At 40.4% G+C, this 128,192-nt stretch overlaps 1 protein-coding gene across 3 annotated transcripts; it reads right to left on the reverse strand.

Annotated features, from left to right (window-relative positions):
- Positions 1-23,319: 23,319 nt before the first annotated feature.
- On the reverse strand, positions 23,320-75,657 carry LOC148013874 (uncharacterized). 3 transcript variants are annotated; one of them, XM_087667211.1, is made up of 5 exons: positions 75,421-75,657; positions 74,915-75,060; positions 24,120-24,884; positions 23,876-24,026; positions 23,320-23,759 (listed from the first exon to the last, which is right to left on the reverse strand). In XM_087667211.1, the coding sequence occupies exons 2-5, from the start codon at positions 74,949-74,951 to the stop codon at positions 23,690-23,692; spliced, it is 1,023 nt and encodes a 340-aa protein (XP_087523337.1). In that variant the 5' UTR covers positions 74,952-75,060; positions 75,421-75,657; the 3' UTR covers positions 23,320-23,689. The 3 variants fall into 3 exon arrangements, with proteins under 3 accessions (XP_087523337.1, XP_087523338.1, XP_087523336.1); XM_087667212.1 differs by lacking the exon at positions 74,915-75,060 and having other exon boundaries at positions 24,120-24,906; XM_087667210.1 differs by lacking the exon at positions 74,915-75,060 and having other exon boundaries at positions 75,421-75,655.
- Positions 75,658-128,192: the final 52,535 nt, after the last annotated feature.

Consider the following 128,192-nt stretch of genomic DNA (forward strand, 5'->3'; position numbering starts at 1 on the left):
TTTCAATCTCTTTATGTTGCTGCTCTAACTCTTGCTTTCTTTCCTCATTCCTGGCAGTAAACTCAGCCATAAGCTTTTCGATTTGATCGGTTTTTGCAGTCAACTCTTCATGTTGCACTATCAGGAGCTTGTATTCTCTTTGAATCTTCATTGTGTTTCATCCTTCAACTACTGCCTCCAGCCCTCTTCCCTGTCATCCTTAGCCTTCAGCTCCTATTTGAGATCAGATATCTCCCTTTGCTGCAAGGCTATTACTCGGGTCTTTTCGAGCCAAAATGCAACCACCGACTCTTTTTTTGCCACCAACTCAGCCACAGCTATCTTTCTTTCCTCCTTAGCCTTCTCCAATTGAGAGAGCACTCGGCAACGTACTTGTCGTAATTAGCTAGTGGCGTCATTGTTGTGTGGATGGGAGTGGTCGAGACCTCCACTTTTTGGTGCTTCGGATCCTGCCTTGACTCGGCATCTGTGGCTGGCCTTTTCTGTCGTATGGATGTGGTCTCGGTGCTCTTCCCTTGGGCCAGTTCTTTGTTAATAAAGTACTCCATCCACACCACAAAGTTTGAGACATCTGCACTAGTTGTTGCTTCGGTGGGAGGCACCAAGAGGGTCAGAATAGGGTGGATGGGAGCCTTTCCTTTGCCCTCAGTAATGGCCGACGGTACGATTTCTAGCACCTACATGCTGGAACCAGGCCCCTCCTCTCTGGGCGGGCTCATAGCCCCTAGGTCATCTACCCTACTTTGCTGTCCGGTGTGTAGCTTCTGCCAAGTCTTCCTCCTCCTTCCTTCTTAGCTCCTCCTCTTCTTCAGCAGCTCTTCTCTCCCTCTCTTTCTCTATTTTCCTAGACTCTTCTTCCAATCTTTCTGCTTCATGTTTTTTCTTCTTCTCCCTCTCTTCGGCCTTCTTGAGGGATTCCCTCTTTGCCCTCTCTAAATCCTATTTCTCTTGTTTTCTGCCTTCGTCCTTCTTCTTCTTTTGTGTCGTCTTTTTAACAGGTTTCTTTGCTATCTTCTTGCTTATCTATTCCTTTTGTTCTTCCCCTTCTTCTTTACTCTCAGTTCTGTCTCACTGGATACCTCTTTGTCCTAGTGAGGAGGCGATCTCTCCGGTGTTTCTCCTTCTCCTTTCTCTCCATCCTGAGCCTGTTTTACCGCCTCTTGAATGAGGTCAGTCAAAATGCTTCCGTAGCCAATGGATGACGCTTTGGATAAGACCTTATTTCTTTCTATGGTCATGGACACTGGGAAATCCCCACCTGCTGGTTTACTACCCAAAGCTAGCACTTTTTCTACCTGGTCAATGGTCTTATGTACATAGCCATTCCAGTCGACTTCGTCCAAGGTGCTAGCTACCACATTCTCTAGCACATGCACACTGATTCGATGCATCAAGGAGTTGTAGCGTTGGTTGGAGAAGAGCACATGCACTAGCTTTGCTTGTAGATGGGCTTCTGCATCAAGAATGTCTTGGATGTTGATGCCGTCATTGGTCAGCACTTCTTCCCTCTTCATCTGAAGCATGGCATAAACATCTCTCTTATGCTTTTTCTCTACCTTCGGCTCCAACCCCGACGCCTTCTCCACCAAGGCTGGGTTTAAGTGTACCTGCACCTGCTTGGCCTTTTCTCCCCTTCCCATCATCACGGTGCCGCACTCCTGGTCTGGGTTGTATGTCCTAAGGAACTCCACACACTTCATGTGGTCAAGCTCTTGTGCAAACTTCTCAAGGTACTTTGTGAGGTTGCACTGCTCGACAACTCTCTTGGACGTTTCCTCCTTGGCCACCACACCCTCTATGTTATGGATCGTTCGAAATTTGAGCTAGTTGTAGGCACGGTTTTCTAGGGTGATGCGATATTATGTCATTTCCTCCTCCGTGAATGGGAGTCGGTGGGCACCGTCTTGCTGTGACATCTTTCGTTCCTGTCATGAACCCAAGTTTTCATTAATGCTTTCAAAATAATAATTTGCTAGAAACGAAAGACTCTATGTGTTTATTGAATAAAAGCATTAAAATCCAATGTAGATTCTTCCCTTCAGATCTGACTTTTTTTTTCCTTTATTTCAAAGTTCTCGTGCCATTTTTCCTACCTCACTTGTTTTTTACGTTTTTATGTGTTTGCTTGATTTTCTTTGGTTTTGGTTTGATTCACCTTACCCCCCTCCCCTTCCAGCTTGAGAAGAATCCTTCCTAGGATTGAAAGTTAGGAGGTCAAGGGCATTTTGCAATGTGATTTAGGATTTACCTACGTAGGAGCCAAGTATAGAAATTGGGATTGTACTCTAACTGAGCTTCATAGTCTAGAGCAAAGGGTCGAATGCCTACGTGTGTGATGTATGTGAGAACATCTGTTGGAAGTCACCGAAATCGACACAGCTAGCAATATGTAACTCTTCCTCAGTCAATAGGTGATTGAGGTAGGGGTGTTCTTTGATGTGCTCTTCCATGGGTCGTCCACGAAGAGTGGTTAACACTCTATACAAGGTTGGCGCGACATAAGTGGAGTCGTACTCCACTGTTTTAATTGTGTGGCGCTGCTCAGCATTGGTCATTATTTGGCATCCTTCAACTTTCCATTGCAATTGAAGAGTGTACCAGTGCCTTAAGAATGGGGATTCAGTATCATCAAGTTTTGATAATTCTGTGATTTCTTGGTCAGTAATGGCAGAAATGGTTCATTTATCATAGGACGTGATGAGGTGCTATTTGATGGTCCTGGTGAGCAATTCATCAGCAAAGTTAGAGACTTTTGCGAATGCAAATTCAAACGTCTCCCAAGAACAAGGCATCATTCGAACTTCATTTGCAAAGGGTTCTTGCAGTAGGCCTAAATCCAAGCAATCATAGCTCAGAGCTAACGACATGAAAGTGGCATCAAGTCGTCTAATGCAATCAACCACATCCTCCTCTGTGTCCTCAGCCAGATCGACAGCCAGTGTTAAGAATGATTTTTGCTCATAAGGGGGTCGAAGGCCTATTGGCAGTTGGGGTTTGATAGAATTAGAGCCTTTAACAACAAATAGTTGCCATTGTGGGTGTTCTTGAGATTGTAGTTGGACCTCTTGAATTAGGGCTGGGGTAGTAGCAGTGACGTCTGATGGACTGCTGCCTTCGGTATGGATCAGGAAAGTCTAAGCGGCTCTATCGGTCATGTGATAGTGTTTGTCGTTTGGGCCGATAGGCATGTTTGACTTTCTTGGGCGTATGTGCGGATGAGCTTGATGGATATGGGCCTTGAAAGCGTTGCGGCTTCTAGATTTGAGGTTTTATGGGGCTTGGTGTGATCAAACTTGAGGGCGGCATGCGAGTAGTCCCTCCGGCTGTGCGGGCCTTAGGGATCCATATCCAAGCATTTTCCTTATAGTAGCCTTGCGCAAGCAAGAGGGCTTTAGGGACCCATCTTTGCTTGATCATGCATCGATTTCTGTAACTGTGCCTTGGCCTCCTAGGTTTAGAGTTTCTGGTGTTATGAGGATGTGATCGTTGACTCCTATAGGCGGTGATTGCGGTTGCATGGGCCTCCATTGAAGCCTAGGCTATTGGACCTTAACCTTTGCTGCTATGAGCGGCGATTCTAGAGATTCAGTGGTTGGGTGGTGGCCGAGCACTACCCCCTTCCTTAGACTTGGCTACTAACATTTCTACCGGTTTTCTTGCAGACTTTGACGAGGTCGTGCAGCCCTTGCTGAAGGCTGTAACAATGCGAACGTTGCCTATAGCGAGGTGGATACGCTGCGATTCATAATCAACATTGCAGTGAGTTTTCTTCTTGAAGCTTCTCCCTAGTAACGATTCCGTGCCTGCATCTTCAGCGTTTGGTAACACGTAGAAGATCATTGGTACAGTCTTAGAGTCGATAGAAACGATGGCCCTACACTTGTCGAGAAGTGCGCATGAGCGGCCCCCATATGGGCTTAATTTGGCATTGGTGGGCTATAGTGGTGGTTTGCCCAATTGGGTCCTATGATCATGAGTTAAGACATTGAAGTCTGCTCCCTCGTCGATCAAGGCATTGAAAGTGCATGTTCGCTTGGCAGTGACCGTGATGTATAGGTATGTAGGTTCTATGGCTTCCTCATCCTCATCATCCATTTCAGTGATCGTGGCTACTCGTACTTTGACAGGGGGTTCTAAAATTGGTGGCTCATGTAGAGGATGCGTGGGAGAGTAGTACTTCTTGACACGACTACCATTGAAGAAGCCTATGCCCTTGCCATCTAGAGTCTCAAGCTCAACATTGCCAGTTCGGCTGATTGCATGAACTTTGAAAGGTCCAAGACCTCAACTTGATTTTCTGCTTATGCCCCTTAACTGAGTACAGGAGTGCTAAGTCTCCATGTTCAAAATCGCGCTGCTTGACATGCTTGTCAAACCAACTCTCTTGCATCATGTCTTCTCACATATGAGTGCGTGAGTGGCTAGAAGACGAGTTTCTGAGAGGCATTCGAGCTCAACCAAGCATTGCCTCATTTCCTTCCCATCGTTCTCTACATGGAGAATTGCTTCAGTTCCGTAGGTCAACCTAAAGGGAGTCTGGCCGACAACCATTTTATAAGTTGTATGGTAAGCCCACAAGGCTGCCATCAACTTGTTATCCCAGTCGCTACGCGAAGCAAAGACTACTTTGGTTAGGACGTTTACAAGAATCTTATTCGTGGATTTCTGCCTAGCCGTTTACTTGAGGGTAGTATGGAGAGGATTTTCGATGGATATTTAGAAAGGTGGATAGAAGATGCGCTATCACTTCATTGATGAAGTGTGTGCCCTAGTCACTGACTAGTTCGATGGGGCAGCCGAATCGTGAAATCACTTGCTCCCACAAGAACTTGGTAGTCGTTCTAGCATCATTCTTTCGTATCGCTGTCGCTTCTACCCATTTCGTTAGGTAGTCTGTGGCCACAATGATGTGTGAATACTGTGCAGCTAGGTTGATGAGTCCTATGAAGTCAATTTTCCATGATTGTCGTGGAATGATTGGGATCAACTCCATTTGATCCAAGTGTGATGGTCCAACCCTCAGAGACCCTTTCGGGACCCCGTCTAGGCCCCAGGGCGGCACTAGACCCTTTCTGGAACTTTTGCATTTTGACCCCGGAACGCGTCACGGGGCACCTCAACATGTCACGGAACACGTCACGAAACGCGACACGGAATAGAACACGACGCGAGGTTTACCAAAGGGCCCATCTTGGGGGCTTCAAGTCATATTCATAGATAGAAAACATTTATAAGCTTGCACGGGCTCAGTAAGGGACCATGTCACGGAGGGTGGGTGGAGCTATCAACGCGCAGAATTTCTTCACGACAAACACCATGGCCAAGCCCTCTCTATCTGTCGTCGAGTAATTCATTTCCATCTTAGTGAGTTGTCTGCTAGCAAAGCTCACTGGGTAGTCCAGATTGTGTTCGCCAGGTTGGCACAACACTGCCCCACAGCAAATTTCGAGGCATCGATATGCACGTGGAAGGTAATGGTCCCCAATCTAGGGCTCATAGAATTGGTGCCCTGGTTAGAGCCTTCTTCAAATCTTCATACGCCCTTTGGCATGCTTCAGTCCATTCAAAGACAATCAACAGCTTGCATAAAGGTCTGGCAATCAACGTGTAATTCAACACAACCTGTCGATACCTAGGACGGTCAAGACCAGACGCACCAAGGGGGACCTACTCATCCACTTGAGGCATAGACGATTGAAAGAGGAAAGGATAAAACAACCCAGGGACACATGAACGGAAGAACAGAGAAAACTACAGGACCTCCCTAAAAGAGTAATCTGAACTTACCTCCGACTCAGAGTCGAACTCCCTATCTTCGCTAGAAGAGGTGGTCTCCCCTGGTGATCGCAACTCAAATGGTGACTCTATCTTAAGCACTAGTGCCGTATCAGATTGGGCTAGGTCTGCTTGATCAAAATCTATGGCTCCTACGTGTTTCAACCAACCGCGATCACAATCGATGCGCATGACCCCTCGCTCTATCCTGAAGGCACTCTTTTTGTGCAGCTAGGAGTCTGCCCGTATTTGTTCTATCTCCCATCTCTCAGTGTCATATTCTACGGTATCCATCTCACCCTCGCTTTCATCACTGAAAGATTGGCAATCTTCATATTCGTCGTTGGAGTCCTCTTTGTCAGACTGCTCGTCATCTCCTAGGTCTTGGTATATCTCTTGTCTTTGATTGGGGATTAGAGCCCAGTTGTACATGAGGTTCAAGTCATGCACCCTAGTCCATTGCCACGTGGATTCATCTAACAGATCCTAGAGTGGTTTGAAGTTTGCTGCTAGATTGCCAGCTAGCTTGCCCGTTAAATATTCCAGAATCTCCTAGAATTCCCTCTTGTTATTTGGCACTTGGAAGGAGACAGGCTTAGGTCTCCCCTAAAGGGTTCATGCCATCATGCAAACTGGTACAGAGGGTGCATCTTTAGACTTACTGATTGTCTTGATGGCTTGCTCATATGCCTCATGATCCGAGAGATGGCAGGTTGATTGTAGCAAGGACATGCATCCAATCTCGCTCGTCCTCTGGGCATGGAATATACTTGGTCAAGGGTCCATAGGACTTCTTGACTTGAGCGTTCCCTTTAAGCATTGCAGAGATGGCATCCAAGTCGACAGGTGAGGTCTTCCAGGTGTCCATCTCTACCCTCACGGTGTCCGTTCTATTGCCAAGGAAGATTAAGAGGTTACCCCAACCTTCAATGGCTCTAGCATTGCGCATCCAGGGTCGGCCTAATAGGATATTGTAGTCCACACCCTTCATGACTCTAAAGTCAACCGAGAACTGGACACATGCGATTTTTACTAGCCAGTTTTTTAGCACCCCGAATGCTTTCACTCTCATACCATTTGCTAGTGTGACATTGAACTTAGCAGACTAAACAGGTGGGTTTCCCCAAGTCTGAAGCACTGCGTGGCTAAGAACACTAACCCCAAATCCAGTGTCTACGATCCCCTTTCTCATTGTGTCGCCTAGGGCTAGGATTGGTAAGACTGCATGCATCTCGGTGCCCTCCCAAAAGGCATTTCGTGCAAGGACTTTGGCATAGAGTGCAGCGTCAGAGTCAGTATTTCTGTCTCTGCATCATGGTCGTACAAATCAGCATCTTGCTCTCGTGATCCTTCAACCCACTGTTTCAGGTCTTGCCATAGGGTGGGATGCTGCTTAAGCAGGTCTCCCAGACGTAGCGTCACAGGGGTGGTCACCGCGTGGTAAGGAGGTCGTTGGCTGCTCATCTCTCTCCTAATCTAGATTGTACTGGCCAATGGCCGGGACTGATTTGCGAGTCTGCAGCATCAAGACTTGGCCTAAGCGGTATTGCTTGTGGCACAGTCGCATCCCCCAACTTTGGTCAAGGGGGTGAGACTGGCATGCTTATGCTAGCAAGATCATCAATCTCGTCCTCTAGGATAGGCTCAACGTCCTCTTTAGGTGCTCTTGGGCCTCTTTCACCCATTCCTTCACTTTCTCTATGGCCTCTAGTTGGCGCTTCGGATGCAAGTATTCCTCTACCTTAGCACTTACCTTTTCGGCCGTCTTAGGGGCTGAAGTTTCTGCCTTTGCATCAGTGACCTTCTTTCCCTTTCCAGCAAGTAGAGTAGTAGCACTCTCAGTTTTCAGTGCAACCTTAGCTTCAAGCCTCTTCTTTCTCCGCCTACGGCTCTTCTTCCCTATCGATGCTGCCTCGAGGTTGCTAGGCCCTGGCAGTGATATGCCAGCCTACTTCGTCCAGGCACGAGTCATGACCTGCAATGGGATAGGTGTGGTCTCCCCATCGAAGTTCTCGACACCAAACAGCCCCAATGGGATACATGGCACATTGGCTGAACTTGAAGATGGTTTTCACTTTGAGAAGTCGACGAAGAGATGAGTGATCCCACACTCAACACACCTTAGGTCAACTTTGTCTCTCTTCTACTGCTTCCTCTCAGGGCAGCATGATGAGACATGCCCTGGGTGACCACAAACAATGATTGGATCCTACATCTGCCCTCCTAGGCCTCTACCTCGTCCTCTTCCTAATGCCAATGAGATGGTGAAGAGCTTCATTCTCTTGATCCGTCACTCCCACACACTCACTCCCTCACACTCTCACACTCCCCCTCTACCTTGTCCTCTTCCTAATGCCAATGAGATGGTGAAGAGCTTCATCCTCTTGATCCATCACTCCCACACACTCTTTCCCTCACACTCTCACACTCCCTCTCAAGAGCACACACAAGCAAGGAGAAGAGAAGAAGAGAAGAAGAAGAAAACTCTTGTTAGCCACACACCAAAAGAATGAGCTCTCATTTACTTTTTGAACTTTATATACAAAACCCTAAATTCCCATGGGCGCCCATCCCTTTTATGACCGGCCATTGTGGCAAGGTCCCTTTTTCTAAATCCCTTTTCTTGCTTCATGGCCTCAACCTATACCCTTCTATTCTTTTACAAATGGCATAGGAGGGAGCCTTGTGCTCTTTTACAAGAGTTTTTCGAGCTTTTTGAGGTGCCTTTCATTTCAAATTGTGCTCTTTGTCCTAGCTTAGCTTTAGAGGCCGCATGCATATCTTTGCTCTTTTTTCATCTTTTTTTCACTTTTTCCTTCATTTCTCTGACATCTCGACTTGGGGTTAACAGTTGGCTAGGAATGAGGTTTTGCAAGAACTCGTGATCCAAGTTCATGGTGACAATGTTTAACTTTACATTATTCCGGAGTCAACCTATAAGGTTGAATCATTTGTATTGAAAGCATTTAGAGTGAAAGGAGTATTGTATGTAGATGAGATAATAGTTTTTAATCAACAAAAAACTCTAGGGAATCCACCTTATAGAATATGTAAGATACCACATGAGTTCAAAAGAAAGGGTGTTATATTTAGTAAAATTTATAAGTCTGTATTTACAAAAGGGATTTTTTAATTACAATTTGAAAAAACTTCATAACCTTAGTAAAGTAAAAGGTGTCATTTTAAGCCCTCACAGCATGTAAAGAAAGGGTATCTCTTAATATCCCTTGAATGCACGTTATATAGATGATTTCTTATAGGTGGACTCCTCGAGAAAAAAGTAAGAGAAGGGTTGTCATAGAAAATGTATTTTGTATCTTGAAAACTAGGTAAAGTTGTGGGAGTTTTCACTCAACTGCTAAGACCCACGGACCGCTTATTGCTTCAAGCATTCCAAGTCGAGCACTAATGGCTACCTCTCACATAGCCAACATGTCATCTATCCATGAGTGTAGTGATTTTACCTCCATGCTGATCGGGTTACCTCCTCTCCCGCGCACTCCGGTAGCTCCATGATCCAAGTGCAAGCTTCAAGCAAGCTCCATCCTCAAGCTCTGCGCTCCAAGCTCCATTGTCGCGAGTAAGACAAGAGAAGAGAAGAGAAAAGAAGAGAAGAAGAGAGGAGAAGATGGAGAGTTTCTCCTCCCCGGTCCCTCACCCTCACACTTTCACACTCCCTCTCTCAAGCACAAGCTCAAGCAAGCAAGAAGAAGAAGAAGAAGAAGAAGAGGAGAGCCACTTTTGGCCACACACAAGAATGAGCTTCTCATTCACTTTTCAACTTTATATACAAAACCCTAAATCCCTTTTGGGTGGTCATCCCCTTATCCCCTTTTTTACATGGCCGACCGTGGCCTAAGCCCTTTTTCCCCTTGTCCTCCTATCTTCCTAGCTTCCTTCCTACCGCCCATCTACCTTTACAAATTGCACAAGTGAGAGCCCGGCACTCTTAAATTAAACCATGGTGTGCCTTGTGCTTTTTTAAAATAGTATAGACTTGCGCTTTTCCTCATGCACCTTTTTCCTTGATTTAGGAATTTTTTGCACTTCTTGTGTTTACAGATTCTTCTTGGTGCACCTTTGTCTTCTCTTTCACTTTTGCCTTGGCCTTGTCTTCTACTTTAGATTTTCCATCTTTTCCACCTTGTTTGTTTGAGGATTAACATTACCCCCCTCCTAGATAAGTGCCAGTCCCATGGCACTCACAGTCGTAGGTAGCAAACTTTAGCATGCATTGAAGATGTGGGTGGAAGGGACATCTGTGGTTGTCGTGGAGGAGTGTTGGTGGTGGTGTGAAGGAAGGTCGTTAGGGGTACGTTGGTGGCCTAGGTGGCTGGTGGTAGGGTTGTTGGAGTTGGTGTAAGGCTATTCTTTGTTGGGGATTGCACTGATGGCCAGCACAAGGGTTGGTTTGTTGGGGATTCTGCACATAATGATTCGTGGCAGGCTTGCAGGATGATAAAGGATAAGAATTCAGAGTTGGGTGTCGATGAAGAGCGAACAACACTTTCATTGGAGTCTTCAATACCTGCAATTGAAAACCTCTCATATGTGGTCTCTCCCTAGAGGTAGTGCTAGTCTTCTTTATCATGCACAAGATATAGTTCAATTAGTTTGGGAGACAGGGCGAACTCTAAGCAAGCTGAGAGTATTGTCCTGCACTTGAGGACTCAAACTGTGTATATATTTTGGTGCAGATATTATGTGAGTGCTCGTGCATACTTACATATTACGTAATTAGAAGACCGCGGGCTGGTTTCTCATAACAATGTGTGGATGAAGCAAAGTTGTCCATGTTGAGAAGAAGTACACGTGAAGATATATGAGACATCCTTTGTGTTGTGACTACACGAGTAGCATAATTGAACACAGGGACACCGTACTTGCGGTAGCTGGTAGCTACTTGTATTGCTTGACGAGTACGGTGTACTTTCCATGGTTGTTTGTGCGTAACTTACCACGATGGATGGCAACGGTATTAAGGCAGAGTGCAAAAAAGGAATCGTGCAAATGAGCAGGGTGACAAGTCTAACCATAGGTGAGACAAGCTCCCTAGGTATGTCCTGTCCTTGATGTGCCCTGAACAAATGTGGGTGATGCTAAAGGGCTAGGGGACTAGGTACGAAGCCAACCGACCAAGTTCACTGGACGTACCTAATTTGAGGACCCCTAGGTGTTGTGCCGCTATCATGGGTGCTTCTTATCTTTTCGTCTCTTTTTTTTTTTTGGGACTTGCCTGAGTACAACCATTGCAATATGTTGAGGCTGTCAGCCTTTCAATGGGTTGGAAAATGTCGAGCTTCGAAGGCTGAGGAAATGGATATTACATTGATGATTGTGCCCTAGCCTCACTATTAGAGAAACAATTGTTGAGATAGGGAGATACACTTGAGATTTTGCAAACCTCTTTGCGACACGCGATGTCGGTACAATTGAGGTAACAACTGCCGCGAGCCAAATGTAGAGCATGACCCAGAAAGAGAGCGTAGCCAATGACTATGCTTTGGGCCATGCGATGTGGGTAATCGGCAAGGGTGATTTTCGCTTTCGGCAGCATGGCTTTGTCACAGCTCTTCGTGGGGTTGGTGGACTTGTGGTGTCTTGGGTATTGAACACTTTCGCACAAAGACCTGCGTCATCCTGCATCCACTTGTCACTTCATGAGGGTACATGCATGGCATATGTCGCAACTATAATAAACTAGTGCAACACAAGGAGATATCACTTATCTAAATTCCATGGTGTTGACTTAGATACTTATCACTTGCACTTGATTATCATTTTCTTTTGCTAAAGACGTGAAATATATTAAACGCAGATATGAAAAGTTTGTACAATTGGGAAACATGTCAGTACTAACTATTTAAAGACAAAAATTCATGGCCAGGTAGCATTTGATAAACCTTTTATACAACATGGGGCTACTCTATTTGTACGAGGCGTGGTGAGTCTGGGTGGTCGAGTGACTGAGGCTGTGCTGGTGAGGCGCTCCTGTGAGGCTGGGCAGGGAAAATGTCGACCGAGACCTGAATGGTGTAGTTCTTGGCCACAACTGTTTCCAGAATGATTTTGAACAATGCATCAAATTCCTACTTGTCTCGAGCTGCCCTCTCCTCTTTGGAGCACCTAGGGCCCGAGCTTCTAGGAAGGGACCGCACGGCTGGGGTTGCCACTCCCCGAGCATTCCCTTGAGCTTTTGTTTCCCTGGTCTAGGGAGTTTTTGGCCTATGTCCGGGGCGGTGTCCCTTGGGGCCTCGTTTCTTTGCATACCTTTCAAGGGTAGGTACGTAGCGTTCCAGCGAAGGATATTGTGATGTATGCTCCCTCCGACGGTGGATAGCATCCTTGCAAGCTAGCTACACTGAGTACCCCATGTTGGCTACCGTAGGGGACCTGCAAAATGTGAACCAAGGATTAGGCCTTGAGGTAGGATAAAACTATTTGCATGGAAGGAATTGTACAGTGGTTTATCAAGCGCATATGATGGGGAAGGGAGAGTTTAGGCATGCAGTGTTTGTTGTAGAGGGACGGCCCCCATGATGATGTTTATTTTGCCTCCATCCATTAGTAGATCTTCGCTTATGCTAAGTTGCGTGGACTGGTCGCCATGGAGTGGGACAGGGCTCATCCCTCAAAAGGATAAACTAGAAAGGGAAAATGTGTATAGAAAGGGACAGTGCCCCATCTACATTATCACAAATATTGATCAGGGCTTCTTATGGTGATAATGAGGGTTGCATGCCCACCACCTGGAGGCAGGAATGGTCACACAACTTCTAAATGTGTGGTGAGAGAAGGACTTGAGGAGCTTAGCCTGTCAAATCCAACTTTTCTCGCTGCGCTTGACTATCATTGCTTGTGTGTGTTGATATTGTCTATACATGGTCACAAAATTCATTGTTTATTTATGTACATATTTACGAATCCATGTCACTTCATGAGGATAAAAATCAATTGTAGAACTTCGGATTGTACTGGAGTGTGGCACATGCATCTAGTACTCGTGGCAGCATACTCAATAACAATAGATATTTTGCAACATCGAGTAGCATGGCACCTTGTCCGAGTCTACTGGCAACATGTAACTCCTCCTCGGTGAGAACCTTATCAGCTAGAGAGTTCTCTTGGCTAGTTCCAGCTAAGTCCGTACCCCGAATGGCAATTAGCACTCGAAAGGAAGTTGGTGCCACATAGGTTGGGTCTCTTTGAGACCGCCATTTGGCCAATCACTCCTCTGAGACTGTCATAATTTGGGCTCCTAGTTCGGCCATTGCAACAGGTTTTCAAACCAACTTTTTTCAAATTAACTTTGACCCTCCAATTTTCGCTTTAGTTGCTCTATCCCTAAGAGATTTGGCTGGCAGAGCACATCATTGAATGTCACAGTTAAGCGTAGTTCCTCGGCTTCCTCGTCAGAGGTGAGTCACATGCGTTCATACAGGAGCATGTCATAGTGCTTGTCAAGATGTTTTTGCTCCTCCCAAGATAGGGAAAATGGCAAGTATTCTTCAAGCTGCTCCTTAGGGAATTTGCCCATATCTGCAGGACATAAACACGTGCGAACACTTTGAGCTTAGCATCCAACTCAATTAAGCATTCTGCCACACTTCTATATTCAACGAGGGCTTGCTTGGTTGCTATCTCATGCAAGGTTCTAGGAGTTTCCCTAGACTTTAGCATAGCTGGGGGCTCAGGCCTAGATGAGCAAGATTGGTCAATGCTAGGGGTGCTTATGCTCTCGGGGTTTCCATGTTTTCCCTGAGGCTTTGTTGTTGCTTCATGGTTCTCCTTAGATGTGACTGGTATAAATTTGTCATCCTATTGTGATAGTGTTGTATCCACTCTTAATTGGTCAATGCGAGTTCTGTTGTCAACGGATTGAGTGTTGCAAGCAACCGTTGATGGTAACGGCTGCTTTAATTTTTCAGAACACACGGATGTGTCTGAGGTTTCACCGCCATTAGGAGAGACATCAATGGGTTCGTTGGTGGATGGTCTCAATGCTTTGTTCCTCAGCTCTTCGGCACTCTTGGTTTCAATCTTCTTGGGGTCTACAGCCACTTGCAACTGTCGTTGTTGTTTTTGTTCTTTTCTCTTCTTTTTCTTAGGAAATCGAGGTGTATCCCTTGAAGACTCGGAACCTTGAACTAGGTCAATCATTGATGTGCTTGGCTGGGCGTCAGCATTCTCTTTCTCTAGTGTGTCCTCATGGGACATGGCTGTGGCCTGCTGAAAAGCCTCGCTAGGTTGTGAGGGTACAACTGCCTCTCCTTTGGAGAGTCTAGCTCTTCAGCCAATTCCCTTCTATTTAACTCCTCCAACGTAGGCTTTAGGTGCTTTGGAAGTGCTGGAGTTGTCAAGGATGCTGGTTGCAGCATCTTCTCCATAGGTGAATTGCTAAGGACACATTCCGCAAGGGGCGTTGTCACGGCCAGGGGTTGTGACTGCTGTGATCCCTGATTGGAAGTAGTAGCAGCTATTTCAATGAACTGGCTACTATTACTAGATTGCAGTATCAAGTCCCTAGGGCGATCAGAAGTTGTCGTGTCTTTTTTTTCCCTTTGAGCATTCACTTGTGTAGATCGAGCATGAGTTGATCTAGTCACATTAGGTTGCACATGCATATCCTTGGGCCGAGAGCTACATATGGTTTCATGTCCCACCTCTTGGACATTTGGAAGCTTAGATGGAGATAGAGATTGGGGTTGAGCACCTACACTTGATGACTGTTGTTGTGCTTCTTGTGTCCGTTTAGGAAAAGAGGGTGTAGGAGACTTGGGACTCCTAAGTGGCTCCGACATTGGCTGGGAGATTTGCTCGTGGCTATTAGATGATTTTACCATTTGCTTTATTAAGCATTTAACCTTGCTATGAGCAATGTTGTGCCTATGATGCCCGTTATCCTCTTGGGGAGTCAAAGGCTCCTCAGGCACTAGTAGCTTTTGCATATCCTCAACGATTACATCTAATATCTGCTTGTTAAGCACGCTAGGCTGAGGATCTACCCTCCGATTAGTCCCGTTTGGTTTCTTGATTTCGACCATGAGGGGCTCGGTCACATCAATGTTTTTGACTCGAGACTTGGTTTTTCGTTTAGATCTCCTCCTACGCTTCTTTGCTCTTGATACGATTTAGCCTTCAGTCGACAGAGGAGGTTTAGCAAGGGGTTTTGGCACCCAAATCCATCGATTACCTATATAATACCCTTGAGCACATAGCAACGCCTTGGATATCCATCGCGGTGTTGTGCTGACCCTCCATTGATGCCTTTGTCTATAAGGCTTGGGCTTCTTTTGGGGTCTTCTATGATATTTGTAAGTCCAAAGCCCGTCCTTGGCATTGTTTCCTAACCTTCTTGTTTCCGGCATGGCCTCACTCACTGGTTCTCGTTGTTCAACCTATGCTTGTATCAATTCTTCCAACAAGTCCTTGCCCTCATTAGCAGGCTTGACTGTTATGTCAGCACCTTCCTTGCCTTTCCCTCGAGGTTCAATGAGGTCACTCTTGCTAAAGATTGTGACAATCCTCACACCTAGTAGTATCAAGTGTATCCTCTATGCTACATAATTGGCCTCACACTTGGTCGCCCTTTAAAAGGGTCTTCCTAGGAGGGTTTCCTTTCCGCAATTAGCATTATTTGAAGGAACATGAAATAGGATAAGCAAGCTCTCAGTTTCAATTGCCGCAAGGATTTTGCACTTCCCTATAAGTGCTTGTGGGTGTCCCTCGTAAGGACTAAGAGTTGCATTAGTCTGTGTGAGCTCTAGTTGGCCTAGTAGGATCCATGCCTCATAGGTCAAGATATTAAAATCCGCCCCTTCATCAATCAGGCATCGATAGTATGCTCTCTTTTTGCGGTGAGTTTGACCCTAAGATAAGCAAGTGGTACTATGTCTTCGTCTTCCGAGTCTTGGCTTGTAAATTTAAGCCTTCTGATAAATGCCCTTGAGTCCCCAACTGCACGACCAGATGTGGATTCTCCACTGATGTCTTGGATCATCTGTGCAGTGCTATTCAAGGAGCATCTATCGTCAGGATTGTCATATCTAGTCATCCTCGTAGTTGTAGCTTGATGTTGTTGCTTTCCGCTTTGACTAGATGCAGTCCCAATGCAACACTTATGTGTTTTCACAGTGTGTCCTTTCTGCCCTTGTTGGCTAGATTGGCCCATTGAGGTTCTAGGGTCTCTATTTGTCTCTGTTCGAGTATGAGCTTTTGGTTACTCTTTTGCAAGTGAGAATCCATGCTCGTGTAGAGCCATTACTACACTAGGGTCTAATTTGGAGGACCTGTCACGGTGCGTGTTTTCTCTCCAACCTACTCGGGGGAGGTGCGGAGGGGGCAGAGCCCCTCTGCGGGGGTCCGGGGAGTTTATGGTTCAACAGGTTGTCTCTAGGACTCTAGGTCTTGCAACGACCTACACAAGCTGTTAAGCGGTTGCGCCTTACTATTTTACCTATTCCTTGCGCCAGAATCGAGTTCTGAGCGTTAGGAGGACTCGTGACAAGTTGTGCGGCTGAGCTCTAACTAGGTTTGGACAAATTTCTAGAAAATTTGGAGAAATCCACACTCGGCCTCCAACTTGTCTGAATTGCAGGGGCCGAATGGATGACTCGGACGGGCCGAGGACCGAATTAGGCTTGTCTAAGGGCCGAGTTTTGCATGGGCCGAGAGTTGAATTGGGTCGCTCGAGCCAAGCAGGATGGTTGGCCGAGGCCTGAGTGGTGAATTCGACCGGGCCGAATGTCAACTTGTCCAAGTGGGGTAGGGCCAAGTCGGCAAGGCCGAAGGCCGAATTTCAAAGGTTGTTCGAATGCTTCACTCAGACGGGTTGAGTGAAAGGCGTCCGAGTGTAGTGGACCAAATGGTCAAGCGGTCCGAGGGCCGATTTTGGGACTCGGCCCAGAATCGCCGTCACTCAGATGGGCCGAGCACGACGCGATTTTTACCAGACTTCAAAGAATTCATCGCGCCGAGTGATCGAGGGCTTCCTTCCTGCTAAGCACCTCCAGATCCAACCTACTCATGTAGAGGAAGGTGTGGAATTACCTGGGCTGGGCAAATAACTCCTAGATGGCCAGATCGAAGTAGATCCACACGACGAAGCTTTCTTCCTCCCTCCTGCTCTCCTAAAACCCTGCTTTTGCCACTCCTGGCCCCTTATCACCCTGTCCAGGTCTGTACTCACCTTAGTCTTGCCTCCCTTACTAACATTTACCCCAAATTTTCATTTTTAGCCCTTCTTTTTTCTTTTTCAGCCTGTCATACAGCAACAAAAAACCCTACTATTTGCTCCAATGTTTTGCTCATATCCTTCCTAAATGCAAGAAAAAATCATAAGAAAAATACCTACACTACTCCATCATACTTTCCCAAGTCCAAAACAACAAAAACCTACTTGCTAAGGAGATCGAATACCTCTTCAAACTCCCTTGCTTTCTACCTATCTAGCTCAAGCACTCGTTCGGGGAAAACCCTACTTCAACACTCAATTCGAAGCGCTCAAGGCTTGAATCCATTGGTCCCGGCAACGGAATCAAAATGTGGGAGCTTTCGCTCAACCGCCAAGACCCATGGACCGCTTATTGCTTCAAGCATTCCAAGCCGAGCACTAATGGCTACCTCTCACATAACCGATGTGCCATCTATCCATGAGTGTAGTAAGCTTACCTCCATGCCGATCGGGTTACCTCCTCTCACGCACACTCCGATAGCTCCACGATCCAAGTGCAAGCTTCAAGCAAGCTCCATCCTCAAGCTCCAAGCTCCATTGCCGCGAGTAAAACAAGAGAAGAGAAGAGAAGAGAAGAATAGAGGAGAAGATGGAGAGCTTCCCCTCCCTAGTCCCTCACCCTTACACACTCACTCCCTCACACTCTTACACTCCCTCTCTCAAGCACAAGCTCAAGCAAGCAAGAACAAGAAGAAGAAGAAGAAGAAGAAGAAGAAGAAGAAGAAGAGGAGGAGCCCACTTTTGGCCACACACAAGAATGAGCTTCTCATTCACTTTTCAACTTTATATACAAAACATTAAATCCATTTTGGGCTGTCATCCCCTTATCCCCTTTTCTACATGGCCGGCCGTTTTTCCCCTTGTCCTCCTATCTTCCTAGCTTTCTTCCTACCACCCATCTACCTTTACAAATTACACGAGTGAGAGCCCGGCACTCTTAAATTAAACCATGGTGTGCCTTGCGCTTTTTAAAAATAGTATAGACTTGCGCTTTTTCTCATGCGTCTTTTCCCTTGATTTAGGACTTTTCTGCACTTCTTGTGTTTCCAGATTCTTCTTGGTGCGCCTTCGTCTTCTGTTTCACTTTTTCCTTGGCCTTGTCTTTTGCTTTAGATTTTCCATATTTTCCACCTTGTTCATTTGAGGGTTAACCGAAGTATTCTTAGGAAACTCACTACTCACTCCTCCTTGGCACCTTCCATTACTATTACATGTTGCATAATTATGTAACAAAAGCATGGAGACGTGGAACCAACTAATTGTATGCATAGAAGTACAGATCGAAGGGACCCTAGAACTTGGTTGCAAGGAGCACTATTTAGGGACTTTTGAATTAGATCCTTTGATCCCATAATGAGCAATGAGCTTATGGAGGAAATTGAAGAAGAGAAAGAGAATAATGGTAATAGCAAAGAAGGAGGTGAATATATTATGATATTCTGACCTATTCTTGTGTAATGTAAATGCATGACACCTTGGCATGTACAACTTCCTTTAATGTACGTGTTTTTTAAAAACAGGTTTGTTGCTTATGTTGTTTACATGCATTTTTCAATGTGTGTTGTGTGTTTTTCATTTTCTTTTCCTACTACCTGGTCATGTGTGTGGTCCTTTGACATGCATGTAGCCTACCTAGGTTGTGTGCTTGCATGTCTACTTATGTATATATGAGAAGTTGCTTGTTCTATGTGTAGTTAGCATATTTGTAGCCGAGGTACGTAAGGCCTTACTGGTAGACTTTATGTTGTGGTCATGGTTTGAATCCCCAAAGGTCATAAAATATGTATTTTGGCTTACCCAACATATTTGGAGATGAACATGCGCTCATCATTGCGACATGATCTAATTGCATTTCAATATACATGTGCCCCTATTTTGGTTTTGGATTTGATAAGTGGATATCTCATGACTAATAACTGAGCTAATATTAAAAGTAAGATTTTATGTTTCAAAACATCTCACTCAAGAAACTCAAAGTTTTAACAATATGTGATGCGCCACAAAGGAACTGAATTTCTTATAGGTAAAGTAAGGTTGATTTCACACATGAAAGGCAAAGTCAAAGACCACCGTGGAATGAAAATGCCTCTATTCTAAGGTAAAGATGCATGTAGTAACGAGAATCATTTGTGATCCTCCATGGTTTGGTTTGGTTTGCTTTGTTGGTGCTCCTATAAGAGGTTCTAGAGGGAACTTTAATCATTTGTAAGGATGTACTAAATTCCTCATTGCTAGTAAGTAGTGGTATTGATCACTTTATCAGCATCAACATCCTCTTTACCAAATTCTAGCTATGATAGAATAAAACAATGCAATGATTTATGATCTCCAAATCATTAGTCAAGGATTGGAATGTGGTGACATCATCTTTTGATCACAAACATGTGAGTGATGGATCACTCTAAAGTGTGGTAGTTCTCTCTTTTCATGATTTGATGGATAGGGTTGTGGCTTCTCTAAAGCTAAGCACATCAGTTATCTCTTTTCCACAATATATTGACTTCATTGTGACAAATCTAAAACGTTGAGTATGTTTACTTGGTGGAAGAGATGTACAAATTCAACATGAAGAGGTACCTCTATACATGGATTTATACTACCCATGCAACTCACTTGGTTGAGCCATTTTGTTCTCTCTATCTAATTATTTAACATCATGGACTTATTTTTTGTTGTCAGGATCACAAGGACCTTGCCCCATTCAAACTATTTGCATGCTTTCTTAAACGTTCTACTTACAAAGAAAAGTTTCAAAAAGTCTTGAAACAACAAAAACTCTAGAATTGATCCCATCTCAAATTGGGATAGTAAACCGTGTACTTGTTTATTGTCTTTTAGAGATATGGGAGAACCCAAGCTAAGTTCACAAGAGTTTGTGTTTTATTATTGCTCAAGGATGCTTTATTTGTTACATATTGCTATCTCCTCGTTATCAACTTATTCGTATCCTTCGTATGATTAAGTTTATTGTATACTTCATGTGATTAAGTTGCAAGGAGTGTGTGCCCTCTCTAGAGCATGCTAGTTGAAGCTAGAGATTTCCCATGAAGCTTCCCTTTCTAGACAAGTAAAAAGAAAAATCTTCAAGTTACTCTTGATATAATTAAGATGGAGGATTTTTTTGCATGTTGCTAAGCTTCATCTTTAGCAACTACCTTTTTGAATCCTACTAAGCTTCATCTTTTTGCATACTACTAAGCTTTGAGTTTTTGCAACTTTTTGATATATTAGTTCTCACCATATTGGTGTGAATGCAAGTAGAGTTGGTTAATTCTCAAAATATTGTCTCAAACTAATTGATTAAGATAAGGATATGTTATTTGATGGGACATGCATCAAGAAGCAATTGAAAGTAGTGTGCTCTCCATGAAAAGAAATGAGACATCTCCAACAATTTTTGGTCTCTATACAATGCTAATCTTTGTAAAATGCTGAATGAAAACAAAAAGGTTTGCTATTTATAGTCTGCCAAAAATGTTTCGTCATATTTCATATTTCAAGGTTTTGAGGTTTATTTTCATGTTTCCTTTCGCTAGCTACCTAAAGGTTTTGAGGTTTGAAAAAACACTATCTATGATAATTAAAAGTACTATATACTCATACTATTAGAGGAGAAAAAATAGATCCATACATACTATTAGAGGAAGAAAAAAATACATAAAATTATTTATTCTACCTAGACCATAGAATTAAAAATCTTACCCGTTAAAACAAAAACATCTATTTCATGTGCTCATCTAGAAATTAATATTCACGACTCGTCACAACGTATAGGTTGCAACATACATTAATAAATTATATAGGGTAAAAATGGATGTTCATGAGTACAATCCTTGTGGGAAGGCATTTTTGTTTGAGGAGGTGGAGACCCAAGGTAGAGTAGAGGTGGAGGAATGTGTGCCAAAGGAATAGGAGTACGAAGAGATGAGATGAAGGTGAGGAGGAAGAGGTACAAGAAGAGAGATGAAGAGATGCACATGAAGGAGGTGATGGGGCATGCAATGAGGATGTGCAAAAAAACATGGGTTATAAATAGAAACCACCCACTAGTTTTTAATAGAAGAAGCCATTTCTTTAAAAATATGTTTCATGACCCCACTTTGTTTCAAAGAGAGAGAGGTGATGGGATGTGCAAAGGGCATGGAAAATAAAGTTGTAAGAGAAAATTATTTGCACGTTTTTTCAAAATAAAATAAACCCTTGTAAAAATTTGTGCCACATTTTCCTTTTCATTTTGTGACCCAATTTTGCATGTCTCGAGGTATCATGTTTCACATTCTTCAATCTGTTGTAGATATAATTCTCTAGAATTAACTCTCAATTAATGAAGCTCATTTGAACTACAAAGGACATTGCATAAGGTTTGAAGAGGCCTTACGATGCTAAACACTTATTTGACCAAAGTCTTGGATTCGAGAATAAAAAAAATTCTATATTTGTAAGTGTTTGTATTGTAAGACCTTATTTTGAGAATAAAGTCTAGGATTTGAAGACTTCATTTTTTTGTTGTTGTATAGAATGAGATTTGGGAGCACTTTGTACAAGATTGTCAATGCTTTATTCAACAATGCCTTCAGCCACCTTTTGCAAAATGGATATATACATAGAAGATCCATAACGCAAGTTTGCCTTCCAGCTACTCTTTTATTTGCATGGCTTCTCATCCTTTGCTCAAGAACATGAACTTCCTTGCAATTTTTCACAAGATCAAAGGACTTCCTTGTTCCAATGGAGGTATCTTTACCCCAATGTTCGCTAACTATGCTGCAAATATGATTGTGGATGCTCAAAGTCCATCAAAATTTGCATCAATGTATGATAAACTCCTTCAATCTAGACAAGGTTGAAACTCTCAGACAAGGTCCTGAGGATGTACTACTATCCTTAATAGCTTAGTTAAATAGACTTTCCCTTACCTGGTAAAGTATAGTACACTATAGAGTCTTGGTGGCTTCTACTTTAACATTTACCATGCTTGGGATAATTCAAGGATTGTCTTTGGAGAAATGGTGATAATAAAAAAATACAAACTACTAGATACAAATTACAACTAGTATAGCGAGTGAAGTCCTTCGTATTTAACCTCTTAATAGGAATCACCAAATTCAACAAATGGTGATAATAAAACATAGCATACTATTAGATTGATGCAAGTTACAACTAGAATAGCAATTGAAGTCCTTGGTATTTAACCTCTTAATAGGAGCTGTCAAATTCAACAACAGATGGATCAAGATTTTAGTATCAAACCAAACCTTGCTATTCTTTTAACAACATTGGATTTAGCCTGTCGTCAAATATTTCCCATAGCTATTAACCTAAGAAAGGCTCAAAGAGCTGGATTGACTAATATGCAAAATGGACAAGACTAAGCAGCAACTCTCCTTGGCCTTAAAAGGGTGTTGATGGCTTTATAAACAAAAATTTAACCAAGAATAGCCATTTTTCCTAGAACAGCTCCTCGAAATCTAACCTAGCTTTCCTCACAATTGGAAGGGTTCCCATGATAGAAGCAAGGAGCTTCTTTACTAGCAATCAGTCCTGTAGGTTTAATGAAGTCAAATCTCTCTAAAGAACCAATAACGAGTTTCTATCACTAAGAAATGCAAGAAGACACATCGAAAGCCACTCCATTTGCTAAGATTGATCTCCTGATATGAACTGTGTTCATCTTAGCAAATGTTTCAAACCTAGAGCACTGACTTGAACTCCAAAGCATATGTAGTGGATGCAATGACTGAGAAATGGAAAACTGTGGATTAATTTGCAGCATTTAGTTCCTTGCTAATGTAGTTGACCACACACCCTAAAACAAAATTGATTGAGAACAAGTAGACTACAACGGTTCCCACTAACAAACTCAATCAATAAACTGCACTGAACAGCCTACAACAGTCTACATATATGCAACATACGCACAAAACATCCAAGGCGTGCGCTTCAAGGAATTCATTTTATTTTTAAGCAACAGTCATGCTGGTTCAGTGAAACATATAAAAAGTATGGTTGATAACATTTTCTAGAACTCCATATGAAAAGTGGAGAATCAGAAAAGTATTGAAAATCCATTCACCCATCCCACAGTATCATATGGTGTTAATCAGAGTTCCCATCGCTATTTCAAGAAAATGATAGAAATATTTGCACCTTTTGAATTGAACACAAAAGCCTTGAAATTCACTCATAAGATTGTAGCTGGAACTTTTGGAGACAGGATCATAGAAAATCAAGTCTACTTTGTTCTGAGGATAGAACTGCTGAAATACTGCTAAACACAATACCTGAATGGAACGAACCGACGCAAAAGGATGTATTTTACACTGATAATATTCCACTTTTGTCTTACAAAATTTACATAAATATTTCCTTTTTTCTCGTTTTTTCTTTGTAAACAGCAAGTCTGATTACTTCCTCTGTTGCTTCAATACTATTTGTATGTGTCAGCACAACATATACCAACAGGCTATGGTTCAATACTCTATGAGGACTGCATACTATTTGTATGTGTCAGCACAACATATACCAACAGGCTATGGTTCAATACTTTATGAGGACTGCATATATACAAATAAGAGATACTCATTCAGGGCTCCATGTTCACAGACACGTTTTCACAACTGCTGGAGATAGCATACACTGTACAGCTAGCAAACAGGCTTTCCTCTTGAAATTCTTTGCACATCACTGCCTCTTTCTTTCTGAGCTCCCATCCAGCAACTGGACAAACTTTCTAGATGCTAGTATGAATCCACTAGCATGCATAATCATACTTCTTTTAGAGAGACCAAAATTCTCAAATTTCAATAGACATTGTACAATGCAAGAAATCATCAGTTATGCTGCAATTGATATTTAGAGGGCCCCCACCTCGTAGGCTTGTTAAAAAATCCAGGATAATCAGAGTGCAAATTTCCTGGTTGTCTACTCCACTGCCGGTCTTCAAGGCTTGATTGGACTGGATGGGGTCTTCCACTAAATTGGTGCTGAGCCATGCTCCATCCAGATGAATGCATGTTGCCTGATGCCAAATAACATTATACTGCTTTAGAAACGAAATCAAATCACACAATTACAGTTTTCTCTGTTCACTTCAAACTTATCTGAGCAGTACCAGATATGTGTGGATAGCCTTGATGATGGACGGATGTGTCACCACCCCACAAACCATATGAATTTTGATATAGATCATTCCTATAAGTCCATCTTCTTCCTGCTTGATCTGAAGAAATATTAGACTCCCGCCACATGTGATGACTAGGCTGTGATTGGAAATTCCAATGCCAAGCATTTTGGTCCTGGGGCTTCATGCACAACTCAGAAAGCTGTCCTTCTCTTGGTCCTGGAGGGGTGTGCCAGGGCTGTGCATTTGACAAGCTACTTGACTCAGGTACTCTGAAATCCCATTCCAAATCCTGCTGCTTATGTGCATTATTCTGAGTATTAATATCTACTTTGCAATTTGTTTGCCTCAGGCCATGATGTTCAATATTGTCACAGTGATTATAGAGCCTGTTTCCCCTCCTATCTCCATGAAATCTTCCGAATTTTCGACCCCTTTTTCTCTGCCCCTTGCTCTCTTCCCTTCCAGTATCAATGGATTCCGGCAAATCAAAGGCCTCATATGTATCCCAGTCAATAACTTGATTGTAGATGTCAGGACTGGGAAGTGGAATGGGAAACACCTGACCTCTCAAACCTGCTTCATACCTTTCCTTTGCAATGAAAAAAGCTTCTCGAGCACCAGAATCATCCCAGTTCAAAACATTATCAAACTCCTCATGGAACATCCCATCGTCATTGCTCAGCTGGTCCCAATTGCCCCCTGTCCCTTCCCACTGACCAGGTGTCTCCCAAACAGCAGGACTCTCCCAATTCCCTGCAAGAACACATACAAAAAACTATTAATTGATTTCATTAGTCTGTCTGCTACATGTACATTATTCAGTTAGCAAATAAGGGACAAATCCAGTAATAAAAAGGGAGATTGGATTTGTTATAATAAAATTGCAATGGAAAACCTGTATTGTCATGCACCTACAAACCAGTTAGCCAACAGAACCCAGATACAAACTACAGAGTCAAATAACCAGAAACTAGGATATGATAAAAGATGGTCTAGTCTGCCAAGAGTCTGCCCCAATAGACTCATACCATAAGAAACAAGAGGTGCAAGCACTCTCACAACCAAACTTTAATATTGTCCACGAGGGCAGCTTGATAGTAAATCAATAGATTACTCGTCATGTCAATTCCACCATCATATGAAAATATACGTTCTTATTGCTTGGATATTGATGCCAATTTATAGTCTTCACGGAAACACATTGCTCATATCTGCATCACCCTGATGCTTTGTTGCCAGGAATGCCACCTGCGCACTATGAGCCTTCTCCATATCATATATGGTGTGAGGTTGCATACTTTAGTAGCTCCAAGCAAGAGCACTCTTTGCTTTGGTCCTATTGTGTGGGGAATCCCCCTCTTGCACACTATACCACCCTCCTCGGTTGCTCAAACGCATAAACTCTCTTTTTGTGCTGGTGAGTCACCTCCTTTGAAGGACTTAGGAAATGGACAAGAATCACCTGGCCCCTTAGTCCCACCTATGAAGATATGCTAGGGTTTGCACTAAGAAAACATAGAATGTACAAATCCAACTAAAACACTAACTCTAATAATAATACAAAAACGCAAAAACAAAAACAGAGAAGAGAGAGAACTCGAAATGAATGAATGCTATAAATGATGGAAAGAGTGTACAAGATGCTCAAAGACAAACCAATGGGAGTAGTCAAAGAGTGACATCCATCGGAGATGGATCCTGTTATATCCCTAGACATCCGGATGGGTGCTAGTAGCATTGGTCACAGTGGCTATGAAGTAACTTAGTGCAAATGCACTAAGGACACTTTGGGGTTAGGGCAACCGAGTCCTATTTATAGGACTCCAAGCCCTATTATGCACATTAATTGTGCGATCGCCACTCTTGGACTCTTGGCTCGATGGCTGATGCATCCATACACCAAGATGATGTGGGTTGGTGGTATGGGATGCCAACCCTTGGGATGTGATCATGACCTAGAGTGTTGCTAGCTCCCATACTCGAGGGTGAGCCTGTTTGGCTCTATGGCTAGGAGGTGACTCTAATGTCTAGTCCCTTTTATGATGAGTTTGGCTTGCATCATGTCTCATGTGTAGGTTGGATCCTAGGGGGACATTAGGCTCTCGTCACCCGAAGTTACCCTTCTCAAGAGAGGATGATGATGATGCATCGTGCCAACAACCACCAATCCGGCAGCCCAAACAGACCTTCGAAGGGTCTTGTGTGTGACATTCCTGGAGGCATCCTCAAAAGATATTCAAGTTTAGGCACAAGAGGTATTCACCCATTGATAAAGACTTTGCTTCTTTTAGGAGTTGGCTTATAGTTCCCCCCATTGTCATGGAGTGTGCCTCTATTTTCTTGGGAAAGATCTCTCTAACAGCTTCTTTGTCTCCTGATATACTATCTGTTACTTTTTTCCTCACTTCGTAACCACTATGACCAATGCTACTAGCGCCTTGTTATGTCCTTGGACATAACACTTCCCCCTTATGAATAGGGGTTGTCCTCAACATTATCCTCATGAACGAAGTGAGGAAAATGACTATTCAATGAAATGTTCCCCTAGGATCCAACTTGCACACAAGACACAGCACAAGCCAAACACATCATAAAAGGGACTAGACGTCAAACCCACCTCCCAACCATAGAGCCAGATGGGCTCACCCCCGAGCTTGGGAGCTAGCAAGTGAGGAAAGCTGGTAATGGCTGCTGGCGTAATAGTCTTGCAGCAAAACGTAGCTTGTCCTTCACCAGGTGGCTAGCAGCACAGCAGAAAACAAGTCACCAAGTAGGGTTGCAATCAATGGAGGTTGGACAATTAATGTAGGCAAGCTGAAGGCTGAAAACTGCATGCCAATAGCAAGAGAGAGAGTATAAATTGATGTGACCTGCAAAACAAGGATAGACTAAATGGTGGGCAACTTGTCTATTTATAGATCAGTGGATCCTCGCAAATTAGGGTTTGGCTTATGGGGCACAAACACTCTCTAGGACCGTGCACAATTTACTAAAACTTTGGGTAATTTACATGTTTAGGGGCTGTTTTAAAGAGCTAATTAGTTTAGGGATTGTTTTAAAACCTAGCCATGTAGACGATAATTGTCGCTCAAACACCAAGGGTATTAGACCCACACCCAAAATCACCCCATCCAAAACTAAGAGTATCTACCTACACCAAAGCTAACTCCAATATCAATACCCAGAGTCAGTACACTTACTCCCACTATGCAAAATGCCGACCTTTGACATGCTCGATATGGTCATATGAGCTTTGGTAGTTTGATGACACTTAAGTGTTATCAAATGGTGGATGCCTTACCTCTAGTTGATACTCCACCTCTGCATGCATGTGAGGATGTATACTTGGGAAAATACAGCACATTGCTTTTAAGAAGGATAGTGCAATGCACGCTGTCTGGAAAATGCAGCTCATACACTTTGATGTGTGTGCTCCTATGCAGACTAGAGCCATTAATGGTCACTTGTATATTGTTGCTAGTATAGATGACTATTCTCATTACACATGGGTATATAGCCTCAAGGAAAAGTCAAATGTATTTATACACTTCAAATTTGGTTGTAAAATTGGAAGCAGAAATAGATTTGAAGGTACAAATACTACGCAAGGATAAAGGGGGGAAGTATGTCTCATGCATTTAAGACATTCTTGCTTGAGCATGGCATTACACATCGGGCCACTATGAGGATGACACCTCAACAGAATGTAGAGGCTAAAAGGAAAAATTGCACACTCTTGGAAATGACCAAATGTATGCTAAAAAGCAAAGGGCTACCACACAAGTTTTGGCCTTAAGGCCTTCAATGTGCAAATCATATTCTCAATCATGCTCCAACTAAGGCACTCAAGACAATCACTCCTTATGAGTCATGGCATGACAGAAAGCTAAAGGTGGATTACTTTTCTGTGCTTGGATGTATAGCATATGCTTATGCGCCTAAAGAGCTTCATGGGAAGCTAGATGATAAAACACTTAAAAGTATTTTTATTGGATACACTTCGAAGAGTAAAGATGTTCATTTGTATGATCCTTGCACTCAAAAGATTTTTATTAGCAAAGATGTCATTTTTTGTTGAAAATGCAGCCTATTCTCAGGATTAGATTGGAATGCCAGCTATGTATGAGACTAGTGATGTATTTGAGAGTCTTTTGCCACTTGCATTGGGATCCATGTCTGCTGTAAATGCGAAAACAGATATATTACAACAAGCTGTTGCTGCTCCACCTAGCCCAAATCAGCCCTTGGTTGATCTTATTTTGCCTCTAGCAATGGACCAAGCAATTGAGCAAGAAAGGGCTGTTGTAAATGCAAACTCTTTAAGAGAGTAAGATTGATGCTCCTCTACCTCAACGCACTCGAAAGGCTACTAGACAAGCTGCTCATGATGTACGGGGGACACATTTTGTGGAAATTTTGAAAGTAGATGCTCTTCTTGATGAGCATGCATTCATGAGCTCACTTTTGGATGGGGATGAGCCTACTTCATTTGATGACACACAACAGGATGTACATAGGTTGCACGCCATGGAAGAGTTGGACCCCGTTGCTACTAATGGTACTCGAGATCTTGTTGAGTCGCCATCTAGTAAGAAGACTATTAGCACTAAATGGGTTTTAAAACTCAAACGCAAGATTGATGGTTCCTTTGACAAGTACAAGACACGCTTTGGTTGCCAAAGGATATGAAAGGGAATAGATTTTGATGACTTTTTCTCCCACATCCCACAAGTACCGTTAGATGTGTTACTACTATTGCTGCCCAACATGGATGGAAAGTGCATAACTTGGACATTAAGACAGCATTTCTCAATGGTGAACTGCATAAGGATGTCTATGTATCACAAACTCCAAGGTTAACCTTGAATTGCAAGTTAAACAAGGCTTTGTACGGTTTGAAACAAGCTCCTCGTGCATAGTATTCAAAGATAGATGTTTATTTGAATAGCAAAGGGTTCAAGAGCAATGCAACTCCTTCTACTCTACATTAAGAATGAAGGGGGGGGCTTACTAGTCATCATTCTTTATGTAGATGATCTACTGCTCACCAAATCTAAAGAGAATAGAACTACGGATTTTAAGGCTAAATTGAAGAATACATTTAATATATCAAATATGGACCTCTCACATTACTATTTGGGTATTCACTTCATCTAAAATCACTATGGTATCATCATGTCGCAGTCAATATATGTGGAAAAGCTTCTAAATAGGTTTAGCATGCAAGATTGTAAACCTATGCTTGCTCCAGTGGAGCCAATACTGAAGCTTTCTGTGCATGATGGTAGTGAGATGTCCAATGACGTAATTTTCAGCCAAGCTATTGGACACTTTATTCATCTTTGCAACACACACCCTGACATACAGTTTGCAATATCTCACGTGAGCATATTTATGCACAGCTTACGTACAATTCATTGGTAAGCTGTTAAGTGAATCTTCCATTATTTGCAAGGCACTCAAACACATGCCTTGATATTTCCCAAGGGGGAGACTTGCAGCCACCACAGCCTTAGAATGATTTAGTTTGGGCTAAAGACTCAGATACTCGATAGTCTACTAGTGGATATTGTTTCTTTTTGGGCCGTTCATGCATTTCATAGCTTAGTAAAAAAACAACCTAAAGTGGCTACCTCATCTTGTAATGTTGAGTACAATGCAACCTTCATAACAACAATTGCATGTGTATGGTTGTGCAAATTGCTAATCTACACATTTTATTAAAGGGTCCTACACCCATTCTCTCAGATAGTCACAATACTATTGCAATGGCACAAAATCCTGTGCTTCATGCTCCCATGAAACGCATTGAGTTTCACTACCACTATGTTAGAGAAAGATCTTATGCAGGAGAGATCAACTTGAATTATGTTCCCCCACAGGAAAATATTGCAAACATTTTGACCAAGGCTTTACCACGTAAAAAGTTTAAGGCTTTCCGCGAGTCATTGAATGTATTACCATTTAGTGATTGATGATCCTTGTACTTCATCACATTCGCACTGCAAGGGGGTATTAGAATTTGCCCATTAAGGGTAGTGCCCAATGTAATTTCTGTCATATGTAGACTTTAGTTGTACTTTGTACTTTCATTTTGTCGTTCACTCTTGAGCTAATACACTCTCTTCAGCTCGCACACTCTCTACTCTCTCATTTCTCTCCTCCATAGCCAACCAATTTTTCTCACTAGAATCATAGAGTAGACTCAACCATCTTCTCTCAAAAAAAAAAGGTAGAATTCACCAACATAGACAAGAAGTACAAGATTCATCCATGAGTATTTGGAGATACCATATCTATAAGAAGCTATATGCAAGTCTCTAAAGCAATTAAGGATTGTGTTCAATGTTATTTACTTTATGTCAATGATATAAAAGATAATATGAATGATGAAAATGAAGAGCAACTTGAACTCTTGGAAAAATATAAAGATTGTTTTTCAAAAGATCTTCCTTATCAACTTCCCCTAGAAAGGCCAGAAGACCACCATATTAATATTATTCCATCCAGTTCTCCTCCAAATAAAGCACCATATTGTGTGAGCCGCCCTTAGCAAGAAAAAATCAAAAAGCAAGTCAAAGACCTCAACCATGGACTAATCAAGCCAAGTAGCTCACCATTTTGTTTACTAATTCTTCTTGTTTCGAAGAAGGATAGCACATTCAAAATGATTATAGAGCCCTCAACAAAATCACTATGAATAATTGATTTCCTATTCCCAAAATACACAACATTTTAGATCGTCTAGGAAGCTCAAAGGTTTTCAACTACATTGACCTGAAGAGTGGTTATCACTAGATCAAGGTTATACCACATGATGTACATAAAACCACTTTCTATACATCCTTTGGTCTTCATGAATTCTTGTTGGCTCCTTTTGGATTAACTAATGCATCAACCACTTTCAATCAAATAATGGAGCATATTTTTGGAGATCATCGACAATATGTCAGTAGTTTCTTTAATGATATTATTGTTTTTAGCAAGAATGAAGAGAAGCATCATCAACACCTACTGATTGTTCTACAACAGCTTCGACAAAATCGACTCTTGATAAATGGTAAAAGGAGTAAATTTTTCATGCATAAAATAAAATATCTTGGATATGTCATCTTTTCTTCAGGGATCCAAATAGATTCTAAAAAGATCAAGATAATTCAAAAATAGCCTAATCTTCATGATGTTTTATTGGCTTGTGCTCCTATTACCACCCCTTCATCAAGTATTTTGCACATATGACTTCTCCTCTCCATGACCTTACAAAGAATAAGAGCTCCTTCCAATGGAGAAAAAAAGAGAAAGCACCCTTCACAAAGCTAAAAACAGCCCTCACTTTTGGACCTGTTTTGAGACCTATTTTGATCATTTCACATTCAGTAAAACCATTTGTAATGGAAGCGAATGCTTGCGATGATTATATTGGTGCAGTGTTAAATCCAAAAGGCTATGCCATAGCCTTTGAAAGTCGTCGTCTAAATAATGTGAAAAAAAGTTGTGACATTTGTAAAAAGGTGTTCTTAACTGTGATTCATGCTTTGAAGATATGGATGTATTATCTTTTAGGCAATGAATTTCTTGTAAAAACTAATCGTCAGAGCTTGAAGTATTTCAAGACTCAAAAGCATTTGCACGAGAAACATACAAGATGAAAATTTTCCTTGTCTATGTTTTAGTTTCAAATTATGTATGCTCCAACAAAACATAATGTAGTTATTGATGCACTTTCTAAAGTACCTCGCATTGTAACTATAACAGTGGCTCATCGTGAAGACTTCCAAGTGATGAATAATACTTATCACCAAGATGTTGATTTTGTAGCAATTTGGACATATTTACAACAAGAATATTCTCGTCCAAATTATTCGATCAAAGATGAGTACCTTCTCATGAATAATCATCTTTTTGTCACTCTTTGTTTGACAAAAATTACTTAAAGCAAGTCATGAGCATCTTTATATAGGACATAGAGCAAAGAAAGCCCTTTAAGTGCAAGTAAACATTTCTTTTATTGGCCAACTTTACGAAAAGATACATATAACTTCATCGAGACTTGTTTTGCATGTCAAAAATCCAAGTATGACATAAAGGAAACTCCAGAATTACCGCAATCTCTTCTAGTGGTTGATGCTCTATGAAAATCTATCACAATGAATTTTATCTCAAGTATTCCAAAAACACCTCAAGGTCATGATATGATTTGGGTCATAGTTGATAGATTCAACAAGCAATCACATTTTATTCCATGTCATTGGACGTATGAATCTTCAGTGTTCTCTCTTATCCTCCAACCATCTCTCAAGTTATCTCAGCAAAATTGCGCCATTTGAATTAGACATGGAGATTTTAGTTAATCTATGCTATAAGCATAAATTAGGGTTTGACAACTGCATGTGTGCTAGGAATTAACCACCTAGGACTTAAATTCCAACAACTGAAATTGAATAATTTCAAGAAAATTCAAGAGACCTATTAGCCAATATAAAATTAGAGGCTAAATTTGTCTCCGAAGGAGCAAGATGAAGACTCGCCTTTTGTATATCAATTGTTACCAAGACGGATTGACTCAATAATTCCAAATTAATTTTATGCTCATGTACTTTAAAAGGCGATTAATATTGTTAAGTGTTTCAAAATATAATTAAATGTTCATCTTTCTATTAAAGGGTGGCCAATGGCTAGAGTGCCCTATAATTATATTTGGATCATCATTAAAAGAATGCCCAAAAAAATTAGAAGTTTAGTCATGCACTCAGATTGACTAGACAGCTCAGATGACTAGGACTTTCACAGTTGGATAGACACATTGACTAGAAGCCCATATAATGAGTGGTTTCAGAAAGTGAAACCAAATGCTCATGATCAAAGAAACAAATCATAAATTGGTGAACCTATATAATGAAGCTCTCCAGAATCTAAATTTAGCAACTCTTAAAATTTATGAGGCTACTATTTTTTAAAGTTACTCAAATGGAAAATCTATTTATGTCAAAAGCTCTAGAATTTCACAAGGAAGAATTTAGTCTGCAACAACTATCCCAAATTATTATCCATTTGAGATATTTTCACAGTAAAAGGTTTGGAAGCTTCTTTCTCTAGCAAAGTGACATGTTATATCTAAAATAGCATATGTGTCATTTTGAAGAGACAAGTGTCCCTATACTTGTCATTTTTAGCAAACACTTATCATTTGTAGTCTCTAATTTTCACTTTTAAGCACCCAAGCCTCACATCTATAAATTGAAGGTCTCTCTCTTCATTTGAAATAAGCTCTGATATTGAAATTTCAATCATATGCCTTGTACTCTCCTATCTATCTCCCATCGAAGAAGCACTTTCTACTTAGCTTGATCTAATATTCTTCCGTGCGCTTACAAATTCAAGAGACCCATGGTTGTCAAGTATAAAAGGTACGATACGGTACAGTACGATAAAATACGGTACTAAATGGTACCTTACGATTTTATAAGGCACAATACGATATTAGTACCAAAAAAAAAAAAAAAAAAATCAACTTAATTTTCTTTTAAACTATAAATGAAAAGGCATATGTTTAAAGTTGAAATAGACTATAGCAATGCTATTACAAAATAAGATCAATGATCATACATGATACAAGTGTCATAGGAGTTAGGAATCAAACGAGTCACAACTCACAATGGACTCAAGAGTTAGAGTTCAAAACGTGCCTAAAATCACATACAGATTCGTATGATTCTGTACGAGTATGTACGGTACGGATCTATCCATACAACATACGCAGGCCAACCAATCAATATCAAATTTGGGGTTGAATTTGTTTTTAAAGGAGCAAGGTGAAGGTTAATCCCCAAGCAAACCAAGGGGCAAATTGGTTTGGAGCCTTGCTCATCAGTTTTAACACCAAGATGCACTTGGATTAGCAGAGGAGATTAGAGAATCTCAATCGCACTCCTTCCATTTGCAATATAAGATAAAGGAATACCGCAAGGGACACTAGTTTTTGGGCCAACAAGATATCCATTATTCAAGACTGTATGGTAAAGTTTGTATTTTCATTTTTGCGAATTTATTTATTGCTGTAATTAAGTATTAAATCGTATTAGTATTACTCTCTCCGAAGTGGAAGGTTGGTTGCAAGGTTTCATGGCCAGATACCATCAATTCCCTCGAATTGGTGGCCCGAGACACTTGATTAAAGGTCAAAATCTTTGCTCTAGTGTTGAAATTATATTTAGCTAAGCATTACAATGAGAATGTCTTCAAATAGTGAGATGGAATCAAGCAAGGATGATGCTTCTCAATCTGACAATTCACGAAGTGTTGGAAAAAATGCAATGCCTAATCTTGGACAAGGTATGCAACATGGTAGCAAGCTGAGAATGAGGGAATTGGACAAGAAGTGGGTCCTTCTAGGTCTCTTGAAGATCATGACTAGCAAGAGAAAGAGGAATTTCATGACCAGTTCAAAGATAAGCTAAGGATATCTGCCAAAATGTTTGTGAAATTGGCAAACGATTCTTAGTTCGTGCGCTTTTTGAACCCCTTAAAGGAGATTAGCAAAGGCAAGAAGAGAAAATCATTTTCATGAGCTTCATAACAACCAAGATGCACTGAAGGAAGAGCCAATACAACAACATGATGTTCCAAACGTGGATAGTGAGTATAGCAAATACTACTAGTGGGGCAATTGATGCATATGCAAGGCTAGCTTTATAGTGCCAATCCAATGGGTTTTAGACAGCAAGACATGCATGCAATGATGGGGTAGTCAGGGTACTTTGGCAGTGGCACTAGTTTGCATGCTGTGGTGGGTCAAGGACCACATATGGGAATGTATCACACAACTCCTTATGGTATGCAGCAACCAATGCGTAGTGTGCAAGGCCCAATGTGTTAGTGATCAGATCCTGTCGGCAGCCAGTCGGACTGCCACGTGGCAGTCCGACCTGTACCTAGACAGTCGGTTGCATTTAATGCAGCCGACTTGCATTTACTGGGCGATTTTATGCTGGCTATTTATAGCCGTTGTTCTGCAGTCTCTCCTATCATCTTTGATCGCAGGTTTTAGGCTGGAGGCTCGTGCAGATTACATCTCTGTTTGCAAATTTCAAGTTGGGGATCGTGCAGACTGCAACGGACTTCGAGGTGAACAGCAGGTTGCATCGTCGAGGTGGAGACACGCAATTCCGTACACTGCACCTATGTACATATCTGTATATCTTTGTATACAGCACACTTTATACAGCAGATCTTCATCTTCCGCTGTCTCTTTCTCTCTCTTCTCTCTGCGTTCTCTCTCTCTCAGTCTTGGTCCCACGCTTCCGCATCGCTGCACTCTGACATGGTATCAGAGCAGTGTAGAAGGGCTAGCTGAGTGAAGAACCAACCTGAAGAGGAGTTTCCATCGCGACACAAGGCTGCGTTTCCAGTGTTTGAGGGCGAGCGGGTAGGCTGCGCCTCGGAACAAGGCTGGTGGATTTGCTGCTGTTTGAAGAGGAGGAAGGCTGAGTTTTCAGCTTTCAAGTGCAAGTTTTGCTTTTTCATCGCCTCCAGCGGGTGAAAAAGGTATGGGACGCAGAAGAAAAAGCCCTAGCAGGCTGCGTTTTCGCAGTCAAAGGGGGCTGCTTTTGCGTTTGTGAAGGCATTACAGGTGAAGATGTCTACAGAGATTGACTTGGAGTTCCAGCGATCATGGACCGGAAGGTGCCTGTCTTACCGGCTCTTCCCGCAGATCAAAAGTTCGATGGCGACAATTACCGCATCTGGCGCGTGATGATGTTGGCCATCCTTGAGTCTTACGATTTGGCGGAGCTTGTACAGGAGGAGATCGACCGGCCCTCGATGAGAGATGAGTTCAAACTCTCTTCCGATACTCGTGCGGAGTTGGCCAAGGCACAGTCTCACTGGGACAAACTGAATGCCCGGATTCGTTCTCTTCTTTTTCTGTCTTGTACTACAGCCATGATAGCCCACATCGAGCACTTGACGGTGGCTCGGGAGATATGGCTGGAGCTTGATCAAATGTATAACCGGATGACCCTTATAAAGCGGGTTTCTTTGGAGGTGCAGATACGGACCTTGTCCGTCAACAAGTCTTCTTCGTTGCGGGAGCACATCAACAAGCTTGGACAGCTTCAGATGCAGGTTCAGAATGCGGGGAAGCCGATTTCCTCCGAAGACATGGCGATCACACTCTTGTCCCAGTTGCCGCCACGATTCGATGCTTTCTACTCCGCCCTTATTGCTTCGGGGCGAGAGTCTACTCTTCGGTGGGAAGAGCTGGTTCCTATGGTCTTGGACCAAGAGGAAGAACTGAAGGGACAGCATGCTTCCAAGTCGGAAGCCTTGACAGGTCAAGCCTCTCAAAAGAAGAGGAAGGACCAAAAGAAGAACAACAACAACAACAAGTCAAAGAAGGACAAGGACAAAGAATCCACATGCCATATTTGTGGAAAGATCGGCCATTGGAAGAAGGATTGCCCTGACAAAGACAAGAAGGACACGAAGGATTCTGGAGCGGTGGCTACACCCTCATCAGCTGCGTTTCTTCATCTAGCTGTCATTGAGGACTCTACACCGAATGCTTCTGATGCTGCGATGACAGCTCCCCAGGCTCAAGAGTGGATCGTTGACAGTGGTGCCTCCCGGCACATGACTCCTTCACCAGTTGGTATTGCCCAATTGCGACCTTCGCGTGGGCAGATTCTCATTGGAGATAGCTCTTCAGTGTCTATTGCAGGACGGGGTGAGATGCAGCTTATTCCAGATGGACGTGGTGGTACCCATACCTCAAAGGTCTTGCATGTGCCAGGTTTAGGGTATCATCTACTTTCGGTTCATAAGATTTGTTCACTTGGACTTTTGGTGGAGTTTGACAGTGATTCAGTGCGAGTCCTTGATCGTGGGTCAAGGAAGGTTCTCTCATCAAGATATGAGGAGAACGGCATCTACAAATTGACGTCTTCTATCGCCCTCCCTACTCTTCTTCTTATCTCTCAGACACAGTCAGAGCTATGGCATGCTCGGTTTGGTCACCTCAACTATGATTATCTTCGGAGGGCGTCACGTGTACAGCTTATTCGAGGGTTGCCGAACATAGTGGTGAGCCAGCAACCATGCATCTCCTGCATTCGTGGGAAGCAGCATAGGGATGCAATTCCCAACAAAGCTTCGCGGCGGTCTTCTTCACCGATGGAGCTTGTATCTACAGATCTTTGTGGCCCTATGAGGAACGAGTCCTTGAGAGGAAGCTCGTACTCATGTTGATCATAGATGACTACAGCAGGATGACTTGGGCCTATTTCTTGGCGTTGAAGTCGGAGGCTTTCTCCCACTTCAAGGATTGGCTTCTCTTTGAGGAGAACCGATCGGGCCGGCGATTGAAGACCTTGCGATCCGACAAGGGTAGTGAATTTGTTTCCAATGAGTTTGCTCGTTTCTGTGCAGATAAAGGTATTCACCAGGAGTTTGCTAATACCAACACTCCTCAAGAAAATGACATTCTTGAACGGAAGAACCGAAGTGTGATCGAGATGGCGCGCACCATGATGGAGCACCGACAAACACCTCAGTTTCTGTGGGCCGAAGCTGTGGCTACTGCAGTCCACATCCTTAACCGTTCTCCCACTTCGGCCGTTGATGGGATGACACCTTTTGAGGCTTACTTTGGGACTAAGCCCAATGTTTCTTATTTTAGGGTTTTTGGGTGTGATGCCTATGTTCACATTCCCAAGGCTCATTGTGATAAATTTGAAGTAGCTTCCCGAAGACAAGTGTTTGTTGGCTACAACTCTCAGTCCCAAGGCTATCGTCTGTATGATCCCGTCAAGCGGGATGTATACACCAGTCGAGATGTGCGGTTCGTGGAGGTTCCGGCCATAGCAGCGGGTGAGGAGCATCCCGTTCTTGGAGATCCAGGGGAGAGTTGGGCTCCCGAGACAGTTCCTTTGGAGCCCGCGCCTTTTGATTCCGATTATGTTTCCGATACACAGTCTACTGTTCCACCGGTCACCCCTGAGGAGTTACCACCGGTGGATATTCCAGAGTCTTCAGCTGATGGAGAGAGACGAGGAGAGGTCCGGCCTCCTCCTCGTTGGGTCCGTGACACACTCCGTGATTCAGGAATCGAGGGGGTCGCTGAGGAGTGGGGACCGCAGGTGAGAGAAGCTTCTGGATGAGACCATCGCTGTGGAGTATTGCAAGACGGAGGACAATCTTACAGATTTTTTTACGAAGGCGCTTCCCCAGGCTCTACTTCGGAGACATGCCAGATCCCTCAGGCTTCTGCCCCGCCCAAGCTCTGAGAGGGGGTGTTAGCGATCAAATCCTGTCGGCAGCCAGTTCGACCTGTACCTGGACAGTCGACTGCATTTAATGCAGCTGACCTGCATTTACTGGGCGATTTTATGCTGGCTATTTATAGCCGTTGTTCTGCAGTCTCTCCTATCATCTCTGATTGCAAGTTTCAGGCTGGAGGCTCGTGCAAATTACATCTCTGTTTGCAGATTTCAGGTTGGAGATCGTGCACACTGCAGCGGACTTTGAGATGAACAACAGGTTGCATCGTCGAGGTGGAGACACGCAATCCCGTACACTGCGCCCGTGTACATATCTACATATCTTTGTATACAGCACACTTTATACAGCAGATCTTCATCTTCCACTGTCTCTTTCTCTCTCTTCTCTCTGTGTTCTCTCTCTCTCAGTCTTGGTCCCACGCTTCCGCATCGCTGCACTCTGACACAATGTATCCTGATATGGCTAATAATATGCATATCCCAAGTATAGCAATGTTGGCATGATGCTAGGCAAAAAGTGGCAAGTTTGGCAATGCATATATGCAACCCGCTATGTGTGGGACTCATGGTATTAATGCTCGTCATGCAAATGCTCCATCAAGTGCTGGTGGTCATAAGGAAAAGTGCACTTAGTCATGCTTGCATGAGGAAAAATGCAGCTATTAATGCATGCAATGTAAGGAAAAATACATCTTGATCTAGCTGATAGTATGTGAATTCCCATGCACAATCACATTGCAATGGTCCAAAGTATGCAAACAAGAATGTTTCTGTAAACGCCCCGAACAACATAGTATGCTTAACAATTATGATATTTGCTTGTTTTCGAGATTTAATATAAAAGAGAATGAACACTTAAAGCTGAAAATGAAAATTACTCACAAAATTACAGCCATGAAAATGTAAAAGTAATGGAGACAAGATTGAGAGTTGAAGATGGGCAACCCCCCCCCGAAGGAATGTATTTCTGCTCAACCCAACTCCCTTAGGGAAGAGCTCAGTTACAATCAACCTGAGAGTGAGAAGAAGTAATTCTCACTCTCACAAGATCATGCAAAGATGTACAAACACACATGCATTATCTATTATGCAATGATAAGAACTGATTTCTTTACAGTATGAGAGAAGAAAAAGGGGAATTCAGCCTTTCTCCATCGTTGATCAGCAGTACATGGATAGGGCTTGCTTCTTGTAGCTAAAATGGAAGAAAGAGCTCGAGAAGGAGGTGCTGTAATGAATTTACAGGCTTGCTGTCTTGTAAAACAGCAGTGATAGAAGAGGGAATATGGAGGAATTTGATAATGGAGAAGTGGGGGATGATGATGGGGATGGATGGGGCCAGTTTCTGGCTATCTGTGGGTGCTGTACATGAGTTTACAGCAAAGAAAAATGATGTTCAATGAAGAAAAACGAGCTCTTATTTATAGGAGAGGGGAGAGCTAGTACAAAAGGGGAAAGTGGAGTAGCACAAGACAAGTGTCCAGCCACATGTCATGAGATGTGACAAGTGGTGGGACACTTGGAAACTTGTGTGACAAGTGTCTTGACACTTGTCTCTTCTTTATGGCCTTCCTTTTTGGGTTGAATACTGTCAAGAATAGAAACAACCAAATTTAGTAAGCACAGTCAGAGTACAGAACTTACTATTTTTAGAATGACATCCCTATTTTTTAGGACTAGCATTTTTAGGCTAATTCGAGGCTCCTAAAATTTAGGGACCTCCTAAAATTTAGGGATCTCCTAGAATTTAGGGACCCCCCCCAATATGGGTATCATATGAAAGCTTTTTCCGTGTACATCGCAAAAATGGTATCCGAATCTTCATGTGACTTTCCTATGCAAAGAAATCTGCATGTCAAGCTTTCAGCCCACACATGCACATTATACAAGCATTTCATGATCAGGCCATCTTGTTGATTGTAACTGTCTGTTCTGGTGGATCTAGCCCACACTTCAAGGCATCAATCATTTCTGTGTGCGAGTCTAACCTTGATATGCGTGAGTTCTAGTCACAGGCGCCCAATCGGGTCATATAGGTGGAAGTGTGAACTATCTTTTCTCTAACCCACCGTGTGGGTCCACCATAACCTGTGACCACTCATCAGTGGCCAGCTCCAATGCACTTTTCTTTATATCTAATTAGTGCAAAGGAAATAAATTTAATAAATCATTATATAGATAAATTAATGAAAAAGGATACAAATTCTGTTTCTATAGAGTTGTTACAGCCCTCTGGCTTTTATTCAGCTGTCCTCAGCTGAAAATCTTCTTGATATTGTTGTAGAATATTTGGGTAATGCTTCATGAATTTTTCATCTACCCACTGTGCATCTGTGGTGGGTAGATTCTTGAATTTTAGTAAGAATTTTCGTGTCACAAGGCCACTTCTCGTGGTTCGATCCTTGAGAAACAAAATCTTTTCAGGTTCCAAGAGTTGCTCTGTTTCTTCAACTTCTGGGGGATCTTCAGTAATGGGTTCCTTTGGTTCTGGTCCTATGTAAGGTTTTAGCAAACTTACATGAAAAGCATTGTGTATTTTCCAATGAGCAGGAAGCTCAAGTCGATAAGAAACTTCATTTATTTTCTCAATCACTTTGAAGGGTCCAAAGTATCTACTGGAGAGCTTTGGAAAAGATGAATTTTGACCAGAACCTTGTTTGAGCCTACTTTTATCAAACTTTAGCAAGACATATTGACCTTTTTCAAAAGCCAAAGGTCTTCTTCCTTTATCTGCTTGCTTCTTTTGTCGCTCTTGCGCAACTTTGATAGTGGCTCGAACTTGATCCATTGTTATTTTTAAATCTGAAGCAAACTCATCAGCAGCAAAAATCTTATCTTTAGTGCGAATAATTGGAGGAGGAATCACTTTACCCTGTACTATTTCATTTGGAGCTTTCCCTGTGGATGAGTGCACTGTATTGTTGTAAGCAAACTCCAATAATGGAAGATATTTCTCCCATTGTGACTTATGTTCACTAACATAAGCTTTCAACATATCCAAAAGAGTGAGATTCATCACCTCTGTTTGGCCATCAGTTTGAGGATGAAAAGCTGAGGAGAACTTTAAAGTGGTTCCCAAATTCTCAAATAAAGTACGCCAAAAGTTACTTGTGAATTAGGAGTCTCTATCTGAAATGATCTCAGAAGGCATACCATGTAATCTGAAGATATGTTGAATGAAAAGTCTTGCAGCTTGTGCGGATTTCAATGTTTTATGACATGGAATAAAATGTGATTGTTTGCTTAATCTATCAATTATGACCCAAATCATATCATGACCTTGAGATGTTCTTGGAATACCTGAGATGAAATTCATTGTGATAGATTCCCATGGATCTTTGGGCACTGGAAGAGGTTGTAACAATCCTGGAATCTTCTGCCTATCATATTTGGATTTTTGGCATACCAGACAAGCCTCAATGAAGTTATGTGTATCTTTTCGTAATGTTGGCCAATAAAAGTAGCGCTCAATTGCACTTAGAGTGGCTGCCCTTCCTCTATGCCCTGCATAAGGGGCTTCATGACTTTCTTTAAGCACCTTTTGTCGAACAGGAAGAGTGACACAAAGGCGATTGTTCATGAGAAGGTAACCATCTTTGATGGAATAATCTGGATGAGAACCTCCTTGCTGTAAATTTGACCAAATTGCTGCAAAATCAGTATCTTCATCATAAGTATTCTTCATCGTTTGAAAATCTTCATGATGAGCCACTGTAATAGTTGCAATGCGAGGCACTCTAGAAAGTGCATCAGCAACTACATTTTGTTTCCCTGGAGTGTACATAATTTGAAAATGAAACATAGACAAGAAATTTTCCCATCTTGCATGTTTCTCCTGCAAATGCTTTTGAGTCTTGAAATACTTCAAGCTTTGATGATCGGATTTAATAAGGAATTCATTGCCTAAAAGATAATGTTTCCATATCTTTAAAGCATGAACCACTGCTAAGAGCCCCTTTTCATAAATGTCATACCTTTTCTCCACATCATTTAGACGGCGGCTTTCAAAGGCTACGGCATGGCCTTCTTGATTTAGCATTGCACCAATACAATCACCGCAAGCATCTGCTTCCACCACAAATGGTTTTACCAGATCTGGAATGATAAGAACAGGTCCAGAAGTAAGAGCTGTTTTCAGCCTTGTGAAGGCTGCCTTCTCTTTTTCCTTCCATTGGAAAGAGATCTTCTTCTTTGTAAGGTCATGAAGTGGAGAAGCCATATGTGCAAAATGCTTGATGAAGCGGCGGTAATAAGAACATAAGCCAAGAAACAATCGCACCTCATGTACATCACGAAGATGAGGCCATTCTTGGATTATCCTGATCTTTTCAGGATCCATCTGAATCCCTTCAGAAGAGATGACATGCCCAAGGTAATTTATTTTATGCATGAAAAATTCACTCTTTTTACCATTTACCAAGAGTTGATTTTGTTGTAGTAATTGTAGAATAATTTCCAAGTGTTGATGATGATCCTCTTCATTCTTGCTAAAGACAAGAATATCATCAAAGAAAGTACCGACATATTGTCGATGCTCTCTAAAGATGCCCTCCATCATTCGATTAAAGGTGACTGGTGCATTGGTTAATCCGAAAGGAACCACCAAGAATTCATAAAGACCGTATGAAGTGCGGAAAGCAATTTTGTGTACATCTTGTGGTATTACCCTAATTTGATGATAACCACTCTTTAAATCAATGCGACTGAAAACCTTTGAGCCTCCTAGACGATCCAAAATGTCGCCAATTCTGGGAATAGGAAACCGATTCTTCACAATGATTTTGTTGAGGGCTCGATAATCAATGCACATCCTGAATGTGCCATCTTTCTTTTGAACAAGAAGAACCGGTGAACAAAATGGTGAGCTACTTGGCCTAATTAGCCCACGGTTGAGTAGGTCTTCGACTTGCTTTCTGATTTCTTCTTGTTGAGAACGGCTCACACAGTATGGTGCTATATTAGGAGGAGAACTACCCAGAATAATATCAATATGATGGTCTTCTGGCCTTTCTGGGGGAAGCTGATAAGGAAGATCTTCCAAAAAACAATCTTTATACTTTTCCAAGAGCTGAAGTTGCTCTTGGTTTTCAGCATTCATATTATCTTTTACATCAGTGACATAAAGCAGACAACATTGAACACAATCCTTAATTGCTCTAGAGACTTGCATATGGCTTACCATAGGTATGGTGTCTCCAGAAACTCCAGCTTGGATCTCGTACTTCTTGCCTTTGTTGGTGAGTTCTACCTTCTTTTTCTGAGAGAAGATGGTTGAATCTATTCTATGATTCCAGGGCATGCCAAGAATCACATCGCAACCATCAAGGTCTCCGATACAGAAGGTATCTTCGTCACTGTAGCCTTGAATTTGAAACTTGAGCTTGCCAATGTAGGGTATCACAGTCTTCATTGTGTCACCTTCATCAACATTTAAAGCTTGGCGAACTTCTACCGGAGTGTCCATCTCTTCATTCTTTAATCCAAGCTCTTTAGCTAATTGCAAGGAAATAATATTTTCATTCGCCCCAAGATCTATCAAGAATAGTGCTTGCTTACCTTGCAACTGTCCCCAAGCTTTTAATAATTTGCGCGTCTCTGGAGTGTGAGTTGTGTTTGCAACTACATCACTGATAGCATTGATTTTCACTAGCGACTTAGGCTTGTTGTCAGAAACCTTGCTTTCTCCCTTGTTTGGACATTGCTTCGCTATGTGGCCTGTTTGTCCACATTTAAAGCACTTCCCTTCTTTCATGAAGCGTTGCTTTTCTTCTTCGGAAAATTGCTTTGCTTGTGGGTATAGATTGGAGCGAAATTGAGGAGCATTAGGAGGTGCATAGGGCTTCATCTTCTTTTGATTTGATGGCTGCTTTTGCCACTCTTTTTGTCCTTCATTTGGGGCTGAATACTCCCCATCATCAGCTACTCTCTTCTTATCATTCTTTTGGAATGATTTGTTGCCATTGTGCTCCATTTCCCATGTCTCAGCATGGTCAATGAGTTCCCTGAGACTAGAACAATGATAATGATTAAGAGCAGTACGAAGTTTAAAATGCAAACCTCCTTGAAACTTCCTAAGCTTTTCCGAACTGCTGATCTTCTTGAAATGTTGGACCTTCAAAAGTAGCTCCCAAAATCTCTTGGTATAGTCACCAAGTGACTCATTTTTCCTTTGCCAAAGCCGATCCCATTCCATTTTTACATCTCTTTTGAAATGAACAGGAAGAAATTGGCTTTGTATCAGGCGAACAAAGGACCGCCATGATTTTGGGGCAGCATGATCATATTCCAACCCCGTCCACCAAGTATGGGCTAAGTCGGTTAAATGTAAAGCTGCAAACTTAATCTTTTCTTTTTCTTTATACTTGTCATGACCATACAAAATTTGAAATTGACGAATAAACTTCAGAAGAAGATCAGGATTTCGGGAACCATCATACATACTGAACTTGATCTTCTTTTCAAGTTGAGATAGTGACTTAGTCTTCTTCTTCTTCTTATGCCTTCGTCCATGCTCGGATCTTGAGGTTGAAGATGATGAAGTGCTTGATGGGGATGAAGATGGAGACGAGGGTGACGAATGTCGATGCCTTTGACGATGATGAGGTCTTCCACGAGAAGGGTGTGACTCTTCATTACTAGAAGAGGATCCATCAGAATAGGCGCCAGATGACTTTGAAGAAGAGGATGAGCTTCGACGCGATCTCTTTCTTTGTATTGAAGTAGAATGGGACTGCCTCTTAGAAGTAGTTGGACTTCTTGATCGGCTCCTTTCATTGGTATGGCTTTGTCTCCTTGAAGTAGATGGGCTTCTTTCCTTGAATTCTTTGGGATTCTCAACTTTTTCTAGTTTGAGAAGTTGCTCACGAATTTGCTGATTCTCCTCTCTAAGACTTTGAATGGCTTGAAGGATAGCACTCGATTGATCCATTGAGACTAAAGAAAAAAAATATGCTCAAGCACTCAATGCAAGGGCTAAAACAAACAAACTTATAGTTCTAAGCACTACCAGTGTTGGGGGTGAGGACCGAGCCAAAGCTCTGATACCACTGTAAACGCCCCGAACAACGTAGTATGCTTAACAATTATGATATTTGCTTGTTTTCGAGATTTAATATAAAAGAGAATGAACACTTAAAGCTGAAAATGAAAATTACTCACAAAATTACAGCCATGAAAATGTAAAAGTAATGGAGACAAGATTGAGGGTTGAAGATGGGCAACCCCCCCCCCGAAGGAATGTATTTCTGCTCAACCCAAGTCCCTTAGCGAAGAGCTCAGTTACAATCAACCTGAGAGTGAGAAGAAGTAATTCTCACTCTCACAAGATCATGCAAAGATGTGCAAACACACATGCATTATCTATTATGCAATGATAAGAACTGATTTCTTTACAGTATGAGAGAAGAAAAAGGGGAATTCAGCCTTTCTCCATCGTTGATCAGCAGTACATGGATAGGGCTTGCTTCTTGTAGCTAAAATGGAAGAAAGAGCTCGAGAAGGAGGTGCTGTAATGAATTTACAGGCTTGCTGTCTTGTAAAACAGCAGTGATAGAAGAGGGAATATGGAGGAATTTGATAATGGAGAAGTGGGGGATGATGATGGGGATGGATGGGGCCAGTTTCTGGCTATCTGTGGGTGCTGTACATGAGTTTACAGCAAAGAAAAATGATGTTCAATGAAGAAAAACGAGCTCTTATTTATAGGAGAGGGGAGAGCTAGTACAAAAGGGGAAAGTGGAGTAGCACAAGACAAGTGTCCAGCCACATGTCATGAGATGTGACAAGTGGTGGGACACTTGGAAACTTGTGTGACAAGTGTCTTGACACTTGTCTCTTCTTTATGGCCTTCCTTTTTGGGTTGAATACTGTCAAGAATAGAAACAACCAAATTTAGTAAGCACAGTCAGAGTACAGAACTTACTATTTTTAGAATGACATCCCTATTTTTTAGGACTAGCATTTTTAGGCTAATTCGAGGCTCCTAAAATTTAGGGACCTCCTAAAATTTAGGGATCTCCTAGAATTTAGGGACCCCCCCCCAATATGGGTATCATATGAAAGCTTTTTCCATGTACATCGCAAAAATGGTATCCGAATCTTCATGTGACTTTCCTATGCAAAGAAATGTGCATTTCAAGCTTTCAGCCCACACATGTACATTATACAAGCATTTCATGATCATGCCATCTTGTTGATTGTAACTGTCTGTTCTGGTGGATCTAGCCCACACTTCAAGGCATCAATCCTTTCTGTGTGCGAGTCTAACCCTGATATGCGTGAGTTCTAGTCACAGGCGCCCAATCGGGTCATATAGGTGGAAGTGTGAACTATCTTTTCTCTAACCCACCGTGTGGGTCCACCATAACCTGTGACCACTCATCAGTGGCCAGCTCCAATGCACTTTTCTTTATATCTAATTAGTGCAAAGGAAATAAATTTAATAAATCATTATATAGATAAATTAATGAAAAAGGATACAAATTCTGTTTCTATAGAGTTGTGACAGTTTCTTAACACATCTGATGCTCCTAGCATGTCAAGTACACATGAGGGGCTAGTCAACTAAATGCAATGTTGCATATTAGTTAAGTTGAAATTGTAGCAATGCGAAAGTATAAAGCATCGCAATGCTTAAGAGGGAAAAAGGCCTAGAACCTAGTGGAGGATTTCGGACAAATAGGAGAGTGACGTTGAAAATTATCCTCTCAATGATACACTTTACCTTGGATGTGTTTTAGTTAGAGCTGATTGGGCTCTTTCAAGCTCAACAAAGCATAGAACGTCCAGAGTATTGCCTGAGGAGTTGCAAGAAGAAGTTTATGTGGAGCAGCCACTTAGTTATGTGAATGAGAATCCAAGCTTGGATTATTTTGGGCATGTTTGTGTACCTATGCTCCACCTGCATCTTGGTTAGGGTATTGTCAAGATAGATAATATCCTTTGGGAGTCCGCATAATATAGCTTTCTTCTTCATAAAGGCCATCCTCTCCATTTCATCCCGAAACCTCAAGATGAGTGTGCACTTTTGAGGGTCACTTTCAATTCTCCAAGGCTTTTGTAGAAGGGAGTGCTTCTTCCTCTTTGCTATAGTTTCCTCTTTTAGATATTGGATTTTGGTCAGCATAGCTGCCTTCTCATTTCTCCATTCTTCAGCTTCACTTTCAAGCTTTATGATTTTGTCTAGTAGACCTCACTGCACTTGATTAATGTTGGTGAACAAGGTTCTTTCGGTATTGTGATGAGTACTTTCAACACTTTCTCTAGTGTGTCTAGTTTGGTATCCATGCTCGCCATTTATTTGTGATGTTGTTGATCTTTGTTTCAGATTTGGGTGGCAGCTAGCTATATGAATGCCAAGGTAGGATGACCCAAGCTCCCCATGATGACAAGAGAGGTTGCAAACCGAGGGCGAAGGTAGACAGATTTTCCAAACAATCACAGTGCAAGGCGAAAGTGAAGGTGGATGGACTAGGTTGAGGGCAGGATGAAGCGAGTAGATATGGCAAGGGCGGAGTAGAACACGTGGACAGGGCGAGGCAAGGGCAAGGGAGAGGCGGGGTAGAAAGGTACAAAGAGCAAGGCAAGGGCACAAAGGGTGAGGGCACAAGTGAGGGAAAAGCGGGGCTGACACGCAAGGCAGGGAGGGTGAGGAGGGGTGCAAAGGGTGGGGGCTAGGGAGACAAGTAAGGTGGATAGGTGGACACTGTGAGAAGCTTAATCATGAGAAAGAGAAAGAGACTTGAGGGTTTTGGGAGGCGGACTATGGGCCAAGGGGAAGAGAGAGAGAGAGAAAGAAAGAAAGAAAGAAAGTTATATTAACGTCTTCTAAAGACCAAAACTGGCCTATGAGACAAACTGTGATACAACTGATGAGGTCTAGCTATCCAAAATAAAAGTGCTGAATGAAAAGCTAAAAACTGGAAACTGAAAATACGGTGCTGTGAATGTGATAAGTGTCGTGTATGTGTATGTGCGTATGTAGCTCTGGTACTCTAGATAAGGGCTACAAAAGGGGAACAAATGTCGGTTGTGATAGGGGAACAACTGTCGGCTGTGATAAAGTGGTGTGATGTGTATATGTAACAGATGCAGGGAGATATACTATCCTGGGATGTAGTAGCAGTCGTCAAAGTCGCTAATAGCAGGTGATCTCTCCTGGATGCAGGATGTGGTACATCGGCGGTGGAGAAAGAGCAAACTGGAGATCTGAGATCCAATGTGTCGAGTGTCGTCGGATCTCAGTCTGCTGTCGATGTAGATCAAGAATCCTCCGGATCTCCTGTCGGTGTGGCTGTGGGGTCCGAAACCCACGGATCCTCGTGCGGCGTCGGGGGTACGCTGGTCCTCAGCCTGCTGTAGTGTGAGCCCGGAGGTCTGGCTGGAGGCTGGTACAGTAGCTCTCACTTTGTCTGTCTGAAAGAACTGTGTAATAGTCGTCTGGGTGGGCCCCTCTCTGACTGGGACCCGCTATGTGCTCTGCTCTCTGATGTGCCATGCCTCTCCCAGAAAACGGCCAAATGATCTCTGATCCATATCAGTCATACATCCCTGAAGTGAGCTGCTCAATGTGTATCTAGATCTCAACTCTGAGTATGCCGGGCATCTGAGAACAAAATGCTCCTCACTCTCCACCTCTGATCTGCAAAGGGGGCATATCCTCTCCTCCCGTGGGATGCCACTGGCTCTGCCACTCTCAATCATAAGAGAGAGAAAGAGAGTGGATAAGTTGGTTGATCAAGGTGAGATACTTGGCTTGCCACTTCCTAGTGGTACTCAACTTGTGGGTCAATCTTTGGCAGATGATTCTTTTAAGTTTTATGTTCCTTAAGGCTAATCGCACTAATGTTAATCCGACAATGGTGGCGTAGAATCTTTTTGCCTTAGCATTAGATCTTCATATTAATACTCAAAAATCTACACTACTCTCATGTACAGAGAATGATCTGCAGGCTTTAGGCTGGCATGGAATTGTGATCTCAAAGGGAAATATAACCAAACACTTGGGATATCCTATCGGTTTGGAGGTAGCTCCCCGTGCCTTACTCGATTGGATGGCCTCCCTTATTCATGATAGGTTCATGTACTCGAAACCTCAAGGTTGGCCTTTACATGTCAGACTTAAAGTTGCTCAATGTATTATGATCAGTATGATATCGTTATTTCTGCCATTGCTTCCTTGAATTAAGAAGTTCCTTTTGGATTGGTTCAACCTATCAGATTCATGTTGTGGAAAGAGAAAGGCAATCGTTTGGGACAGGTGTGGATTTTGTGGTAGCATGTGACTATGCCTAAACGAATGGGGGGTGCAGCTTTGTTGGATGTTAATTTGCATATGGCAACCTTGAGGTTAGGCCCTTTTGTAGGCTCTATGTGTACAGAGTCATCCTTAGTTAAATACTGCTAAATTTTTCATTGAAAAGACTAGCATCTCTCATGGTAGCACAGTTATTCATGCTTCCTGGTGGCATGTGCTTAATTTCTCAAGGCCTATTAAGGTCTCCCACTCTTTTCTCCTTTCTCATTTGATTGCATCCTGGCGAGAGATCTTACATTTTTCAGTTTGGCGCCCTCCTGATATTCGTAAAGAGGTGAATTCACTACAAGGAGAAGTATTTGCATCCTCCAGGTTGTTGGATTGGCTGGACAAAGATTTGCAGAGAGCCAAGTTTAATCAAATGACTTGTTTAGGATTGCAGACAGTTGTTGATGGTATTATTCTTGGGCGGTCCCATCTTTATTCTCTTCGGTATATTCATCAACATTTTAGGGTGCCCCGTGGATATTGTGACAAGTGAACATCCATACAGGTCTTCAGAGGTTCTCTCCTTTGCCTACGCTACAACCATTGTATCCATGGCGTGACTCGATTGTTGTGCTTCCTAATGATTTCGAGAAGAGGTCTGCTAGCCAGATATATCATCAGATGGTGGAGACCAAGAAATGGGTCACTAGAAAGGTTAATAAATTATGGCATATTCGGGATGGCAAAAAGAAGTGGCAGGAAAGATTCATTCAGCTTTGGAAGTCTAAGGTTACGTATCAAGGTAAAGTTTTCATGTGGAGACTGTTGATTGGTGGTCTTCCAACTGAGAGGTGTTGCGTGCCCGAAAGATCTCTACTAGTCATCGTGTATTCTACACTACATGTGATGAAACATTGCTTCATCTTTTTATCTCTTGCTTGGTTACTCAACAGATCTAGAGTTTTATTTCCCACGTGTGGTTCTCTGTGACTTACTACCGAATAACAACCCATTTGTGGATTATGAGAAAGATGCTCTCTGTGTCTTCTTTGCATTCTGATTATTCCTGTCTTTTCCATTTCCTTAGATGGATTGCCCTGTGGCATATTTGGCATACTCAGAATGCCTTTATTTTTTATTTTTTATTGGGTATCCATGGTCATGTGGCCCGTGTTCGAGGTTTAGTGCTATGGCGGATTTCATCTATGATGTCAGCTGACCTCGTTCTTCCTGACATTGCTACTCCCTGGCTGGCTATTGTTTACTCTACTCCAGCTATCCTTTCTGTGTGATTTCTTTGTGTTAAAGTCCTAATGCACTTTTGTCAATTTCGCTGATGACCTGATAGTCTAATGTAACAGAGAGAGAGAGAGAGTGTGTGTGTGTGTGTGAGTGTGTGTGTGTGTGGAAGATTGATACTTGAAAAAAAGAGAGTTAGGGAGGTGTCGCCAAAAATGCTCTATTTTTTGTATAAAATCGTACTAATATATATTGTACCATAGCCTACTAATCAATCCGTACTACGTACAAAGACAACTCTACAAAGGCAAGAGGCGCCGCACAACCAAAACTGAAGACTCAAACCCCCACCCTTAAGTCAAGTAACCCCCTATAGACAAGACAAGGTGATGGCAAACAAAATAATGGACAATAGCGAGGACAAACCCACACGACCACCAATCAACCATCACAAGCAATATTGTTCTCAACTCTAAAGGGCATGTCTGGCTAGTCTACCAAACATGAGACTCGCCTCGTCTCTATGGAGACATTAGAGCTTTCGAGCTTGGTCCACATTCGCGAGTCACCTCCCAACAAGGCGACTATAGAGGCCCACTCTATCAAATTGAGCACATCATCTCCCATTCAAATTATGGATAGTGAAGCCACCCATCACATGATCCCCAATGAAGACATTTTTATCTCTCGAGCTCCTGCAACTAGAAATGACTAGCGAGGAAACAACTCCACAGTCAAGATCCATGGTCTAGGTCGCATCAAGTTTGATATTGACGTGGACTGGGATCTTTCTTTGCTAGATAATATCTGCTATGTCCCCCGACTTGGGGTGAACTTATTGTCCATTCAACAGTTTTGCCAATTGGAGCAAGCAATTTCCTTTATAGCAACACAATCAAGGTCATAGACTCCCAAACTAGCTTTATGATTGCTCACAACTAAGCAGAACCTGGTAGCCTCTACATACTGACCCTTTCTTTTTCAACCAACAATCGAGGACTCCAAATTCTAACAGTTTCAAGCTTTCACCACCACACTAAAGCCTACGAGCAATGAGCCATGTAACCAGCCTATCTCCTCGGATAGGGTCGGGTGGTAAATAACCTGATTAAGCACTATTTATAGCAATTAATAAATTCACAAAACTGAAATGCATATTTTACCATATAATCTTGGACATTAGACACCCTCTTGGCCCCAAAACTAGCACCCCTTTCAGTATTTATTTAACTTAATTGAAGAAGAAGTTCATGTACAATGGGATTCTCCCAATTACTTTCGATATTTCAACTCCCCTTGCTGTCCAAAATAACCAGTAAGTCTTCAATCTGATTTGCCCCTTGATTCGGGCAATCAATTGGCTTTCACGCGCTTTGATGGAGATGGAAAATGCCCCAAATTCAATGATTTGCTGGTCCCTCCACTTGAATAGGCTAAAAACAACTTCAGCCCTATTGAATCGAAGTCTCGGAGCTTCCCATTTTTGACATGCTTCCCGAAGCTCCTGCTAAGGCTAATTTTTCCTGCAAATTATAATTTACAGTAGAGAAATCTCAAATTTCTCAGCCTCTGGTGATCTCAATGCTGTAAACTCTTCGAAGCAAGGCTATAGAAAGGCTAGGAGATGAGAGAGAATGCTCAGGAGAGAGAAAATTCAGACTTTCTTCACAAAGAACTGAAGAAAATCCGTCATTTATTGTTGTTGTTGTATCTCAATAGCTTGTAGATGCAAAGAACAGAAGAAAATCAATCATTTACTACTGTTGCCACAACTCAACAGCCTATAGATGCTGTCTCCTCCCTCTCTCTTGCAGGCTGAATACACCAAAAATGCCTCTCTCCAGTCTCTAAAGACGTTTTTCAGTCTCACATGAATAAAGAAATACCCTAACACAGAAACACAAATAACAATCATACGACAAAGCACAAATTGATAAAAGTACACAATTAGGGTTAGGGTAACTCAAAGACAATGAACACAGAAAATAAATGAAGTGATATAACTGTTCAATATACAATGCTCATACAACAAACACACTATGCAATGAATGAATATTGAACCTCGAAGTCCTGTATCTCAAGGATCAAAGCAAGGATAATGAGCTAGAGAGTGTGTCGTACTCCGAACAGATCCCGAATCACAACAAGGAAGTCTCCAAATGTCAAGCACCAGCAAACACAGCAATGAGAAGCTGGATCTGATGCAGACGGCAATGAAGAGAGAGAATGTGCAGTAAATGCAGGTTGAGGAGAGAGAAAACATCCAAATGCAAGCAACAAATGGTGAGCGACAGCTGAGGAGAGAGAGAAAATGTAAAACGCAGCTGAGGACAGTTAGGCGACAGCCTATAGGAGATGGAGGCAGCTGGAGGAGAGAGAAACTGTTAGTACAACAGCTACAGCAACAAATGTAGGTGCTGTGGTGATGTAGCAGGTTGTATGACAACATGTCGGTGCAAAAACAGCAATCGCCTAGCTGGAATCAGCTCCAAACTGCCTGAAGAAGACTGATAAACATGCACCAACTGATGTAGACAGCAATGGACAGCTTCGGCTAAGATGTCCTCTGCGAACGAGGTGTGGGTAGCAAGTTGAAACACCTGAAATTTGCAAAAACGAGATTAAGAACTGAATAGAGGGCAACATACTTATTTATAAAAAGTTTGGGCCCTCCCAAGTGGGTTTGTGCTTATGGGACACAGACACTCTCTAGGATCGCGTTTCTTTTAAATAAACAAGGTTTCTTTACTTATTAAGCAAGTTTTGGGGCTATTTAAGTAAAGCTAATACATGTTTAGCTCAACAACATGGGCATTTTTGACAAGTGGCAACCTTCCCAAATGATTTATCCAATATTATCCATATTTAAATATTAATTTTCACTCTTTAAATACTGAAAATTAATCTAAGAATTATTTCAATCCCCTGAAAAATAATCTGGCTGGCCAATAATTAAATTGGCTAGGCAACTTCCATTCCCGAGTGTCTTTGCGTCATCTTTGACCATCAGATTGACGTCAGGTACCATTAAACGCCACTTCCCTAGTGTCACCAACTAACATTTATGGCCAAATGAATGACCTAGGCCAACAATTGGCACCAAATACCACCAAGTACTTGTGCAGCATAGCTTATAGCAACTTTTGTCTTTCACATCCCGTGATTTCCTCGCGTCTCGAGCTCGTAAATTACTCTAACCCTAGTTACACCTCACATGTGCAACATTTACTTAACCATGTGATTAAAAATCAATCCACATGTTAAGTGAGGTTTCAAAAATACATGTCCTCATGACAAGCGCCTTTGGCACTATCACTTAGGATACCTTGGGTATAAATTGTCGTGCCGACAAATGGTTGAGGGCCTTCCATAGTTAAAACTATCCAAGGGTAACCATCCAACTTGTCAACTAGGAAAGTAGCACCGCACTCCATTTCCTCAACAAACAACACATAGAGGTGAGGCGCCTACAACTAATTGCCATTGCATTTTTTTCTATATCAGCTTGGAGACTCACCACGAGGGATGAATCTCTATCTAATTTGAAGGAAAAAAGGCTTCAACATGCTGTCCATGCATGTGTTCGGATTTGGGAGGAGCTAGTGGACAAGCATCCTCCATGTATTGAGGTTCAATGGAAATGAGTACATTGAAAGAAGATATCCCATAAGAAGACATGGTATCGATGAAGAGAAGTGGTTTTGGAGAAACAGAGAGAAATGATGATTTGGAGATCAAGGAGTACAAGAGAGGAGAGCAAAAGCAACAAGAACGGCTTGCCTTTAATGTAGAATTGGACCCCTTTTTTTTTTAAGATATAATGGAACAAGCAAGGAAAGAGCTCTGATCGGACAGTGACAGAGAGCAAGTTTGAAAATCGTTTTGAGTGGAAAAAGTTAAAAACGTTTTTTCAAAAACAATTTTGAATGAAGAACGTCTTTTCTAATACTCTTTCATCTCGCAATATGTATTTTAACTTTAATACTCTCCCATCTTGCAAAAAGAAAGCCATGTGTGGCAAAAATGAACTTGACCATGATTGACTATTGAAAGCTTTGCCTTCCGCATTTCGTGCCACGTTTTTAAATTGGAGTGATCATCCCCCAGTCCACATAGCAAGAAACCTACCAACAGCCCTACCTCCCTTCACACCAAGTGCCATAAGGTCTAAATCCCGTCTATTGGATACATCCCATCTGCCGGATAGACATTTTACCAAGAGTCCACGTTGGAGTTTGTCTTGCTGCAAATTCGCTTCTCCCTCTCTTTGGAGTTCCTCAACAACTACAAAAAGGCATATTGTACATCACCATCTCTCTCTCTTTTATAGCCATGAATTTGCTTCACCCTCTCTCTCGAGTCACCCAGCAACTACCAAAAGGCATATTGCACATCACCATCTCTCTCTCTTTCATTATCATTTCTCTCCCTTGGAATCATTCTCTTCTTCACCATCACAGTTATTCTCTCTCCCCGATGACTACGTATGTTCTAACATTGTAATACTATCGTTAAAATTAAAATAAATGCTGATATTAAATGTTGAAGTAGAAATAATATATAATGCTATATTAATATTAATAATCACATCGACATTAAATATCAAGTCGATAGAATTACTGTCAACCAAAACTCTGATGCTTACTCAAGCCACAAGCTTTCAACTTCCAATATCAGTCTGCCACAACCCTAGAGTGGTAGCTCCCCAAACTCCAATCATCAAAACCACTAAAAATTCTTACACACAAGCTTCGTCTCAACACAAAACCCAAGCACGGACACGAAACAAAAAACTTACCTTGCTTTTGTACCCACCACCTGCGACACATGCTCATTGTATACGCCCCTCCTACCAACAATTTCCCATACCACTTGTAATGAGATAAAGCCGTATCTGTCATGCGTGACTCATCATGGTTTCATAAGTGAAAGTGGTTTTGTGCACATCATCGAATCTCACATCCAATTGCAAGTTGATGCTCTAATACCAATGAAACATCCCCCTAGGATCCAACCTGCACATGAGACACGACACAAGCCAAACTCAACATAAAAGGAACTGAACATCAGACTCACATCCAACTCGTATAGCCAAACAAACTCATCCTCAGGCCTAGAAGCTAGCAACACTCCAAGTCACAACCACATCCCAAGGGTTGATGTCCCATACAAGAGTCCAAGAGTGGTGATCATACAATGAATGTGTGCAAGAGGGCCCTGAGTCCTATTTATAGGACTCGGTTGCCCTAACCCCAAAGTGTCCTTAGTGCATTTGCACTAAGTCACTTCATGAACACTATGACCAATGCTACTAGTGCCCATCCAGATGTCTAGAGACATAACAAAGGGGGTGTTGAGCTAAAAATACATTAGCTTCTTTAAAATAGCTCCAAAGCATTGATTAATTAATGAATTAAACATTTTCATTAAAAAGAAATATGTTCCTAGAGAGTGTCTATGTCCCATAGGCACAAACCCTGTTGGGAAGACCCAAACTTTCTATGCATAGGCATGCTACCCTCCATTCAATCTCAATCTTGTTTTTCCAGCTTGCAAGTGCTAGAGCTTAGCTGTCCACACCACATTTGCAAAGGATATCTCAGCCCAAGCTGTCCATCATTGCTATCTACCATCAGGTGCCTACTTCCCAACCTTCTATTGCAGATTTCAACTATTTTCAGTCCTCTTCCCACTACTGTCCAGCAAGGTGACTAATGTCCACATCCATTTCAACTGCTGCCTGCTGCATGTCACTCAAAACCTTGTGTTTTGCCTTCTATTTTTCTGTTGCCTACAGCTGTAGGTGACTATCCCAACTACTACGTTTTGATCATCCAACTGCCACCCAGCCTGGTTTCCACCTCTTGGAGCTGTGTTTTGCTATTTAGAGTCATCGCAGCTGCCATGCCATCATCCCACTACTGCGTTTGCAATTTTTGATTGGCCTTCTACCTATTTGACACTGATCCGGCTTAACACAACTACATTTGCTGCTGCTAGAGACATGAGAGTTCAAGATTCAATATTCTTCACTATATAGTGCATTTGTTGCATTGAGCTTTGTATCCTATTCGGTACTTATTCTTTATCTTTCACTAAGTTCATTGTCTTTGAGTTACCCTAACTCTAACTATGTTTCTTTATCAATTTGTGTGTTTGTTGTACGATTGTGTTATGTTTTCTATGGTAGAGCATTTGTTTACACACTTGTCCACTACATGTCCCAATGTCAAGTCCTCTACTACTGATGCAATGATCACCGTGCCAAGAGCAAGGGGTACCAGAATTAGAGTTTATTCTCATTAAATCATGAAGCCTATTTCTCATTCTGTTGATATACCTCCCTCTTGAAACATTGCAAGCAACCTCGATTGCACAGAGTTAAGATCCAATATGGCATATAAAATTACCAATACATGCTTTTCAATGGCCAAGCATATTACTATTACTGCATGTATTCTTAATGTACAATTGCCCCTACATGTTTCCAAGTAACTGAGCACACTATTGTTACTCCATGTACAAGCAATATGCAAATGGCTATATACCGTTCAAGGTTACCAAGCACACTGCTATTACTCCATGTAGTAGCAAATGGACACATTTCTATATATGGTTCCACGTAACCAAGCATGTTGTTGCTACTTTATGTATGGCCAATGTACAATTGTGCAAAATGGTAGTCATTGCACTAGTAAACAACTAATCACAATTTGACAAAACCATGGCTATCAAAGTGATACTTAGTACACTAGTGGACAACCAAGTAGAGCTATAGAACACAAATATTTGCCACATTGCTCATCGTTAAGTCTCAAGGATCAGAGTCTCTAAGACAAAAGGGTGCAACAAGCCCAATAACTTCATCAAGCAATACAAATTCCTTACTTGTCTCAAAATTGGCCAAAGAAAGTCCTAACTGCTTTCTCAATAGAGCATGTCAATGCTCTCTAACTATAGACCACAACTTCTTTTCACACCAAAGATGACCATATACTTTCAAAAATCCAACACATTCAGCTATCAAACTCAATCTACCATATGCTTTGCCAGCTAGAGATCCAAACGCACCAAGCTACCATGAGTGATTCACCCACTCCCATATCAACTCACCCCTACGATTAACAAATTTGGTATACAAAACAGCTAGCCAATATATGTAAAAGCCCTCAACACAAGTCCATAAATGCAGCTTCCAATATCATGAACACAAAGGCTCTGGCAAGCTGTAACTTAATGCATAACAATAGTTCATGTCATAATGTCATCGTTCTATCCTGTGGCCATCCCAAAGCCATACTCTATGCAAACATGCATTCGCCAATAATGCAAATGGAAGAAATATCCTCAAGTCCATTCCAAAAAGCATAGCAATGGTCCACGAGAAGCAAGGATATCTCATTGACAAAAGCATCGCATCCCTTGTATGTTCTTCAAGAACCATAGAGAATACCAGCACGATCCACCTACCACAATCTTAATGCTTTCACAAATGATGTGCTCCACTAGATGCCTCAATCACCCATAACGGTTGCTTTACAAGACTTATGCCCATAGCCATCACTAGAGATGTGCTAAACCTTAGGTCCTAACCCAAGAAACAACAAGTTGCCTATTTGGAAAAGTAATGATATCCCAAAATTCTCTATTGAATTCAAGTTACAACAAGTCACACTTGCACTCCAAACAACCACAAACTCACCTCCTTGAAGAAGATGGTGATGTCATCACAATGAAACCATGAAACCAGCCTTCAAAAAAAATCGAAAGGATTGTGATCATAAACTACTTGCACACATGAAATAAATCAGCAAATCAAAAGACTCACTAAACAAGGGCGCTACAGTCTTGTAGTACAGAACACATGGCAGGTTGTGGCCCCTTTTGGTATTTCTGATCATTATTCAAAGCTTGCAAAAATCACAAGTGACCTACTATCACAAACTAGCACTCTCTTGATCCCAATGTTCCCATGTGCCTTGCTCTTTAATAAGCCTAGACTTGTCTCCACCACAATGTTCTCAATTGCTCTCACGAACCTTGACCAAATGGGTAACAAATCTATCCATTCGCAATCTAACAAGTGTAATGCATAAGATTATTGTCCACAATCCAATAACCTGCACAAGTTATCTTCAAGGTGCAAAGCTGATATCACACTATTGCACACTACAAGCAATCTATAAAAGGCACAAATATCAATTCCAAACTAATCTAATCTACTATACAAATTCTCAACTCTATTCATGTATCAACCCCATTGCTTTGCCTTCACCTTTGCGCGTTGAGTTCACTATCAAATTGAGTAAATTCAAACTTGCACTTCAGATCAGCATCGCTACCGCAAACCAACATTCAATCCATGCCCAAAAACAAAGGGGAGTTGCTCTATTCACATGCAAAAAGGAGAAGATTGGCTACTATCTTGACTCCACACACACTATCACCTCAAGTTGCTCCATGGCTGAAAACTGTTATTTTTGTAGCAAAGAAGAGAAGAATAGCTGTCTTCAAACTCATGCTTCCTAAACGAGATAGAAAGAGACCCCAAAAAGCTAAGATTAGCTTTCTAAATGAATAACTCGTTAACTGCTACTTAATTAAACCTCGTTTTTTATTAAGGCCTAATTAATGACTTAGTCATTAAGTATAAGTAAGTTACTCGCTAGACCAAACTTAAGCTTAGGGCTTGCTTTATAACATTAGTGAGCTGCTTACTCGGTAAAACTTTCAATCTAATAGATTTTCAAGTGCAAACTTTCGATTTAATAAAAGTTTCACAATGCACCTTGTTTCTTTCGCTTTGTCCTTGTACCACATAGTCTATATGCCTATCTACTACATAGTACATGCCCCGATGTCAAGTCCTTCACTACCAGTGTGATAGTCACCATGCCAAGAGCTAGGGATACCACATAGCCTTTCTGAACGGTTATTTGGAGAAGTCTATGTGGAGCAACCTCCTGGATTTTCTTCTACTAACTGGAAAAATAAGATCTTTCACTTGTAGAAAGCTCTTTACAAGCTAAAGCAAGCACCACGGTCTTGGTTCCAAAAGATGGATGAGTTCCTTTGGACTCATGAATACCATTCTATCCCTTATGAATCAAACTTATATATCCATACTATTTCAGAGGGGGTCAGCTATATCCTATTATATGTAGATAATTTACTTATCACTTGCTCACATTCTACTACCATAGCAGAAATAAAGGCCCAACTTTGTTCTATTTTTGAGATGGCAAACCAACCTTGGTCTGTTGTCTCATTTTTAGAGTTGGAGGTAGTTTGATTTAGAGGTAGTAATTTTGTCATAGTCATATGGAATGGGAAATGGAAATGGAAACTGGGATGGCCATAAATTGCCATTCCATGTGGCTATATAGTCACATGCAATAGGTATTAAACACTAAATGGGATCAAGGAATAAGAACCAGGGACCTAAAAAATGGCCATTTCATGTGACTATGATTTTTGTGTCACAGCACAAGTACGCTCTTCAGTTAGTGGACCAATATTGCACGAATCAAATACGACTTGTGGCCACACCTCTTGATCCCATTGTTCATCTTTCTAAGAATACCCTCGATCAACCCTTCGACGAGCACACCTATAGGTCTATGGTAGGGAAGCTTCTTTAGTTGATTCATACTAGGCCAGATTCAACTTACTCAGTTATAGTTTACTTAGTCGATATTTCACTACACCTAGAGTATCACATTGGATTGCACGCCTTCGTGTTTTGAGCTTCATACCCAGCGTTCCCATGGCAGCTACCTCTTTACCCTGGACAGCACCCATCTCTTGGGCCAACCGTAAGTGGAAGATGATGGCAACCTTCACGATCGAGGCTGCGTATCCAACTCTTTTTTATGGTAAAATGGAGGCTATCTACTTGAGGAGCATACTAGCGGCACTACACTTTCCATGCGACTCTCCCACCATTGTCTACTATGACAACCAAAGTGCCATTGTCCTTGTCAGCAATTCAATCATTGCACCACGAATGCGGCATGTGGAGGTTCACTTTCACTTCACCAGAGAACAAGTTAAGCTAGACACTATACGCCTCGAGTTTATGCCTTTCTCCAACAACTATGCAAAAATATTCACCAAGGTGGTCAATCGGCCGATATTGCAATATATTTTATCCAAGATTTACCCTCCTCTACTTCTTCAGCTTGATGGGGAGAGGATGCTTTCCTCTAGCTTTCTCTTCTAGTTTGAGAGGGGCGGCTTTATTCTCTTAGTAATGAAAGGACGTTGTTTACAATTTCTTTTTTAAACATTATTCTATAATTGTACTTTGTATCTTCATCCACATCATCAAGATGACATGATTGTAAAAGGGGGCTTGGACAAGTGAACAATTTCCCTGTGAGGGCACTGTCCAAGTGGCATCATTGCATAGCATTTTGCATAATCATGATCACACTTGCATTGCCTCTTCCATACCTCCAATGCATTGGCATTTTGTTCTAGCATCTGTAAATATGCATTTGTGCGTATTTATTACTTTTTAATCTTTTTGAGTAGTCGACTCTGCATCCACCATATTGGCGATATTGCACATGGTAGTCTCCAAGGGGTCTTCCTTGCTTGCTTAGCCTTGCAAGCTTGCCTTCCTTATATCTTTTTTCTCTCTCCACATACCCCCCATATTTACTAAGCACTCCTCTAGTCTATTCTTTTATCATCCAACATCCATGAGTAGTAGAGATTGCCTAATTATTTTGTGAATACCTTTGGGTCTGACTATAGTCTCCTGTCCATTACTTGATTAACAGCCACCTTCCCTTTTTTAAAACAATCATTATCAAACCAACCCCACATACACACGCACGCACACACACACACACACAAAAGTTCACTATGGTTTCATCCGCCTTTGCAGGACTTGGTAGACCACTAGGCAGCCGATGTGCACCCTTTGTTCGATGCCCTGGCCTCTCTAGGGTAACCTCTTCGACTTCCTTGGTAAGATAGCCATCGCCTCTATAGCCTTGGTAGGCCACTAGGTAGCCACCATGCAACCTTTGTCCAATGTGTTGGTTGTTCCACCTTGGGGTAAAAACACATAAAAACCAAAAACACTCAAAAACTTTGGATTGGCCTTCCTTTCTAGCTCAATTTTGGGGCCTAAGAGGGGACATTGAGCTATCATAAGCATTCTATGCTAAATTAGCCACTTAAGTCCCAAAAATTCTCGATTAATCAAAACCCTAAAATGGTGCACAATTCAAGCGTTTTAAAACGGTGCACGATATGAGGTCTCAAAACTTTCTATAAATAGATAGGCTACTATCCATTCAGCCTCAATCTGGTTTTTGCAAGTTTCAAGCTCTCTAGCTTCGCTACCCACACCCCGTTCGCAAAGGACATCTCAGCCAAAGCTGCATGTTGCTGTCTACATCCATCAGGTGCCTATTTCCAACCTCCATCGCGCAATCTAGATGGATTTTTGCTGTGTTTGCTGATCAGCCACATCATCTATAGCTGGTGACCTACTGAACTACTATGTTTGTGATCTGCACCTGCTGTTCAGACTGTCACACCATCATACCTCCGGTTTTCTGCCACCAACCTGCCACATCATCATATCTACGTTTTTACTGCCATCAGCCTACCACGTCATTATCACCTTGCTGCATTTGCAGTTTTTTCTCTCCTTTGCCTGTTCAACACTAATCCCACACTACACACTACTATGTTTGCTGTTGTCCAATATCTAGAGGCTGCCCTGGTGCATTTTGAGGTCTGTCGGGAGTACAACACACTCCCGCTCAACACCTCTACCTCGGTCCTCGAGAAAGAGAGTTTAGGGAACAATTTTCATTCCAATGTGGTTTGTTTGTTGCATAAGCATTGTATATTCAATATTCAATCATTCATTAAAATTCCATTGTGTTCATTGTCTCTGAGCCTAAACTTAAATGTATTCTTTTGAGTTTATGCTTTGTCGTGCGCTTTCATTTATGTTTCTGCGTTAGGGTATTTCTTCATAGGGTGCTCCTAAGTCTTCGAATGATCACATCACATTTGAGTGTCACCTATTAAGTTACACTCCATTGTTCGATCAATTTCACAGTATGACAACCACAGAGGGGACTCTCATTGCTACTTCTTATAAGGGGCAACAAGGGAAGGACAAGCAAAACCAAAGCTCAAATCAAAACACTCCAAAGGGCCCTCGAAGATCCACCTAGCTTGCACTTCAGGCTTCATTTGTATCGTTGTTTATAGCTGATTATATAGCTCATTCCAAGCCAGAAAGTTGGTAGGAGGCTCCTAAACTCTCTCAATGGCAAGAGGCTATGGAAAAGGAGCTCAAGAGTATCGACCAAAATGAGACTTGGACCTTGGTGGATCATCCAAGTCACAAGAAAGTCATCGGAACAAAGTGGATATCTCGAACCAAGCTAAAGGCCGATGGGACTTCAAACAAGCACAAAGGCTCACTTTATCGTACAAGGGTTTCGACAAAAGCAAGGTATTGACCATGAAGAGAACTTTGCTCCTACTACACGATTGATTTGTTGACTGCACTAGCTACTCACCACGGTTGGCTAATCTATCAGATGGATGTCAAAAGTGTCTTTCTGAACAGTTATCTGAAGGAGGAAGTCTATGTGAAGCAACCACTCGGGATTTCTTCTATTGACCAGAAAGACAAGGTCTTTCGCTTACACAAAGCTCTTTATGGACTAAAGCAAGCTCTGCGGTCTTAGTTCCAGAGGATGGATTTCGAACTCACGAATATCATTCTATCCCTTATTACCACAACTTATATATCCGTATCACTTCAAAGGGGGTCAACTATATCCTATTGTATGTAGACAATTCATTGATCATTGGCTTGGATTTAGCTACCATACCAGAAATTATGGCCAACTGCTACATTTAAGATGAGAGACCCCTATTTGTTGCCTTATTTTTCGCCAATGGAGGTAATTCGATCTAAATGATGTATTTTTGTATCATAGCAAAAATGTGCTCTTGAGTTGATGGATCTGTATTGTACGAATAAGACACGGCCTATGGATGGCCATGCCTCTCAATCCAATTATCCACTTATCTAAGGATACTCTAGGTCAACCCTACGATAAGCATACCTATAGATCTATCATAAGGAAACCTCTTTGGTTGATTCATACTAGGCCAAATTTAGCATACTCATTTAGTTTGCAAAATGTGCTCTTCAGTTTTGATGGATCTGTATTGTACGAATTAGACACGGCCTATGGATGGCCATGCCTCTCAATCCAATTATCCACTTATCTAAGGATACTCTAGGTCAACCCTACAATAAGCATACCTATAGATCTGTCATAAGGAAACCTCTTTGGTTGATTCATACCAGGCCAAATTTAGCATACTCAATTAGTTTGCCCAATCAGTATTTCACAATACTTAGGGTGTCACATTGGATTGCGTATCTTTGTGTTTTGAGATATTTTGGGTGTACCTATTCTTATGGTTTGACTTATGATTATGGTTTATGTTTGAGGGTTACACTCATAGTAACGTGGAACGGGGGACAAGAATGGGATGGGGGATGGCTAAAAGTAGAGAACGAGGATGGGGGATGGGATGAGGGATGGGATGAGGGAGGGGCAGCATACATAAATAGCATTTGAAAATGTATGCATGTGATGTGATGGCTGGATGTATGGGCATAGTAAAAGGGGATGGCCATTTTGTAGCTTCCCAACTATCCCAATCCCATCCCCATGTTGAATCCCCCTCTCATGGTAACAACGGATGGCAATTCATTATTCATGTCCCTGTCCCCATTCCCATCCCTATCCCCAAAACTGGTCCCATGTTACTATGTGTGGATGAATGTATACTACCAAAGAACATATGCATGTGTATGCATACATACATGTATTTTCCATTGTAGAAAAATTACATGTATAATGTGGGCTGATTTGATTTGACTTCATACAAAATATGCTGAATTTATGAGTTTATGTGTTACAAAAGGGAAAGTCCTTGGAAAAAGTCCCACAAAAAAACCCCCCAAAAGACACCCACTCAAAAGACCCAGAAAAAAGAAAAACCCTAATAAGGGACATGACAACGGGATGGGGTAGGGGACGGCCAGGACAGGGGGACAGTTGTTGGGGACAAGACATGGGACATTCCCCATCCCATTTCGGCACATCCATTCAGGACGTCATTCCCGCATTCCGAGGCCTCGAGATGACCATTCCCAATTACTATGGTTACACTAAAACTGATTGAGTAGGAGATCCTAACACTCCACGTTCCCGTGGTGGCTACCTCTTTACCTTGGGCATGACTCCCATTTTTTACGCCAGCCGTAAGCAAGAGATAGAGGCAACTTCCATAGCCAACATTAAGTATAGGGCTCTCTTTGATGGCACCACTGAGGCCATCTAGCTGAGGAGCTTATTCACAGCACTTTAGTTCCCATGTGCTACACCGATTGTTATCTATTTGTTGTCTACATTTGGAGCTATACGACCAACTAGAGGCTAAATTTTTGTTGTCTTTATCACCAACTGCCTGCCATTTCATCTATTCTAGTGCATTTTGCCTATCAACATTATCACCCAATCGCCACGTCATCAGCCATTGCTGCATCTGTTGTTTTTTGCACTATTGAGCTCCGTTAGGCACTAATCCTAGCCTTCCCAAGTTGCATTTGCTACTGCTAACATCTTGGAAGGCTATCTACTACGTTTCGAGATCCATCAAAGTATGACACACTCTCTTGCTCATACTCTCTACATCAATCCTTCAGACAAGAGAGTTGGATGTTGGGAATAAAGGGCCATCGTGCCTTTTATATATGCACGTGTGTGAACACACCCTTAGCACATTTGTACTTTCATATATATCTATCTAAAACCTAAAGAGGTACGCACGCAAAAAATTCAACCCAAGAACATCGTGCATCTCTCTCTCTAACTCTCACTCCCTACTCTTACTCACATTTTGCTCTCTACTTGACATTTTCATCGCAAGACATTGCATCGCCACTACGCATCGCTCACTTCAAACTGGTATCACAACACATAGGTTGTGCACGTTTCACAAAGCACGTGACAAGCAAGCAAGAACTTCAGCCATCAATTGTTAGTATCTGATACGTGCAGAAGAGACGACAAGGGCGACAAGCCACAGACCAAGTAGCACATTCGACAGTAGTCGGCAGGTCGTAGGCTATAGAAAATAGTCGTAGGTGACCAAGCTCCAATCACAGGCAACCAAGCTACTCCAAGCGAAGCGACCAAACGTAAGCAACACGAAACGGCGTGGGTGAAATGGGTTGCGGCCACGGCACGCAACCGGACGGGACAAGCTTAGCGAGCGTCTAACAGGTCACACGTGAGGGCCATGACCAAGCGGGTCGTCACGAACATGATGGTCAACGTTTTCCTTTTATTCTGAAATTTAAAAGAAAAAAAATGAGGTTTCCTTTCCTTTCCTTTCCCTACTGGATGTTCGCACATACAAGCACAAAATACAAATCTGTGCACATTTGCTCCTAAAAATTTTGGGGCTTTTCCTAGATTTGAGGATTTTAATGTAAAAGTGGACAATCCAACTTAGAAATTGCGAAATCAGTGCACAATTGAACATGAAATTTTGGGGTCTTTTCACATTTTAGTGAAACTTCTTCAATTTCAGTGAAATTTGTGCACACCGGACCGAAAAAATTTGGGGATTTATCCAGATTTAATGCGAGCAAGACACAACAGTGATATTTGTCTCAGAAATTGTAGGAATTTGTGACATTTTGCCTCCAACATTTGGGGCTTTTCATGTACAAGCAAGAACTGGGCTGAAGTTTACCCAATTTCTCAACATTGATGCACATTGAACCCCGTGCAATTTGGAGCTTTTGTTGTTTGGGCAAAATTTGTGAGCCATTTGGTCATTTTATGTACATGCGGATTTAATTCCATGCAATTTGGACATCTAGCACTTGGAAAAATTTGGGGGTTTTGCTGAAATTGCTCTATTTTGGCAAAATTGGCCTATTCTATGCATGTCAGAGACAATGTAGATGTATGGTTGATGCTTTGAGCATAAAAATTTTGGGGCTTTTGACCGTGTGTGTCAAATTTTGTGCCCGTGGATGCATGTACAACAGAAATTGCAGCTAAAATTTGGGACTTCTCATGCAATGTGGTGTATTTGTCCTTGGAACAGCTGTAATCAATTCTGGAGTGTTATAGCACAAGGTTTAGTACTTCTGAAAATTTATTTGCAGATCTGAAATTTCTGCTTTTACGTGGTTATTTATTGCTGGTTGGTACTTGTTTATACCTTGGTCACTTGTGTGACAATTTGGGCCTGCATTTGCTGAACTTTTTGGTTACATTTGGGCTGAAAATCATGGCTCGCAGTAGTGACAGCAATTATCTCATGCACATTAAGAAGCTTAAAGGAGCACATAACTTTGCAGTCTGGCAAAAACAGTGCTATAATATCCTGTTGCAAAAGAGGCATGCAAGGCCGATTAAGACCAAAGGGGCAAAGCTTGCAGATACGGAACAGGAAGACTCGGATGAGTTAAATGAGCTTGCACGCTCAACCATCGAGCTATCGATTTCTGATGCCTTGCTGTTTAACATTGAAGGTTTGGATTCTCCCTATGCTATTTGGACTCGACTGGAAGAACTGTATTCCCAAAAGAGTGCCGAAGCAAAGTTTACTAGTTGAAAAAGCTTATGGATTTGCGTATGAAAGAGGGTACAACAATGTCTACTCACTTGAGTGAGTTTAACTCCATTTTCAACCAGTTGGTTGCCTTGAAGTTCATGATTGATGAAGAATTTAAGGCTATGTTCTTGCTTTGCACTTTGCCATAGAGTTGGGACACATTCAAGACTGCTATGAGCAATTCTAATGCAATGCTTTTGTATGCCGATGTAGAGAGTGATCTACTCATGGAAGAAATGAATCAATAGAACAATGCATCCAATAAGTCTTCCAATGCTTTGCATACTAGGGGAAGATCACAACAAAAAGGCAAATCTCATAGCAAGGGACGCAGTAAATCACGTGGTAAGGATGTTGAATGCCATCATTGTGGTAAGAAGGGTCACTTTAAACATGACTACTACAAATGGAAGAAAGAGAAAGGAAAGGACAAGAAGACAGATGATAGCAAGGAAGAGAATAAAGAGCGTCAACCTAAGAAGAGCAGTGTCAAAATTGAAGAGGTAAATGTAGTCACTCTGACAGTGACAATGGGAATGACGTACTCTTTGTCTCTTCACACTTTAGTACATATGCTTTACTTGCAGATACAGATGATGACATGCACACTTGGATTCTAGATTCAAGTGTTTCCTTTCATGTCATCCCTCATCGTCAATGGTTTTCTGACTATACAAGGGGTCGACATGGTGTTGTCCATCTTGGGGACAACTATGCGTAAGACATTGCAAGTATTGGCAGTGTGCAATTGCAGTTTCAGCATGGTTCTGTCTTTACACTTCAATATGTACCTCAGCTCAAGAAGAGCTTGATTAGCACAGGGCAGCTAGATGATGATGGATTTCATACCACCTTTGGTGATGGAAAATGGAAGATCTGTAAGGGATCTAGAGTGATTGCCAAAGGTTGTAAAAGTGATACCTTGTATCCTCTCCATATATCTAGTGTGTGTGACCATGTTGTTGCCGTGACCGAGCAGCCAAGTGTTTCTTTGTGGCATGGCCGGTTGGGAGACATGAGTCAAACTGGAATCAAAGTGCTTTCTCGTTTGGGTTACTTGCCTTGTCTTCGTTATGCTGATTTTGAGCATTTTGATCATTGTGTTTATAGTAAACATGCACAGACATCTCATAAGAAGTCTCTTTCATTGAAATCTTCTCCTCTAGAGTTAGTACATTCTGATGTATGTTAGATGCTAGGGTTATCTTTAGGGGGAAAGAAATACCTTGTCACCTTTGTCGATGATGCTACACGAAAGGTATGGGTTTATCCTATTCGTAGCAAGGACGAAGTGCTCGACAAGTTTCAAAAATTCTTGGCATTGGTTGAAAATCAGACTAATAAGACACTTGAGTGTCTTGGTTCTAACAATGGTGGAGAATATGTAACCAAGGCCTTTCAGGCATTTTGTGATAGCAAAGGGATAAAGAGGGAGCTCATTGCTCCTAATAATCCACCCCAAAATGGAGTTGCGGAGCGTATAAATCGAACCATACAGAATAAAATCCGTACTATGCTGTCTCATGTTGCATTACCCCCTGGCTTTTGGACAGAGGCTGTTATGACAACTGTTCACTTGATTAATCGGTCACCGAACAGGTCTTTAGGGGGGGGGGCGAGGGGTCCCTCAAGAAGCGTGGTCAAGCAAGCCACCTTCATATGCTCACTTGAAAGTGTTTGCCTGCAAGGCTTTTGTGCACATTCGTAAAGAAGAACGCAGCAAACTTGAGCCAAAGTCCTGTAAATGCATTTTCCTAGGATATGGTGACAAGGGTGAAATGGGATATAGATTATTGAATTCCGAGAAATGGAAAATAGTACATAGCAATGACTACGGGAAGATCGTATGCATAAACAGCCCGAAAAGACTGAGGAGGTCCGTAGGGTTGTATTCTGGGAAGAAATACCCTTTGGACAGCAAAATGTGCCCGCTGTACAGTAGCAAATACCTACTGTAAATGAACTTGCAAATGCAAAAAATAATGCTGGAAATGATCAGCCAGCCATTGCCCATAATGATGAGCCACTGAATGTGCAAGAACAACCAAGATAGCAAGCTGTTAATGTTGATTTGCAAGCTGAAATGCCACGACAGCAAGCTGAACATGGAAATTTGCAGGCTCAACAGCCAGCAAACAATGCTCCTTGGGTTAGGAGATCGTCTAGGGCTACTAGACAAGCTGATAGATTCATTCCTGATGCAAACAATGTGACTGATTATGTCATGTTGACAGACTGTAGTGAACCATCTTGCTTCAAGGAAGCAATGGATAGACAGGACACCAAGAAATGGTATAAAGCCATGTTGTCAGAGATGGAATCTCTTGAGAAAAATGGCACTTGGGACTTGGTGCAGTTGCCTAAAGGGCAAAAACCCCTTCCATGCAAATGGGTTTACAAGATGAAGGTCACTTCTGGTTTCTCGCCAAAGTACAAAGCAAGATTGGTTGCAAAGGGATACAAGCAAAAACATGGAGTTGACTTTGATGAGATCTTCTCTCCTGTAGTCAAGATGACTACATTGAGAACCATTTTGGGCTTGGTTACAACTGAAGATATAGAGCTCATATAGATGGATATAAAGACTGCATTCTTACATAGTAATCTGCATGAAGATATATATATATATACAGCATCCTGAAGGGTTTGTGGCAAAAGGGAAAGAGAAGATGGTATGTAAACTCAAAAGGAGTTTGTCTGGGCTAAAACAAGCACCAAGAGAATGGTATCATGAGTTTGATACATTTATGCAGTCTCAAGGTTTTCATAGAAGTCAAGTGGATCACTGCTTGTACACCAAGAAGACAGTAGATGGCAGCCAAATTATCTTGGTTATGTATGTTGATGACATGTTGATTGCTGGCAAGGATACTCATGCCTTGGACTCACTGAAGCAAAGTCTTCATAGCAGCTTCGACATGAAGAATCTTGGTGATGCAAATCACATTCTTGGCATACGAATACTCGGAGATAGGTCAAAAGGATAACTCTATCTATCTCAGCAAGAGTATATCTCCAAGGTTTTGCAACATTTCAATATGGAAGGAAGGAAAGGGGGGGGGGAAGAGGGGGAGGGGGCGAGAAACAATTGGGGTTCCATTGCCTCCATATGTGAAACTCGATGCAGAGGATAGCCCTACATCTAATGATGAGAAGGCTGAAATGGCCAAGATACCATATGCTTCAACTATTGGCAGTTTGATATATACTATGGTTGCTACACTGCCTTTGCAGTGGGAGTGGTTAGCAGATACATGGAAAACCCCGGTAAAAAGCATTGGGAAGCAATGAAAGGTATTATGAGATACCTCAAAGGCACAAAGGATTTGTGCATCTGCTTTGAAAAGCAAAAGCCATCTGTTGTTGGCTTTACGGATGCAGACTATGCTGGTCATACGGACTACAGAAAGTCCACTTCTGGGTATGTGTCTACCTTCACAGGAGAAGCAGTCTCTTGGATCTCAAGGCTACAAAAGTGTGTTGCATTGTCTACTACAAAGGCAGAGTATGTGGCTACCACCACTGAGGGATGCAAGGAGGCTTTATGGCTTTCACATCTGGTGGAAGAGCTTGGTATTACAAAGTTACCTGTTCTCCATTGTGATAGTCAGAGTGCTATCATGCTAGCACGGAATCCCGTCTTTCATGAAAATACGAAGCACGTACAGGTGAAGTATCACTTCATTAGAGATATACTTGACAGCAAGAGCATTGCACTTGTCAAAGTGCATACATATGATAATCCAACAGATCTTCTCACGAAGGGTCTTCCAGCAGAGCGGTTTGCTCATTGCTGACAAATGATGGGAGTTGGATAGGTATATGTATTTCAGCTTTGTACACACCTAGACTTAGTTGATTCTTTTCTCCTCTTAAGGCACATTGCCTTTACGTGGAAGGTTGTTGGGAATAAAGGATCATTGTGCCTTTTATATATGCACGGGTGTGAACACATCCTCAACACATTTGTACTTTCATATATATCTATCTAAAACCTAAAGAGGTACACACACAAGAAATTGTACCTAAAAACATCGTGTATATCTCTCTCTAACTCTCACTCTCTACTCTTGCTCACGTTTTGCTCTCTACCTGACATTTTCATCACAGGACATTGCATCGCCACTGCGCATTGCTCACTTCATTGGAGGGTCAATATTTCACCTTTGCATAGTGTATTTGCTACATAGAGCATTGTATACATCTAGCATTCATTATTCATTCATTATCTCTTCAGTGTGTTTGTTGCATTGAGCATTGTATATATTCGACATTCATTATTCATTCATTATCTCTTCAGTGTTCATGGTCTCTAAGTTACCCCAACTCTAATTGTGTTCTTTATCAATCTATGCTATGCTGTATAAGTGTGTTTGTTATTTGTAGACAAGTATTTCTTTACACGGTATCAGAGCTTCCTTCTTCATGGACACCCACGGGTGGTAAGGATAGCTTGTCTGTGTTGTGACATTTGGGTCTAACCATCCCCTTTATTTTTCCCTAGGGGCACAGATTACTCAACAAGACAAAAACTATGGTTCAAAATACTCAAAAAACAAACAAAGAGAGAGAAAATCCATTGTGGTTCCATCTACCTTTGCACATCCTAGTGGGCTCCTCCACAAACGGGGTGCGGACAGCAAAGAGATGGCATCTGCAAACTACAAAAATGAGATTAGGCTGAGTGGTAGGCACCTGTCTATTTGTAGATGGATGGATCCTCCCAAATTAGGGATTGGCTGATGGGACACGATCATTCTTTGGAACCGTGTTTCTTTTTAATAAAAGTTTTGAGTTTTGGGGCTGTAATTAAGAGCTAACTAAGTTTAAAATGCATTTTTAACTCAATAATCCCATCTATACCCCTCCTCATCAAGCCATCCACCCATTTGCATCAGCCAAGCATATAGCTATTGATAAGACTCATTTCAACGGGTCTAACTTTACCACGTAGTCTAATTTTATGCAGTATATCTTTGATTCCCAAGGCTTGTGGGAACTTGTTCAAGGGCAAGAATCCCAACCTAACCCCCATTGGTTCTCATATGAGATAGTTCACTCTTGGAAGAGCATAAATAGCATAGCCATAGTTCAGTTAATGCACAAGGATTAATTCTTTGGTCTGTAACGAGGTCAAATTTTGCACCGATCATGGAGGATTTTAGACAAGAAGGTTTAAACAGGAAAATTGTTACATGTATGCCATGTGACACAAATTCCCAAAAGAGAGACAGAGAGCATTTAAGAAAAACGTAATAGGCATGAGGGGCAAATCTGAGAATTAAGTTTTGAGGAGCTGAGGGCAAATTGCTGCAGTTTCATCAGCTATGGAGAGTACTTCTTCGTCTCTGACTCATGTACGAAAGTAGAGCTTGCTCCCTCTGGTCAACTCTCTCTCTATTCTCAGAGGAAATGCTCTGCATGATGGGCTGATTCCATCGAAGGTACAATCCTGTGTTTTCTTTACACTTCTGCTTAGGCAAGAGCCTCACTGTCCAGGTTGAGGAGCAGCTGTTGGCTTCTCCAATGCAGGAACTAAAGAAAGAAATAACCATGCCACACAGGAACAAGGTTTGTCAGCTCTGATTTAGTGCTGTTCTGGACATGCTAGACAGTAAGAACAGTGAATTCAGAGATCTGCAGCCTGCAATTCTGCACATGAACCATTGAGTTTTGGTCACAGAAAATGCTTTCCTAAACGGGATGTTGTTCTAGACATGCTGGACAGTAAGAACAATGAATTCAGAGATCTGCAGACTGCAATTCTGCACATGAATCATTGAGTTATGGTTACAGAAAATGCTTTCCTAAAAGGAATGTTGATCTGGTCATGCTGTATTGTCTTTATGCAGCTGGGATTTACTCAAAAAAGATGAAAACCAACTATTCACAAGTTATGTATTTTGGAACATTTCGTTTTTGTAACTTTCCATCTTTTAATTGATAAAGAAATACCGAGGGGGCGCCAGTCTTCGGGGCCAATCTGGTGCTAAGCAAGGGTCATCAAGTGCACTATCTCCATAAAATCTGAGCTTGCGTTTTAGTGGCAACTCCTGCTAGTGTCAAGATTCATCACTTGGCAACAACATTCCTCTACCTCCCAACCATGCTCTACAGTTGGCGTCATCATTCTAGCTACAAGCATCTGCATTTTGCATTCTGGCCCTTCCTCCTCTACCTAAGGACAGCATCTACCCACCTGGCATCAGTTTGTTGGCTGTGTTTTGCAGCTGCCACTCCCTCCGCTTCAGATCAACTTCAGCAAACACTCCACACCCTTCTGGAGGGTGCATTTTGCAGCTAATAGGCCTCTATTGGCTATGTTCACACTTCCTGGTGGTCGCCTGTTGTTTGGCACACTCCAAAGATGGACTATTGTTGCTAGTGATCATCTTCCTTCTCTTAAACGGCGACTGAGGACTACATTTCGCTTCATCTTCAAATTACTTCCACATACTACGACCCGAAGAACTCTGTTTTGCTCCCTTCACTATGCAGATTGCCTTTAAGTGCTGCCACCTAATTCAGACAGTACAATGCAGTCACCCTCAAAGCTTCAGCTCTGCTATATCAACTTTGTTCACTTAGCATTTTCAATGCTTCATTATCTTCTTCCACTATGCTTTCTGAGTTTCTCTCCTCTCTTAGTGTTTGCCTCACATACTCTGTGTTTCTCCCCGCGAACCCATCTCTCTGGTTTGCTTTCATAGTAGTCATTTCTTGTCAGAACTCATGAACTTGGTACACCCATCTCACACCTATGACCTTCCTCCTAAAGCCAAGCACTCGTATCTAATACAGCTCAATGGAATCAACAGCTGGGTGTAACTTCTCCTGAGAACTACAAATAGATTTTAAGTTACTAACATTAAAAACAAATGAAAAATGAAAAAAAAAAAAACACTGAACACTGAACACTAAACACCACACCATGCAAGGACCCTATCATCATTCTAAAAAGATACGAATTTCTTTGATGGACAAGTAAAAGGTATCTCACTCCGAGAGATTAGCAATCTATATACTCATCATATCACAACTAGAGAGATCAACATTGACTCCAAAAACCCTCAACCCCAAACTATCCACTAACATCAATTTCATGGAGAATCTGCCAATTTCACTTTTGCAACAGGATCTAAATAGGCAAAGTTCAACTTTAATATCCGAGAATAATCCAAGCCTGCAGGTTCTCAAATAAAGAAAGATCAATTGGATGATGTGATCATTTGAGGATAATTATCCTGACATAACACACCAAAGTGTTTGCTAAAAAATGCACGTCTAGTCTGTCAATTTCCGCTAACCAAAGCAAAGACTTGATTTACCTATTTTCTGTGAAGCAAATTGCTTTTGATAGATCATATGGGATGATCGTGAAGCATCATTCAACAGTCATCCTAGAGACAAATAATCCGGATAATCTCTCTCTCTGTGATGTCTCGATCTCATGTAAGATGCAAGGAGCATAGCTCTTCATTGTCGATAGCATATGAAGAAAACCCATTTACGGAAACATAACAATTCAGCTTAGAAAAGGTAAGTGATTTTCCACGGTAGAGAGTCGGCAGAAAAGTCTGGACTGAAGCTTAGAGACGTACTTAATGAAACAGAACGATAAATACATTCGTAACCCAGCCACTGCCAAAGGACCAAAGATGCTCTCTCTTTTCTTTTTTCTTTTTTGTAAAAAGAGATCCTCTCTCTCTCTCTCTCTCTCTCTCTCTCTCTCTCTCTCTCTCTCTGTGTGTATGTGTGCGCGCACACGCATGCATGCATGCATATGACCACAGGATGACAATGAAAGCGAGCTTGGAGAAGGTTCTCGACTCACCATGCCAAAACTCCTTGGAGGGTGCAGAATCTGGGTGTCTCCAGGGATCGTGGCCTTTCATGTCCAGAGGGAAGGGAAGTAGCTCGCATTAAAGCTTCACTAGAAATCGAATTCAGGCGTACGCGGGGCGAGCGAAGATGATAAAGAAAGAACGTCCCCCCTCCCCCTCCAGATTTCGTGTTCTCGGGGGGCTGAACATTTTGGCGTGTCGCCTAGAGCGCTCGCGCCGTCATGTGTGCTACTTTTCCCTGAAAAAAATCTGACAATATTTTTGCTTTTCTAAAATAATGTATTTTATTTGTTTTAGGCTGTAGTTGCAAAGCATTAGAGGGCCACTTCTTGTGGCAAAGCAAAGTGTCCCCATTATTGGCCACCGGGCCCCCAAAGAGGGGGTACTAGGTAGGCCATCGACTTTGGGGGCCGCCCGGCTAAAAGAGGGTGTACTAGGTAGGGCGATAGCCTTTTTGATAAGCACGGGTCATTAGGGCGCTTGTAAAGTGCGCTCTCTTTGTCTCTTTTTCTATTTATCTCTGTGTGTGTGTGTGTGTGTGTGTGTGTGTGTGTGTGTGTGTACCATACCCTGAACTTACTTCTTGTAATCTACAAACAGCATATCACACTCTCTTATTATTTCCCATAACAACAAAATACGCATTTGGGAGAGAATCGGAAAAACATTGAAATTTCCTTTCAAACTATCAACACATAAAGCCAACAATAAACAAAAGATCAAAGGAGCAAGCGCTCATAGACTCTTGTAAGTTTGCCAAAAAGAAAATTTGAAGCTCTTTAGCGTCTTGAGTAAGAGCTCAAAGAGCTCCAATACACCAGTGCATGCTCGGGTGTTAAGGTGCCTATAAAGTAAGGATGTGTAATCCCCCACTCCCCCAGGCCCCTTCTCCCCCTCCCAACACATGCAAACACACAAAACACATTCCTTACTAATTTTACCTTAGAAATTTGAAACTCCCTTCTTGTAATAAACAAATAGCATATGTATGTCAAGTTTGTGCATGCATGGGTATCAAGGTGCTTGTGGAGCATAGGTACGTCCTCCCCTCCATATCACATGGTCATGAAACCCACATTGGCTCACTGTTTTCTTGTAAATAATAAGTGAAGCATCAAAATATCATATTAGACCCTTCACAAATATAAACAAATAACACAAATGACTCATTTATCATGTAGAGCTTAAAATAATTGAAGAATATAATTAACTAATAATGTGCTTTAGTTAAGCATATGTGTATGCTAATACACATGCATATGTGACCTTTTTAGAAGAAACATACAACTCTCTAAAATTCTTGAAAGGTAGTATAAAAACCTCGGATGCAAGTGGATATTTATGGTATCTAACCACCAACACAACTATATATATACTCATACAATGAGACCATTAGTAGTACATCATTTGGTATGATCTAGTATGATCCTTAGCAATCTCTCCATTCATCCCTCCCTCCTTCCCTCTTGTGTGTGTGTGTGCGCGTGCATGCAAGCATGTGCATGCACATGCATGTATGTGATTTAAATTTATATATTTGTCTATTGCGCCAAATCTAATGACCTTCAATTCTCAGGATTTCATTATTCCTGAACCATTCAATTTCCATGATGTACAGAACTTCTTGTTGTAAAAACTAAATATCCATTCAATTAAACATCTCTAACTATGGTGTGCTTTGAATACAAAACTTCCTTGATAGTTTTTTGTGTGGAGATGCATGATTCCTTCTGCAAATCAAGCAATTGAGGACCCCCTAATTCCATGTCTTTCTCGACACTTCCCATAGCCATTAGTGCGAGGTATTAGTTTTGTGAAGCTTATTCCATAGGAACTTCCCAATCATCAAGTCCCGGAGTTTCTATATAGAGGAACTGCATGCAGCAAGTAGAAGTGCATGCCTAAATAAAAGAAGTATTTCAGAATATTAAGCCTCACATAAAGTGGCCAAGATGTTTAATACTAGCTGCATAGCTTCTTTATTTTTTCCAACACCCATCCCATCTTATTGACTTCATTGGCACCAATGAACAATTGGATATCCAATATGTTTGAATGTGTTTCCCCTTAAGACCACTCTTCCTTTCCATCTAAGATTCTCTAGGCAATTCTCCAAGACTAATTAGTGAGGATTTACTTAAGTTCAATATTGCAACCTTCTCAAACAAGCTAAGGATTTACAAAGCATTATCCAAAATCCTCTTGCTAGCTTGCAAAATCATTAGGAGATTGTTAGCAAAAGCTTGACCAACTAGTTGTTTGTTTTTACAAGTAGCCCTACCAGATACCCTATTTTACTCTAATGGAATCTATTAATGAGCCACCTAAGGACAGGTGACCTTCTACATGCTCCCCCTAGAATCTAATGTAATTCCAAGAGACCTTATCAAAAGCCTTTTCTAGGTCAAGTTGTGAGAATATTATTTTTGGTCCCAAACAATTGGCCCTTTCTTTTGCAATGATGACATTCAAGATATTGTCAAGCACTGATCTACCTTTTATGAAGCTATACTGCAATTTACTTGCTGTTGTTTGCAAAATAGGGGTGAGTCTAATTGCCAAATCCTTCATGAGAATTTTGTACACAACTCCCACACAAGAGATTGGTCTCAAGTGATAATTCTATGCACTCTAATTGCTTAGGCAATAGGGTAATGATACTTCTTTTCCAAGAGGATGGTGATCTACCATCTTTTCTATATTGACTTACTAGACATATGAGGGGATCTTTCAAAAGATGCATGTGGTAAATAAATTTTGGTGGAAGTTGTGGGTAGATATAAGTGACTTCTAAGATGCCTTAGTTAGCAAAAGGGCAATGCTCGACCATTTATATTCTCATGCCTAAATTCTTGTTTGCAAGTTCCAATACTATGATGTTTTGCAAAATATTTAGTCTACACTTTATTCAATTAGTTGCATGATTTATGAATCATCTTTAACATGGTATGCACGGGAAAACTCTATAACTACATTGCCCACTATAAATAGTCGATGTGTTAAGCAATAGGAATTTACAATGTCGAGAGAGCAATATATTAAAGGTCGTTTTCTTTCAAATGGATGGTGATGTTGTTCAAGAGGAATCCATAAGAAATTGTTATAGAATATGGTTTAAGAAAGAGCAACTACTTTTCAAGATTTTGTTTCTAGAATCCAAACGAATAAATGAATGGTCAATAAACGAATGGTAAATATTTACAAGTTTGGATTTGTTAAGAGATATTGATATGCATATTTATGGATTTCATGGGTTTGAAGCTAAACTTCATTAGCACCATCTAGTTATCCATACAATTAGTCTCTTTTAAAATGTGGCACTATGATTGGTAAAAGCATAACTAAGACCTTGCTTTCAAAAGTATCTGTGAAGATTATGGTTGCATGTTTGTAGTGACACATCCTCTATACTAGAGTATACAATGTTAAAATGAATAGAGAGCTAGTTCTTGCATATGCAATGCTTGAGCTTCTAATCTCGCCTCTTTTTATCTGATGTTGCCTACATTGATTGAGAGTGAGTGTGTGGATTAAGTCAAGAACTAGAGAGGAATCTTCACTCCTTGCTTCCATCCCTTCTTTCCTGCTTGCTTCTATAGCTTGAAGGGTGAAATGCTCTATTCACTACATGAATGAGGATGATTGAGGTCATTTTGAATCAACAAAGGTGAGATGGAAAAACATAATAGAATGGAATATGCAAAGTGGATCTATTGGTACTAGCTAATTACACTATACAAAGGAGGGTTTAAATCACGCATACTAGCAAATAATACTTACACATGGTACGACTCGATTACTTTTAGTCATATGATGGATTTGTGATGGACTTGCAACCTACAGTGAATAAATTTTCATACAACATAAGACTAGATTGCCCATGTTCTATTAATTTGAAATAAATGGGAATCAAACTTGCAACATTTGATATGAGAAACTAATGCTCTGATCAATTAAGCTATTTTTCAATACATAATCAATGGTGGGTACACATAAATTACCTACCACAACACTCAAGATCAACATTAAAATGTCCATAAACTAGCTCAAACAAAACTATCACAAGAAGGCAGTGTGAGAGTAAGGGAGAGAGTGTGAGAGAGTGAGGGATTGATTAGGAAAAGCTATTCTCCATTCTCTTCTCCCCTTCTTCTTCTCTTAACATTTGATAAATGATGGTGTAGAATTCAAGGTGACTTGCAAAGCTACGCTTGGACTGTATGACCACCAATGAGCCTCTCAAGCATCTTGAATCACATGGAGAATATAAGTTGGTGAGTCTATAACACCCTTTGGATCTAATTTCTTCTTATGTTCATGAGGAATGAGAGAGGAAGCATAGATTGTTCAAGACTAGAGTACCATCCAACTAGGTAAAAAGGTAGTGGATTTGTACATTAGTCGAGTGCTTGAAACAATAAGCATCTCCATCTATATCCCATTATTGACACCTTAAGGTGCCCATGATTCTACAATTTGATCAAGCCTTGCTTGGAGAAGGCCACACATCAAATTCAGTTTACCTTTTTTGCTTTCTTTATCTAAAAAGCTAGCTCTTAAAGCATCCTATGACATTCCCATGATGGTGCCATATTGATGAACTAAGCCTACATACTACCCACGACCCAATTACAATACTCCATGACCTTCAAAATTCAAGTCACAACCCTTATCCTACCTACTTACTATAGCAACCCACAATCTACTTTTGATTAGCCACAAAACCTATTCTTGTTGCCTACCACTCCATGCTATTTATGACTTGCTATCCACGAATCCAAACTTAGCCCAAGACCCATCCATGTAGGCCACAATCCATTACAACCCTCCCAATTTTGTGATTGGACACTTGACTCAAAATAAGTTGCATGATGCTAGCTATATCAATAACCTACAACCTATTCCGTGCATGCATCCCCAATTTTGTGACTGGTGGACACATGGCTCAAAATAGGTTGCATGATGCTAGCTATATCAGCAACCCACAACCTATTCCAAGATAACCCATGAATAATGCAAAGGTAGCCACTATCCAATCTCCACATATTCTCATATATAAATCCTCACCCTCAATCTCTTTCTAAGTAGAATATCCCATAGCCATCCCACAACCACTCAACAATAGAAAGTAAGACCAACCAAGCAGGGAAAAGGTAGTAGACAACTAGCCTACAACTTGTAGAATAAAGAGAGAAGACTACCTACCTAGGTGTTGAATTTTTTGGGTGAGAGAAAAAGAGAGAAGAGAAGGATTGCAAGAGAATAGGTTGAAGCAAGAGCTTGATTTCATCACCACACAGAGGAGGAGAATATGGGTATTGGCATTGAATCCACATATCTGCTTCAATCATCCAAGATACACTTCAAAACCTTACCTCCGCTTGAGTAGTCATATAAGTTTAGTTCATTATCTTACTTGCATTTCCACTCCATCACTCAAATATCTTATTCTCTATCCATAAAAAATCTTAGCAATATCAACCTTCCACTATCTACGAGAAACAAAAGACCACCATAGTCACAGAGTGAGAGGAGAAAGAGTCTACATCTATAGAACAAGATACACAATATAGAGGTAAGATTGATTTCGAACCCCAACCCTACTCTTCCATAATTTCATTTAATAGGAGGCTAAGACCACAATTATTAGCTTAACACTACCTACTACCACATCATCATCAATTTGCCTACCTACTCAATTAAGACTTAGCTTAACTAGATATCAGTTTATCTACTTGCATGTCTAGTGTGCCACATCATCACAAGTCCACAAGTCTATCCACCTACTTGTCCATTTGTAAACTTGACTAACACTAAGACTACCATTCCGCACATCAATCTATCTACCTGCTTGACTAAGACCGAATTTGAATTTAATGCACACTAGTTTGCTTGTCACACATCATCTATTAATAGGCCACTCACATAAGGTCATGACTAAGGTAGTCTACTTGTCTACCCACATTAAAGTCTGGTTACTTGTACCCCACATGCTCACATGAGTGCTTGTCTACTCACCCATGACCATGCTTATCTAACTGAGTGCTAGTCTACTTGGGTAATACCACGTGCTTACTTCAACTCAATCTATTTGAATCTCAATTTACTTAAATATTAGCCTACTATATCTTAGTCTACTTGAATCTCAAGCTCACCTTGGATCTATTGGCTTGCTTGCTATTCCACCCATGTTTTGCCTACTTGGACCACGACTATACAAGCTTAAGATTGAGATTGAAGCAAGCTTAAGACTAGGGCCATGTAAGCTTGACTCTCTACATGTTTGCCACTACCACATCATCATCAATCTACTAGCTTACCTATTTGCCTATCTACTCATGAAATACTTGCCCATGAGAAGTTAGCCTAGCTGCATACTAGATTAAGGTTGAGACTCAAAGGCTAAGACTACATAACCTACCTATTCATGACTGGAGCTCCAAGAGGGACACCAAAGAAACAAGGATCTTACTGTAAAAGAATCTATCTTGTATTCATCAACAAGATTGTTTTTCATAGTTTAATCAACTACAAGAAGAAAAACAACACCAATCTTCTCAAATCTTCACGCATCATATAACAATTTGTAATATTTCCACACAATAAAAGTTAGTTGGTTAGTTTGAAAGTTAGTTAGTAAATTAATAAGTTAGTAAGATTACTAACTAAAGACTAACTTTAAAAAAAAAAACTAACTAACATTAATAATTAAGGATTTTTATTTAATTAAAAATATATGTTAAAAATTTTGAGAGTCGTAAATTCAATATTTTTCTCAGATTGATAAGGACCGTAGCCACCCTTCACGTAAGTTACAACGTGAACGAGACTTATGAGCTATATTAATCACTAGTATTAATGTGTATAGTTTGGATGGTCCAAAAATATTAGATTTTAGGCAAAACTAGTATATTTTAGATATTTTAGATATTATCCTAAAAAAGATATGGAGATTTTCTAGAACTGGATGTCATTTAAAAGAAAAGACAAGTGATGTTTTAGTTAGTTTTGGAGATTTTATCAAAAGAAAAAATAAAGAGATGGATTTGCGAATCGTGCACGCCGCGATCGCAGTCTACAAACAGAAAACAACACTTCGAATAGAGAAAATAAGAAGGAGTGAATTAAGAGCTTTCTGAGCAAGTGTCTTGGAGTTTTACCCCCCTTTTGCAACTAATGGAACCATTAGATTTATGATGTGAGCATCAGATCACTGATTTTTCCAAGATCCCCCTCCACAAAGAGCTCCTCTTCTCAGCCACAAGCATATTCTCTAATTCATTATAAATATGAGGCATGGGGAGGCACAAGAAGGATAAGGAGACCGTGAGAGGTTGCGAGAGAGAGGTAGAGAGAAGGATACCCTCCAAGAGATTGGGAGAGAGAGCTTGAGAGAGAGAGAGAGAGAGAGAGAGAGAGAGAGAGAGAGAGAGAGAAGAGTTACCCCGAGAGGCTGCACAATTCTCTCTATCTCGATCCTCGACTTAACCATCTTTTCTTACGCTCTCCAATCTTGAATCTATTCCACATTCTTTATCTCTTGAATCTACTTGCGGACGATGGTCTCTAAGCAAAGAATGTCATGTATGGATGGCAATCCCACAACTAGCAACAACGAAGCTTCGGGCAAAGGCATCATTGTCAATCCAACTGCGGTTCCGGTCGTAAGTAATGTATTTCCAAATTGATAAATGCTTGTTTTGATTCTCGTATGAGATACGTTAGGCCCCATACTATGATGCACGAGTATAGGTCATCGGAAGGGATAAATTTTAGCTCATGTATTCAAAAGATTGGGCTTGCAAAGTGCATGTATTAAGGAAAGTTAATTGCACCTAGTTGCATATGGCTTATTCATTGATAGAGCAATTACAAGGAGGAATCGATCAAGGGTTATGAATGGCATAATCATGACATTAAAAATTATGCATACAAGTGTTAAGTAAATTTTACATAGAATTGCTCTTTGATCCCAAGGGGAAGAAGATATATGCGATGGTAATGTTATCGCAACTATTCTTGTATTGTTTGGCGAGAATACAATTGGTTTTTTTTTTTGGTTGATCTAACAACATCCTAAATGCTTTTACATTCAACTCGTTGTTAGTTTGTTGTTTGGATGATTGTTCCAAGTGCTTGTGATTTATAGTAAATTCATGGCAAGGGTTTGTGATGACAAGTTGCCATGGGGATAAAGGAATGTTTTCCTAGAAACTGATATTAGGGCTGAATGCCTTGTTGTGCTAGATTCTTAAAGGATTTAATTAAGGAAGGATATATTGTACGGGTGGATCACCTCTATGATTGCACCGCGGATTAACCCAAAGAGGGCACTACTCAATTCATGGGCCGAAGGTCGAGTGGTGAAAAGGCCAACCACGGGAATGATGTTTCCCTCCTAGACAGCTTGCGGGTCAGGTGGAGCTCTGGACACCCCTTGCTAGGTCTAGAATGGAGTTGAAGAACTTCGTGGTCCTCGACGTCTGGGCACGTTGGGAGATCCTATTCTAGATAAAGGATTGAATTTGTGGTGCCATGTGATTTGGACCAGATACTTCTGCAGGGCAGAAAGGATACTTCTGTTGGACAGAAGGGATACATAATTTCTTCTGTATGGGCAGGAGACAAAGATTAACTTAAAGCTAGGTCAAGGAACTTGTTTGAACTTGTTTGTCAATAGATTGCTTGCTTTGTTTTCGTGTCTCTGTTGTAAGTTATCCAAACGAACCCTATTCCCTAAAAGGCTTAATTAATGAAGCTGACTTTAAGTGTCACACATAAATGTGGTAGGACCTAATTAGAAAACTAAAGCTATTAAGGGAAGCGGGTGGACGGAACCCCTGACGAGTGTGTCCTATGGCAGGGTGGTCCTCGAGAACTGGGAGGCTTCTCACAAGGTTTTACCGTCGTTCGACCTTTAGGTATTGTTAGATTACTACCAGACTCATACCGTTTTAGGATATCGGAATGGGACTATGCCTTACGGGCAGAGAGGTTGGCCATTCTCTTTGAACCAAGTGCGGCATGGGTCTGCTTCAGCTTGGGTATCTCTACATAAAGTAGGATGTCCAAGATCCGATGCTAAAATGCTATTAGGAAACCTTGGCCACTAGGAGCCAAAATTTCACGTCGATCCTAGTGGGTTTGACCATGAACGTTCCGTTGTGAGGTGGATTCAGGAGACCCTAGGTGACAAAACTCGGAACATTCCATGGGAGTGTCGGGCAGTGACGCTTAAATTTGTTTCTCGATAGACAACTAAAAGCGTGCCTGGACAGCCAATGGGCGGGCACCTCACACAATTCTCCCACGGATTTATCACAATAGAACGTCAACAAATTCTTCATAAAACCATCAAAGAACCACAATGACACAAAAGAAATATCAACTTTGAATGGAAATCTGAAGGGGATACAATGGCAGTGGATAAGGAGAAGAGGAAGATGCGAGAGAGAAGAGCATACACAATGTAGGTGTTGTCCAACTGAACTGACAGCCTTATTGCAATATCATATTATATATGAATAAAGAATGGGCGATCACAGTGTACACGAGCAGGCCCAGAGGCCTTTTACCTCAACAACCTCCCACTAAAAGGCCAATGTGGCTGGGGAGTGAAAATAAAGAAAAGAAAAGAAAAGACAAGGTGAGGAATCATGACATCTCACCCAATGCCTAATCGGAAAGCGAGCTATGCAAGAAGTGTCGGGAACCTCTACAGAAGAAGAGTCAAGCATCCTCGAGTCCATGACATCCAGGAGATAAGCGATCCCATAGCTCTATACAATGGAGCAATCCAAGAATGCTTCTCATGAAGCAAGCACAACTCATCAATGCACGGCTATAAAGTATAAGAGTCACACATAACATTAGCATGGTGCATACAAGACAACGGAGAGCAATCAAACTCTCCAGATTCAATCACTGAAAGAGAGCCAACATCTTGGACACTTGTCCAACGGGGTCTCAAGACTACATGTGGCCTTATCAAAGTAGAAGACTGACATATGGTTGGCTATCCAGCATGCAAAACTACAAGAAAACGGCTCTCATGAGCCTGCAAAGGGTCTAGCAACTGATCACCAACATCTTGACCTTGACTGCTATGCATAGCTATGTCATCTAGGTCAATAAGTGCCTCATTTTCAGCATAAACAGCTTGCTGTAATGGCACTATAGCTGCTGTAAAATCAACCATAAAGCATATTGAATGCTCATTAAGAAACCTGAGAGGTGTCTGCATCTCATAGAAGACAGCATGACGGCTATGTATGACCTACTGGGCATACAAATCCCATAATCTGTAGGCCTTAAAGTCACCATGTCCATAACCAAGGAGGATACATCTACGTTGGCATACGTACAAATGCCTGGTAGCCAAACATTCTCAAGTAATCATAGGACGACTACATGCCACTCCATGCCTCATGGGGTGTAATACCATCCAAGGTCAAGCACGGCGTCCTGTTAACCAAATAGACTGCCGTCATAAGGGCCTTAGCCCAAAAGCCATAAGACAACCCAGCTGTGGTAAGCATAGAAACAACCTTTGCCTGTAAGGTCAAGCACATGCCATGAGCAATCCCATAATACCGTGGGCACAAGAAATCGATGCTATACTGCTGACAAGAGGTTCGAAAGTTGGGAGAGAGAGCATGACTCTCATAATCCATCTGCAAGCACCTAGGCCTACTACCAACAGAATCCATAAACCTGTCAAGCATAACTGCAGCATCCTCAATCTGCACCAAGGGAAAAGCCCAAACTGTTGGGGGTAAAGGCGCCTCCGTCTAGCTGCCCGTGTATTACTACATTGACAATACCCGCCAATGCACACTACAAGTGGCGTGCGCTCATCACAGTCACTTATTCTTTATTCTTTTGGTGACAGTTTGAATAAAGGAAGGCCCGACCACACATTGTGGTTGTTGCAATTTCCACTTTGAGTCTCTCTCTCTCTCTCTTGGCTCTTGCTCTCCATCCGCCATAGCTCTCACTGCCAAGCTTCTTCCTCCTGGGTTCCACTTCCCTTTCAATTGGTATCAGAGGAAAGGCATTGGAGCTTGCCCGGCATTCTCTTCAATCCGGATTTGAAGAGCTTCAACCCGAGCTGCCATGGCACCTTCATTTGCAGGTATGTTTTGATCTCCCGCCTTCTCCCCGAGCTTCCGGACCTTCATAGGCTTCTTCTCGGGTTGCATTGGAGCCCCCTCGACATTGCCAAGTGCCCCCGAGGGCTGTTGAAGACCCCCCAACCCCCATGAACATCCATCGCAATTTTCGGCGCATTTTTAGGGGGTTGGGCTGATCTGCTCCCCGGCATTTCCCTACTCTCCTCCTTGTTTTCTCGGCACTCTTGGCAACCTTCCCGAGCATTGCTTGACTCCCCGGCATTACTGCTTGACTCCCGGTGATCAATTCGAGTGCTTCCCCTTTCAGCCCCTTTGCTGTATACACAATCCCAAGACTGTCAAAACAGAGCAGCACTTGACATTTATTGGTTAATGCTTCTTGGCATTGCCCATTTGATGCCTATTGATGCCCATATATTACGGGATGCTATGTCTATGCTTTGGGACTGATTTGGAGCAGATTTGAGCACCGTTTGAGCTTCATTTAATAGTAAATTACTTGCTATAATACAGTGGGTTGAAGCTCATTTACTTGGTGTATGCATTGGTTCATGGATACGAGGTGCTTACTGGAGGTTTGAATGATCATACTGATGTATTTGCAAGTTGTCAAATGCTTCTTCTTGGTTCGGGAATGCTTTTGAGCTTGGATTAGGCTCCGACTTGGTCATTCTTCACTGGCATTGGACTTCAGTTGGCATGCTTTGGACCAATCTATACCTCTTGTCACTGCTTGACATTTAGGCCTCTTGCATTTATGCTTTGGTCAGATATGGATCCCACTTGGTTTGCCCATGCTTGAAAGTTACTTTGAGCTTCATCTTTAGATATATTTGAGCATTTTTTATCTACTGGGCATTACATTTGATTGTCAGTTATATGCTCTTTGAATGCTTTCAGGCTTATGCTTTATGGGTGTGAGATAGCTTGGGATTTATGCTTCGGATGTACCCTACTGGGATTTGGCATATTTGATGCTATGTATTCGATGTATTAGAGCATTGCTTGCTCTCTTTGCATTTGACTTTACTTCCAACGGGAGCCTGTTGATATATTTAGATGTACATAGAGGCTTATTTATAGATGAGCTTGAGCTTGTGGAACAGTTACATGCATTTGCTCTCTTGAGAGCTTTATGTCTGTAGTTGTCTGTAGTGGGCTGATTTGATACGCCTATCGGAGCAAGAACCTATCTCTGCACAGGTTTGTCAGTTTTGTATGCATCTTGGATGGTTATGTATTGAGCTTCTTGCTCTATCAGTTGTGCTTGTGCTTGGTCACTTCTCTTACCCCGAGACCCATTACATGCATGACTTCTAGACCTATGAGATGTCTCTTGCCTAACAAGTGATTGGTTTGATAGTTGTTGGTACCTTCTTGCCCCTGGAAACTCATTGTTGGATGTATCTTGCTACCTGGCAGTTGCAGTGACATATGTATAAGTGATTGCTTCATTCTAGGACAGTTTTACATACTGTTGTCATTTATTACAACAAGCTGAAATCTGCAAATTTTGAGCACTTCTATGAGAGTAATGCATACTATTTGATGTTATCTTGGTCATATTTGGTGGACAAGTGCTTCTCTTGGTGAAATCCACCCTTTCAGTCAGTTTTAGTAGTGGTTTTAGTGCATTTTTTGCTAATTACAGCAACCTGCAATTTTGCTTTTTTGCTTTGATTTGGGACAGTATGGCTAGTCATCTGAAAGATACAGCTCTCTTTAACATTACTAAGTTGGATGGTATCAACTATGGGTATTGGAAGTCCCAAATATGATAGGTTTTGGAACAGAAGTTGCAGATTAATAGGGCTATCCATAGCATCCATGGAGCTTAAGCAGTCAAGGGCTATCCCAACGGAGGGAACCTGCTCATAAAGACAATCATCTGCAAGTACATCAGTGGTAGAAGCATGTTGCAAAGGCTCATGAAACCTCAACAAACGGGAGGACATAAAGGCATCAACCAAGGATGCAAAAGCTTCCACATGAAGAAGAGTTGTAGCCAACTGCATGACATAACCAACCACAGTCCGGTAAAGCATAAGACATCTATCATAAGAGCATATGGTATTCGGCCATGAAATCAACCCATAACCAGAATGGCAAACATGCCTCTGTAGTACATCTGACCACATAGTAGCATCCAAGTCAATGCAAGACCGGTAAGTGGCATAAGATCCTGCAATGGTCAAGCTCTAGGAGAAGCCCAAGTATTTGTACAACAACATCCAAATAAGTGGCTTTGTAAAGTACATGATAGTAGACAAAGTGCATAGTCGGGTAAGCATCAAGAGCAACTACTCTCTGACTTGTATGGGCAAAAGCAACCCAACTAGCACAGAAGCTAGGCAACACAAAAGTAACAAAGCCATAGCAGCTAAACCCAAGCATTGTCAAGAAGTCTAGTGATCAAGGAGTAACCCGCAAAAAGAACCAAGCATCAATGAGTAATGAAATCTCAATAACCAACTGCCAAGACAATGGAGCAAGCACTACTCAAAACATGTATCTGCATCCAAGTAAATCCAAGATCCATAATCAGGGCATTAAGGGCCAAATAGCGTCCAAGCTGCATAAGTGATAAGCCAATCAAATGTAAATTGCTCCACAAAATTCTCAAATGCAAGTCGATTCAAGCCCAAACATCTGCCATACTGTAGTCGAACCCAAAAGCATCCACATCAAACATTAGTCCCATAATGAGTAGCACGGGGCATAAACCTTGTTAAGTGAAATGCCACCTGCAAAGAAAATGATAATGAACCAAGAATTGAGCTCTACTCTTTGCTCAAGAAGCATCCTGGAGCATAAACATCAAAGTGGCATCATCCAAATACATCAACATATCATCCCGAGTAGTTGGGAGCACCCGTAGACCATAGGTATAACCAAACTAGAGGTAAAATAACCTGTCAACCAAGGTAGCATAAATCCCAACCAACAACAAATTGTTCGCATCCAAATCAAGGCTCAATAGCTCTCAAATAGCATATCCGGGCATAAACCATGATGACCAAGCATCCATACATCCAACAGGACACCCGAATGTCAACAAAGAGCATTATGCATAAGCCATCCTTGATAAAACCTTGCTACCTAAATAATGTACAGTAGTAAATCCCTGCATAAATCGAGCAATGGAAGCTCAAACCAAGTCCAAAAGCATCTCAAAACATTGGGCAAACATCCCCAAAGCATTTGGACATCAAATACCAAGCCTTGGGAGCATCATATAAGCTAAGAGCATGGCATTTTCTTACTGTAAATAAACTCAGATCTATTACAGAAAATTTTGTGATCAGAATTTTGTGAATCCGACATCATTATTGCATCTGGAGTGTGCCAAAATCCCAAGTTAGACTCTTACCTTGTCTAAATCAGGTTTCGGATGCCCAAGATATGAGAAAAAATGGGATTTTTAAGCCAGATTTTGAAACTGGCACAAAAAGCGTGAGCTAATACTGTGGGGCTTGCTAGTTATGTTGAGGATAAGGGGGCAAATGGGGGCATACAAGGTGCCCAATGAAGCCAAGAAACACCTGCAAAGAGCCTATGAGGGCCGGGGAGAGGCGGGAGATGAAATCTTACCTCGGGGGGAAGAAGCCATGGCTGGCATTGAAGCTCCAAGCTCTAGGTCTTCAATCCAGGCTAAAGTAATGCCAAGCCAAGCTCCACAATCAAGCTTTGATACCAATTGAAGGGGATGAGATGGCAGTGGAGAAGGAGAAGAGGAAGATGCGGGAGAGAAGAGTATACACAATGTAGGTGCTGTCCAACTAATTTGACAGCCTTATTGCACTATCATATTATATATGAATAAAGATTGGGCAGTCACAGTGTACACGGGCAAGCCCAGAGGCCTTTTACCCCAACAAAATCATCACATAGTATTCATCTTTCATCATCTTCATAGTCTTCATAGTCTCTCTCATGTAGATACAATGTTTCTCATAGAAAATTGGCTATCTCTCATAATCTATCTCTCTCACATATACTCTCTCTCAATAATACATTAGAATAATGAAGAATAAACTCCATAATCCCTCTTCTTTGGTCGTGGATACCCCTCCCAATAGGTATGTCTAATATAAAGCCATTGTAGTGTCATTTCATAGCTCAACAGTGTCACTGTCACTTCAGTCTTTACTTGAGTCTTCAGCAGCTACTTCTTCCACTTCTTTAAGCTATTTTCGACTTGTATTCATCTCTTCACAGGACTAGAAAAATTTTCCAAGCTAAACATTCATCCCACAAAACATTTACAGAGGCATACGGAGGATCTATAGAAGGTCTACAGTGCCATACAGAAGGTCATCAGAAAGCATTCAGCTCAACTAAAACCATCAAGAATAATTCAATATGCTTTCACACACCCTTAAACTCCATTAATAATCATTCCAACCTCTCATACAATAAGAAATTAGAACAAAATAAAAGCTAAACATAACCAATCATAACCTATTAGGGACTCAACAAAACCTTCAACACATCATATCTCCACTGAAAAATATCACGAGCTTCTCAAACCATTCAACCTTATAAAAAACTCTCTCAAACACTTCAAAACTAATCAATCATCATTCAAATCATACAAAAATCACCCACAAATCCAACAAAAAGTACAATCATATCAACCCTCAACAAAGACTAAGTTGGTGACTTCATCTCAAGCTTTCTTACTTACCCAAGTGCCTAGCCACATTTATAAGCTAAGCTTGTATGTCTATCTATCTACACATTTGCATGTTTACCTCCTTACATGTCTGCATGTCTTCAATATGTCTAACCATCCACCTACATACCTTACCCTAGACCATGACTAGAAGCTTAGGATTGACATTGTTAGATTAAGGTGCTACATGCATAAGACCAAGACTAATCATAACTAGGTAGGCTTGCTCAAGACTAAGACAATGCCATTATAGGACTAATAATTATTAAGATTGGGTAAGCTTGCTTGAGACTAAGATTGTGTAGCTCACTTGCCCTAGACAAAGACTATGTATCCTACATGCCCAAACCACAACTAAATAACCTACTTAACCATGGCTATAACTTAGAAGTCACACTTGTCTACCTAGGGAGCTATAAAGCCTTTAGTCTCTTGCCATAATTGTATGTGGTTGTACTTGTATTTTCACCCAAAAATGGAATGGGCACTTGCAAAAATTGAGGTAAAATGGTTAAGCACAAAAGCACCCTTGCATCACTCAAGGTCTATGAGAATAAGAAATTTGAATAAATGATCATGCATTACTGGAGGATGTTGAATTGCATAAATTATGAAGCCAATTTGCATCAATGAAGGGTTAACTTGAGTATCCTAAAAGGGCAATAAATTAGATTGGTCCAAGACAAATTCAAATGGAGTAGGCTAACCAAGGATATAAGATACTTTAAGAAACCAATAAACAAGAACCTAAGTGAGATACACCAAGCTAAACCAAAGAGCTAGACTATATAATGAAAGACCCAATGTCCCTTAGTAACAACATCTTAAACAATTACACACAAAGAAGTCTAAGGACCTAATAAAAAACTGAACTAGCGCAAGCAAAGGGTATAAGCGATAAATTGGATGAGCTAACAAAATAGATGCCCTTTGTAGGGAGAGAACTAGAGACAAGAGGTGGGTAGGATTGTAAGATTCCAAGCCAAGTAGAAGCAATGCAAAGCTCAAAACTACTTGAGAAATTCTAGTTGCCTTTAAATAATAGCAACAAGGGCTCTCAAAGCTCATGGAAACCATCAAGCAACCAAGGATATACAAAAAATATTCAATTTATCACAATGATGAAGAATATCTACCATTGAAATGTCCCAAACCTAGTTGAATATATACAATGGTGGAGATTATCTACCATTAGAATGTCCCAAACCTAGTTGAATATATACAATGGTGGAGATTATCTATCATTAGAATGTCCCAAACCTAGTTGAATTTGCACTAATATTGGTTGCTTTGGCCATGAAGTAACTTATTGCACAGTCCTATGAAAGCTCCCCTATCTTGCATTGTATACCAAGGTTGGATATTAAAAATAAAATAGAGGATCTTCCTATCATAGACCTCTAACACTTGGTTGTACCTACACCTCCTAACTAGCTACTATAAGAAAATGTGTCAATCCTTCATGGATAAAACATTTTGGGCTCTAATCATAATTCCACTTCAAGTAATGCTCGGATGCACTATGATATCAATAAAATTGATGGTAACAAAAACGAAGTAGAATATGATATAGTACTTGGGCATCCTTCAATACAAAAGGTAAGATTGATAGAGGACAAGGGTCGTTGATTAGCCTTCCTAGGAAAGATAGAGAATGTGGCAAGAGTTGAAATAAAAAATTGGAAGACAACTTTAGTAGACTTGGATGCTATCTTTGACATGTTGGGAGGAGATACAACCTATCTTTATGCACCTAAGCTACTAAACAAGTATAATCCTTGTCCTCAGAATGAATGATGCATAACCTTGTTGCCCTAGCTTTGTCATTTGAGAGAGAGAGAGAGAGAGAGAGAGAGAGAGAGAGAGAGAGAGAGAGAGAGAGAGAGAGAAACATGATACCTATGATAGAATAAGCCAAAAGGGAACACAAGAAACCATTGGGACTCGCTTGAACCATTTACAGAATTAACATTGGTACCAATACTTATGATCAACCTTGAACAACTAGCATGGTCAATAATAAGGGGATTTCAAATCCCCTCTAACAAAGCAGAGCTTTAGAATATATGCAATCAATAGATATATATTTGAAAGATGATGCCAAACAAAATTTGGTGACATGCACGGAATTGTTAAAGAATCCTAGTTGGAAGTGGACCAAGTTGTGCAAAAAATTGTATCATTACCCTAGTAGCCTAGTAATAAGCCTACCTAAGAGAAGAGGACTTTGATGAGGAGCACAATGATGATTCAAACAAGAAGAATCAAAGTATAAACATGTAGAGGACTCTACTATGAGCCCATTGACTACATATAGACAAATGTACAATAAAATAAATCCTTGTAGACTTGAAGGGCTACTAATCGATGATGGGGTACTCAAAATAAAATCTGAAATCGAATGGATAGAACACCTTGAGGTCTTGGATCATGAAATCATACCCTTGAAGTCCTTACGACTGCAAAGAGAGAGAGTTCAAGCTTGGAATCAAATATTGGTGCCAAGAGTGACCTTGAGATTCCTAAACCTTCCAATGTGAGAAGGGCAAATAGTCTATCCACTTGTGAAGGAAGTAGCTAAAATAAAATATAACCTAATGAAAAAAACTAGAAGAAACTAAAAGATCTTTCATATTACCTCATGAAGTTCAAGAAGGGAGACCACCTTATTGTAATGCTTGGTGCAAAGCAACAAAGCAATTGAAATGAATGAATTATGAAGCTTGTCAAAGTGAAGGAGGTGAACCTTGCATGAGAAGAAGAAACACCCAAACTTATATAGCTAGTTGGGACCTTATTGTGGAGAGGATGAGTAGAAACTTGTTAGCTTACTTAAAGAGTTCCAAGATGTGTTTGCTTGAAGTGGCATTGAACTCAAGGGTGTTCCACAACGTGTATTGACTCACACTATTCCAACAAACCTTGATGCCAAGCCTATGAAGCAAACATTATATCCCATGAATACAAGATACACCTATCATATTGGAGAAGAGTTGGAGTATTGAGTGTGGAAATGATTTGTTTTTTGGGATGATTTTTTGTTGTTTTTATTGTTGAATGGTTGTTTTTGGTGATTGATTGTTTGAATTTGAAGATGTTGGGAATGGTTTGAGTATGTTTGAAGGGTTTATGTTGGTTTTTGATGAGGATATGTTGTTTTAAAGGGTTCTGTGATTCTCTCTGTTTAGTTTTGTAAGGTCTGATTTTCTTATGTTTTATTCTGTTGTGTTTCTATTTTGGTAGTTGAGATGATTGAATGGATGTTTTGAGAGATGGTTGAGGTTGTGTTAAAAGGTTTATGAAAGATTGAATTGGTTTTGGTTTGGTTTTTTTGGTTTTTATGGTCTTTGTTGATCTTCTGTAAGGTTCTATAGCTTCTGTAGTTCTATTCTTCTATTGTCCTGTTGTTCTGTGGTCTATGCTATTTGTTTTTGTTGAGTGTTATGTTGAATGTATGGATATTTTGGGAAGTGTTCTTGTCTTAGAAAATGATGAATGGAAGCTCTATTCAAGCTAATCGAAGTGAAGAAGTAGTTGATGAAGATTTACAAAAGGTTACAGAAGAAAAGTGATAGAAGCCAAATCTCATAGTACACTATGATGTCTCTAGTGCCTCTTCTCATCAGACACACCTTTTGGGAGGTGTATCCACAACCTAAGAAGGATTATTGTGAGTGATTATTGAGCATTATAGTAAGGAGATGATGTACTATTGGTTCTGAGAGAAAGAGAGAGTCAGAGATAGCCAATTCTACGCAAAACAATGTATCTATCTATGAGAGAAAACTATATGAAGACAATGAAAGTGAATCATATGTGATTATTTCCATTCAAAAGTGGTGTATTCTTTTGTGTTCTTGTTAGTTTTGATGGATTCTATGAAGATGTTGAAGATTATGGTTGATTCTATTAAATCCGTGGGAGATATCTACAATGATGCTACGTGAAGATTTGTTCTTTTCCTTGTTGTGGTTCTCAAAAGAATGAAAAAAAAACTTGTTGATGTTACAAGATAGATTTTATTGTAATAGAAACCCCTTTTCCTTGGTGTCTCTCTTAGGGTTCCATGGAGAAACTCCTATAGGCTAGGTTCATCTACAAAATTGAGCATTTGGACTAGGTATCACCTATTGTAGTGGACTTAAGAAGAATGGCAAGGTCAAAATATGTGTAAACTCCAAAAAGTGAATGAAGCCACTACTACATACCCAATCAAGTGCAAGTCCACCAGGATGATATGCACAAGTCAACCTTTTCCACTAAGTGGAGGGCATCCGCATACATAGTCGTACCCTTTGGGTTGATTAATGGACTAGCCACCTTTCACACTTAATAGTTGATGACCTTTGTATCAATTCAAGGTGGAAACAATACCTAAAGAAACAAAGAGTAGTCTTTCAACACAATCATTAATACCAACTCTCTCTTAATCCCCTATATGACAATTTTTGGCAAAGCATGGACTGAACTTGGGCCATGTGATATTCAAGAATGACACTTCAATTAATACTACTAGGATTTGGGTAATCATAGCATTACCTCCCATGATGAATGCACAAGGGGTTCATTGCTTTTTAGGCCATATTGGGTAGTATTAGATGTGTTTCATACCAAGCTATGCTTTTGTATAACCAGACCATTGTATAAGCTCTAATAATCTAAGACTAGATCAAAGGGTGCTAGGATGCATATGAAGCTTTTAGAAAGGCTCTTACAATAGCCCTATTTTATGAGTCTCAGATCATATAATTATGTTCCATGTGTATATTGATGCAATATGGATTTTCTAGTGAGCTTTCCCAACAAACAAATAACTCACTAAAACTAAATTGAATTACTCTATCATAGAGCGAGAGGGATTGGGAATAGTATATGTGGTTAAAAATATTCCATATGACTTGTTTGCTACTCCATTTACCTTCTTGGTAGACCATCATGTCAAATTTACTTAGTGAACAAAACATATGCTATAGGGCACATAACTAAATAGCTTCTATCACTACTAGACTTTGGCTTCACGTATATATGGTTGTACAATGTATACTTATACAAGGGGTGTGTGCTTGGCTATCAACAACCATTGGCATTTATACAAACAACCTCCCACTTAAAGGCTAATGTACATTTATGGAAATATAATAAGAAAGTGAAGATACTATCCAATGCTGGCTAACACTCTCTATAGTGTGTAAAGTTCTCAACAAGTAAACTCTTTGTGAGAATATCTACAAGAATATCATTCACACACATCTTGGCAAGCTCAATGTGCTTGTTCTCAATAACCTCCCTAATGAAGTTTTACTTCACCTCAATGTACTTTGTCTTTTCATGAAAAACAGGGTTCCATGCCAATTGAATGGCTTTTTGACTATCATAAGACAATGTAGGCACCTCTCCTGCAATGCCCAAATCTCCCACTATATGAGTAAGCTATCTACCTTCCTTGTTGTAAGCCACATCCCTAAGTCAAGTAAGCAGAAGGCTAAGATGGCCAAGGTCCCTTATGCATCCACACTTCGTAGCTTGATGTACTCCATGGTTACTACATGTCTAGAAATTACCTATGTAGTAGGAGTTGTTAGCAAGTATAGGCAAACCTTAGCAAGAAACAATATGCTTTGAAAGGAAGGATGCACCTATTCTTGGATATGTAGATATTAATTTTGCAAGAAGTGTAGACTCTAGGAGGTCCACTATAGAAATGCTCCAATATCTTTCCAATGTATTCTTTTGGAGATAAAAAAAGTATATTTTTGTCTATATCTTGGGGGCTTCCCTATATGTAAACTATCTATATCATGTGTGTTGAAGGCCAATTTAAAAATACCCTTATTTGTGTTTTTTTCCAAAATGAAACACACCCATTTTCTATTCAATTTGTAAAGGACTAATTTATATGGCATCCTTGTGTGTAAAAAATGTGTTAAAATTGTAACTTTGAAATCTCTTCATCTGAACATGTGTGATATGCTTACATATTTATGAGTGACCCCCCCCCCCCCCCCCCCCCCCCCCTCAATGCACATATCAAGAATGTGACTAGTATTCTCCAAGTCCTCCATGTCAAAGGTTTCATACAACATTTTCTTTAAAGTATCCACACCCATGACTAACTTCCCAACAATCCACATGTCATCCACATGAAGAATCAAGAGATAAGGCTACCATCCTAGGCCTTTTTAGTATATAGACAATAATTGATCTCACTTCTAGCATATCCCTGAGATTGCATAAAGACATTGAACTTATGATATCATTCCTTGGGAGTCTATTTTAAACCACATAAGCTCTTATGCATTCTGCACACCAATTGCTCCTTACTTTCACAACAAACCCCTTGATCTACTATACGTAAATATTATCGTGTAAATCCCCATGCAAGAATGTGGCCTTTGCATCAAGAATCACACACATGTGGCTAGACTATCAACAATTCAAGACAAGTAATAGCAAAGCTATTGTGCCTTCAATGTCCTTAAACTTGTTTGTAGTAGAAATGATAAACAATGAGGACAATATTCCCATTCTAGTGCATGCTATCACTTGCATGCAAAGTAAAGGCCCCACAACAATGAATGGCTCAATAATTGGTAGAAAGAGTTCCAAGAAAGGAGAAAAAGAGCTGAACTCAAACTAAGAGAGAAGGACTCTCAACATTATCACAAACTGCTCATGACTCTAGTGTAGAGAGTGCAATAATGGCACCTCAAATTGCAAAGCAAACCCTCACCAAGGTCATATCCGTACCTAGTGCAAAAACTAATTACTATTGACAAGGTCAAGGAATGTAACTTGCTTTTTAACTTGAGTCTCTCACAAAAGCTCCCCTAGCATTTGATCTTTCTCTTACCATAAGTACACTCGAGCTCTTTGACCCTGCATTATTCATTCTATTTAGCTTCTCAATGAGCAAACTACTCTCAATATTAGAACTCATAAGATCATCTGTATTTGTGAAGTTATTAGTGGTCGTCTTGAAGTGTTCCATCTCTTAGGCAAGATGATTAACAAGAATATGATATTTATTGAATCATGAAAAACAATCTTTTGAGATATCAATTGGTTGAAAATAGTGTTAAAGTCATTGAGGTGATTAGAATTGAAGTCTCCTTCTTCATGCGAAGATCAATGAGCTTTGCCAGCAATAAATCTACGAGGCTACACTTTCTTTCTCATATAGGTCACCAAACTTTTTTTATACACCACATGCACATGTTGGATCTATCACATTAAAATACATGGACTTTGATGAGAGTGTCAATATAATAGTGGAGCGTGCTAGATCATCCAATTCCTCCCACACATCTATATTTATATCCTCAAGCTTAATCTCATTACATTTAATTAGCTTCACTTGCTTCTTCTAAACTGATACATTATAGATTTACTATTTTTATAATGAAAACAATACATTATCTCGATGAAGAAGCCATGATGATGAAAGTATGTCTATACACCAAAAACAATAAGATATGCTTAACTACAAGCTAAAATAGAGCAAATGACTACAAATAAAGTGACTTGCAAAAGGCAAAGGGCTATCCAAATATCAAACCAACATAAAACTAATGTAAATATAATATTTTAGCACTCCCAGAGGCATATGAATTTTTTGCAAGCTTTTTCAAGTATTTCAGCTATCTTTTGAGCATAAAACAACCACCAGAGAACGAATACATTCAAACCACCTTCGTAAATCGGTTTTAGCTCACATAATCTATGCAAAATGAGCATGGAAAATCCTTCAAGTTGACAAATTCATTGAGATTTTCATGTGATTCAGAGCAAATAATGATTTGAGAGCCTTTGAGTGTGAGTGTTATCCAAAGGTGCTATCCAAATTAAAACGGTCTTATTCTGCGTGAAATAGAGTATTGAAAACTACACAAAATCAACTCTATTATTGCAAGCTCCATATTTCTTGTTGTGCTCTTTGTTTTGAGCTATTGATATTGGATGTAAAAGTTACGACCAAAATACTAATGTGTTGTCAAATTGCCATAGCTATCCATTACTTCTACATGATGCTATGTATTCACTCAAAATGGATAGAATGGTTTCCAAAGTGAAGCTTCAAAGCTATTCTCGCATTCTCCTCCACTACTTTGACAAGAGAAAAATAGAAGAGAATTCTAATTCCCTTTCTCTTAGAAAGCTTTCATGTTGCTTCCACTAATGGCTATCCAAATGTAACCATATTGGGCTATAGCTACCCCAAATCAAGCTTGAATGCATTAAGCACCTACTTGAGTTAGATCTAGATCTTGGTGAGAGAATAGTATCTCTATTAAGATGTGAACAACAAGCACAAATGTCATAGATGAAGCTCAAAACTTTGACTTTTTTGACAAAGCTTCACTTATCATGCTTGTCGCTCCGATCACGAGCTCCAAATGCTGCTCTGATATTAGTTGAGAGGGAACTAATGGTGGTATGTGAGTAGAAGCTATGGAGCATGAGGGTTGAGAGAGAGGAACACAAGAGATTAATGTTGAAAAAAAATGAATGTTACCCTTATTCTTTGCTATGTTCACATATATATGGTTAAAGAGGTGCACATATATTTGTGTAATCCTAGGAAGCATTGCAACCCCTTATGCATGATGGAGGTAGGTAGGTACAAGGTAGAGGTAATTAAGCTTTAAAAAAATCAATTCAATCTTCCCTGTTATGAATTTCACTTCCTTGTACTAGAAAATTCCTTCTATTTTGAGAGAAGACTTTTTGGTTGTGTAGCTGACAAGATAAGGAATGACTACCCCCACTAGTAATATCGAGAATGAAGATAAGTAAACCTCGCCATTTAAAAAGGTATTCCAACATTGATCAATTCCTAAAAACTTTATCTCTCTTTCCAATAACTTTCTTAAGATCATAAATAATGACACCATCTTCATCCATGGGAGGCAATACTTTCAAAACATGAATAGCTAGACTCACATACTTCTTTAAGCTTATATGCAAGCTTTCTAATTATCTTAAGGATTTGATAGGGTCCATAAAATGGACAAGCTAGCTTGTTATGACCTTCTCTCAAGGACGTGTTCCTAGACTTACGCACCTTTGGAAAAACCCAATCACCTTCTTCGAATTCCAATAGTCTTCTTTTCTCATTCATATAAGCCTTCATGATATGGATTGACATCATCATGAAAAAGGGCAGAAAGTATTTACACTTTGTAACCATAGATCACTTCGAATGGCAATATGCTAATGCTCATATGATGAGTATTGTTATAACAAAATTCAACCAAATGTAACCATTGGTCTCATAAGAGGCTCGATTACTCCTTCAGTATTGTGACAAAAGTGATGAAGATAAACTTCCAAACACTTACAAGAGTGCACAATGGAAGAGAAGCATGAACATAAAGAGAAGCATGCAAAGAGAGAGAGAGAGAGAGAGAGAGAGAGAGAGAGAGAGAGAGAGAGAGAGAGAGAGAGAGAGAGAGAGAGAGAGAGAGAGAGAGAGAGAGAGAGAGAGAGAGAGAGAGGAAGCAAGATATGAAGGAAGAAGAAGAATGCTGATACAATGATGATGGACAAATCAGTCCCTACAAGTAGCCTAATGCATCAGTGAGGGTACTAGATCGGGCTGATGAAAATAGCAGCACCAAGCACATAGAGTTAGAGTGTTGGAGTGTGCACCTGCAAAGGGAAGAGTGAAGAGTGTGTGTGTGTTCTAAGTGGGGGAGTTGACTATAAATAGTCATAAAAGCCAAGACGACTTGCATGAGGAGAGGCCATAAATGCTAGCTGAGCAGGAATAAATGATGTTCATTGAAGAATAAATGCCAAAAAAAATAGAGGTGACCTTAGAAAATTCCCAGATGCTAATGACAATGTCCAATCAATGTAGATAAACTATGGAAAGTAGTAACTAGCCTAAGAATGCACATAGGGAGTTGAAAAATAAAGAAAATGTGCCTAAACTGCCAAAGCTCCTATGTGTATCGGAGTTTGACAGGAGCTCCCAAACCAAGAGATGAATGACTGACATAACTAACATAGGCATGCTAACACCCCTCTCAGATCCTAGGAGTGTTTGAAGACCCAACAATTGATGAAGCATAGAAGCCTCGAGCAAAGGCTTCATGAAGAGACCTGTTGCATTGCCCTCTATGGGACAATATGCCACTGTTAACTTGGAATCTATGATCCACTTGCAAACAAAGTGATGTTGGACCTTGATGTGCTTCATGTGAGCATGAAATACAAGATTCTTAACCAGAGAGAGAGCACTCTGGTTGTCCACACGCAAGTCCATAGGTCCAGACTGAGGAAAAAAAAAACTCCACCAACATGTGGCAAAGCCAAACCACCTCCATATCTATAGAACATAATGCACGATACTCTGCCTTTTTGGAAGAGAGGGCCACAATAGGTTGCTTCTTTTGTTGCTCTAGGAGATAACTCCCAAGCCAAGGGAGAAGGTATAACTTGTAGTGGACTGTCTAAAATCCACATCACCTACCCAGTCAAAATCACTCCAACCAAAGAGAGTAGGCCCCTCTCCATACATTATCGTGGAGGATCAAGTCTCTTGTAAATAACTAAGAATGTGCAAAGGTACTCTCCAATGCTCATGAGTGAGAGTCTTCATGAAAGAAGACAATAATGCCACAACAAAGGAAATATTTGACTGAGTGTGAGTAAGCCAAATGAGGAAGCTAACAAGACACTAATAAACATGCGGCATTTGTAAGGGGAGTTTTAGCTACCAAATGCTTAGACCCTAGGTCCACATGGCAAAAAATAGGTGACAATGAGAGAATTGTGAGCATCTCTTACTCATATACATGAAATTAGTGCTTCTTAGCATCCAATTTCCTACTTTGTAAGCAGTGACTCCATGATCTTGATATAGAGTAGTCCCTATACCTCTTTCACTAGTAATCCACACAATAGTAAATTCCTTAGAAAAATAGGACATAACAAAATTTGTGCTGAAATCAAGAGTGACTTTAACAAGTTGAAGCTTTTCTCTGCCATAGAATCCAAAAAGGAAGCCTCTTTTTTTAGCTGGTCAATCAATGGAGCCACAACATGTGCATAATTTTTAATGAACCACCAGTATAAAGATGATAATCTAAGGAATCCTCTCAAAGATATAGAATAAGGGGGTAGGCCAATTCTTGATATATTGCATCTTCTTTGGGTCCACTCTAATCCCACTCTCACTGACTATGTGACACATCAAAGAAAACTTTAATTCCTTAACAAAAGAATTTGCGACTTCTCAATGTGTTAAAAACCTGTCATACATGCCTTAAATGCTCCTCTTTGGACTTGCTATATGAGAATGTCATCAAAGAAAGCAAGGACTATTTTAAACAAGAATGACTACAAAATCTTATTCATAAGTGCTTGAAAAGTGGTTGAAGCATTTGAAAGTCCAGAAGGCATCACCAAGAATTGATATAATCCTCTTTCAATGCGATTTTGTATTCATCACCCTTTATCATACGGATTTGATGATACTTTGAGTAAAGATTGATCTTGATGAAAACCCTTGCATCCTTAAGTTCATCCAAGAGACCATCAATACAGGGAATGGGGTACTTGTTTTTAATACTAGACTTGTTTAACTTCATGTAATCAATGCATAGTAGCATTGGAGAGGAAAAGGTGATTGACTTGGTTGAATCAACCCATATGTAGCAACTCCTTGACTTGCTACTCTATCTCCTCATGCTCAAACTTACTTGCTACTCCATCTCCTCACACTCAAAGTTAGATAGTTTGTAAGGTTGCTTATTAATGGGCTTGATATTTGGAGCCAAGTCAATAGGATGATCAACCTCTCTCTTGGTTAGTGTTGAAGATGGTAGCTAAAATAAGTCTTTGTATTCATCTAAGAACTTGCATAATACTGAAAATTTCCTCTTTAAAGTAGGTGTGGATTGATCTTCATTCTCTTTGGAAATAAGAAGAGAGAAAATGCAAGAGTTAGCATTGATATCTCTCTTTAACTTCTTCATAGAGATGAGCTCTATTTGTTTATGATCCACCCCATGCAATTCTACTTGCTATCCACACCCTAAGAAGTTTGTGTTTGCATTACATTCAAATCCGTGGTAAACCTCCCAATTGTTTTCAGTCAATCACACTTCATGAGACTAGCTTCAAAAGCCCCATTGATAACTTGTATCATTAATGGCACATCCATATCCTTAGGTAGTAGCTTCAGCCCGTCCAAAGATGTTGTATTCACAAAACTATGTGTGTTGTCCGTATCCACAAGAATGTAGGCAACTCTACCATTCACAAGCCCTTTGATCCAGAGAGTGTTTTCACCTCTATACATCATAAGACATAGTGCACGACATAGAAAAACGACCCATGTCGAAAGGAAATCCATCCATATGATCATAAAACTCCTTAGTTGTAGGTTTTTTTTTTTTTGCTATACTTTTTAGCAAGCTAGATTGCCTCAGTATGGTCTTGTGCTGCACAACACCAACCTTCAAAGAAATATGAATATCAAGTCCATAAATGTATTTATTTAGCTTTGTCAAATCTACAATCTCTTCCACATACACTAATAGATTGAGAAACATGTTGGAATACTCCCTAACATACATTCCTCTTTGTTTCAAATCACACCACCTCCTTTTGCAACTTCTCTTTTTCCATGGGAGACATGAATACATCAAGGATTGCTCTCTTGAAATCCTCCCAAGTGACAAACTCTTTCCTGATTTTTTGCTTGTACCTCACCAAGTGTGGGCATAGCCTTCAAGGTGACAGGCTGCATAATAAATATTTGCTTCATTGCCCTTAGGATAGAGTGTAAAGTACATTTTCAATTTATGCATCTTCTTACCCAAACCTTTAATGATAGCAACCAACTTATTAATCCTACTACCTATCTTTTCCATGGATTTTTTATCTAAATGTACGCCCCCAAGAATCCCCATATTCATGTGCTTCGAGTCCTTGGATAATTGTTGGTAGTCATTTGGCCCTTGCGACTCAGGTACTTCTTTATTTTCATGTTGGTTGTTTTGTGCATTAAGGACACTTGTGACTTCATTCTCTTGACATTGATTTAAGGTTGCATTTGAACTATTTGGCTCTGAATGATATATTCTCACATCCTCGTTTATGGTTTCTTAACTCTTGGCATGATGCACTATGTTTGCCCTTAGCATGGTTTAGGATCTTAGTCATAGTAGTTTTATGTGTAAAGCAGTCTTAAAATGCCTTGTGAAGTTGTATGCCTCATGAAGTGTAGTTTGTAGGCCATTTAAAAATGTGACCTGAAGAGGTATTGTGTGTCTTTCTCATGTATGGATCATCATTCTTGATCATGACCAGTTGCATGTTGGATTTTCTTGCTTAGCAATACAATATGATGGTGGGTGCCATGATTCATATCTTTATTTTTGTCTTATTTATGGTATATACTCAATTTCTATATCTAATTTGCCATTCTGAGTGTTTTAGAGTGTAGTTCTATGTTCCTATTTCATTAATTCTAAGTTTTCTACTAGTTTCTTGATGAGATAGTTTACTCTATTCCTGTATGAAGCAGTTCAGTCCCATTATGCATTCAAATAGATTTGGGGCTGAAACGATTTCCATGATTTAATCATTTCTTTGCAGTAAATTTTTGAGATATTTTGATGCCAATGTCCGATTGAAGAGATTTTTGGCTATAAAGCTTCATGATGTAGCTCTTTATCCATCTATAACCTTTATTTTTCATTAAAATCAATGTTACGTAGTTTCACTCGTAGAGCCTCTTGTAACTTGGATAAAACTTGTGATGGATTGTAATATATGTAGGAGAAGTCTTTAGCACTTGTAACACCTCCTCTTAGCTCTAAAATGGCATGTGGTACTTGTGGAAAATGTTTTGGCACCTATAAGACTTGCTTTTGGCCTTTTTTTCACTTACGGATCCTTGAATGAGTGTGTGCTAGTGAGCATTCAATGAATCACTAAATCAACCTCAAATTAGTGGAAATTAATCCCTATACCTACAATTTTTTATGAGCTCTAGATCACCAAGGGTTTGCAAAGTTTCCTTTAGGCTAAGATGGCACAGCCCTTTAGGGTCATAATTGGTAAGGGAGGGTCACCTCTCTTTTAGGGTTACCTTTCTTTTGGCTTACCGACTTGTCTGGCATTTTCTTTTCCTCATGGGAATGTACATGGCAAGCACATGCGAAGTCTAAGCAATCATGGATGAGATGCTTGGTTGAAAAGAGTCTTTGTGATCTTCAATGATATGAAGTATTGATAGGTACAAAGGGCTAAATTAGAATGAGTAAGGTTAGGGAATTACCCTTCAGCAGTGACTCACTACTTTACAACATTTCCCACTTACTATCAATATTACTTTTCAAATCATAGTAGCCAATGGGTCACAAAAACAAGGCAAGATCAATGTTAAGCATAAAATGATGCCAATGGACTGATTAGAGCATTGATAGAATATTGAAATTAATTGCCAGGATAGGGAATGCAAGTATAACCATAATTAATCCTAGGAAAGGCCCTATATGCTATCCAATGTGAAATTTGGTGATGGATGCCTCTTAATCCCTCCTTTTGGCACGCAGAATAGGCCTAACAAATGGATGGAAAGAGAGATTGTAGAGAATAGACTCAAATATGCCTCTTAATGAGTAGTGAAGAGTGTTGATGGAGAACTAATTATCAATTCCTTGCGAAATCTTTCTCCAAAGAATTAACTCAAGTCATCAAATGATCCATGATTGATTGCATGAAGCTTCAAATACTTATGCCCCAAATGTTGCTTGTTGTAGAGGTGAAAATCTCTACTTCTATGTATCAAGATTAATCAAATGGATTGCTGGAGCTTGGTATCTTGGTCAAAAGTCTTCAATGCTTGCTATAGTAGTACCCTCTTGCAAAGGTTAGCCTCTATGTTGATGAAACCCCCAATCTTTTAAGTGCTCTTGAATGTATTCACTGGCATCCATATAATAGAAGGAAGCTCCAAATCTTGATGAGATGAACCAATGTTGGTGAAGTAAGTGTTACTGGGCCACATTCCTAGGAGCATAGAAGTGCTAAAAGCCCCATCAAATCCATAAGAATAGGAGAGATTTTTTAGCTTCATTAATGTCCACAGAGAAAGAAAGAGGGGAAATGCTTCTAATATTGCGAGAATGATTCAATTGGCCCAATGTTAATAGATTGAGCTTCATGTGGAGTCTCAAAAGTAAAATTATCAAAAGCCCCTTGATTAGACCAATATTTTTTGTAAAAATTTTATACAGCCCTATTGTCCTATGTTATTTCAACTTGCAACCTCAAGCTTATGGCTCAATAGAATGAAATAGCCTTCAAGAATGACCATGGGAGCATCCAATGAGCACAAACAACAATAAAAATGATGGTAGAGCTGAGATTGAAGATGGAAATTGAGTTTCAATGTTGTTGTTCTGTACCTTACAACTTCAAACATGAAGCCTATGGCTCAAAGGAAGTGTAATAGTCTTCATTGCTTGATAGAGAGGCTTGAGATGACCATTAGCAAGAAGTAGATGCCCTCCATAACCCCTAAGCATGAAGAAGACTTAGTTGTTTTGTTGATGTTGAAACCTAAGATCACTGCAAATTGTGTTGATTATGTTGCAGTCCATGTTTTTCCCTTCAAAACGGTGTTCATTTGGTGCACAGATCGGATGTTGTATGCTTGCGTAGTGAGTGCCGGAAGGTCCCCAAGAACAAAAGAACTCTACTTTTTGCACAAAACTCAAGGTAGAAAGCATGCACGACATGAACAAGAGACCAATTGGGTGCAATCTCCCCCCATGCCTTGTGTGAGCGCTCCACAAAGCATGTAGTTTATGTATTAATCATCTTCAAGCTCAAATAATAGCCCAAATTACAAAATAGCACGTTTTTGGCTTTTGAGTTTGCTTTAGCACAAAATAGAAATAAAGCTAATGGGCGGGCGCCCAAAGAGTCAGGCATACCCAATACAATGTCCAAATACAAATATCATAATCGTGCGCCCATGCGCATACAAAATAATAAATAAATATCCAATTCCTTAATAAATAGGTACGACAAAATATAGACGCCATGCCTAAGGTATGCGCCCATCAAAATATAAGTGATAACTCGAATACACGCTATCCTCCAATGCTTTCCTCTGCCACTGCTGCTATCTCTACACATCAACTGAAGCATTCACAATTGTTAGTAAAATAATACAATTAAATCGACAAAAGTGAATACCTAGCAGTCTTCAGCTACATAAATAAATCAACTGGTTAGAAATCAATCCTAACCTTAATTTATCACGAGTGTGCACTCTAAACTCATAAACGTTTATTAATTTAATATGTATTTTGCAGAATCACCCGTTATGGAATCACCCATATACACACTAAATTAATGAAACGCCCAAACATGATAGGTGTCCCCATCAACTTCTTGCACAAAGAATCCACTTTGTGTATGAGCCCCGGTCAACAAAGTTTACGGAATGCACCGTAAAACCTCACGGAATCCACCGTGAAATATTTCTCCTGGCATCATACCCCCGCGGTGGGATAGCAATTTTCCTCAATTACTATTAGCTCAATGTGAAGCTAACAGAGTGGGAAAAGCATTTAAGTCTCTAGCGTGTATCCATTGGGCCTCTTCAACAGGATGGTTTTTAAACTTGACCAAATATCTAGAATATCTGCGCCAATTTTAGTGGTCATAAAATCAGTATCTATGATAGCTTCAGGCTCAAGGATTTCAGTCTCTTCATCTAACAAAGGTGGGTTTTCATAAACAGGGTGTACAGGTAATTGGCCTCTACAGGGTCGTAATAAACTAATGTGAAAGGTGTTGTGAATTTTCCAGTGTGGTGGTAGTTCTAACTTGAATGCATTGTCATTAATTTTGTGAATGATTTTAAATGGTCCATAGAATCTAGGTGCTAATTTCACAACTGGGTGTTTATCTACACTTTGTAATCTATGTTTCTCTATTCTTAACCAAACATAGTCATCAACTTTGAAATTCATGGCCTGTCTTTTCTTATTGGCTTGTTTTGTATATGATTGCTGGGCTTTGGCAATTATGTCTTTAAACTCATAAAAAATAGTAGCGTGCATGTTAGCAATATCATCAGCACTCTGAATTCTATTTGATAAAGATGCAACAAGTGTAGACAATCTATAACCATAAATCACTTCAAACGGTGCTTTCTTTCTGGCTGTATGTGGTGTATTGTTATATGCAATCTGCAGTAAATGTAAATGTGTGTCCCATGTCTGTGGTTTAGAAATAGTGTAAGCACGTAAAAGATCTAAAATAGTACTGTTAGTGGCTTCTGTTTGTCCATTAGTTTCAGGATGAAATGCAGATAGAAATCAATCTTTGTTCCTAGGTTAGCAAACAAAGTAATCCAAAAGTTATTACAAAATCTAGAATCACGGTCAGAAATAATAACTTTTGGTAATCCATGATTAGTGAAAATAGTTTTCAAAAACAAGTGTGCTATCTGAGATACTGTTAAAGTTTTCTTGCATGGAATGAAATATGCTTGTTTACTAAACCTGTCTACAACAGTCCAAATCATATCATGGTTAGCTTTAGTATTAGGTAAACCAGTAATAAAATCCATAGAAATTTGTTCCCATGGTCTTGATGGAATAGATAAAGGCATAAGTAAACCATACTGTTTACCATGATGTCTCTTAACTCTTTGACAAACCAAACATTCAGAAACAAAGTTAGATACATCAGTGTCCATATGTGGCCAATAAAAATCTTCAGTCATGTACGCAAAGTAGATATAATACCTCTATGACCTTGATATGGAGGACAATGAATCTCATTCAAAACAAAAGATCTAAATGGAATTGTAACACATAATCTCTTTTCATAAAACATGAATCCATCATTGTAAGACAGTGAATCAATAGGAATCCAGTTATGTCCAATTAATTTATTCCAATCAGCATAAAAAGTAATGTCCTGATGATAAATATCTTTCATAGGAGTTAGAGAATCAAATGATATGACAGAGATACTATGAATGGTCGGTCTTCTACTTAATGCATCGGCTACTACATTTTCTTTTCATGGTTGATATTGAATAAGGGGATGAAAACTCTGAATAAAGGCTGCCCATTTGATATGTCGGTCAGATATTTGGGGTTGACTAAGGAGATGTCTAATACTTTGTTGGTCAATCTTAATCATAAACTCAGAATCCATTAAATAATGTTTTCATTGTCTTAAAGCTTGTACAACAGCTAACCATTCTTTATCATATGTGGAATATTTAAGTTCTGATGGTTTGAGTTTACAGCTAGAATAGGCTATGGGATGATTATCTTGCATAAGTACGGCTCCTATTCCAGATCCGCTAGCATTAGTAACTACTAAAAAGAATGGTCTATTGAAATCAGGTAGTTGTAATACAGGAGCATGGGTCAATGCATGTTTCAATAAATCAAAAGATTTCTGTTGATTATCAGACCAATGATAAACAATACCTTGCTTTAAAAGTTTGGTCAAAGGCAAAGCAAGTAATGAAAAATTTCACACAAACTTCCTGTAAAAACTAGCAAGATCTAGAAAAGAACGTAACTCATGCACATTTTTGGGTGTAGGCCAGTTCAATATTGCTTCTATCTTCTTAGGGTCAACCTTAATACCTTCTAATGACATAATATGACCTAAATATTCAATTTCTGTTTGAAAGAACTCACTCTTTTCTGGATTAGCATACAATTGATTATCTTTCAACAACTTGAAAACCAAAGATAGATGTTCATAATGCTCTTTCTCATTTTTATTGAATACCAAGATATCATCAAAGAATACTATAACACAGTGTTGGTATTTCAAAAATATGCAATTCATCATTCTATTGAATGTAGCAGGTGCGTTAGTCAATCCAAAAGGCATCACTAAAAATTCATAATGACCAAATTGTGTTCTAAATGCAGTCTTAAATATATCAAATTTATCTAATCTTACCTGATGATAAGCATATTTAAGATCTATTTTACTAAATATGGCAGAACCTTGTAGTTGATCCATAAGATCATCTACCCTAGGAATTGGATATATATTCTTTACAGTAATCTTATTTAGGGCACGATAATCAATGCACATACGATAAGTATTATTCTTCTTCTTTACCAACAAAACAGGTGCACCAAGTGGAGAACTACTAGGTCTAATTAATCCTCTGTTTAATAATTCCTCAACTTGATTTTAAATTTCTTTCTGTTCAATCTGGTTATGCCTATATGGTGCTTTACAAGGTGGTTGTGTACTAGGAATTAAATCTATTTTGTGGTCTTCAAGACGTGAAGGAGGTAGTCCAGGTGGTAGATCTTCAGCAAAACAATGTTTAAATTGTGCAAGGAAGTCTTTATGCCTAGGGTGCATATGTTTTTATTTAGCTTGAAGTTCATTCACCCAAATTAGATAAGATTTATTGCTTTTATGTAATGCACGTTTAGCTTGAGTATGAGTAAGCAGTGGAAAATTATTAGATGCGTGCATACCATACAATGTAATGTGTTTTCCTTGAAAATGAATTTGAATTGAATGCGTAGAATAATCTATATCAGGATTATGCTGATGATGCCAAGGCATACCTAGGATAATATCACTGGACTGTAATGGTACAACTAGAAAATTCATTCTTTCAGTGTATTCACAAATTTGAATTTCTAAATCATGCACCTCTTGTGTTTCATTATACCTTGTGCCTAAGAATGCTGTTTTAATGCGATAATGCATAGGAACAGTTTGTAATTTCAATTCTTTCACTAACTTTGCAGAAATAAAATCATGTGTACTACCATCATCATGTAAAATAATCTTTTCTTTTCCATGCACTAAACATTTCATTGTCAACAAAGAATGTGGAGTTGGCATACCTGGTAAAGTATCCGAAGGAGTAGCAATGTCGTCCTCATCTTCTGTAAAGTCAGGCATTTCCTCACGTTCTTCATCTTCCATTGCTCCAAGATAGTTGATATGGACAGGTGGCTTCTTCGATTGGCAATTGGCTGCTAGATGTCTAGGTTGATGGCATTTGTAACATACTATAGGTTTGGCTTTAAATACATTGTTTGCAATGGCAGGAAGTCTAGGAATATTAGGATTTGGCTGTGAGGATGGCTTAGGGTTTTGATTGGTATTTGATGGCAAAGAAGGTGGTTTTGTCCAAGACTTACGGAAAGATGATGAAGGAAATCGACTTTGATTGAATCTTCTAAAATTTGAATTGAATTGCTTTGAACCATAGTTACCATTTGCTTGAAATTATTGTGGACGCTTGTCTCTTTCTCGAAGCTTGTCTTCAGTGTCATGAGCCAAAGAAATTGCATCTTCAAGAGTTGCAGGCTTGAACATATTGACTTCAGTGTAGTAATGCCCAAGTAATCCAGACATAAACTTGTGCTTGTGAGTCGCTTCAGGTACGTCTTCAAGCATGCATAGTTGGAGTAAGGCATTCCAAATGCGTTCGGTATACTGGGAAATAGGCTCATGATCTCTTTGTTGAAGAAGGTCCCATTGCTTTATGGCTTTTTCATGGAATTGTGGAGGAAGGAAATTCTGCATAAACTTCTTCTTGAAACACTCCCAGGTAGTGGGACAATCTATGCTCTTACGAACCACAGTCCACCAAAGAGATGCTCTATCCACTAAATGATTAGTGACACACTTGATTTTATCTTTTTTAGCGTATGTCTCTTCATGAAAGTAATCATCAAACTGACTGATGAATGCAAGAACAGTCTTTCCATCTCGAGTGCCATTGAAAGTATCGAATTTGAAATTTATTTTACTTATCTTTGTTTCTTTGCGGATGGATTGAGCTTCGAGAGTCGCATCGATGGTTCGTCGGATAAGATCTTCGAATTGTGGTCCATCTTTGTCGGTAGTCGATCATTGTAAATTGGCCAATTGAACTTGCAAGGCTTGTCGGGCTCTTTGTTCTTCATCCAACTGCATCATAATTAAATCCAATTTTTGTTCCATCGTAGGTTTAGGAAGATCGCCTTCAGCCATTAAATCATCCATACTTTGTTCCGTCATCCTGTAAAAATTCAAAAGACCTCACACTCTCAAAATCCAATTAGCGGGATGAGCGTAGCTCAAAGTCGGGTGTACAAGGCTTATAGATTTTTGTTTGGCTTTCACGGTCTTCGACTTTTGCAGTTGCGGGATTTGAGATCTTCGTTAAATCTGCGTATGACCTTCTGTGTGTGCTGAAACTGGTTCAGCAAGTCTGCATATGCGAACAGAGTCTTCAAGGGAACAACTTTGTAGTTCAGTGCTTCTGCGCAAGAACAGTCCTTATGGGAGTTTTTGGCATAAGTCAGTTCTGACTTCTGAGAACTTGTTAGACCTTCGTGACTTGCAGAGTAACAGAACTTATTGATCTTGTCAAACTTTGAAGATTTCTATGACTTGAGACTTATGGGACTAAGCTTGAAGCTTAATGTTCTGACCACGTCGAAATTTTAGGAGGGGGGGCCGTTTTCAGCCGGCAGAAAATTCGGGATGCTGCCGCCCTGTCGCCGATTTTGAGAATTGAATTGCTAAGCTTTTAAAAAGCTTAGTTTTGAAGCTTTTAAGCTTAATAAAAGATATGAAACTTATCTCTTTTGTCTGAGAATAATGACTTGAGTAGGGAGATATTGACGTGGTCCTCCGCTTTCCCAAGCCGGTCCTTCGTAATCAGAGGCTGTAGACAAAGGTTCTTGACCGCCAGGAATTCACCTGTATCGACCGTTCGCGATGAGACTGACTGTAGAGCTCGATCATTCTAAGAGCTCCGCCTTCGCACAAGATGGGTAGCAATTGGAAGCTCTCGATCTCAGCTTCGCTCTGATACCACTGGTGCACAGATTGGATGTTGTATGCTTGCGTAGTGAGCGCCGGAAGGTCCCCAAGAACAAAAGAACTCTACTTTTTGCACAAAACTCAAGGTAGAAAGTATGCACGACATGAACAAGAGACCAATTGGGTGCAATCTCCCCCCATGCCTTGTGTGAGCGCTCCACAAAGCATGTATTTTATGTATTAATCATTTTCAAGCTCAAATAATAGCCCAAATTACAAAATAGCACACTTTTGGCTTTTGAGTTTGCTTTAGCACAAAATAGAAATAAAGCTAATGGGCGGGCGCCCAAAGAGTCAGGCATACCCAATACAATGTCCAAATACAAATATCATAATCGTGTGCCCATGCGCATACAAAATAATAAATAAATATCCAACGCCTTAATAAATAGGTACAACAAAATATAGGCGCCATGCCTAAGGTATACGCCCATCAAAATATAAGTGATAACTCGAATACACGCTATCCTCCAATGCTTTCCTCTGCCACTGCTGCTATCTCTACACATCAACTGAAGCATTCACAATCGTTAGTAAAATAATACAATTAAACCGACAAAAGTGAGTACCTAGCAGTCTTCAGCTACATAAATAAATCAACTGGTCAGAAATCAATCCTAACCTTAATTTATCACGAGTGCGCACTCTAAACTCATAAACGTTTATTAATTTAATATGTATTTTACGGAATCACCTGCTATGGAATCACCCATGTACACACTAAATTAATGAGACGCCCGAAAATGATAGGCGTCCCCATCAACTTCTCGCACAAAGAATCCACTTTGTGTATGAGCCCCGGCCAACAAAGTTTACGGAATCCACCGTAAAACCTCACGGAATCCACCGTGAAATATGCCTCCTGGCATCATCATTAGAGTCTGTTTGATGCTAAGAAGCACGTTTGAAGGGTCTTTAGGGTAGGAGAAGCCATGGGAGAGAGATGAGATGCAAATACTTCATGGAAGTTTGGAGGGAAGCTTGGAGAAGAAAGGGTAAACCTTGTTTATGGAGCCAAAGTCAAAAACCAATAAATGTACTTTAAAATTGAATTTTATAAAATATATCATAAGTTCAAGCACTCACTAGTAGAACAAACATGTAAGCTAAGAAGCATCATGAATTAGTGAAGGAATTAAAGTCATTATCCCAATAGCCATGTGGCTCATAAGTCTATGTTAAGGATTTGAAGCCCTAAGAGATACATTACTCACTTTGGAGTCACCTAAAATTGAAAGATGCATATGTTAAGGATTTGAAGCCCTAAGAGATACATTACTCCAACAAGCAAGGTCTCAATTTTCTACACTAGAAAATGGACAAACAACGAATACTATCACTATGGCAAAAAATGCCACATTATTCAAAAATCTCAACTAAAAATTTTGCCTAAATCTACAAACTATAAGAAAATTTGTTATGTGAAAAATGAATGCAAGTGTGAATTTTATGTGAAATAATAAACAAGCATTTACAAGCAAACAAAATCAAGTAACTCCAAACACTCTTTCAAGCCCAAAAAAAAAGGAAGGCAATGCTCTTATGCATGATAGGTTAGATGCGCCAGTAAGTAGGCGAGGGCCAAAAGGAGTTCATTTTGGATGTTCAGTGGTCCCCAAAATACCACTCAATAATTGACAAATTACAAAAATAAGATAAACAAAAACCATTCGAGTACAATTCTAAAAATAAAGCGATTTTGTTTGTTTACACAATCAATTGGTTGCTTCTCTCTCTACCCTTTTTTTGGAGCATCCACACCCTCCCACCTGTCATGTCACTTGCACAAAACCAAAGCACATTAATGTCAAAGCTCCATCTTCCTTGCTTTCCCTACTAATCGTAACATTCCTTCAAATGCAAAACATAGACCACCCCTATTAATCCCATGATCTTCTACCTATGGCTATGCCCTACTCCTACTCTCACTCTTTCTTGATCTTAATCTCCTTACTGTAGCTAGTTAGTGGATTGGAACACCAACTCAATGGTATTGTGATGACCCTCTAGTTGATCAAAATGCCTGAATCAAACTTGTAGGAAGACTGCCCAATGTATTAATATGCCTTCTCCTAAACTCTATCATGTCAGAGCTCCACTCCTTGCTGCTTCCCGTCCTGCTCAACCCTCATGTTACCCCCACAATTTGCCATGCAATCTGCCTTTCACCATGTCCATAGCTCCAACTTCAAGGTTCTGTGAGTGTGTAGCCTGCCTCTTGAATCATCATCCATAACTAGAGAATATCTTGTGCACTAATCTTTTGTTGGATAGACATGGCTATAAAGTTTGCAAATGTGGAGGTCTACATGTGAGGTTAGCCAGCCATTGTACCTAGAAGATAGCTACACTTTTTCTCAATCTTCCCCTCAAGGACTACTACAGCCAGTCATCAAAAGCAGAGGACACAACAAGTCAACATGATAATTCCTTACCTCCTCTCCAAACAACAGTTTCTACTCCCTTGTCTAGGCCAATCGATCTACAACTGGGTGCCAAGAAACCCAGGTTCTCTATCAAGGATTACGAGAATCTTCTTAAGGAGTTTTGACAGCTTGATCATGGGTGAACATCTATGGGTACTTGCTATAGTTTGTATTCAATGGGTATTTTTTAATTCATTTCCCTTGGCATACATCTAACCTTGGCTTCCTCACACTTCTAGGATATACATATTGCAAAATTGCAACTGCTACATTCATCTCTGCAAGCTACACCAATGTTTCTCAACACTAATTTCTCTCTTCCAACTACGACCCTTGGGACAACCAAGAAGGCAAAGAGAGGTCCTTAAAGGACAAGCTTCATTCAATCTTGGAGATATAGTGTGCAAAGTCCACCACCCATTCATTCTTTGAGGTCGAGAGCCTATTGCTCTAAGGCAATAAGCAAATCACAATTGAGTTTGAGAACGAGAGTGATCTGTCACTCCAAGGCAATAAGCATACATATTACAATTGAGTTTGCACAAGATGTGCAAGCACCTTTGCAGCCTTTTGTCCAACATGAGGTGGTGATTACTATCCAAAGGTCCAAGTGGAGAGCTAGGCCTTGGACTGAGGCTGACATGGCTACCACAATCGAGGTAGTGGAGAGTGGGATGTCCAAAGAGCTACTGCCCACCACTATGGAATGAACCAATTTGCATTGGGTGCATGGTTGGAAGGAACAACCACTAAAAGAAGCACAAATGACCATCTCTCCCACTTTGTCATAAGAGGAGGAAAAAGTAGTGATTCAATGGTGTTTCATGAAGTAAGATGTTGGTCATGAGGCCACCATCCAAGATCTCATTTTGAAGGGGGCCGAAGTCTGTCAAACTAGGGTGAACCCCTTCACTAGTGGCATTCATGGCTATAGTTCACTAGATGGATTTAGGAGGCATCATCACGAGCTAAGCCTTAGAGTAGTTGAGCCATTGGAGTGCCAACGAGCTGTAAATTTGAGGTCTAAAGTGGGTAAGTTGTTGTATGACAATCTAGAGCTGTTATAAAGCCAACACAATTACCCACCTTCTAACATCTAGAATGCAAATGAAACTAGCTTCCAAGGGTCTAAAGATGGATGAATGAAGGTTTTAGCTAAAAAGGGCATGAGGGCCATGCATGGTATGACATCAGACTCTTAGGAATTGTTGGCCAGGCTTAGCTGCATGAATGTGGAGGGCTTCTCATTGCCAAGGTACTGCATATTCAAGTGAAAGAGGGCCATGCATAATTATCTTAGCCAATGTGAAGAGGAGGGGGTCACAATGTCAATGCAAAACAAGGCATGGATGACCATGCAATTATTATCGGCATGGATGGAGCATTTTAGGCAAGTGGTGCCAAACGGTGTGTCACCGAGCAATCATCACTTGCTAGTCTTGGATGGTTATGATAGCCACACTAGCTTAGAGCTTGTTGCAAAGGCTAAGTTGTGGGACATATACATTGTACCCTCTCGTCTCATATATTCCATTGATTTCAACCATTGGACATACCAATCTTCAAGCCATTCAAGATTGCCTTCAAAAAAGAAAGGGTGATTTGGCGATTGAAGAACCATGATGCTAGAGTAAGCAAGACTGATATTGGGAGTATTATTTCACTAGCACTAAGCAAAGGTCATGATAATAGGGAATATAAAGGTGGGATTTAGAGCCATAGATATTTGGCCTCTCAACTGGGATGCACTCAACTTTGATCACCTCCCTTGCACACACTTGAACTTTATGCTCATGGATACAACCACACAAGACAATGTGCAAGCATTGGAAAGTCAGGCTTGTAGTGAGGTGCTCAACACACCTGAGACGAGCAATGAATAGGAGCCTATTGCTACCACATTGGTTGATCTTCAACAGTAGCCATCAATGCCTAATGTGCAAGCCACCTTGGCTAATACCCTTCCACAGACATTGGAGCTCTTAAATGTGTCTTATGTGGAAGTGAGTATACATAGGCCTATAGGTGAGCCATTCGTGGATTACACCAACTCACATATCTTGACCTCCAATTAGTACATTGAAAGCATGAAGGCCAAGATTGCAAAGCGAGAGGAAGCGGAGCAAGCCATGAAGGAAAAGAAGAAGCAGACATGCCCAAAAGAGAGCTGAGTAGCATGTCACTGCTACGGAATACATACACTAACACGTATATTTACATATTTACGTAAGTTTATGCTTTTCATAATTAGTGTAGATATATGCGAATATGTATATTATTGTGTTTACAACGGTATATTTACGTATTCACATTGGCAAATGTATACACTTATATGTAAAAACACATAAAGGGATTAACATACTTACGAATGTTGTGTATTTACACTTTTAGCATATAAGTTATGGAAATGCATTTCAAAATTGAGTGGGCACTCGAAGAGGCCGTGACTATGATTCATCTCCCAATGTCCCTACCCTTCATTTTGTTCTTCCTTTGGATGGACTCTCACACCCTTATTGTGCCTACTACAGATAAATGAGGCTATATGACAAACGCAGGTGGGAATTTGGAACCCATGGGGAGGCATGGAGAAAGGACACATGGTCGTCAAAAAGGCACTTATAGAGAGGCTTGGAGGTTGACACATGGCGCCTTGGCCCAACCTTTACTTAATAATGGACTAGCATTCCATGCGCACTTCACGATAGCTTCGCTACTATGAAGCGGCAACAAGTATCGCACGACAACTTCACTCAACAATCCATTTCTTCTCTTTCTCTCTCCTCTTTTCCCTCTCAGTTTCTAATTTTTTCTCCTCTCTCTCTCTCTCTCCCTCCAAATTCCCTATGTCTAATCTCTCTCTCTCTCTCTTTCTCTCTTTGCCTTCTATTTTAGTTTATTTTCTATTCTCTCTTAGCTCTCTCTCTCTCTCTCTGTCTCTCTCTGTCTCTCTCTCTCCTCCTTTTCTTCTCTCCCCCCTCTTTCCCTCTCTCTCTCTTTCTCCCCCCTCTCCTCTCTTTTCCTTCTCTCTTCCTCTCATCTTTTTCCTTTTTTTCTTATTATTATTCTCTCTCCATTCTCTTTTTTTTATTTTTTTATTCTCTCTCTCTCTCGCTTTCTTTTAAATTTTATCTTTTCTCTCTATTATTCTCTCTCTGTTTATATTCTCTCTTCTTCTTCTTCTTCTCTCTCTCTCTCCCATTTTCTTTTCTCTGCACTTTTCTTCTCTCCCCCTCTCTCCTCTCTCCTCTCTTCTCCTTCTCTCTCTCTCCCCCCTCTATTTTTCTTCTCTCTCTCTTTTAAATTTTATATTTCCTCTTTCCATATTCCCTCTCTCTCTCTCTCTCTCTCTCTCTCTTCCTTCCCCCCCTCAGTCTCTCTTAAAGTATGTAAATTTTATCTTTCCCTTATCTATAATTCTCTCTTTATGTTCATATTCTCTCTTTTCTTCTTTTTCTTCTCTCTCTCTCTCTCTCCCCCCTTTTTTTCTCCTCCCCTTTCTCCTCTTTTTCCTTTTTTCATTCTTTCTCTTTCTGATGCCAGGAGGCATATTCCACGGTGGATTCCGTGCCACGGTGGATCCCGTGAGGTTTTACGGTGGATTCTGTAAACTTAGATGACCGGGGCTCATACACAAAGAGGATTCTTTGTGCGAGAAGTTGATGGGGATGCCTGCCCTTTTCGGGCGTTTCATTAATTTAGTGTGTACATGGGTGATTCCATAGCGGGTGATTCCGCAAAATACATATTAAATTAATAAACGTTTATGAGTTTAGAGTGCGCACTCGTAATAAATTAAGGTTAGGATTTATTTTTAACCAGTTGATTTATTTATGTAGCTGAAGACTACTAGGTATTCACTTTTGTCGGTTTAATTGTATTATTTTACTAACGATTGTGAATGCTTCAGTTGATGTGTAGAGATAACAGCAGTGGCGGAGGAAAGCATTGGAGTTTAGCGAGTATTTGACCTATGGATTATATTTTGATAGGCGCCACGCCTATATTTTGTCATGTCTATTGAGGCATCGATTATTGATTATTATTTTGTAGGCGCCTATGCGCACGGATATGTTATTTCTATTTGGACATTGAGATTGGGCGTGCCAGACTCTATGGGCACCGTCCATTAGCTTTATTTCCTATTTTTGTAGAAGGCAAACTCAAAAGCTAAAAGCTTGTCATATTTTTGTAAATTGGGCTATTATTGAGCATGAAGATGGAAATATACATTAAATACATGCTTTGTGAAGCGCTCACACAAGGTATGGGGGGAGATTGAACCCAATTGGTCTCTTGCTCTTGTCGTTCATGCTTTTACATTGTTTTTTGTGCAAAAAGGTAGAGTTCATTGTTCTTGGGGACCTTCCGGGATTCACTACGTGAGCATACTGCGATCGATCTGCACACCAGTGGTATCAGAGCAGAGCTGAGATCAAGAGCTTCCAATCGCTGCCCATCTTGTGCGAAGGCGGAGCTCCTGGAACGATCGGGCTCTACAGTCAATCTCGTCGCGAACCGTCGATACAGGCAGACTTCTGGCGATAAAGAACCCCTGTTTCTACTGTCAGATTGTGAAGAACCAGGCTGTATAGGCGGAGGACCACTCCATCATCTCCATAGACAAGTCGTGGAAATACAGTAAGAAGCTCATATCTCTTTTATTCAAAAGCTTAGTCATAAAGCTTAAAAGCTTAAGGAAATTCAACAAGCTTCACAAAAATCTTCATCGAGGTATCTGAGGACGTCCGAAAAATCCGCGACGTCAACAAACGGCTACCCACGTTCTCCACGATCTGCGCCGTTTTTCAAAGAATTACCCCCCTCCATAAGCTTAAGTTACTAAGCTTAAATCACTAAGCTTAATCAAGTTGGACAAGACAAGCAAGTCAACAAACTTTGGGTCCTGCACTTCCGAAATCAAGTCCTGCAAGTCGACTGTAATCAAATCCTGCAAGTTCACCAAGTCGGCTAAGTCTGCAACTCTGCAAGTCAGACTAGTCAATTGGAGTCAGAACTGACTTGTGCTCAAAACTCCTAGAAGGGCTGTTCCTACGCAGAAACTCCGAACTACAAAGTTGTTCGTGGCAAGGTATTCTACCCATGCACAGGTTCGCTAAAGTATTTTCAGCAGACGAAGAAGGAAAAATTACAGATTTTCTGAAGATTGAGAAAGAAATACCCCAAAAATACATAGCCTTGTAACCCCGAATTTGAGCTACGCTCATCCCGCTAACCTGATTTTGAGTGAGAAAGGTCTATGGATGATCCTATGGCTGAAGACGACCTACCTAAGCCTACCATGGAACAAAAGCTGGACCTAATCATGATGCAATTGGAAGAAGAACGAAGGGCTAGGCAAGCATTGCAAGTGCAATTGACAAAATTACAAAGAGTGTCTACCGACAAAGAAGAACCTCAAGCTAAAGATTTGATTCGACGTACCATCGACGCCACTCTTGAAGCTCAAACCATTCGCAAGGAATCAAAGATAAGTAAACGAAGTTTCAAATTTCGCACTTTCAATGGCATACGAGAAGGAAAGACTGTTTTATCATTCATTAGTTAGTTTGATGACTATTTCCATGAGGAAACCTATCCAGAAAAAGATAAAATCAAGTGTGTTACTAATCATTTGGTAGACAGAGCATCACTTTGGTGGACTGTAGTACGCAAGAGCATAGAATGTCCTGCTACTTGGGAAGATTTCAAGAAGAAGTTCATGCAGAATTTCCTTCCACCGCAATTTCATGAGAAGGCTATCAAGCAATGGGATCTACTTCAACAATGGGATCGTGAGCCTATTCCTCAGTATACAGAGCGTTTTTGGAATGCACCCCTACAGCTATGCATGCTTGAAGACGTACCAGAGACGACACATAAGCGAAAGTATATGTCTGGACTTCTTGGACATTACTACGCTGAAATGAACATGTTCAAGCCTGCTACCCTTGAAGACGCCATCTCACTAGTTCACGACACTGAAGATAAGTTACGCGGTAGAGACAGACGACCACAGCAATTCCAAGCCAATGGCAATTATGGATCTAAACAATTCAATTCCAATTTTAGAAGGTTTAATCCAGGTCGTTTCTCTTCACCATCTTTCCGCAAGAATTGGGCTAAACCACCTGCATTACCATCCAATGTCAATCCAAATCCTAAGCCTATTCCACAAGCAAATCCAAATGTACCCAGACTCCCAGCCATTGCAAATAATGTAACCAAAGCCAAGCCAATAGTATGCTATAAATGTCACCAGCCTGGACATCTCGCAGCAAATTGTCATTCAAAGAAGCCACCAGCACATATCAACTATCTTGGAGCCATGGACGAAGACGAGCATGAGGATATGCCTGATAATGTTTGGTGCATGGAAAGGAAAAGACTATCTTGCATGATGACGGTAGTACTCATGACTTTATTTCAGTAAAATTGGTAAAGGAATTGAAATTACAGACTGTACCTACGCATTATCGCATAAAAGCTACATTTTTAGGCACTAGGTATAATGGTACACAAGAAGTACAAGATTTAGAGATTCAAATTGGTTCATATAATGAAAGAAGAAATTTCTTAGTTGTTCCGTTACAGTCTAGTGACATTATTTCAGGAATGCCTTGGCGACACCAGCATAATCCAGATATAGATTATTCCACACACACTACGAATATTAATTTTCAAGGAAAATCTATTACATTATATGGTATGCATGCATCTAATGTTTTTTCACTGCTTTCGCATACTCAAGCAAAACGTGCACTACGCAAGAGTAGTAAATCATATCTCATTTGGGTGAATGAATTGCAAGCAAAGGAAAATCATATGCATCCTAGGCATAAGAAATTTCTTGCATATTTTAAGGATTGTTTTGCAGAAGACCTACCACCAGGTTTACCACCTTCACGTCCAGAAGACCATAAGATTGATTTGATACCTGGCACACAACCACCTTGCAAAGCACCATATAGGCACAATTAGATAGAGCAAAAAGAAATCCAGAGTCAAGTTGAAGAATTACTAAATAGAGGTTTAATTCGACCTAGCAGTTCTCCATTCGGTGCACCTGTACTCTTAGTCAAGAAAAAGAATAATACCTATCGTATGTGTATTGACTACCGAGCTTTAAATAAGATCACTGTAAAGAATAGGTATCCTATACCTAGAGTTGATGACCTTATGGACAAACTGCAAGGATCTTCTATATTTAGTAAAATTGACCTTAAGTTTGGATATCATCAGGTGAGGCTAGATAAATCTGACATATTTAAGACTACATTTAGAACACAGTTTGGCCATTACGAATTCTTAGTCATGCCATTTGGATTGACTAATGCACCTGCTACCTTCAGTAGAATGATGAACCGTATCTTTTTGAAATATCAGTACTGTGTGATTGTTTTCTTTGATGATATTTTGGTGTTTAGTCAAAATGAGAAAGAGCATTATGAGCATTTGTCATTAGTTTTTCAATTATTGAAAGAAAATCAACTGTTTGCAAATCCTGAAAAGAGTGAATTTTTTAGGACAGAAATTAAGTATTTAGGTCATATTGTATCATCTGAAGGAATTAAAGTTGATTCTAAGAAAATTGATGCAATATTAAATTGGCCTGTCCCTAAAAACGTGCATGAGTTACGCTCATTCCTTGGTCTTGCTAGTTTCTATAGGAAGTTTGTACGTAATTTTTCATTACTTGCTTTACCATTAACAAAACTTCTGAAGAAAGGAATTGTTTATCAATGGAATGAAAATCAGCAGAAATCCTTTGACTTACTGAAACATGCATTAACCAATGCCCCTGTTTTACAGTTGCATGACTTTAATAGACCATTCTTTCTAGTTGTGACTGATGCTAGCGGATCAGGAATAGGAGCCGTACTAATGCAAGACAATCATCCAATAGCATATTCTAGTTGTAAGCTGAAACCCTCTGAGCTGAAATATTTCACATATGACAAAGAACTATTAGCAGTTGTACAAGCATTAAGACAGTGGAAACACTACTTAATGGGTTCAGAATTTATGATAAAGACCGACCAGCAAAGTATTAGACATTTACTTAGCCAACCCCAAATCTCTGACCGTCATATGAAATGGGCTTCCTTCATTCAAAGTTTTCATCCTATCATTCAATACCAACCTGGAAAAGAAAATGTAGTTGTTGATGCATTGAGTAGAAGACCTGCAATTCATAATATTTCTGTCATATCTTTTGATTCTTTGATTGCTATGAAAGATACATATCACCAGGATATTACTTTTCATTCTGATTGGAATAAATTAGTTCAAAATAATTTCATTCCTGTTGATTCATTGTCATATAATGATGGATTTATGTTTTATGAAAAGAGACTGTGTGTTACTATTCCATTCCGATCTTTTGTTTTGAATGAAATTCATTGTCCCCCATATCAAGGTCATAGAGGTATCATATCTACATTACGTATGTTAACTGAAGATTTTTATTGGCCGCATATGGATGCAGATGTATCTAATTTCGTTTTTGAATGTTTGATTTGTCAAAGAGTTAAGAGACATCATTGTAAACAGTATGGATTATATTCCACCTAAACCTTGGGAACACATTTCTATGGATTTCATTACTGGTTTACCAAATACTAAATCTAACCATGATATGATTTGGACAGTTGTAGATAGATTTAGTAAGCAAGAATATTTCATTCCATGTAAGAAAACTTTAACAGCATCACAAGCAGCACAGTTATTTTTGAAAATTGTTTTTACTAACCATGGATTGCCAAAAGTTATCATTTCAGATCGTGATTCTAATTTTTGTAACAATTTTTGGATTACACTGTTTGCTAATCTAGGCACAAAGATTGTTTTCTCATTTGCATTTCATCCAGAAACTAATGGACAAACAGAAGCCACAAACAGCACCATTCTAGATCTTTTACATGCATATACTATCTCTAAACCTCAGACATGGGACACTCATTTGCATTTATTACAGTTTGCATATAACAATACACCACACACATCCACAAAGAAAGCACCTTTTGAAGTCATTTATGGATATAGATTGTCTACACCTGTTGCATCTTTGTCTAATAGAATTCAGAGTGCTGATGATATTGCTAGTATGCATAACAATATTTTTGATGAGGTTAAGGATATGATTGCTAAAGCCCAGCAATCATATACCAAACAAGCCAACAAGAAAAGACAAGCCATGAATTTCAAAGTTGATGATTATGTTTAGTTGAGAATAGAAAAACGTAGACTGCAAAGTGTAGATAGACATCCAGTTGTCAAATTAGCTCCTAGATTTTATGGACCATTTAGAATCATTCATAAAATTAATGATAATGCATTCAAGTTAGAATTATCATCTCATTGGAAAATTCACAATACATTTCACATTAGTTTATTGAGACCATTTAGAGGCCAATTACCTATCCACCCTGTTTATGAAAACCCACCTTTATTAGAGGAAGAGATTGAAATACTTGAACCAGAAGCTATCATAGACACTAATTATATGACCACGAGAACTGGCCGAAGGTATTCTAGATATCTAGTAAAATTTAAGAACCATCCTGTAGAGGAAGCACAATGGATGCACGCTAGAGACTTAAATGCTTTCCCCACTCTGTTAGCTCCACATTGAGCTAATAGCAATTGAGGTCAATTGCTATCCCACCCTGGGGGTATGATGCCAGGAGGCATATTCCACGGTGGATTCCGTGAGGTTTTATGGTGGATTCCGTAAACTTAGATGACCGGGGCTCATACACAAAGAGGATTCTTTGTGCGAGAAGTTAATGGGGACGCCTGTCCTTTTCGGGTGTTTCATTAATTTAGTGTCTACATGGGTGATTCCATAGCGGGTGATTCCGCAAAATACATATTAAATTAATAAACGTTTATGAGTTTAGAGTGCGTACTCGTAATAAATTAAGGTTAGGATTTATTTCTAACCAGTTGATTTATTTATGTAGCTAAAGACTGCTAGGTATTCACTTTTGTCGATTTAATTGTATTATTTTACTAACGATTGTGAATGCTTCAGTTGATGTGTAGAGATAACAGCAGTGGCGGAGGAAAGCATTGGAGTTTAGCGAGTATTCGACCTATGGATTATATTTTGATAGGCGCCACGCCTATATTTTATCATGTCTATTGAGGCATTGATTATTGATTATTATTTTGTATGCGCTTATGCGCACGGATATGTTATTTCTATTTGGACATTGAGATTGGGCGTGCCAGACTCTATGGGCACCGTCCATTAGCTTTATTTTCTATTTTTGTAGAAAGCAAACTCAAAAGCTAAAAGCTTGTCATATTTTTGTAAATTGGGCTATTATTGAGCATGAAGATGGAAATATACATAAAATACATGCTTTGTGAAGCGCTCACACAAGGCATGGGGGGAGATTGAACCCAATTGGTCTCTTGCTCTTGTCGTTCATGCTTTTACATTGTTTTTTGTGCAAAAAGGTAGAGTTCATTGTTCTTGGGGACCTTCCAGGATTCACTACGTGAGCATACTGCGACCGATCTGCGCACCACTTTCTCTTTCTCTTTCTTCCCCCTCTCCTTTTTCTCTCCCTTCCCCCCTTTTTGAAAAATTATTTAAATTAAAAAAACATTTTCTCTTTCCTCTTTTCCCATCTCTCTCTCTCTTCTCTCTCTCTCTCTCTCTCTGTCTCTCTCTCTTCCTGCTTTTCTTCTTTGTCTCCTCCCCCTCCTCTCTTTTTCTTCTCTCTTCCTCTCCTGTTTTATCCTTTTTTCTTCTTATTCTCTCTCTCTCTCTCTCTCACTCTTCATTCCCTTTTTTTTTCTTTTTTCTTTCTTTTAAATTTTATATCTTCTTTCTCTATGATTCTCTCTCTTCGTGTTTCAAATTCTCTCTCTTTTTCTTTTATTCTTTTCTCTCTCTCTCTCATTTTTTTCTCTTTGTCTCATTGTCTTTCTCCCCCTTTTTCTTCTCCCTTCTCTCTCCTCGTTTCTTCATTCTCTCTTAATTTTTATATTTTCTCTCTTTATAATTCTCTTTCTCTCTGTTTCCCCTCTCTCTCTCTCTCCCTCTCTCCTCTTCTTTCTTTTTTGCTCTCTTTATATATTTCTCTCGGTTTTTTGTTCTCTCTCCTCATTTTTCTTTTCCTCTCTCTTTCTCTTTTAAGTTTTTCTCTTGCTCTCTTTTCTCTTTCCTCTCTTTCTTTCTCTCTCCCCCTATTTTCTCTCTCTCTCTCTCTCTCTCTCTCTCTCTCAAATTATATATTTACTCTTCGTCTCTCTCTCTCTCTAAGTCAAAAACTATATAAAAAAGGTTTAATTTAAAAAATACTATTCTCTTTCCTCTTTCCCCTCTTTTCCTCTTTCTTCTTCTTCCTCTCTCTCTCTCTCCTTTTCTTTTCTCCACACTTTTCTTCTCTCTCTCTCCCCACTCTATTTTTCTTCTATTTCTCTTTTAAATTTTATATTTCCTCTCTCCATGTTTCCTTTCTTCTCTCTCTCCCCTCTCTATTTTTCTTCTCTTTCTCTTTTAAATTTTATATTTCCTCTCTCCATATTCCCTTTCTCTCTCTCTCTTTCTCTCTTTCTTCCCTCCCCCTCAATCTCTCTTAATGTATGTAAATTTTATATTTTTCCTATCTATAATTCTCTATTTTCTTCTTCTTCTCTTTCTCTCCCCCTTTTCTTCTTCTCCTCTTTCTCCTCTTTTTCCTTTTTTGATTCTCTCTCTCTCTCTCTCTCTCTCTTTCTCTCTCTCTCCTCCCCTCTTTGAAAAAACATTTAAATTTAAAGACTTTTCTCTTTCCTCTTTCCCCCATCTCTCTTCCTCTTTTCCTCTTTCTTTTTCTTCTTATTCTCTCTCTCTCTCCTCCCTCTCTCCCTGCTTTTTTAATCTCTCCCCCCTCCTCTCTTTTCCTTCTCTCTCCCTTTCCTTTTTTTTCATTCTTCTTCTCTCTCTCTCACACTCTTCATTCTCTCTTTATTTTTTTCTCTCTTTTTTGGATTTTATATTTTCTCTCTCTATAATTTTCTCTCTCCATGTTCAAATTCTCTCTCTTTTTTTTTTCTTCTTTTCTCTTTGAGCTCTCTCTCTCTCTTTTTCTTCTCTTTGTCTCAGGTCTTTCTTCCCCTTTTTCTTCTCCCCTCTCTCTCCTCATATTTTTTTTTCTCTCTCTCTCTCTCAATTTTTATATTTCCTCTCTTCATAATTCTCTCTCTCTCTCACTCTGTGTTTCCCCTCTCTCTCTCCTCTTCTCTGTTTTTGCTCTCTTTGTATCTTTATCTCAGTTTTTAATTCTCTCTCTCTCTCTCTCTCTCAAGTTTTTTAATCTCTCTCTTTTCTCTTTCCTCTATTCCCCTCTCTCTCCTATTTTTCTTCTCTCTCTCTCTCTCTCTCAAATTATATATACTCTCTCTAAGTAAAAAACTGTATTAAAAATGTCTAATTTAAAAAAGACTATTCTCTTTCCTTTGTCCTCTTTCCCCTATCTTTTTCTCCTTCTTCTTGTTCTTTTTCTTATTCTCTCTCTTTCCTCCCTTTTTTCTTTTTCTTTTCTCTCTCTCTACTTTGTCTTTCGTCTCTCTATAATTTTCTCTCTTTGTGTTCATATGATCTCTCCTCACTTTTCCTCTCTCTCTCTCTCTCTCTCTCTCATATTCCCTTTTTTTTCTCTCTCCCTTTAAAT

This window comes from Lygodium microphyllum, chromosome 25 (assembly GCF_053477565.2).
Source record: "Lygodium microphyllum isolate KBCC chromosome 25, Lygodium_microphyllum_v1.1.10, whole genome shotgun sequence".
NCBI classification, from domain to species: domain Eukaryota; kingdom Viridiplantae; phylum Streptophyta; class Polypodiopsida; order Schizaeales; family Lygodiaceae; genus Lygodium; species Lygodium microphyllum.

Bases quoted from the DNA above. Each gene is read 5' to 3' on its own strand.
- LOC148013874 (XM_087667210.1), bottom strand. From the start codon at position 75,481: ATGAAAGGCCACGATCCCTGGAGACACCCAGATTCTGCACCCTCCAAG. The intron at 24,885-75,420 runs GTGAGTCGAGAA...GTGTTCTTGCAG, and splicing joins CTCCAAGGAGTTTTGGCATG to GGAATTGGGAGAGTCCTGCT. The intron at 23,760-23,875 runs GTGGGGGCCCTC...TATGCATGCTAG, and splicing joins TTTTTTAACAAGCCTACGAG to TGGATTCATACTAGCATCTA.